Source organism: Balearica regulorum, chromosome 1 (genome assembly GCF_011004875.1).
Source record: "Balearica regulorum gibbericeps isolate bBalReg1 chromosome 1, bBalReg1.pri, whole genome shotgun sequence".
Classification (NCBI taxonomy): Eukaryota; Metazoa; Chordata; class Aves; order Gruiformes; family Gruidae; genus Balearica; species Balearica regulorum.
In genome coordinates this window covers 76,270,586-76,391,250 of record NC_046184.1, presented here as the reverse complement: position 1 = coordinate 76,391,250, position 120,665 = coordinate 76,270,586, and the positions used below count along the sequence as shown (strand labels likewise).

The 120,665-nt window shown below is 39.5% G+C and overlaps 2 protein-coding genes and 1 long non-coding RNA gene across 8 annotated transcripts; 2 read left to right on the top strand and 1 right to left on the bottom strand.

Moving 5' to 3' along the window:
- Positions 1-15,128: 15,128 nt before the first annotated feature.
- Positions 15,129-17,463, bottom strand: LOC142600079 (uncharacterized). Its single transcript, XR_012833541.1, has 3 exons — positions 16,972-17,463; positions 16,250-16,389; positions 15,129-15,456 (listed from the first exon to the last, which is right to left on the bottom strand). It is a non-coding gene; the product is annotated as an uncharacterized LOC142600079 (long non-coding RNA).
- Positions 17,464-17,612: 149 nt separating this feature from the next.
- Positions 17,613-36,703, top strand: TTLL1 (TTL family tubulin polyglutamylase complex subunit L1). Of its 2 annotated transcripts, XM_075759769.1 has the most exons (10): positions 17,613-17,734; positions 22,315-22,447; positions 24,339-24,547; positions 25,572-25,752; positions 26,899-27,033; positions 27,202-27,310; positions 30,639-30,782; positions 32,542-32,628; positions 33,795-33,958; positions 35,481-36,703. In XM_075759769.1, the coding sequence occupies exons 2-10, from the start codon at positions 22,335-22,337 to the stop codon at positions 35,608-35,610; spliced, it is 1,272 nt and encodes a 423-aa protein (XP_075615884.1). In that variant the 5' UTR covers positions 17,613-17,734; positions 22,315-22,334; the 3' UTR covers positions 35,611-36,703. The 2 variants fall into 2 exon arrangements, with proteins under 2 accessions (XP_075615884.1, XP_075615895.1); XM_075759780.1 differs by lacking the exons at positions 17,613-17,734; positions 22,315-22,447 and adding an exon at positions 23,700-23,835.
- A 9,938-nt stretch (positions 36,704-46,641) lies between these two features.
- On the top strand, positions 46,642-118,455 carry PACSIN2 (protein kinase C and casein kinase substrate in neurons 2). 5 transcript variants are annotated; one of them, XM_075759721.1, is made up of 11 exons: positions 46,642-46,812; positions 81,108-81,219; positions 93,248-93,404; positions 94,150-94,385; positions 95,071-95,226; positions 96,251-96,426; positions 99,234-99,354; positions 101,470-101,594; positions 102,255-102,371; positions 103,328-103,524; positions 116,619-118,455. In XM_075759721.1, the coding sequence occupies exons 2-11, from the start codon at positions 81,160-81,162 to the stop codon at positions 116,729-116,731; spliced, it is 1,458 nt and encodes a 485-aa protein (XP_075615836.1). In that variant the 5' UTR covers positions 46,642-46,812; positions 81,108-81,159; the 3' UTR covers positions 116,732-118,455. The 5 variants fall into 5 exon arrangements, with proteins under 5 accessions (XP_075615836.1, XP_075615865.1, XP_075615873.1 ...); XM_075759750.1 differs by having other exon boundaries at positions 46,683-46,812; positions 102,258-102,371; XM_075759732.1 differs by lacking the exon at positions 46,642-46,812 and adding an exon at positions 47,408-47,538.
- The last annotated feature ends 2,210 nt before the right edge of the window (positions 118,456-120,665 follow it).

The window sequence follows — 120,665 nt, the reverse complement described above, 5'->3', positions numbered from 1 at the left end:
GCGTTTTGAAAAAAGGTGACACTAGAACATGTGCTGCTGCTGCTGCTTGAGCTTTGGGGGTATGCTGGAGCCATCACCCTCTACATACGTTCGCATACTTTCTTTCTGTTCTGCATTTCAAGTTAATAAAAGGTATTTCAAAGTCATTTAATATGAAAAGGTTGAATGAAATACTGTAGTTGAGCCTTTTCTTTTTTCTTTTTTTTCCCCCAAAAAGAATTTTTTGAGATAGGCAGTTAGGATCATAATGGGATTTGGGAAGCATTCATGAAAGAGGAAGCACTTTCCTCGAGCCACTTAAGCTTGACTGGGTTTGGTATTTGTCTCCACTCAAGAAAAGAGTGGTTGAAATTCCTTGTCTGATTTAAAGCAAGGACTCAAACTTGAAACTCCAGCCTCTCAGATGAGTGCTTAAATCACTAGGCCATTAAATATTGTATTTTCCTGTTTCAAAAGTGCGCTAACTGTAGTAGTCGCTTGACTAGGCAAGGAAGCAGGTATCCCCTCTGCTGAGGGGAATACCCAAACCACAGAGATGCACTTTCGTTTTCTCTCACTGAGAGAGAGTCTGTAACTGCATACAGTGAAAACCAGCAAAGAGTAGGGAAGGTGCACCCAGTTATAGAGAATAACTTGGTACGGTTGGGGTGTGTTGTCGAAAGAGAAGAAACCCAACTGCATCCTAAGAGCTGCCTGTGGGGTGTGCAGGGGTGACACCCACACAATCTCCATCCCGTAAGCTGTGCTCAAGTTTCCCTTAATCATCTATTCCCCCCTCAGCACGTGCCTTTGAAACAGGCATGTGTCACAAAAAACCCCCCAGCTTTTCCAAATTGAATCAAATCCTTGTTCTTTTCTAGGCAACTCAAAGTTTTACTTCAAAAAGAGGCAGAAGAATATAAAATCTATTAGTAAATTTTTGAAAAATTCTGGAAAAGTAATAGCTTGGCTTGAGTGGCCCTCACGTACCAACCCAACCATTTGCTTGCTAGCTCCTCTGAACCACTCTTTTTCCAATAAGCTATCATTTCGTAGGCTAATTTTACTACATAAAATTCAAATAAAGCCTGTCCTGTAGTCTTAGATAACAATATCTCGTCTTGTACATTTTGTTATTAATGTGATAGCACAATCTTGGACAATAAAGTAGATAACACTGCAAAACATTTGAAGCAACAATTTAATTTTTAAAAAAAGTATCATGGTTTTAATCTTCACTATTGCTTTTACAGTGTTAAAATTTAAAGGATGTCCAGCATGCCTTCAGTCTTCCCCACATCCAGAATCTCTTTAAGAAACTCGTTTATATGAAATAGACAGTTTATATTGTATTAAAACAAACACAAAAAAGACAGACTTTCTAATCTCCTGGAGTCACATTTCAAAACTAGCAAGTCAGGCAGTTATCCAGCAACAACCTCCTTATTTTAAACATTTTTCTTTTTTAAAAAAGGTATGAAACAGCAGTGACCCAGCACTAGCCTAGGTTTTAAATATAAAAGAGATTTTTATCAGTGTAAATTTGAAAAACAAACCAACTGTCACCACCTGGGTGTTAATGATATTGGTCAGAGTCCAGCAATGACCTCCTCCTGTAATTCTCTGTTAATTCTGCAGTCCGTAATTCGCGGCCCACCAAAAGGCCACAACCAGCAAGGCTGCAGGCACCAGCTTCTGGCAGACGCACCTGAAAGGAAGCTTGTAAATCTGCAGGAAGAAAAGGGAAGGTAAGTAGAAATAAGAAGCAGGAACAAGATGGTGCAGAAAAGCTAACGAGAACGCCCGCGTGCAAGGTCAGCGTGAAATGGAGAATACGGTCCAGTTCTGTGGAAATGCGCGTCGGGGTCTAGTTTTGCTGGTGGCTACCGTGACTGCTGCCATGGCAGGGTCCTGTCCAGCCTCTAAATAATCCTCCTCTCTTCTCTGGGGTGAACACAGGGTAAAACACCACCAGTAGCAGTGCTGCTTATCTCCCCCAGAGTAGACCCTTACACCTTCCCTCTGCATGCAGCCCCCAGGAGTTGTGGGGGACTCGGGCATCTGTTTGCACGTTTGGCATATTCTGTCTGTAAATGACAAATTTCAGCCTAAAAAGAAAAAACGGGGCAATGGGGGGACACCCACAAACTAAGGAATTAACCCAAGCCGAGAGCTGCATTATGCGCTTTACTCATTGACACTTACGTGGGAGTTAGGTGTTGCTGTTACCTACTTGTCAACGTAAAGGTGGGAGAAAAGGGAGAGAGCATACCCAGCTTCCATAACCAATGATCCTCTTCGTCCAGTTATTGTTCAAAATATTTCCAAAGCTTCTTATAACACTTTTAATAATATTCCATGTCTGGAAAACACTGATAGCAACCCTGATGATTAAATGAAAAAAAAACCAAAACAAAGTGGAAAATAAAAACATGGGGATAATAAATTTATTCTAAAAAATGGCAAATCAAATACCAAGGTTTAGAAAACTACAAAAAGAAACCCAAAACTCCAGTGTATTCCTTCCTGAAAGTCTATGCGTATGTGTATATTTTTCTAAATATTTAGGAAGAAGACCCGGTGACTTAGTAGGGCTTTGAAAGCTACAGGTAATTTGGTTCCAGAGTTAATTGACCGCTAACATCACACAAGGAGACGTGCAGCAGAGGTCCTGAACAGCACTGCTGTGCCTTTGCTCTTGTTTCATACTTAGACCAGCGCAAGGCAACAAGAGCTGCTGACCTCTAACGCCTCAGGGTTCGGGGCAGTGATACAGGACGGACACAGCAATCCCACAGGGTCTAAAGCTGGTGAATCCAGCTTTACTGGACATGATAGGACTATGTGTTATGTCCAGGAACACAGATGTAATTGAACTGCGCTCTCTAAGTCTGCAGTAAGCGACCGTCCTCTCCCTGAAGCAGGGAGAGAAGAGGTAGAACCGCACGTGAGTACTTGGGGCTTCAGACACAGATGATGTACCTCGGGTTAGGACATCGCTGCGTGTCAGTTCATCTGCAGTTAGTAACTATCCGTGAGGACCCTGTCAGTTCACAGCAGATAAAAGGCAATTCAAACCAGTCCAGCCATGTTTTATTGTATGTGCACGGGTGGGTTATTTGACGTGCAATAACATGTTAATCCCTGAAGCGTCATACTTACTAGGCTGCAGACCTTTCATCACTCGGTTGTGCTTTAAGGTACTGTCTAACCTAGAAAACTACGGTGAAATTTCAAATACCAAGAAACTATTTAATCTTGTGTCTGTAAATGGCTATAGTCTGTGGAAACAATTTACACTATAAAACTCTTCCTTGTAAAACAAGCTGCAGTTTGTTTTTTAGGTTCTGTATGAAGCAGCAGTAGTAGCAATTAATTTTTTTTACTTTGTGTACAGAAACATTATTGTTTATCGAACAAAACATCACAGTTTATCTATCTAATAACATTTTTAAAAGGATTTGAAGACTGACGGTGCCAGTAAGGTAACTTACCCATGTGCCAGGTGAAGCAGTGTATCTTCAAACTTCCTGTGGTACGTCCTGTTAAATTCATCCCCGATCAGGGCCAGCTGATGGCCGACCTGGGTGGCCGAGCTGTAAAGGCATTCGGGGTGTGCACGTTAGAGGAAAACACTGCAACAGCAATCCTCTAAAAAGCGCTCGGCAAACGCCAGGCACAGTTATTCCCCGAACAGTTGGACTAAGCTGGGCATGTAAAAGCAAAATGTTAAGGTGGGGTTTTTCCCGTTATTTACGGTTTCATTGATTAGACATCTTAAGCCTGTGTTTATAGGCACACAAAAGTGCTTTGATGTTTTCATAAAAAGCTGCATATTTGGCACTTTTGAAGAAACATGTTGGGGTTTTAGGTGCCCGATTTCTTTATACAAGGCAATGGAATTCTGGTTTGGAGGGAGTTCTCAAAGTCAAAAATAGTGAAACAACCTTCATTTCAGACATCTCAGAATATTTTGTATTGCGTAAGTGCTGACTTTGGCGTCCAACAGGTTTACTCCAATGGTTTCCATGATGCAGCGCGGGGGTCCAGCTAACGGGTGGTGCCAGGGTATGACCTGACCAAAACCTAAAGGCAATTCAGGGAGGTCCTGGGGCATGCAGATCCTGTGGCACGTGTTAATGCCGAAAACTGGTGATGCTTTACTGATGAAAATTTCCAGTGAAATTTAGCTTCTCTTAGGCACATATCCTGTTGGTTGGGTTTTTTTTTTTTTGGTAGGAAAAAACAATATGACTACACAATTTTATTTTAACTTGTATTTCTGCTGAGATCTGTTTATGAGATATGCTGAACAGTAAGTGGGCTTAAGAGCTTAATTCTAGAGATCTGCTTAAAAAAACTTGGGCTTGGCTTGGTCAGTCCAACAAAAAAACCCACACAGAAAGGAATTTTCACGGATGGGGGGAAAGGCAGTCCCTGACTCTTGAACTGGAAAAAATGTATGTACAGGATTAAGAAAAACCCAAAGCAGCACTATCAGTTTGTTGTGAGAGGCGCCTAGAGAATTATGTAAAAATGGCTTCCTCAGCTGCTCGCTATAACAGGTGGGTTTCTAATGAAGAGCCACATCTGCGTCCCTGTGCAGGATAAAAACTTACAGACATTTAATGCGGCGTAATCTTCCATGGTCACTGTTAAGCACTACAGGTTATCTACACTTGCATCTATTCCATTCCCAACAGTATCCACTATGATTATTTGGCTTAGCAAAGAGTCTTCTTGAAAGTCTGAGGGTTTGTATTTTGAGGGGGGAGGACGGGGAGGACAGAAGGAGTATTAATGCGGCGTGATACCTGATATTAAACTCCATTTGCTCTGTGGTGTCTGGGATTGTTCGGAGGTTACTGTAGGTTTCCTCTTCTGGTGCTCCATTGCGGTAGCTGGAGAGGACAAAGTGCCTGGGGATTCTCCTCGTTTGAGACATCATATTCTGCAACGAACCATGAGAGAGAACCCCGTGGCTTCTTCTAATGCGCATCTTTCCAGTTTAGATGGAAATTGTTTACAGCGCTCTTAAAGTTACCCTTTTTACTTCCCCAGTCAGAACGCGAGCGTTGCTGAGATAACTATTTTGAGAGTAGTCAAAGGAAAGTTTCAGTGACCCGACAGATGTACAGCAATTCAAACGTGCAGCATTTACGTGGCTGCTGCTTCTTCATATTGGCTCAAAACAGCCTAGAAATTGGAAAATCTAGATAAATATAGCTGAAGTAGATAAGTATAGTTTCTCAGTAGTTTCACTTAGTACAAGATGCTTTCCTTCGCTGTTTGCAATGACCTGCCTGGCATTAAATCACTCCAACAGATGGAGATCCCCGGGCAGCAAAGCACCTAAAACAGACCACTTGAACAGGTTTTCTAGGTCTTTAATTTAGGTCTGAGTTTATGCATCATCTTCAGCTGGAGGCCGCCACCATAAGCAGCTCACCATAGAAATAGAATACAACAAAGATTAAAACAGACTAATAGCTTTCCAAATGGAAGAGTGGACAGTGGGAACCGCTGAAATCAGAGGACCTGCCTGCTCCGCTGGGGAAAGTTACTCACAACCAGTAGCCAGGCTCTAGCACGTAAGCTACCTCACAGGAGGTGGTCCTCTTCTCGGCAAAATAAATGGCAAAACTAATGGGTTTTGGCACAAGCGGTGTGTCTCTAATGGTGCCAGTGTTTGGATAACACTTTCCTGAAAGCACTAAAGGGCTTCAGTTCACCAGCAGCAGAGCGTGGAGCGGAGCTGATGTTTTTGTAGTCGTTATGATTATTTTATTTGGCTTATCAAGAGAAATGACATCAGAGCTATGCAAGGGGATTATTTCAAGCTACACGCACGCCCTTGGGCAGGTAACACTCCTTCTGACCCTTGGATGTTTGCGGCAGCAGGAGGCTCTGCCCGTTGTCTTAAGGGTGCCAGATGATGATAACGACCGTCTTCTGAAGATACTCCATTTTTATCTGGCATGTTTGTGGGTGTCTTTTTTATGATCTCTGCTTCCCAGCTCCATCGTTACAGAACTGACCCCCTTTGTCAATGGATCTTGGACAGCAATGAAGGGGATTTCTCCCCCCCGGCTGGATTCCTTTCTCCTTTTAAGCACGCTGTCTGCGGGTCAAAGGAATAAAACTCAAGTAAAACATTCTCAGAGATGGAGCTGAACCAAGGAAAAGGTACCTGTCATAATGCTGCTTGGCGGGGATTTGGTTTGCCACATTTCTGCAGTCCTGTAAACTCTTCAAGTTTTATACTCAGGATGAGGTTGGGGCCTTTGTGCCTTGAGGGAACCTTGATCTTCTTTCAATAGTTAGATGAAATTTACATTTTCCACAAAGCAAAATTATTCATAATTAATGTATATACATTATTGCATAAGCAAACACACAGAAACGTGATACTAAATAAAGGAAAATGTACTTGGTGCTACAGAAGTGAAGGCTCCTCTTACCGATGTTTAATGTGGCTGGGGAAAAGCATGCAAAGGACTAGTTTCTGTTGGGTAGATTATAGCATGTGTCATACAGTTTATAGTTTAATATTCTGGGGGTTTTCTCCTTTTATTTGTAGCATATCTGCTTTACTCATATAGACGTTTATAATCTAGGATTTTAAATACACCCAGATTTCTGAAGAGCTGTGTAGTTTAGAAGCGACAAAGAGGAGCTGGGGTCAGGCCTTCTGAATTTCATTGTGACGGCTATGAGGGAGTTGTGAGACCTGACTCTGTCAGGGGAGATACCACAGCTCGCTCCTCTGAGGGGGCAGCTGTGGGTTTGTATGGAAGAGCAGCAGAATCTGAACATATTTTACAGGTGAGTTAAAATTAAATACGATCATATTTTAAAAAAGAGAGAGTTTCAGGTGCTAGATGTGCTTCCAGAGATGCTGTGTCCCGTTTTAAACACTTCCTATGCATTGATGTATAGTGATCTCCCCAGTCCAAGCAAAAATCAGGTAAAAAAGGCTAATGTCCATAGAGGGACTTTGGGCATTCCGGCACCATACCTGATTCCCAGATACCCAGTCACCCCAAGGACTTTGTAGCTCTGCATCAGGTGCCCAGGCTCCCTATGTACCCCATAGTGAAGCCATTCCACTTCAAATAAATCCATATTCACTGGAGCAGGCACTTGCACCAACTCTTCCATTTCCCAGGGGAACATCTAGACCAGTGAGCTACCGGGTGTAGTGGTGGTCAACAGCTGATGCACTGATTCCCACAAGCGCATCCCTGTCCACTTTTTGTGCAAGGTCTGATGCAACACATTACACTGTTGCAGTATGGACTGGACGACCTAAGGCAGCTCCCGATTTGAGAACTCCACCAGAGCTCAGGCAGGAGCTCCAAGGGGTCCTAAAGGTCCATGAATGGGAAATTGGGAATGGCTGAGCAAGGTCTGGAGGATCCCAGGGATGCTGAAATGCGAGTTCTCTGGATGCAGTTCAGTCTCAGCGGACTACACAGAGAAACAAGTCAAAGCACGCAGCGTTGGACTTTTTGAGGTTAACCAACCCAACTGTATGCTCACACGTACAAAGTAAACATCTAGGTATGTAGTGATGTATTCCTGTAGCCTGTGGGTCCCACAGGGAGATTCAAACAAATGGAAATGTGTTCATTGTGTTTCTTCACAGCTTATAAAGTCGTTAAAGGTTTCTAGTAAAACAAGTACTATAGCAGATAAAATTTATTAAAACCCAGCATAAAAAGTCAGCTGTCTACTGCACATGTATACTAACTATTCTTAGCCTTTACAACCATGCATTGTGAAAAAAAAAAAAATTCTAAAAAAAGGTGTTTCCTTATTCTCTCATTTTTTTTTTCTCATTTCTAGACTAGATGCTAGTTTCGCATTCACGGGGCCACACAATGGAAACGTCTATATCTGTGAGAGATGAAAACTGGGTTCTGAAAAAGACCTATAATAAGTCAATGCACTACAGAACTCAGAGATGTAAACAAACCATACAATACCAGGACAAAAGCCCAAAGCGCAACATATGCTACCTCACACCTGTTATGATAATACCTTCCTCCCACAGGCTAAAAAAGAAACTGTCGTAGCTGTTGGGTCATGCTCTCCACAACTCAGCTGCAGCCTGGTGTGCTGGCTTTGCCCACCAATTTGTCTCAATGTTCAAGTGAGGGCAATCCAACAAAGAGGGGATTTATAACGTATTTTACAGGACGGATAGTCTTGGGGCAAAGGCGGTCTGGTAGGGCTACTGTCTTGAAGATGTACAAGATGGGTCTAATTTAGTTTCAAAGCAAAGCTCAGCGATTGCCTTCTTGGCAAGGAAGGAACAAATTGAAGCTATTTACTGATTTCTGTCATCTTTTTTAAAATCTGGGTATGGAGGGGTATATAGACACGCACATGAAAGCTGCATTAATAAGGACCTGTTTAATTTCTCAAGTTTGAATCCGTACAGAGCTGGACAAGAGGATGTATATCACACTCCTCCTGGTTCTCCAAAGCAGGATATGTCGATCTTCTACCACCCATCTCACGCTTTCCTTCTCTCACTTATACAGAAAGAAAAGGCAAACTGATTTTAGTTTACAGAAACCAAGAGGTCGTATGTGTGCGTAAGTAACGGTTTGTCATTTAGAGAGCAGTGACCGCAACCTCGCGACTCCTCTGAGGAGGCGGCAGAAGGATCCCATGCCAGCGACAGGGATCGTTTCCAAACTACAGACCAGATAAAAAAGCTCATGCTCTACTCTAAGGCTTTGACTAAGCAAGCTAAAAACCTTAGTTTCAATGGTGAAATGCCTTCAGCAGAATAAATAATGTATTTCAAGTTAAATACATACTTAATGTTTTGCTGAATAGAGGCCTAGATCCAAATTTAAAAACCGGCCCTCTAAACGCCTAATTATATGATGGAAATTATGCCTTTTTTTATGAACACAATTACAATTGAATAACGAAGCATCTTTGGCAGAAGGAGTATGTTGATGCTATCTTTACTTTGCATAGTCAGTTTTTTTCTATTTGTGTCTTTTTTTTTTACCTAGGAAAAGAGAACAGAAAATCTTCTTGAAAAAGGAACGTGTTGCCAAACCAAGTATGTGGCAGGTGAGCTGGGGAAAACAAAAGGTCCTGAAATTGAGTTGCAGTCAGTTCAATTAGATTTGCTATGGTAATATTTTTCAAGGCAACACGCACAATGATACTTCAGTATAATGCACTGAAAGCATTAATTATAGTTTATGTACTATCTTTATGTACTTTATGACTTATCTCTAGTATAGTTTATGTGCACTTTACGTCTTACGCATACAATCTTATGTATTTTATGCAGCTATGACATGGTAAAGCTATTAATAATTACAATATGTGATTTAGTACATTTTAAAGCTGGTTAAGTAGAAAACTACTGCCGACAATCTAATTCCAATGTTCAGGCTCAAAATTCCCAGCACCTACCTACATAACTATGGAATGCCAGATAGGACCCTCGTCCTTTACGCCCAAGGTATCAAAGCATATCTCAAACTGTTTCAGATTCTAACAGCTGCCCATGCAAACTAAATTTAAATGAAAAACAAATAGAGGCTTGGTTGTTTGCATATATACCTCCAATCCATAGCCAACTCTTTGAAAACATGACATCATCCTCGCTGTTGCAAATACAAATCTCTATGCCGTTTTACAAGGACAAGTCTTTGATAAGATGACCGAAGATTAAGAGCTAGTTAAGGTTTCAGAGCAATGGGAATATTGGGCACCCAGGGTGCCGTAGCGAGAAGGAATACGCTCTTTTAAATCCCAGCTGGTTTTTTTGTTTTGTTTTCTTCAAGTTCCGAGCTCTCCTGTAACCCCTGTCAGATTAGCGGCGGTTGCCCTCGGCTGTTGACCCTCCTCCCTTGCAAGTCAGAAGCCGTAAGCCACGGGCAGCGCACAGGCGGTGGGAACCGCAGCCGGGTGGGAACCGCAGCCGTGGCTACGGGATCTCTCTGCCCCTTCCCTCGTAGGGACCCCCGGGCTGCGGCAGGCCTGCCTCCTGAACCACCGCAGCCTCTGGCAACATGGCGCAAGGCGGCCATCGGCAACCTCGGTTTCTCTTAGAAGGATGAGAGGTTATGTCATCCTCATTCGTTTTTTGAATAGTGTGAGGTTAGTTAAGCCAGGTTGCTGGGTTAACTCTTAAATCAGTATCGGGTCAAGGAGCAAAGATAAATTAATTCTTTGTCTCATACTGTGTTCCCAGTTAGCTTAACATCAATGACCTTGGAGACTGTTTACGGATAAACACTTCTTAATATTGCCTCAAACACCTATTAAAGGCACACTTCTGTAAATCTAAAAAATACACTCTCTACTTCTTACATTGTATTTCATTTACGTATTTTATGCTCAGTAAGTCAGTATGAGAGCATGCCTTCACTGGGAATTTAACACAGGCTCTTTTACCTCAAAACAGGATAGCAATGAAGTGTTTGATTATATTTAGAAATAAAAAAATGTATTCCTTAAGCAAGTCCTGTAACCTCGGTAGTGAAAGAAATGCATAGAGCAGACTTTAAATGGAGGAAACCTTTTGAAGTAAAGAGCTCGCACAGGTATTCTATTTCAGTCTCTGCTGAAAATGTTTAAGGGGCCCTGATTGAAATTCTGAGTCACTGAAATTGAAATTCTTTGAGAATCTCTCAAGATTTTTATGCATCATCAGCATTTGCATGTTGTCTGTTAGAGCACTCAGAAAGCACCGGTCCTTACTGCGACATTTAATGTATAAGTGTAGAGAAACAACAAGAAGTTTCCACCTTAAAAAGTAGATAGTATGGTTATATCTGCATTAAAAAGCCATGATTTGATAAGCCTACAAAGTATCATTTTCCTTGAAGAGTCTACTGATTCCTTCAGTGCTCACAAGCCTATTTCAACAGCTTCTAACTAAATACTCAGAGAAAGGAGGAGGTTGTGTTTTTAATAAAAGGAAAACATTCAATTCCCAAGCAGTTTTATGGGAAGAACTAACAACATTGAAGAGAAAAATATATTGATACCAACTGAAACTAGCCATTTCTATTCGAAAAAAATCCCCAATATTTTTTCTGCCACACTCAGATTTTTGTTTTGTGACAGCGCTACGTATCTCAGGGATGTCGCCTTTGTTCTACTTGTTCACAAAGAGTTAAGGTTTAGATTAAGTCAGAAAGCTTCTGCTCTAACATTTACATTTCCTTTTCAAAACATCTTCTGCCCTTTGCACTTCTCAGTCTCACCAAAAGGTCAAGATTCTTTTATAATAAAAAGAATTTGTTTAAAATTGTTACTTGAATTGCACGGCCAAGTTGTATGACAATGTATATAGTTCAATAATCCATGAATGAAAGCTATGGAAAAATGTTTCTTTGTTCACATTTATTCTAAGATTTTGTACCTTAGATTTTTTTTTTATTTTTGAAAGCTCCTAAAATAAGTGATGCAGATAGAAAAGTTGTTATTGGTAGTCAGAAAAGTTCACGCAATGCTCATAATTATTAATACAGTTACCTAATAAAATTAGAATACTTCAATCTAATATTAACACTCGTTCAATCAAATTGGGGAAAAAAAAATCTGATATACTTAAGAGACCTTGTTCTACCATCCCATCCGCTTGAAGGCTGAAGTACCTGCAGTGAGCCTGCAGGCACCCTCAGCAAGCAGATTACGGAATTCATGCTTTGATATTAAATTCAGGATTAAAGGATGCTGATCACCAAGGTCATAATCTAGAATACTTTGGCAGATGCTTAGCTCCAACAGACCTAATAATGCTGTTAATTTAAACACGATCATTCACATTCTTAAAAAGCTGGCACATTTGGGAAGCTACGGGCTGCCCCCTTAGCACTGCGCAGCACAGCACGCACGCTGTCGTGTATTGCCACCTCGCACCTGCATCCTTCCCCATTTAACAGGGACACTTTATTGGACTTGTGGTCAGAAAACTCAGCATCTTCTATGAACTTTGGTGGTCTTCTCCTACAGGTGCCTCTGAGATCCCACTTACCAGATTGAGAAGATGAGAGAAACTGTTGATTTGCAGGTACAGTGTAACTCTTAAGTCTGAGATCTCAAATTTACCTCACTATTTATGCTGCCTTTCTTTTTCTGCGTGTCAGTATAAAGAATTAAAATGCCACGCTATTCTCAGTTTTACTTAGGCTTCCTGTATGGGTAAAATGCTAATAGGAACAATGTTACAAGCACTGCAATAAAATGACTACTACTTAAAAATCTAGTTCAACTACAATATTTTAGTGGTATTTTTACATAATAAAATCACCGAGTTACCATTGGTAAGGTATATTCCACACATCTTGCAGACAGTGTAACCAACAATAAAAATAAGTTGTCTTATTAAATAGATCAAATGTATAAAACCAACTGTGAAGAGCAAATGAAGAAGGTTTTATGCACAGGATTCATCTTGCCCCGATACAGCACTTTATTTCTTCAAATGCGATGTGTTCTTCACTGATTTCCTTTTTGTAGATTTGTAGCCCTTACTCATATAAATTTTGATTTCAGTATTTGGCTTCTTAGTTTCATTTCAGATCCATACTGCATTAGGGGGGATTTTACTACTCCCTTCAGTAAGCTCAGGATCAAGCTCACAGTTGGTATCCTACCACCAGCTCTTCCTTTGGCCAGCAGGCTGTTACCCTGCACCAGCTGAATGCGTTCAATTTTTCTTAGCCCTCTCTAAATGGTCTTAAGGTCAATGGTCTGTTGATACAAAAGTCCTTAAAAAGAGCTACCACAGACACCTACTGACCAGGTGAAGCAGGCAATTTTCTTAAATTTCACCTTTCAGAGAGACAGGATCTCTACAGCAGTGACATTTTGACATCTGAAGAGATCAAATACCTTAAACAAACATTGATTTTCTTCTTCATTGTACTCAATCCGAACTCCCATTCAAGTGACATGCATTGAATGGCAAAAAAAAAAAAAATAATAATCACATACCCACAATACGTTAACTCAAAATAACTTTGTCCATGTACCTGTGACGGAAAATTCTAATGGTGACCATTCTATCTTCTTGTTATATGTCTGTCTTTCTAGATACAGCCTAGAGAAGCAGAGTCAGGCTAATACTTTAAATTTTAACACAGCAATTTAAAATTTAAACACCTAGAAGTCTGCTTAATCACAGCACTCCTCACGCTCGTGCAATCACTCCTGTGAAATGACTTAAACATTACTATTTACTGCCGTATGGATTTCTTTATCCATCTCTGCTGTCGCACATCATTGCTGCTATCAGTAGCATTGTTGTAAACGCATACAGATACAGAAAACGAGTTATTCAGGAACATTTAATAATGTTTATCGGTGGTACATTTTGCTATACATCTTAGACTTATTTTGAGAGCTTATTTCCTGCTTTGCTAAGAGTGAAAGTACACGTACTCCGCTCCTCATTTGCTTAGAAGATAGCAGTTGAGTACAAAGCACACAGGTCCCCACAGCATCTTTTGGGAGGGCACCCACGTCCCTCCCGAAGGCTGAGCAGCCGGGACAGGTCCTTCCTTGCCGACGCGCGGCTCAGCGCCGCGGCGCCTCCCGCCCCGGGCCCCGGCCGTGCCCACCGCCCGCGGGCACGGCGCTGCCTGCGACCGGCGGCTCCGGCCGCTCGCTCGGTTCCCGGTGTTCACCCCCGTCCGGAATGTTTTTTAAACACCGATTTCCCCCTTCCCGAGCGCAAAGATGCTGCGGCGCCAGACCCGCCGGAGGTGCGTGGGGGCGGGCTGCCTGTGGAAACCTGCCGGGACCCAACCACGGGGCCGGGATATCCCCGCCTCGGGACCGGCCGCGCAGGTGAGGCGGCGGGTCCCAGGATCGCCGGCCTCCTGCCGCCCTCCGCACCGCCCCGGGGCCGCGGTCCGGCTCTGGCCGGGAGAGCCCGGTCGGTTTCCCCCCGCTCCTCCCCGCCCGCCTCAAGGAAAGGCGCCGCCGCGCCTCCCCTCTCCCGCCGGGACTCCGCGGCTCACCTCGGCTCGGCGCCCCGCGCTGCAAGCCACCGCCGCCCTGCGGGCACAGAGGCAGGCGTCGGCAGGAGAAGGGGGTCCCCCCGCCCCGCCCCGGCCCCATCGCGCCACCGCGCCGGCCACTCACCACGGCGTCACTCGCAGACTGCCCCTATTGTCCGCCCGCCGCCCCGCCCCGCTCCGCGCCCCGCACCGCCCCGCCGGGGACACCCGCCGCCCCCGCTGGGTCGGGCTCGGTGGCCCGGGCGGCCGCTGCCGGTGGGAGGAGAAGCACCTCGGGGGGGGGGGAGCGGGGCCGTGCCGCCCCCCCGGGGCCGGGCTGGCGCCGGCGGGCGCGGCTGTGGCGGCGGGGTTGGGGGCGCCGTCCGCGCCGAGGTGGAGCCGGCGAGGCCGGGATCGTCCCGTGGATGGGCGACCCTACGGTGGGACACTAGCCACCGCGGTGGGATGGCCCCTGCCGCGGTCGCGGGACGTGACGGGACTCTGGCCACCACGGCAGAAGCTCCGTGCGCTGGTGGAGATGCCGAGTGGCACGGCCAGGCCCTGCGGTCCCCTTGTGCCAAAGCACCCCTTTTCCAAACGGCTGGGCTTGTCTGCAGGTGGGCCCACGCAGGGTTTTTTCAGCACCCTGAGTGTGCTGGAGCCCACACTGGTTGTGAGCGTCAGCGTGGGTTTGGTTTTGGTGGCAGAGATCAGCACTGCTCAAGAATCCCTTTGGGCTTCAGTATGCATTTTGTAATTTAAAGATAGTTTTTTAAAATGTTGGAAATGAGGTGGTGTTCGCTTTTGAGCAGGGAGGAGCAGGTTTTCCTCTTAGTTTGTTCAGCTTTGCAGAAACAACGGAGAGGGGCACGCATCCCCAACTGTCCTGAGGGTACCTGAGGAAGAGGGGTGCAGGGCAGAAAGCAGGAGAAGCACTGGCAACGCCGCCTGCGCAGAGTTCCTGACGGGTTAAAGAGAGAGCGAGACATCTACTCAAACACTACTGACCTCTAGCCCAAAAGGTTTAGTGAGGTCATGGGACTTCGAGTGTTTTTCTTTTGTGCTGTTGATAACAGTGTGGTGACTGATTCAGTCAGTATCGCCCATCACTAGAGAGCACAGTTTACGGCAGAAGAGCTTTAAAGAACCAAAACCCCCTGTTGCTCCACACTTTATTGTCATGTCAAACAGGAGACTTTATCGGGTAATGCTTGGAAGTGGACTTTGCCCTCTATTTATAGTATGATTTCATCTCCCAGTGAGTGAAGGTAAACACCAGGAGAAGCAGAACCGTGGAACAGATACAGCACTCCACCTGAAGCTGGGATGTCCGTAGACTTTCGCATCTAAGTTTTTAAATGTAGAAAAGCGCTTGTGTGTGTGTGTATACACGTAGCACTTCTTTTTGCGCTATGTGTAATAATCCTCCTTGTAACACGGACGTTTTCCTCTCAGCTTCCGAGCTCCGCACATGAGGTTTACTCATCTGTAAAAGGAACATGACAATGCTTATTGTCCAACTCATGCCAAGGGCTGTGGTGCGAGGATGGTGTTTACACTTACATGTGCAATAGGCTAATGAAAATTGCCTCGAAAGTGCAATACAGTAAAAGGGAAATTAACCTGAGTAATATCACTTCTTGCAGGACTTTGTCCTATTTACCAGTTCTGATATTTCAATTTTTGTATTTACTTCGCTTCAAATCAATAATAGTACCCTTCACAAAACCAGGCTTAATTTTGCACATACAGGTAATCTTGCTTAATTCAGTGAGTTGACTCAAGCTTAAAATAAAATACGCAAATGTCATCATAGGAGCAATTTCTGTCACAAAGATAGCACGCCGATGCTGCTACAGCATTTCCTGATACAATAATAGTAAGCATAACTGAGCTGTTCTCAAATTCTCCCCAACTTCTCTTGTTGCAACAATAATGTTACAAAGTGGAGATACATTAATATTAAAAACTACAGCATCTATTATTAGCCGTGAGGTAATACTGTCAATGTAATTTTCAGAGAGACAGCAAAACAACAGCTTTTTATACCATGGAACTACAACTTTGATTAAGGACTGCTGAATTAAGCTGAAAGACTCCAACATTAAAAACCCAAACAACTGTTTCTGTCCTTAATGAATTATTGAATACATTTAAAAAGCAGTACTTTTTCAGCTTTCCCCTGAGGTATGATGGATGCAGGGACAAAAAAGGATTAATAGCAAGGAGAAGATTCAGGTTTACTTTTCTTGTTGCCAGCTGTCGCACAGCAGACTTACCTTCTTGCTTGAAAGATGGCTGTGAAGGCTGCTCCATGCTGTCTTCTGTTGCCAGAGGTAATGTGGTGCCAGGAAATTTCCACTGCACGTGACTGAAGGAAGATACTACACTGCATTTTGTGGCTCCTTTTGTAGTTAAACTAGGGAATATTTAATAGCTTCAGTTATATTAATTATTAAATTTAACTGTTTCTCTGTAGTTGCATCCTTGAAACTGAGCCTATTACCATAGGACAACATGGTAAATCAGAAAGCATATTTATTATATTCAGCTCTTTTGGGGAATTAAGGCTCTTAGGGAATATAGATTCATAGCAGTTATTTGCTGTATGCCAACACACTGCAAACTGCATATTCCAGCTACTGTCTTAACAGATCTATTTTTTAATAAGTAATTTGTCTTACAGAATTAATAATTTATTTTACTGCTATTTTTTCCTTACTCTTCAAATCTCTGAAGTTCATTATGTAATACCTTATTGTTTTATATTAGGCCTATCACAAAATGTCAGTAACCTCAATATATGTCAGGTGTCTTAAAATAAGGTTTTGGAAGGAATTTTGTATGCGTAAATCAGGCTTCTCTACACAGCCACTAATGCCGTAACTTCTAAGAATTGTAGTTGTTGATCATTTTGGGGAAAATTCACATACTTCCTCAGAACAGTATCAATACAAAAAAAGATATTCCTACAGCCATTTAGCAATGAAACTCATAGCACCTGATGCGCCTGAACATGAACTTCAGCTTCGCCATCTGAGTGATCTGAGTTGTTTTAGGTATTCTGGGAGCATCTAGGCCTGTTTTGTCATGCTACGACCTTCCACAAACCTCCCTTTACTCATGATCAGATGTTCATCAGGGAGATTTTTTTCTGACAATGGGGCAGGCCCAGGCCACAGCAGTTTAAGATCAAAACCGCCCCAGGCACAGTGGATGATGGCGAGAAGGTCGGGCAGGTTTCAGGGCCCTCCTGTCAGCCTCGCAGGATGCAGAGGGTGATGGAAAAGGGCAGGTGAGGCCGGGGCCTGGCACAGGCCTAAAGGGAACACCCCTTTCCCTTCAGGGCCTGCGCTGGGCCTCGGCCTCTCCAGGCACCCTCCGCACCTCTCCTCCCTCGCAGCGCGGCTACCGAGAGTTTGGGCTCACGTGGTTGTCATCCCTGAGCAGCGAAAACCCACCACAGCCCTCCCCGTTACGAACACAAGATGGCCGCCGGCGGCGTCCGGCTGCGCATCCCCTGGCGCTCGCGGGGCGGGGCCGCTGTGCCTCTCCTTGGCAACCGAGCTCCCTCCCCCCCGCCACGGCCTCCTCTCCGGAAGTCCCGCCCCCGGCGCGTCGCGGTTGCTAGGGAGCGGCACCGGAAGGGATGAGGGAGGGGTTGGCTGCGGCCGCGCCGCGGAGCCGCCGGCGGGGGCGATGGGAGCGGCCGGTGGGGACGGCCGGGTGTGAGGGGGAGCCGCGGCCGTCCTTCCCGCCGGCAGGTGAGCGTGGGGGTGTGGGTTGTGCCGTCCCATACGCACATGCGGTGCGGGCTGCAACCGTCCTCTGCCGTCGGAGGAGGCGCTCGGCCTCCCTCCACCCCGGGGCTATCGCGACAGCTGAAGATCCCTGTGGGATCGCGACCCTTCCTGGGAGACGGAGGGGGGAGGTAATCGTCTCGCCCAGGTTCCCCTGCGGGCCCAGTGTCGGAGGGTGCCTGGGAAGGGCTGTGGCAAAGCCAGCCGGGGTCGTGCGGCTGTCGCGACATGGCGGGTCGCGCCGCTGGTGAGGCGTTGGTGGAGGCCCGAGCTCGGCAGCCTCCACTGAGTGGCGTGCCCGCCTCTGCTTCTGGGGCGGCTGGTGATCTCCTGCTCCCCCGGGCTCCTGGTTTCCGACAGCTCAGCGATGAGGCTGTTTCGGTCCTCGGCTCCTTGCTATCCCTAATGTTTTGGGCATCCCTCTGGCAGGCCCTCCCGGTCCCCTCTGATGGCAGGACCACATCAGTCGAACTGGATTTTCCAGTAATAAACTTAATAATGAGCCACAATTAATGTTTTCCACTGTTAGAAGCAAATAGAGCTTGCTAGACCAGGTGCCGTAGACACCAGCATCACTTACTTTCACTTATTTTGCAGCGTGAAAAGATGGTCTGCGATCAGCGTCAGTAGCTTCCGTAGCGGTGGTAATGATGACCGGGATGCTTTTGGTTCTCACCATGATGCAAAAGCCTCATGAATTTGTGCCAGGGCAAGAAGCCCTCGCCTTGGATTAGGCTGCTGCTGGGCTTTTATGTTTTACTTTACGTGCTGCCCCTGGGACCGGTCTGTGCAGCAAAGGCAGTGCTTTGGAGAAGTGTCAGGCCTGCTGTGCCCATACTACGTACTTCTTGTCTCCTGAGTAGGTCGTCTGCTGCTCTGAGAAGGACTTACTGTACACTGGCTAGGGCTGCACTATGTAGCTCTTTGATGTTTACTGAAGCTAACGATCTCAGCTGACCAGAAGTTTGTATGCGTGGTTATCTTGTGCAATCTCATCAAATTGTCTAGAATATGTAATTTCAGATTAGAGGAGTCCTATGGAAAACTAAATAGCATTAACATTATATTATTGAAAATAAGAAAGTTTTTGGTACAGCTTAATATAAGTTATATTTCTGTGACTTCTTGTTTGTGGGTTTCAGTAATTAAATTACACAAAACCAGAAGATTATGTTTACAGGCTGGTTAAACATCTTCTGAGATGATCAGTCTGGCCACATAAACCAAGGACTACTTTTCAGCCTGCTGTTGTATTGCTTTCCTTTCAATCCTCCTGCAGCAGGATGGATCTGTAAGGCCTGAAGTTCCCAAAACAGGAAAAGAATAACACTCTTGTAATGTTCTTTTTATTTGCAGTAGAAGTTATTTTCAATTTTTAGCTTTAGTTTAGTTTTAACTCAATTTTTAGCTTTGGTTTAGTTTTAACTCACCTTCCTGTGGGTGAGACTTCTGTTGGATTGTCTGTGGCTTCTGGAATCAGGCAGTGCAATTCTCTGAGAGTCAGACAGCACAACTAGTCATGGAGCAGTCCCACTTGCTACCACAAAATCTACTTGCTGGATCAGTACATGCAATCTTTCAGGGTTCCTTGCCTTAGCATGTGCAGCATGCATTGAAATCTCTTCATAAAGAATCCTATAGAAAGGATGCTGTGGCGGCCGTTGCATCCCAGGGTAGAAATGAGGTTGCAGCATTAGAAGTGTTGGCAAAGTAGCCCTGCTTGTGACAGCGCACCCGGTCTCTTAATCTTTGCCAGGCAGCAGCTATGTGCCTCTATAAAGACAGAGGCACAGCCAGTATAACATCGGCGTTGGAAGTTGGTAAACCTAACGGGGTAGCTTGGAGATGTGGAGGACAGATTTTAAGGCCTCTTGAAGATTTTTATGGTGTGTTTTATTAGTGCTATTGTAGCATTTAACGCACTTCCTTTTGAAGGGACAATTCTATTCCAAGCTGACTAATCCCTGAACTTTTAAAACCACAGCAAGGTGGTGTGTGATACTAGTGAGTCACTGACTGTGAATCATACGTACTTCAATACAAATAAATGAATCCCTTTGATTCATTTATTTTTGTTGTCGTAGTATCTGGAAGGCTTAGAGAAAGATCATGACCTTGTAGAACTAGGTGTTGTATAATCAGACACAAAAAGACTGTGAGCCTGCATGTACTCTTTTTTATCTGTCTATTTAAGCTTGATTTCAACTTGTTTTACCAATGTGAATAAAAATAAGCGTGTCTCAAACATTTTAAAATTAAAGTCTAATAGTAAATATTTCTGCCTACTGGAGTCTGGCAGTTTAAATAGTCTAGGAAGGAAAAAGGGGAGCACTATATAATGGGCTATGCCTCCCAGGAAGAGAGAAACCGAAGGGGTGTTAGCTTGCTGACAGATGTACATCTCCACATCTAGTCCTGGAAACTGAAGACCCCTTGAATTCCAGTCCAATATCTTAGTTGCAGAAATTGCATTAACTGCATTCAATGCTTACTTGTATTAATTACATTACTGCATTAGTAAAGTTGATTTGAAGTTTTGACTTCTCAATGGAAAAGTATATGTAGAGGGAACAGTAGATGGTGTTACACACCTGTGTGTGACTCCACTCTCTCCCACTGCCTTGCATGGCAGTTTTTATTCCTGGGAGAGGCGTGTGCCAAAGAATCTGCTTTTGGCCCACAGAGATTTTCTTCTGAATTAGCACTTCTCTGCAGTTGATATCTGTGAAATGTAACTATGAAAATTCACTAGGCTGCAATTGTAAAACTAATTTGTGGAATGAACTGCAGAAAGACTAAATAGCAACATTGAAACTGCTTATGAGAGCTGTCTACCCTTGACTTTATCAGTTATTATCATTTGCTCATGAATATACATTAGCTTGCTTAATAGTTGTAGATCAATCAGGCCTAGATCCTGGAAGGCTGGGCTTCACCGTTTACTTAGAGATGGGGTAAATATGTTGTTCATTGTATACAGTGTAGTGTTCTGTCCACATCAGCTGGATTGTGGGCTTTTGGCTCTAGACTATCTATACACAAAGGACGACGTGCTTCAGTTCATGTTTCTTTGCCCCCATCTTCCTTGGTATTACATTAATGCACAATATGAGACACCGTGTGAAGGGGATCTTGCCAAACAGCCCTTGTAAAGGGGAGTGCAAGCAGGTGAGTGCCTGCTGCTGTCAGAAGCTTCAGCCTGCCCTTCAGAGAGATAGCAATTGCGGGTGCGGGGCTTGTCCTTCTTCGGTGCATTTGTCATGCATTCCCACCTTGCTAGACTTGGTTGTCTTTCTCAAACAAAAAGGGCATGGACGTAACACAATGTATCAGAGGACATGAGCCCCCTGTCAATAAATTTGAGCAAGTAGAGTGGAGGGTTACCAAGATGGTGAAGGGGCTGAAGCACTTGTCTGGTGAGGAGAAGCTTGAGCAACTGTGGTACTTCAGCCTGGAGAAGAAGTGGCTCTGGGGTCACCAAACAGCAGCCTGCCTGTACATATGAGGAGGTTATAAAGAAGACAGACCTAGGCTCTTTAGCCTGGTGAGGTGTGGGCAGATGAGAGACAACAGGCATCAACTGAAAGAAGAGAGGTTCAGAATATATGGGGGAAAACCCCTTTTCCTTATGAGGCCAGTCAAACAGTGAGGCAGGATGCCCAGAGAAGCTGTGCATCTTTGGAGGTTTTCAAAATGTAGCTGGATAAAGCTCTGCGCAACCTGGTCTGACTGACCTCATAGCTAACCGTGTGTTTAGCAGGAGGCTGGACAAGAGACCTGGTGAGGTCCCTTCCAACCAGAATGATTGTGTGATCCGAACAGAAAGGGCTGATGTGGACAAGAGAGACATCTAATGTAGAAAGTGACACCTAGGTGTCATGAATTGAAATGCAGCTTATAGGGAATGCTTTAACAACCTTAGGTTTGGAGAAATCCTGCTGTCAAGGGTTTAGTGATGTCAGTTTATCCCCTGCCCTAGCTAGAGCAGAAGGCAAAACCAGGGTTGCATGAAATACAGAGAAGACAACACAACGGTGGTAGCATTATTTTGGTTTCTTTCCTTGCAGAATAGCAAATCATGATTCTTGTTAGGGCATGTAAGGGTTTCTCTTGGAATCATTTTATTTTTGTTCGAACTCTCCTACTTCAAAGCAAGGCGAAAAAACTTGTATGCATATAAGTCTTGGTTAGAAATAACAAAATGTCTGTGCTCTACCCTTGGTTCTGTGTAAGTGCACGATGGTGATTTCCATCATTAGCATATTTAAGGGGAAACATGAATTATGTGCCTATTCATAAAAGCTGGATTGGCTGGGGAGTGCGAAAGATCCTTGTAACTAGTGTCCTTGTTTGTAGTTGTCCACTTGACAAATGCAGGGTTTCAGTCTGAACCTATGATGTTATTTTTCTTGATTTTTTTAAATTAATTTACTTCTGTCTGTCTTAGTATTTTCTAGATGCTACTTTTCTTCCCTTCTGTCTTTCCTGGTTTGTATTCTCCCCTGTTTTCAACTTCACATCTTTAAACTTTTCTTTACTAACAGGTTGATTCTGCATTAGGACAATGGCAGGAAAAGTAAAGTGGGTAACTGATATAGAAAAATCTGTTCTAATAAACAACTTTGAAAAAAGAGGCTGGATTCAGGTGGCAGAAAATGAAGACTGGAATTTTTATTGGTAAGTACATTAAAAATACCAATTTCTAAATTTGTGAATTATGTTAATACCATTAGTAATTTGACCAAACACATATTAAAACCAAAAGATGCACAAGTTAGCATTAATTTACTGCAGTGCTCCTAAGAGTCTAACATTGTTTCGTTGCTCCTGTAATGTCTTATGCTGTTGCTAGTCTTCTGTTCAGATTTGTATTGCTAGATTCCTGTATCTGTGCAGGTCTGCTAAAGTCATTGGTGTTCCTCAGGGCAGAAAGTCCCATCTGCATGGATCCATTCCCATGCTAATGATCTCGTGTATCTTTGCAGTTTGCCAAAGGTTTTTTTCAGGGAGTGGAAAGTCACTGACCTAGCAAGATATCGATCACTTCTGGGAATACCAATTGTAAAAAGGCCAGGGGAAAGGCTGGTGATTTGGGGGGGGTTTGTTTGTTTGTTTGTTTGTCTGTTTGTTTGCGGGGGGTGTGTGTGTGATGTTTGTTTTGGGGGGTGGTGGTGTTTGTTTGTTTTGGGGGGGTGTTGTTTGTTTGTTTTGAAATGCGATATCTGATCTTATTCAAAATTTTTTGTAGGCAGTAAGGAGAATTTTTCCTCTACTGTTGAAAGAGATTTGAGGCCTGAGGGGAATCTTTGAATGTGTCTTTTCCCAAAATTTTCTGACAGCATAAGTAAAATAATCCAAGAGTATACAGCTCCAGTATATGGAAAAAGTACTCTTTTATCAATGTGACGGAGGCTTGTCCTGTTACCAGAGTGCACGCTCCTGTAATAAAGGCCTTGAGAACTGTACTTTCCTTCTCCTTTGTGATAATGATTTATATGCAGACTAATTATTCAACATTTCAATACTGAGAATGAATGTGAAATTAAATCAAGATAATGGTGGAGGATGAGAGTAAATAATCTAGCTTCTTATTTGGCATTTGTCTAATATAAGACCATGAAATGCTGTCCTAGAATGCACTAATCTATTAATTGGCAGAAACAATGCTCTTCAAGTAAACCAAACAATTTGTATTGTCCCTTTCAAATAAGACAGAATGGCAATTTATGCTGCCAAATGTACCCTTTGTGAACCACTTATCTAAATGGGTAGGAAGCTAGTAATCTGCTCATGCTTTTAGAATGTAGTTAGGGGGAGTGGGGGACAAGGGCAGTCATGGAAACTGTTGTGTGACTGGTTGTTTTCTTTTGTTTGTTTTTTTCTTCCTGAAATCACAATGTAGCAGATTGATGGCATTCAGAAAATATTCTTAAATTTCCAATGTGAGACATCTACTACAGAAAAGTCTTCATATTCGTGGCCCTGCTACTGTCTTCTGTGAAAAATGAAGTAGATAAGTGATTTGATGACTTTGTCACTGCAGCCCTCTGATCTGGTGTTTACGGGTGTTTTTAGCAGAATCTCTGAATCACTGTTTTCAATTCATATGCTCAAAGTCCTTTGCAATCCAAATAATAGCAAAGTAGTCAGTAGGAAGTTGTTTTTGTAGCTTTTAAGAGGAAAGCTGAGTTTCCAGAGAGCAAAGTAATGGATTTAGAAAGATGCTTCTGTAGCATTTGAGTGCATATCAGTCATTTTTAGGCCCTGCTGGGGGTTGACCTGACTATCAACAGAGTCCAGTAGGGCCAAGTTGTCACTTTTCTTTCCTCACTGTCTGCCCCAATTTCAGTAATAGTAGAGGGATCGATAAAACCTCTGGCGGGATTTCATTGGTTTTGCTAACAGAGGTTCAGGATATGTTGGATTGTCACTGCAGCGAAATATTATACTTTAAAGAGAAATGAGAGAGAAAAGGTGAAGTGAATGTAACAAACAAAAAAAATTCAACTTTGTCCTCCTGAGTTGTGTTTCTTGGGAGAAATCATTTGGTATCTGTCTTTGCTTTCAGGATGAGCGTCCAAACAATCAGAAATGTTTTCAGTGTGGAAACTGGTTACCGTCTCTCTGATGACCAAATTGTCAATCATTTCCCAAACCATTATGAACTAACCAGAAAAGATTTGATGGTAAAGAATATCAAGCGATATAGGAAAGAACTTGAGAAAGAAGGAAGTCCTCTTGCTGAAAAGGATGAAAATGGGAAATATATTTATTTGGGTATGTGGTTTTCATTATCAGCATTAATCTTTTTTTCTCTGTGGTCAGTAACCTGGAATTGAACTAGCATTTTGTGCATAAAGCAGTGAACCTCTGAAGTGTTAAAGTGACTATCTTGAAATGCTCTGTCCCTGTCAATTAAATGAAGTACACTTTATCCTAAAATTGTTTGCTGCTTTCTGCAAACCTAACAGCTGGAAGGTTCTAATCAGAACTGAATGAACAAACTCTTCAGAGGAGAAATTCGGGGGAAGTTGGAGGACAAGTATTGACTGCTAGGAAATAAAATTAAAAAACCAAAACCAAAATGAAACTAGCAACAATAGATCAGGAATGAGGAGAGTAAAGTTGTTTTGGAGGCCAGAAAGTATTGGAGTGAAACAGAGATGGGGATATGTCGAGTTGATTTACATCTTGGGAAAGTGAAATGAAAGCACTGTTCATCTGTGTAAGAAAGAAGCACTTTGGTATGGATGGAAGGAAGATAATCTGATAGCAAAAAGCAAGAAATGCTTTTCTTTAGATTTCAGTAAGCATGGTAAAACCAATTGTGGGAGCAAATAAGAATGACTAATGCAAGTTACATGGAAATAAAAATTACCACATCCAAATAGAAAGCAACATCAACATTCACATTTTTGCACACAGAGGATGATAGGGTGGTAAGCAGAATGGTAAAAGCTGACATAGGAAATTGAGAAAGCTTGATAAAGTTAAGTTGGAATGGTATATTATACTCTAATTTCACAGCATATAAACAGAAGAAGAAAATTTATTCATGTGAATTAAGATCTATTGATCTGAAGTTAGCAGCATGCAATATTTTGCAAGTGTTTGTTTAAGTAAAAACTTAAAGCTAGAATTCAAGTGAGATAAAAAGCAACACGAGTTTTAATGAAGGTGGATAATACCAGACTGGAAAACTGAAAAGACATAAACTTTTTGTTAGTCTATATGTGTCAACAGCCTTATCAGATATAGTGTCCTTAATTGTGCACCTTTTTTTTTTTTCCCCTTAACTCAGATTTTGTTCCTGTTACTTTTATGCTTCCTGCCGATTATAATCTCTTTGTTGAAGAATTCAGAAAAAATCCCTCCAGCACTTGGATTATGAAACCTTGTGGCAAAGCTCAAGGAAAAGGAATCTTTCTAATCAATAAACTCTCCCAAATTAAAAAATGGTCTCGAGATAGCAAAACATCTTCGTAAGTTCTTAAAAGCCAAATTCTTTATTGTACTTTCTGTAATCAGGTGAACCACATCAACATGATAATTGTCTGATGCATGGGAAAAGTATTCCATTATTAGTGCTTTGTCATTATATAGTTAGTTTTGCATTTAATCTCAGCTGTTATCTGACTTCCTCCTTCAAGCAGGTTTTAATACGATTTGTTTTGGTATGAGGAGGTAGAAAGAACTGTTCAATTAACTATTCTTTATAAAAATGCTTTCAGTGTTGTTGGGGAAAAAGTTGCACAAAAAAAATTGTTCTGCTTCATAGTATTGAATAACAGGAAGAAAGAGAAAAACCTTTCCCTAAGCAATTTCAATAATTATTTAATATATATTAAATCACTTTTTTAAATTAGTACAAAGAAAGAATGTATTCATATGAAAGAAATACATTATCCATTTGGAGCACAAAATAATACACCTCATGCTGGTGATCTGCTTCCAAATGGATGAAACAGGTTAGCAATCTATGTTTTTCTCTGACTAGTAAAAGTTTTGATCACATAACTAATGTTACCTTTTCTCCTGTTATGAAGGGACTGGCTGAATATCACTTGAGTCTTTTTTTCTCGAGTCTTTTTTTCTCGAGTCTTTTTTTCTCGAGTCTTTTTTTCTCGAGTCTTTTTTTCTCGAGTCTTTTTTCCTGTTTGACTTGGAATCTGAAGAATGTCCCAATCTAAAAGTTATCTTAGCTTTTCACAGTGGCTTGCAATTGCACACCAAGTGTAAATACAAATATTCTAGGAGTATAAGACCTTGACTAATGAAGGTAATGTAATTCGTACTCTTTGCTTGTCTGAACTATGCCAAGCTCTAAGTGGCTTGTAGAGCTACATTCTGAATGGCTCAATCAGCTACCCTGTTAACTTCAAAACTGATTTTAAATGGCTAATTGATGTTGGTTATTGCTTTAGTATTTTAACTTTTTTTTTTTTTGGTATATAGTGTCTGATGTCAAATGTGTATTATTAACCACTACAAATTTATACATTGTCTTGGCAAAAGGTGCAAGATTTCAGTCACTCCAAAGTTTACAGACTGCTTCTAAAGAAGACAACGACTCATCAGATGATATCGTTGCAATTGTCACATTCTGAAACATGATTTGTGTTTTTCAGGTTTGTATCTCAGTCTTCCAAAGAAGCCTATGTGATTTCACTCTATATCAACAATCCATTACTTATTGGTGGAAAGAAATTTGATCTTCGTCTATATGTTTTAGTATCTACTTATCGTCCACTGAGATGCTACATGTAAGATTGTATGTATTTGTATTTTGGTTTGAAAGAGTGTTTAATGTAGTCAAAATAATGTTGCGCTTGTTGCACAAAGAAATTTAACATGTACATGGTATCCTAGGATGCTCTTTTCCTTATTTCTTATTGGGGTTTAACACATTTTAATGACTTTTTGCATTTAAGGTATAAACTTGGATTCTGCCGGTTTTGCACAGTAAAATATACACCAAGTACAAGTGAATTGGATAACATGTTTGTACATCTTACAAATGTTGCCATTCAGAAACATGGGGTAAGTGTACTGAGTTCTTAGGTGCTCTTTTGCAGCAAGACTCATTTTCTGAAATTGTCCCCAAAACTTAGAATAAAAAGGTTTTATTTGTCATATTCTTCATCATCTCACAATTAAAATACTTGAACTTAGAAATAAATAAATTTCAGAAGACTGCAGATCAAAAGTATGCAAGATAATGAGTTGCAGCTCTGTAATAGACTGTGATATCTTCAGTATTGACTTGCAGTCATTGAAAGCAGGGCTTTTCTTCAGGCCTCCTGTCATTTAAATGCTAATATGCTCACTTAGCAATTGATTCTGCGAGCAGTGGAATTAATGAAGCCTGGTTCCTGTGGATTTGTATTTTATAATAGCACTTTAATATCGCCTTCCTAATTTCCCCTTCCCCCTCTCTCTCCCATGCCCTTAATTCAGCTTTCCTATTTCCAGCACTTATTCATCACAGTACTTTCCAGCTTCTTCCTACGTTTCCCCCCCACACCCCGCCTCTTCCTTCTCTGGGTAGGGAAGGGAATGTGCAGTTGTGAGCTTGGAGATAAATGTTTGATGTCTGGCCAGACGGTGGCTTCATCTTGAATGGGCAAAGATGTAGTTCTGCCTGCAGACCCGTTCTGTCCTGTAATTTGCCATTGACATTCATAAAACCTGTGGAAACGTGATAGCTTTGACAGCACTTCCCTATGTCAAAATAGGCTGAAGTTCACCAGTGGGAAGAAAGGCCAGTGGGTCAGGGGTGACATGAACAGATGGGCGTACACCATCACTCTCCAAGCCTTGTTTCTTCAGGGAATCCACTTGACGATGATGACTGTCCCTTTTGCTTTTTTAGCGGATGTCTGTGATTTATAAGCTGTGCCTCTGTTACAGTAATTAAAATTCTATTGTTGCACTTCCTAATTTCATAGGTTTTATTTTAAGAGTACAGAAAAGTACTCTTTAAGAGTACACTCACACATACACTCGTGCATATATATTCATATGTGTATGCACATACATTCACACACAAGATACATATAATGTATCTTAAATTGCAACCTTGCTAAATGTGCCCTGTCTATTATTGTTCTGTAAGATGGGCAGCATAGCAGAACTGGTTTTATCTGGATATTGCTGTAACAACAATGTGAATTATAAATGTCACTTATGGCAGTAGTTATAAACCAGAGTAAGTGTTTAAATGTTGCATTTTTCAGTACTACAAACATTTTCTTGCTCAGGTGCTGATTTGTGAAGTGCTTCAAACACGTTAGGGTTTGACAGGGCACACTGAGAATTATTTGTGGTAAAAGCAGATTCCATACAACTTAGAGGATAAATAACGGTGCTGTTGCCAGGAGCAGTGAGGAGGTGAGGCGTGTGATATGTTGTCTATTGCATTATTATGCACCCTTTCATCTTCTCTACCAATTAAAGAATGGCCTTCAAGATTTCTCCCAAATAAAAGTAGAAGTGAAAGTGATGGTGAGCTTACTTTGAGAGAAGAAAGGACAGCAGAAATGGGTATAGAAGTAGCAGCTTAAAAATGTGGAGTCATTACTCCAGGATTTGGAAAACATTTTATAAATTCTGACTCACTAATATCTGTTGAGTTTTGCAGAAGGAAATGAGAGAAGTTTAATGTAAAGCCACTCTGTCCATCCCATCTGTCCTTCTGTTAATGTAAAGCCACCCTGTCCATCCTATCTGTCCTTCTGTTTTAAAGGTATTTTGTAACTTTGGAGGCACTTAGGCTGTACAGTTTTAGAAGAAGAACCTAATTTGAACTGTTAAGCAATTTATCAAAATTATGATGAGGTCTGGAAAAATTCTTTAAATTCTAGCTGTTAATCTCTACTTTAAGCCCTACATGAACTGTAGAGTTCTGGTGTGTTTGTACCCTACCAGCTCATGGGAAAGCATCCCTAATTTGAAAAGTGTACAAGTTAGTATCGAGGAGAGGGAAAGAGGAAAATGAAGGAAGGAGGGTAAGTCAGTATACCCATCCTAATGTTTGTGCTGGCAAATGCAGTTCTAAGTTATTATTCACTGCATGTGTAATACAAACAAAGCAACGCTAATTCTTCTACTTAATTATTTTCAGTTAGTGATCTTCTATGTAGCCTGCAATATTTTATTTTAATATTTTTAATTAAACAGTTGTGATTGCGTAAAGCACTACCCGGTTGCAATCTATTTTGATTGGAATACTTGCTCTGAAATGCAAAGAGGGTTGAAACTTTGATCTCTGTTCCCTTGCTGGAATCTGGTCTCAAGACATTTTTTCCATGCAGCAAGTCCTGAGAACCATGTTTCAGATCTTTATTTGTACAGTCCAGTTTTCCAAATTTACTTAGGGGGAGCTGTAGAAAAAGCTTAAAAATAGATAGAGGCTTCTCTGACCTTGGCTTAGAGGGCGACAGATTTCATTCCTCTGAGAACTTTTTCTCCTCTATGTATTCTGTGTTTTATAATTTAGCAGGCATACATTCATTAATTCTTAAAAATGCTGTGAGTACCTTTATAAAGGGATGAAGAATTTTCCTGAGTTATTTGAGAGCTGAATGTGTGTCTTTCCATCAGTAAGAATACTCTTAGTTTGCTCTTCCTGTTTAAAGAGAATATAGTGCAGAGCATTGATAGCCTCTGAAAAAGACAAATAGAAAGTAACCTCCTTTCCCCCCCCCGCCCCGTTCTGTTTCAGTAGCACTTAGTGGGTTTTGTATATCAAAATACTGAATTACTTGAAAATTTAAGCTTTAAAAATAATTCAGGTGTCATTTCACTGTCTTTTTGGATGTAACTGTTTTCAGCAGCACCATTAAGAAGATGCTGTGTTTGCCTTTTGGTGAACAGATAAGTTCCATTTTAAATGAATAAACACAGACAAGCGCTTTCAAAAGTGCTGCATTTTAAAACAGCTAACTTCAGTGAAATTTAGCTGTTGCTCACTTAATTAATTCTCCCTTATCCCCAAAGGATGAAAAAGTTCAATTCTTTCTTTTCACATTTTAAAACTTGTATTTCCAAATCATAAATTAAGTTTTACTATAAAACTGTCAAAGTACTTGCTGTTTTTTTTCTTCTAAGAAAGATTTATTACTTGATTTGTGATCACATGTGTGATATAAACATGTACAGCTATAATAAAAACAGTTGTTTATATAGAGGGCAGTTCAAAGTAAAGCTGAAGTCTTCTTAAAGCTGTGAAATAGAGTAAAACCAATTTGCTTAGTTGGTTTTTAGAGCAATACTTGTATAGAAGTATAAGTGGGCTTTTTGTGTGAATGAAACAAAACTGTTGAACAATTTCAAAATCTTAGACTGAATTAACTGCTTAACTCTTCAGGATGATTACAATCATATCCATGGAGGCAAGTGGACAGTGAGTAACTTACGCCTGTATCTGGAGAGCACCCGTGGAAAGGAAGTCACAAACAAATTATTTGATGAAATTCACTGGATCATTGTGCAGTCGCTGAAGGCTGTTGCGGTGAGTACTGTTCCTGGAATGCTGCCAGCGATAGCATTACAGCTGCAGGCTTCTCATAAACCATGAAAGTGAGTTTGCCATCAAAACCCCTAAAATCTATTTCGTGCTATTTGATTGACGGTCTTGATGCTGATTTCTGCAATTCTGTTCTTTCTTGATTTCTCTTAGCTGAGCAAACTTGAATCTTGGGTAGGTGGGTGGGCTATCTGTGTGTATTGAAGAAGTGAACGAATCTCTTTGCTTGAGGGCTCTGTGAACTATTTAATATGGCTTGATACTGCCCTTGTGAATAGCGTTAAGCTCTGCCAAGGCACGTGACGTCATTGCAGCAATAACAAATGTGTCAAAGAAAAAATAGCTCTGGAGGACAATTTATCAAAGAAAACGTAAGGCTATTAGTTCAGCAGTTACATAACTTACTTTCACCTCTTTTATACATGAGTCGTGCAGTTATCATGAACTCTTATTAAAAAAAGAGGGGGGAAAAAAAAAGTAGCAACCAGTCCCCTGCTTGAGTCACTTTCTAGTGTTTGGATAATATCCCATGATTACATTAGAGAGCAGGTATCGCTCTGTGGGTCAGCTGGGGTAACCGAATAGCTCACTGGTGCCACGGACTGTCCTGTTACCAAGTGCATGGACCCGTCATCTCTTTTTGGGTTGGTCCTGGCACCACCATGAGCTGAATCAGCTCATTCACCCAACTGACAATTACTGTCTCGCTTTATTGATGGGTTAGTATTCTGCCAGTGTAAAAAGCTGAATCACCTCACTGAAGGACCAGATGAACGCCAGAATCAGCATGAGGAAGAGGGACAAGGTCATGAAGCTAGGATCAGTGGGAGGGGGGGAAGCATGGCTCAACTCAGCCTCTGCTGTGCAATCATATTTGAAACCAGATGTGACAAGAAAAGGGATTTAATCCAAATGTTAGCAGAACCTTAAAAGAGAAGAGAAAAAGTGTTGAGAATTATTGAGCGTGAAATGTTTTGGTCCTCTGTCTTTGATAATGGCAAATGTAATGAGAGATGCTTGTTCTTCTTTCCCCCTTTCACTCCCTGAAGAACTGAAAAGCTTTCATTATTAGTCTAGGGGAAAACATCTCACTAACTTGTTACAAAGGTTTCTTAAAAGATCTGATGAGATTTGCATAGAAGAAAACTCTTACTGTGCATACTGCAAATGTTTAGCAGATGCTGGGAAACTACAGATTCTCTAGAGGATGTGCATCTAAGGACAACTTGGTCCTTGGTCTCTATTGGCTTTTGGGTTCATAGTTGACTTGAGTTAATTATAATCTTAAAATGTATCTGGTAATTGCTTGACCTCAAATTTCTGCATAGTTCCAGCAGCATAATAAAATAAATTTTGAATAAGTCTTCTTTTTCTGAAGTTTAAAGAATTCACGATTATGTGAAGCTGTGTTATGTAAATTGTAAAACTTCCTGATTTCTCCTGATGCATGCAGGCTTTAAATATTGTTATTACTTTTGCAAAATATGACAACATAATAGAAAATTAATGTAACTTAGTACTTGGCATTAATGCAATCATTAATATTGAAATATAGCTTGGAAAAAAGAGGCAATCTTGAACTTACTATTTAGCAAGCTTATATTAGAGTTACAACACTGAAAACTGTTGTAGAAGATTTGTAATGTAATGACGTGATTTCTGGCAAACAAAGTGTGTAATCAGGTTACTTACTGAATTGTTGATTTTAATACAGACATTGTCCTTTTTTTTTTTTTTTTTTTAGCCTGTAATGAATAATGATAAACACTGCTTTGAGTGTTATGGATATGACATTATCATTGATGACAAGCTTAAACCATGGCTAATTGAGGTAAAGTTATATAAAATACAGGAAAAACACTTTCTTCTCATTTCACAGAATAAAACTAAGTAGATTTCAATGTAGTATTTCCTCTTTTGAAACAATATCTTTTGTTACTCAGGTAAGTAGATTAAGAAAAATGTTGGAAGTAAAATAGGCCATGTGATCACCAAGCTAGCATGTGCTTTTGTTTCCTCTTTGTTTGGTGTTTCTATTTGTTTGTGGCTTTCTGTTTTATCTGTTAAATCCAGTGTATTCTTACAATTGCACTGCAGAGGCAGTCTGAATGTAGCAGCCCTATTAGATACTCTTACCAGTAGCTGGAAAATTGGCATTGGCTTGGTGGAGCATAACATCGAACTTAAGTTTTAAAAGCTGTCATGGCCTTACTGTTGCAGGTTGAGATGAAAGAAAAGGGGCACACAAAAGATAATTGGGATATTTGGAAGGCTTTCCCCCTCTTTCCCCCCCATAAATTTCTCTTTAGTGTATTAATTTTGAATCTGTACGTTCAACATAAATTTTATCCATCCCTCTTCCTTCTCAATCTAATTGGAAGTGAAAGATCAAAGGTAAATGGACTTTATAAAAAGAAAATACTAAAAAATCTGTTGTTCTGATTGTTCTGGTACTTCTCCATAATAAATGTGGAACACAAGAGATATGTTAATTGAACCCCAGTTCTAATTAAAACAAGATGCAATTTAGTGCTTTGAATAGAGAGCACATACGTGTTTCTGCAGCTCACAGTTTTACAGAGGAGAACTCGGATTAAGAACATAAATAAAAGCTGTTTACCTAGAAGAACCCCACAGATTCCTGTATATAACAGCTGTTGGAGTGAACCAGGCAAATTGTAAGCACTGAAATGTGTGGGGGTTTATATCCATATAAGCTTAGAAAATTAAACAAAAACCTATGTCTTGTCTGATTAACCCTGGGGAATCTAGTTTCAACAAAAATTTTTAGGCTGATGCTGCACTTAGTGGTGTGGTACTTTTGTCTTTAAGTAAAAAGAAAAATACCCAGTGGGGGATTCCTTCCAGTCTGAGGAACTGAAAGATGTGCTTTCAGACACTTAGTCTTAATTTCTCTATATAGTCATCACACATGCTGTTTGGAGAACTATATACCACTCAAAAAAATTGATGCTTTTTTTTTTTTTCCTTTTGTAGGTTAATGCTTCCCCTTCTCTTACTTCCAGTACTGCTAATGATCGCATCTTGAAGTATAATCTTATAAATGACACGCTTAACATTGCTGTGCCTAATGGGGAAATTCCAGACTGTAAATGGAATAAATCTCCACCAAAAGAGGTTCTTGGCAATTATGAAGTCTTGTAAGTTTTATCAATGTTCTATATAAATGCACATGTTTTTCAGTCACCTCACTTTTTGGATGCCTAATGTAGACCACAGAGATAAGGTGAACTTCATTCTGATGTGAAAAATGGGCACAAAGTACCACGTCATTTTTTTGGAGCTGCAATAGCAGCATTGGAGGTGAGAGTGCATTAAAGCAGAGTTGCCTCACCTTGTCTCCAGGCAATGTTACTTGTCTGATAAGCCCCTGCCTGCACCTTCTGAGCTTCCAGCTAGATTTAAGGGATAGAGGCAAAGAGTGTGTTTGTCTTCTACATGTGTAGAACTTTAATTGTATTGAGTGTAATATAGAGATGGTAGTTAAATAGATATAATAGCTTTATGATACAAATTTTCTCTCAGTTCATACAAATGATGCCACTTGACTCCTGTAAGTCATGTGTGTAGTAATAATGAGTTGTCAGATTCTTTTTTTTTTAAATTCCCCAACTGTATTACAGAGGGAGAAATGAAGGAGACAGAGATCTTTATATTGGAGCTAGGATTGATTGGTCTTATGCTGAGGAACACTGATTTAATGATGATACGGTTTCTCGTATTTTTTGAGAAAATGTTCAGATAGGTTCTCTAGGACTAGTGGTACAATTGTTCAGTATGTCAGGAATGCGGTTACGTACATAGTTGATTCACTCCTTCATACTGATCTTAAATACTCTTTCTATATACTAGGAAAGACAGTTAAATATGTACGTGTTGGATGAATTATGATTTAAGTTTTAGTGAGTGTTATATACATGGTAGCTGCAAATACCTATACAATAGTGTAACTAAATATATATTATGACTGTTGTACAAAATATTGTAGTATTATCTTTTGATAATTACATTATGCATCTATAGCCAATTTCTGCTTGGAATTTGCATAGCAGCTGAAAGGTAAGTTTATACTGAGGTTATCTGAGGCCATAATATGCTTAGATATTTAAAGAACTACTTGTCACTGTGGTTAAGTGTTACAAAATATGTGTCATTGAATGCATTTAATTTAAGCACGTTGTTGTTTGTCCACCTCATTCTTTCCCTACTCTGTTCTCTGATGCAACAGTGGAGTTTTTTAACACTGCAGCTAACAATCCTCTGTTTGAAGCAATAGCATAAGACTTTATTAAAACTGCCAGCAGTCTGGCGTTCCTGCTTAGCCACAGACCTACATAGTGAGGAGAAATACAGAAGTACATGTGAAATTTCACAAGCATAAAATTTCACAAACTCAGGAGTTTAACCAAAGCTGCCAGATGATTTGTTTCTTTCAAAAAGCAGCTGAAGATATTTCAGTTGATCTGTATTGTAACATCATGTGGTAGTATATTTTGTTGAATAATAGCTGCATATCAAACAATGCATGTGTAAACCTGTGTGTAGAACAGCTTGTATTAAATTTCAGTGCTGGATATTAAGCAAAATAGAATAGAGAGGACCCACTCTTGTTTGTGTAGTGAATAGCAGGACAAGGCATTGAACAGGTTATCTTATTTTCAGATATGATGAAGAGATGGCACAAAGTGATGGGCCTGATCGTGACTTGCGAAGTCGTTCTGGGCAATCTACTGGAGTAAAAGGAAATCGGGCAAGAGATTCGGGAAAGCCTGTACTCACCACCTGGAAGTGATAACTGAAGAAACAGCTGCACTCTTGGTAGGAAGACATCATGAATAAAAATGCAGGTTTTGAACAGATTCCTCTATTTTTCTGCATTGCATGTGGGAGATATTAAAAGAGGACAATACAGACTTTGAAAAGAAATGAAACAAACACTCTAAACCCAGGAACTGTACTAGACACACACTGACTTGATGATTATTACAATAATATATAGGTAGTATGTATGTGTATATAATTATTTTTTATGTATATATACACTTTGTATGAACTAATATTCTCTCTGTAATGATTAAGAACTTTCTTTATAAAGACGACAACTCAAAATATGCGTTCTGAAAGAAATCCCTTGCCATTCTGGATAGAATTTATTTCCTGTAGTAGCCTGTCCCTAACTCCCTATAATAAATGAGGGGTGGATTCGGTACAAGGATGGTAGTGGTGTTAATGTTGTCGCAATGATGGTTCAGATTTTTGCTGGTAAAAGAAGAGTAACTAGAAAAAGTAGCAATACATGGAGGCTATTGTTAGTTAATGCAGCTAATGACTTATAACCAGTATTAAGAAACTGGAAAGCAACTCTTTCTATGCTGAGGGGATTTTAATTTATTTTATTTTCTTTAAGTGTTTTGAGCTGCTAACTCTTTAAAGATAGAGAGTTTCATGGACTGAGAGAGTGTTTCAAATGGTATATTGATGCATTATTTCCCTAGCCATTAATTTTTATTTCAAGATAATGCATGTCTGTGGAAAAACAGACAGAACAACTATATACTGTAATAAATCTCATTGCTTGAAGCTGATGATAAATCCTTATTTGCATCAGAATCTCTTTGTGTATTTATGCATGTATATAATATCTGTATATTTTGTGTGCACTATAACAAAAATACTGTTGCACGTGGTAAGCTATTTCTGGTAGCTCTGATAACAAAAGTTGTGATGATTAGCTACCAAAATGTATAGAGCAAAAGTTAAAAATAGGTATTTCGGTCTTCTAACAGCATAGCACATAGATAAACTAGTTGGGTCTGTGATGAGCTATTGCTCCCACTTGCATTTCCACTAGTTATGGAGCAGTTATTTATAAACATCCATGTGCAGTTCTGGTTGTCTTTATTCTCATTCCCCCTCCTCCCTTTTTTTTTTGTTGTTGTTGTTGTTTTTTGATGATGGAGTATTGTGGAGAGAAAGATGAAGGAGGCTGAGAGTTGCAAATGCCCATGTAACTATAATACACTCTAATCTGGATGCCGCAAGCGCAGCAATACTCAATCTCTGCCTGCCACAGCAGGCTACGTGCTTTGCCCTCCTATGTGGCAGGCCACTAAAGCACATGCAAAGTAAACTTAACCTCTCCCAAATGTTTTGAGTTTCTCAAATGCGTAAGGCAGGCCACCTGGACCACAGAAAATGTCAGTCCTTTTCCTGCTGTTGTATGTCCTCCTAGAAGAGGGCAGCTGCTCACAAATTGCGTTTTTTGGGACAGTTGGTGCTGATGACTCTCAGTCTGAATACAATCCGGCAAGAGCGGTTTGGGCTGGGGAGGGAGGGCAGATGTGGGCTGGGCTGACCAATATCCTTACACGTGATCTGGGATTCATCCTTGTAGTAAAGAGTGAAATATGTAGACTGAATGAGTCACTCAAAGTGTAATCCTCATCTTGATCAATCTTGTATATTCCATTAAAATAAAGACCAAAATTAAACTGATTCTCTGATCATCAGACTTGAATCTTCTCACTGGCCTCTACAAAAGCATATTCAAGCTGGATCTTGAAATAAGGCTAAGGAAAGATGACTACTGCATGATAGTAAAGCTCATCTCAATTCCTGTTCTCGTAGTTTTTGGGGTTGGGGTTTTGTGTTTGGTTTGTTGTTAGGTTGGTTTTTTTTTTAGTTCCTAAGTGTGAGTCTTGCTTGTATATTTGAACCCTGATGGGTAAGCTACTCTTAAGTAGATGTGTGGTCAGATAGTAAGTGTTGTTTTAATGATGTGATATTTAGTGGGCAGATGTTTCCGGACCCAGTTGCCTGTTAGTAGGAAGTATGCGACGGCCTTAGGAACTATGAGGCTGTAGTAAATAATATTTTGTAGTATGGTTATATTTCTTACACAAAGGCAACACAACAAGGATACTCTGATAGAAGGAACATGGAGCTTTCTCTCACTTTTGTTTCCACTGCTTGTGATTAATTTCTTCAGTAGTTTGGATGAAGGATGCTGTTGTAGTCTTGTTCTATCGTAACAGTAGCACTAGCAAGGATGGCTACAACAGAATGATTACTGCTTCCCTTTGTCTTTCCTGTTCATACAGCCTACACTGGTGGGACTTTATTGGGAGGAGGTGTATTGAGAAATGCAGATCCTGTTAAAGTCAACTTCACACTGTTCTTTCTGAGTATGTAGAAGTCATAACATGCTAAATGAGCTGCAATGACTTTTAGTCTCCCTTTCGGTAAGGCTTAATGTGAAAGCAAAAACATGCCTGGGTTATTAGGATTTATTGCTGTAGAAGGCTTTGGAAACTTAACCCAGGCAATACTTTTCACTGTAATTTCACAATGAAACAAAACTGATGGTAGCATCTACATAATTTTGTTCTTGTTTGTAGGCAGTACTCTGTGTTGGCCATGGTGTCCTTACAGCTAGGCAGCGAATTGAGCCAGGGCCTGCAGAACACAGACATTGACAAGACAGAAAAGGAATGGCGCTACCTGTAATATTACTAATTGAATATTCTTATTTATTTGTTTGGGGGGGTTTCTAATGGTTTGGAAAGGGTCAACTTGTTTGAGTTTGTGCTCTTACTACTCAGTATAACAATGCATCTCTTCCAGTCCTAACTTCCGAAAAATTGTCGTTGTGTTAAATCAGTGGAAGTCTTCCTATTGCCTTCAAAGAATAAGGACTTCTGTCCCAATGTGTAGCAGATATATTTTGTTCACATATAGTATTTGCAGAGCAGTATTTCATACAGAAAATATTTTAGTAGCAGAGCTATCAATTTGGAACAAGTGAATTCTACTCTCTGGCCACTGTAGAAATATTTCAAATACCTGAGGATGAAATATCTCTGTAAAATATCTAGTAAATTGTCATTACTACTACAAAATCAAAACATTAACATATTACTAAATGGGAAAAAAAAAGAAAAAAAAGCTCTGATAGGAATCCTTGGCTATGTAGTACTTAATCTCAGAACTAGAATTTAGTTTTCAAATGTTGATGTTGCATTTTACATAGTTAAATCCCCAACCAATGTATTGCTAGCAATTTATCCTGCTGACCCAAACATGAATTCAGTCATGCAATGTTCTTCTTTAAAGAGCAAAAAGTCAAAGAGACTGCAGATACAGTGACCCTCTCTTCCTGCTCCCATTCCACTTTCTTTTTAAAAACAATAGACTAGTGATTAGATACATCAGGCTGCTTTCTCCTCATTTCCTTTTCCAACAGGCTTTTTTGCAGAGGTTGAAGTTTGAAGGCCTAACTATATTTTCACTTCAAATACATGAAAAACCTACATATGCAAAGGGAGTTTTAAGGAACAAAACTGAAATAAGTGAAATTCTAGATGACTTAGATTGGCTTTCTGATTATCAGTAACAAACCAACCCCCCAAAAACTGTAAGTAAGCAGGAAGTCTTACTTTTTGATGAAGAACTTGAGGCCTCATGTACATAAGAAATGTTCTTGAGAAACTCAAAATTAGGAACATCCATTGCTATGTAATATTTATTTTTTCTGTGTAAGACCTGTTGAAAAATATAATGCTGCTTTGAAGGAATTTGAATAAGGAACGGGTCATGTTCTGTGTTAGCTGGAATGAGAGTTTGCTCTGTGCATGAAGCAGCTTGTCTGCAGACTCAGGAGGATGACAAGGAAACAAAAGCAGTCATAACTAATAGTTCTAATAGGGATGGGGGAGGAGGGTAGTATGTGGCTGTCACACTCTGAGATGCTTGTTTCTACACGGCCTTGAAAGGTAAAGGTGAAAATCTGGTAAGGAGGAAGAGAAACTGGAAATGAAAACTTTAATTGCCTACTCAGGGATAAAATCTTAAACCTTTCACTCCTGCGTCCTTAACTAAATCTATTGCTGTAGTAGGACAGAACTAATGGTACAAAGTGGCATACAAACTGGTAACAGCCTGGGGCACGCTCTGCTATCAGTAAGAACTGAGGTGATTACAGAGATGTGTACACCGCTTGGGCTATGCATCTACAATAGGAATTAAGGGGAACTGACTAAAGATGTGATGATAACATGTATAATAAAAGATGTTAAACCTTGTGTGGACACTCTCATTCAAAGGTAAGGTAGCTCGTTTTGCCAGAGCCTAATTCTCCAAAAGATTAAAGACTGTTTTACCTTTGACTTGAGAGGGCTTAAGTGGGCTTAAATCTGAGTGACTGCCCGCAGACAAGCTCTTAGTTCTGAGTAACTAACCGTGGCCCTAGGCCAATCATCCTCCAAATGTATCTTAACAGGAGGATAAAGAAACTGTTTTGGCTTTCAGTGGAGCAAAATAAATCAAAAATAACAGTTCTCAAAAGTTCTGACTTTGGCTATTGTAATAACTTGCCAGGCAGAGCTAAAATAAATGTGCGTCTCAGTCCTAAAATACTGTTCTTCATATGCTCAAGTGATCACTGGCATAATGACAGTATTGTATGAAGAATTAAATAGACAAGCTCTAAACAGCTATGGGAATTGTTATAATGACATCAGTGTAGAAGGAGTTTATTGCTAGAGTTGAATAGTGGCGCTTGCTTCCTGGACACTAACCTTTCTCCCTATTAATTCTTGACATGGAAGGAATTAATACGATTCCCACAGAATAGCTTCTTTATATGGCTTTAGGAATTTAATTAGAATAAAAGAAACAGTATTATCCCTAAAGCTACTTTGTTGCTGTTGGCTTTACAATAGAACTTCTGCCTAAACTGTCCCTGTCTCCTGATTCACTTCCTGCTATAAACTTAGCAAAACAATAGACATTTCACAGAGGATATGTAGTCCTGCATTTCAGCAGCAGAACATGTCAGGCAGAGCTCATTTATCTGTAGTAAAGGAAGGGCTTTACTCTTGTCATTACAAACTAGTGCTGTTTCTGAAGCAGTTACTGTTCAGTTTACTTGGGTCGAAAAAACAGGAGGCAACTTATGTTTTGTGCCTGCTTTATTAAAATAGCTTACTCAAGCCTTCAGGTCAGTGGGAAGGACTCTGCCATCTGGTGCATAGGTATCAAAATATAACACTGGTGTCCATAGCTAGTTATGCTAACCTGTAGGGTTCCTTAACAGAAACAAACAAAAAATTTATTCCTGTGTTCTCTGCAGAAAATAAATTAAATGTGTATAGATGGGAAAAGCTGGCTTTAGCCACAATTTTGTTAAAAATTCAATTATTAGGAGGAAATAGGAACATAAATTAGTATCTTGGAAAAACTGATTGTTTTTCTCTGAATAGTAGGAAGTTTTTTGTGCTAGACTGTATTTTTTTCCCACTTTAAGCTGCCATCAAAGCTTAGGCAAGCTTAAAGAAACCCTCTGTACTTGAAGGGGGAACCATAGCCAGAACTTTTCCAATCGTTATGATGACATAGGGATATCTTTATCATTGACAGAGAGTCTTCTATGCCTCTCAAATTTTGTACCTATTAAAAGCATATCATTCACATCTGAGATAATCATAGACAATTGTGAAATAGGAAAGGTTGGACAGTATGAAACACTAATAAAAAATATTAATGTGAAACCCAAAGAGGTAATAAATGATATTTCAGTCAAGAACATGTCATATATATAAAGTTCTTTCGTAGTGAAAGTTGGGCAATGAAATAGTAGAATCGATTGATTGATTTGCATGGAATTAAATTTAATATTCTGAATTTCTGTGTCATTGGCATATATAATCACTAATGGCATTACGTTTGCAGGCAAAATATGGTTCAGGATTTAAATTTAGATTTAAAATGTAAATAATTTATATAACACTTGGGCTTTCTTAGAGAGAAATGTTCTGAAGAGAATGCTGAAATATTATTGCAAGAGTCAAGAAACACCAATAAAATTTTCACTGAGTGAAGCCAAGAGACAGAGAAAGTATTAGTGCTTAAAAGGACACATGGAATTTCTGAGGACAGCAGAAGACACAAGAAGCATATTTAAAAATAGATTGCGTTAAAAATAAAAATAACCGTGGGATACTTATCTAAAATGAGAGAGGAATTTTTTTTTTCTCCCCCCCCCCGAAACTTCCTGTCCTGTTCGTAACAGTCTAAATCAAATGCTAACCAGCAGGGCTGCATAGACTGTTAGCCTTTCTTCAAAGAAAAAAGATTGACATCATCTTTCCTAGGATGTCACATTCTGAATATAACTGAAAATGTTCAGAGAACAACTGAATTTTAATATTTAGGGAAAAATATCAAAATACTAAAATCAAAATGATGAATATGTTAAAATATAACTCACTATATCAGTAAATTATTTATGGCATCGTAATAGGGTCATCGTGCTGGGAGGTTGCATGACTGATGATAGATATAATGAGACCACTAATCTCTCTTAATTCACTACAAGAAAAACTTAGTGTTTGAATATGCATAAAGATAATTTACCTTTTATAAATTGAAAAAAATAGTGCTTTGTTAACCACAGAGGTATATTTCTACAAGCATTTTTTCAAGTGCATATATGTATTTATTCAGTGCATGTGGCCTCAAGCCTCTATATATTTATACATACATTAAGCTGTGTTACTACAAGTAATGAAGTCAAATTAAGCACCAGCATGTCTATTAACCCCAATGCAGACAAATTCTTTCGCCTACAGAGGTAATTCACAGGAAGATCAATAGTGTTGATCCAAAAAGTAGACTAAGATGACCCTAATAATGTTGCTTCTGAATTGTTTCAAATGGTCCACTTGGAAAAGGGACAAAAACTTTACAATTAAATATGTATTTTTAAAATTCTGATAGCTGTTATTGACTTATTGGCTTCCAAAGGAGTCTGAGCATTTTTCATCTAAATGTAAAAAGCACAGGAAACAACCAGAAGATAATATTCAGCAGCTTGCAAATACTGTTCCCTAAAGTGGTGCCTTGAGGAAGCTCCAAATACTAAAGTGTTCATATATATTGTCTTTTGGTAAACTTTCTTTTTTTCCAATTAATAGTCCTGTCTTTTTTATCTTTAAAATTATAATTTCATGGCATTTATAAAGATGTTAATAGATTTATAAAGATGTTTACGTGAAAAGTTGGAAAACACAAGTGTTACTTCTCAAGTTGTGTTAAAATCTGAATCCAGTTGTTAGGACAAAAATGTTGTATAAAGTACTCATTTCAGATCACCCTCTGATCACCCTCCATTCCCTTGGAAGACAGAACCAGCTAAAGTTCCATATGAAGAGGACTCCCAAAACAATGCCGCTGCCTTTGCACTGTGGCATGAGGGCTAAATTTACTATACCTATATATATATTTAAAAATGTGTAGTGTAGTAAATATATATATGTAAATATAGTAAGAAAATACATACAATGTATACACACAGATTATCATAGAATCATAGACTGGTTTGGGTTGGAAGGGACCTTAAAGATCATCTAGTTCCAACCCCCTGCTGCGGGCAGGAACACCCTCCACTAGACCACGTTGCCCAAAGCCCCATCCAGCCTGGTCTTAAACACTTCCAGGGAGGGGGCCTCCACCACCTCTCTGGGCAACCTGTTCCAGTACCTCACTACTCTCACAGTAAAGAATTTCTTTCTAACATCTAATCTAAATCGAACCTGATTCAGCTTAAACCCATTACCCCTTGTCCTGTCACTACACTCCCTGATAAACAGTCCCTCACCAGCTTTCCTGTAGGCCCCTTCAGGTACTGGTAAGCTGCAATTAGATCTCCCTGGAGCCGCCTTTTCTCCAGGCTGAACAACCCCAACTCTCTCAGCCTGTCCTCATAGGAGAGGTGCTCCAGCCCTCTGATCAGCTTTGTGGCCCTCCTCTGGACTCACTCCAACAGCTCCACGTCTCTCCTGTACTGGGGCCCCCAGAGCTGGACGCAGTCCTCCAGGTGGGGTCTCACAAGAGCAGAGTAGAGGGGCAGGATCACCTCCCTTGACCTGCTGGTCACACCTCTTTTCATGCAGCCCAGGACACGGTTGGCTTTCTGGGCTGCAAGCGCACACTGCCGGCTCATGTTGAGCTTCCCATCAATCAATACCCCCAAGTCCTTCTCCTCAGGGCTGCTTTCAATCCATTCCTCGCCCAGCCTATAGTTGTGCTTGGGATTGCGCTGACCCACGTGCAGGACCTTGCACTTGGCCTTGTTGTACTTCATGCGGTTTGCACGGGCCCACCTCTCCAGCCTGTCAAGGTCCCTCTGGATGGCATCCCTTCCCTCCAGCATGTCAACCACACCACACAGCTTGGTGTTGTCGGTAAACTTGCTGAGGGTGCACTCGATCCCACTGTCCATGTTGCCAACAAAGATGTTGAACACTGCCGGTTCCAGTACTGACTCCTGAGGAACGCCACTTGTCACTGGTCTCCACTTAGACATTGAGCCGTTGACCACAACTCCTTGAGTGCGACCATCCAGCCAATTCCTTCTCCACCGAGTGGTCCATCCATCGAATCCATGTCTCTTCAATTTAGAGACAAGGATGTCATGTGGGACATTATAATGTAATATAAGTAATAGATATATAATACATATAAAATGTATAAGCAGTACAGAGGCCTTGCAAAGTCCATGCATGGGAATAGCTGATTTGAAGAATAAGGCACCACTTTCCTTGATGTTAAAAGACTGGTAGTTTTTGGAACCAGGCTCAGGGCCTGAATGTGTACCTCTTGCTCCATTTTCAGTCATTACCCCATACTGGCCTAACGTAAGAATGCGAGTCCCAAGTTTCACAGACGGTAGCATATATGTGACTGGCACTGTTTTTGTGAATGGTGAAGTGATTTTTGGGGCACAAGGTGGTATTAACTCTGCATGGAATAGTTGGGGGGGGGGGGTGTTGTGTCAGTCCACCACTGGCCGCAGGTTGAACTTCTGTCCTCTGCCAAAATGGAATTCCCATTCATCACAGTATGAACTTAGTTCTACCAGGGAGCACTATGATTTACACTGAATTCCTGTTCTGTTTCTTCAATCTTTGAACAAGTTTGAGCATTATTTGACTATACAAAGAGATGAATGACTGTTTTGATGTTGAGGTTGAAGAAAGTCTAAGTGTTCTGGCAGGGAGGATTTCCAGCTTTGACAATGCTCTAGGCAAAACGGAAGCTTGATTCGTGTCCATACAGAAAGAGCTGTATTTACCATTATATGTATCACTTGTAATCTGTAAAGAGAGCTGGTTTATGAGAAGCTTGAGCTCATAGTTAATGAGACGGACTGTGTAGAAAACTAAAGTGCATCTGTGGTCAGAAGTGAGAGAAGAAAAAATAAATATCAAGATTCCTCTTCTCAGATGTCAACTTTTAACTTTCAACACAGGAGAGAGAACAGGAGGAGATTAGGGAAGGGAGAAATAATGTTAAATCCTAGAAAGCTTACTAACCTGACCAAATTTTGCAGTAATGTTAATTGCAATTAATTCAATCAAAGTTTTAAGGACATTTCTTCAGAAGGTAAAATTTACGCCAGTGCTATGGTCTCACAGTCCTACTGAGCTAATCTAAATTCCCGTGAACTTAAAACTCCTTAAGTTAATGAGTCACACACTTAGTGAAAGAGTACAGGGAGACTCGGTGTCTATGCTTATTATATGCAGACTTGCATAAGAAACACGGCCAAGAGGAAAGTACTCTTAGTGTAGCCCTACCCAATGATCCAGAGCTCATGCTGTCCTTAAACCAGGCTGTCCTCTGGGACAACGCAGGAGGCAGATCAGTGATGAGAAGGGCAGATGGGAGGGAAATGCTGAAACTGGTGGAGAAAGCAAAGGCTGAAGGGACAAAATAAGGTTACCATGATGGCTGCTGCTGGGAACTTGAAATAATCCTTGGTCTAAAGCAAATAAGTCTAAAAGATAGGCAAGGGCTGGAATAACAGTTCTGCCTGTGATACTATTCAAGTATTGCGTACATCCGCGTACAGAGGTTTAATCAAATCAACAATGTTATTTTAAAGGTGGCTCCGTCCTTGAGCCACCTCCGTCTGAAACGCAGCTGACAGACAAGCCCGCCAAGTCCTGCGCTCTCTCCTCCAGCAAGACGCGGCTTCAGCTGACAGACAGCAGCCGGAGGAGAAGTCTAATAAATGCAGCACCAGCATTGCCGCATTGTGGTGTTAGAGGGCACTGCGTTACACGGCGGGACTGCCGCGGAATCCGAAGGGAAATTAAAGCTTTCACCACTTTCGGGCGTTAAAACGTCCCCGTCGCTTTGCAGGATCCATCGGCTCGGTCAAATTCAGCTTCGGGAAACTAGGTCTTCTGCTCGTTCACGGTCCCCCGCAATGGAAACGAGACATAAGCGCGATGTCTTTATTCACGTCGCGCCCTGCCGTCTTTCACAGCGTTATCGTGAGCCGTTTCCGACCACGTATATACCTATCTATACGTACACAGCGGCTGCCCTCTCGGCGAGCCGGTCGGGGCGGGCAGGTTGCCCGGCAGGCGCGGGGTGGCAGCCGCTGGCACCACCGGGAGCAGACAGGTACCTCGCTGCGCCGCAGCGGCTAGAGCCCCGTCATGAAGTGCCCGCAGCCTCTCGCACGGCTATCGCCCCCCAAGCCGGGGGCTCGGCCCGCAGGACCGGCGAGGGGACGGGCCGCGGGCCACCCCGAGGCGCCCTCGACGGTAACGGCCTCCGACACCCGCGAGGGAGCTCGCGCCGACCGCGGGCGCACGCCGCACCACCCCTCACCCGCCCCCGCCGCCCCTGCCACCCCTTACAGTCATCGACTAGGAAGTGGCGTAATTGGCAGTCGCGAAGAGCCAATAGACAGCGGCGACTCAGGAGCCTGCCCTTCGCCCTCGCCCAATCGGAAGGCGGCTGGGCGTCCGCCAATCGGAGGGGCGGGGGAGGCGGGCAGGCGCAGCCGGGCGCGGGGGGCGGCAGTTAGTGCGGCGGGGAGTGGAGCGCTGGGTGTTCTCTCGCGTTCTTCCGCGCTCTCTCGCTGTCTCGTCAGCCTCCTTCGCCGGTGGGCACAGGAGACGGGCAGTTCTCGGCGCTTCAGGTGAGGGCGGCGCCTTGGGCCCCAGCTTCAGGGAGAGGCTTGAGTCGGAGGCCGGGGTTTAGACCTCCGTCGGAGCCTTTGCGGGGGGACGCGGGCTGGCAGACGGCGGTGTCCCACCGGCCGGCGCAGGGAGGGTGGTTGGTTGAGCCGTCGCGCCTGTGCTGGCGGCGGCCGGCGCTGCCGGTGCCCCGTGGCGTGGTCGGGCTGTGCGAGGCGGGGCGGGTGGTGTGCTGTGAAGGCCCCGTTGGGTGCCGAGGGGTCTCGGCGCCCCTGCGGTGAGGGGAGGGCGGACGGGAATTACAGTACCGAGGCGCTGCGGGGACGCGGAGGAGCAGCGGGCGCGAGAGGAGCGCTCGCCTTGGTGAGGGAACGGGGGGGGTTGGGGGGGTGCTGGGGGGGGTGGTGCTGCCCCGCGGGCCCCGCGGTGGTGTCGGGGCTTCCTCTCCGGCGGGCGCGGGGAAGGTGAAGCTCTCCTTGCACAGCGCCGGGCGGGGAAGGGCAGGGCTGGGGCTTGCGAGGGATGACGACACTGGCTGTGGGGAGGCTCGGTTCCTGTAGGAGGGAAGAGCTCGGTTCTCGGGGAAGTTTAGTGACCCACTGGGTGGTGGTGACGGCTTTGATTTTGGGACGCGAGAAAAGGAAAAGAGGGCGAGGAGGGGGACCTAAAATTGAGCGATTGGGTTTTTCCTCCCGGTTTTGAAATCCCGGCGTCCTGGATGATGGCAGGTAACGATGCTGATTTGGTGGGAGGAGGTGTTTCTAGGGGGGGGAGTGAGGTTTTAAACGGCTCACAGCCTCATGAGTACCGGTAGTGACCCAGCCAAGCCGGGCTTCTTGGTCTTGCCATTGCTGCCTTCTCTCTTGACTTTCCCTTTTTTGGCTTGCGGAAAGAATCTCCTCATGTTCCAAAGTGAAACGAGTGTGTGAGAGACAGAAGTCTCTTTATGTGCATCGAGGCTACCTGGTTAGAGAAAAACTGGGTATCTACAGTGTCTGCCTGGCTTGCTGTATCCATCTTTCTGCTTGGCTGTCTCTGGTTGTAGTGACTCAGAATCTGATAGACTCAAGTCTTCTGAGGCTTCATCCTTTTGCCCTAGCAGTAAGGGAAGCCAGAATGGTGCGAGTGACATATGCTGTCCTTTGTAAGGCAAATGCTTGAAAACGAAATGTAATCCTGCAGTTTTAAATGCTCAGTTTTCTCAGTAGGCATTCTTGATTAAAACTGTAGATTAGTTAGGATAATTTAAAACATCTACACCACTGCTCACATTTCCTGTACCTCTTTTGGTAAGTTTGATCGTTTGTACATGACCCAGACTGGGGTAAAAAATGAGCTTTACAATTTTGTAAATTTTTGTTTTCTTCTGTTGCATGCCACGACCTCAAAACAGAGTGCTTGAAAGGTTGCTGTAAGACTGTTTTCTCTTGCTACAGGGGGAATTTTTTTTTCTCTTCTAATTTGGATTTAATTCCAGAGTTTGTTCAGGCTTTCTCTAAAGACAGAACCTTTTCACTACTTTGAAAAGGTAAAAACATTAACAGTGTATTACTATAATAGTCATAGTGAAGCCTGCATTATGTAAGCAACTGAGTTTTCATTGTGGTTTTAGCGCAACAAAAAGCTTCTCGTGTGTCTGTGATGAGACTAATATAAAAACAAGTGAGATGAGACTAATATAAAAAAGTGTGTTTAGCTGTTGAGATTATTAGCACCAAGGGCTAATGTGCTTGCTGTTTCATACCTGTACCTGCCTGAAATTATATTTTGTCAAACTTGGAATTTGCCTTCAAAGATAGTAGATTATATTCTGCCAGTTATGACTGAATCAGCTTAAAGAGTAGCATGTGTTAGCACACGGGCCAGGCCTAATTAGTGCAATGCAGCATCATTTTAGAGATCTCTGATCATACTATACAACAGCTTAGGTATGGTAATCAGGAGAGGAGTGCAGATGCTACCTTGTCCTCTGTATTGTTAATCTTGGCATGGCTGTTCAGTGTTCAAGTGCTCCAAACTCCCCTCTTTGCATAGTTTACAGTTCTAGAGTAATTTTTTTTGGCTCAGGGTCTGTGTGTTGTGCAGTGCCATACTAGAATAAACATTAAAAACTGCCCTGGGGGTTAAACTGCATACCACACATCAAGCAACAATATCAGTGTTAAAGAAAGATACGTAGCACAATTGTAGTTAGTGATGAAATAGTTTATTAATGGCTGTTAGGCAAAACTGTTTTGGAATTTTTTTTTTTTACTGAATGATTTTTCTCTCATTTTGAAGAGAGTGTGCTGCAAGTGGATGCAGTAGTTAATATCGAGCTGACAAATTAGACGGCATTTTATGATCGCTGGGCTTGATGTTAGCTGTATGTGTCCATGTTGTTGATCTGTTAGCTGTATGTGTCTTTGTAGCTGGTCTTAAGTGTTCTTTAACTTTTTTTTAAACTGTCATAGGTTTATGAGAGAGTTTCTATATTCCACAAGTCATCTCTGTAACCAAAACTTCATTTTACTTTGTAGTGTATATTAATTGTATTTTTTCTATTTTTTTCTTTCTTATTCTTTTAGTATTACAGTAACATGGCCTTCTTACTGTGCCGTAATATTCTGGGCAACATTTTGATCTATGAATGTTTGTAACTAATATTTTCAGAAAATACGTAGATTATATATTTTTCTAACAGGTAGATGTCTGCTTTTTTTATTTTTTTTGTATTGGGGCATTTGAATGTCGGTCTGAAAATCAGTATTGTGAACCTGTTATCTTTACCAGGTGACATGTTTCAATGATTTAGTGTTAGGCATGAGAAATATTGTTCTCGTGGTCTGTTTATACAGCATATGGGTACCTTTTCCTTCTCTAGAGCCGAGTGAGCTACTTGCTCAAAGATGTCCTTATGTGAATTCTGTGCTTCCCTGCTTGTGGTCAAAATGAGCCTAAAGGTTACTGTGGCTTGAATCGGTAGCCTGTAAACGCAGGATAAGAGACTTCTGTGCTTGTCACAGCAATGACAAAGGATAAAATGCTTAGCAGTGCTGCTAGTCAAGAATTGCCTGTGCTTGTATGAATCTGTAGGAGTAATACAGATTAGCTAAATGGTAGCTTTCTGCTTCTGAGACAGTCCATGGTTTTCTCAATGTGGGAGTAGCAGGTCCTGGAAAAAGTTGCATCTTCTCATACAACAAGCCAGGAGAACGGTAGATGCAGATTGAAGGCTTTTTTTAACAGATTTATTTAGACATGCATGTAAACTAATACATTGGACTGTTGGTTTGTTCGTTCTTGGGATCTCTGCTTTTTGAAGGAAATTATAAGATGTAATGACTTGTTGCCTGAGACCTGGAACAAAGTCTCTAATGCTTGAATTGAAGATTAGTCTGTGAAACGAACAGTTTTTTTGTAACATAGGATTTAATTCAAATTCTGTCTTAATCCATAAAACTTAAAGAAGTGGCATTGTTCCTTTCAACTAAACCTAGCTACCGATTTTTTGCTTGGCTTAATGTAACAATGAATTGTTCTCAGGACATGAAAAGGAAGAAAGCAGGAAATAACAGTGATGTAACTGTACTGAGATAAACCGAGCTAAGTACTCTGAGTGCGTGGTTGAATAGAATGGTGTGCTTAATATGAATGTTACCTGGCTAGTTGGCTCACTGGGCTTGGGAGAATAACCTGAAGTCAATAGTAAAAAAGGCTGTTGTATCCCAGGGTTGGTTCCCAGTCTACAGTCCTAGTCGAATTTGTCACAAGACTTGAATGTCATTCCTTTATGTGCTATCCTGCAAGGTACCTTGCCTGGGGCAAGGGAACAGTCAAAATTTCTCTAATGGTGTTGATCTAGAATCTACCTTAATGTGTGCTTCTTGGAGCATGAGTGATTCTGCTTGAGGCACTGAATTGGTGTGCATTGAGTCCTGTGAATCTTGGTGGACAGGATGTGTCAATATTTGAGAAGGTACCCAGCCCTAATTAGTAAATAGGGATAGAGCTAGCATGGATATTGTAACACTGCACAGTAATGAGCTCTGAAGCAAAAAGAAAATGTCTCTAAGGCTTTAAGTGATGTCATTTGGTTCAACTTTTTAGAATATGCAAATATTTAAAAACTGTTCTGGCTTACACAACATGTTGTAAATATTTTGACAGTGTTGAAAACCTGTATCTTGCAGTTTGGTTTTGGGCCAATGCATGTTATTTACCCTTTTTGCTTATGCAGGACTCTGCTTAAAGTTAAGAATTAATTCCAAGGCATTTACAGACCAAAAATTTTAAACAAGTTGCTTTGCCTTTTATTGTATACTCTAGACCAGTGAATAACAAACCAGACTCCAATGTAACAGCAAAAATGATCAGGATAAGAACAGTCTGTCAAATCATATTATTAAATATTTAATTTCAAACAATTTTACTGAAACAAAAAAGGTTGGGGTTTATGTAATCTTTTGACATAAACTTATAGATGCAACACAGTGGACACACTGAGAGTGAGTGCCACACAGGTTTTAAGTGACAGTGTGAACTCAGAAGAGTTCACAGGTATGTACTTTAAATATTTTCTCATGCCTGTTGCGATTTATGTATTGCTGAATCACGATGTACTTGCAAATTCTTAGCTTTTGACTATAAAGTAGTGCGTTGTTTACTAATATTAAAACTGGATGACTGTAATCTTCATTGTGAAGTGTCTTTTTGCAGAAGTGTGATATTCTTTCTGTCTTGTTGTTATTGTGTCTTTGTACATGAGTAGCACAAACAGGACTCATAAATCTCATTTTTGTGTATGATAATAAGTTAGTCTTCCCCACATGTCAGCTGGTGATTGTAACAGCAAAAGGTGTATACTGACTGAGCTCTGAAAGGACTAGCAGAATTCTTGTACCTGGCATCTCAAACTCTGCTTTGTGAGCATAGCCAAGGGTTCTGGGTTCCAAAACCAACTTGCGTAGAACTTCTTACTTAGCATAGTAATGGTAGGAGAATATTGAAATAAGAATTTTATTTGTTCTCAGTAGCAGATGCACAGCCATACTTCACTGTTCTTTTAAGTTGATGTGTTTGGTTTTTTTAATTTTTCAGTTAATATGTCAAATAAAGAGTGTGGGGTGAATATGCTTAATGTGCCCTTATTAAAAAAGGATAATGTGAGGTACAGATTTCAATAGAGGATCTGCCACGAGTCATAGGACAAATGGGACATCTTTTTGGTTTGACTTATGCCTCTGATCCTTGGCAAATTGACAGATACCTGGATCACTGTGGAACAATGCTGCTTTCTTGTCAGAAGAAATGATAAATCTGTAACAAACATGTTTAGGTATGTTAAAGTAACTCCTTGTATTTAGACACCACCATATTGTGCAGGAGTGTTGGTCTGCCTGAGGGTAGGAAGGCTCTACAGAGGGATGTGGACAGGCTGGATCGATGGGCCGAGGACAGTTGTATGAGGTTCAACAAGGCTCAGTGCCAGGTCCTGCACTTGGGTCACAACAACCCCATGCAACACTACAGGCTTGGGGAAGAGCAGCTGGAAAGCTGCCTGGAGGAAAAGGACCTGGGGGTGTTGGTCAACAGCCGGCTGAACATGAGCTAGCAGTGTGCCCAGGTGGCCAAGGCGGCCAACAACATCCTGGCTTGTGTCAGAAATGGTGTGGCCAGCAGGAGTAGGGAAGTGATCGTCCCCCTGTACTTGGCAATGGTGAGGCTGCACCTCAAGTACTGGGTTCAGTTTGGGGCCCCTCACTACAAGACAGACATTGAGGTGCTGGAGCATGTCCAAAGAAGGGCAACAAAGCTGGTGAAGGGTCTGGAGCACAAGTCTTACGAGGAGCAGCTGAGGGAACTGGGATTGTTTAGCCTGGAGAAAAGGAGGCTGAGGGGAGACCTTCTCACTCTCTACAACTCCCTGAAAGGAGGTTGCAGCCAGGTGGGGGTTGGTCTCCCAAGTAGCAAGTGATAGGACAAGAGGAAATGGCCTCAAGTTGTGCCAGGGGAGGTTTATATTGGATATTGGGAAAAATTTCTTCACTGAAAGGGTTGCCAAGCATTGGAACAGGCTGCCCAGGGAGGTGGTGGAGTCACCATCCCTGGAGGTATTTAAAATAGGTGTAGATGTGGTGCTTAGGGACATGGTTTAGTGGTGGACTTGGCAGTGCTAGATTAACGGTTGGACTCAATAATCTTAAAGGTCTTTTCCAACCTAAACGATTTTGTGATTCTATGAATGGAACCGCATGTACACAACATCAACTTGTAGGCATGCTTACTTCCACAGTCCTCAAATAACATTTTAAAAAACATTTTTCCAAACTCTTCAATCGCTGTCCCTTAATAGTTACAGATAAAAGTTTCAAAACTCTTTTTTTGTTTTGTTATTTACCTGAAATAATCTAACCAGTCTAAGTAATCTAATATCTGGTCAATGTACAATTGTGCCTAACTTGTAGGAGCCATTGAACAGCTTGGTTAAGCTCTAGGGTGAACATAACTGAAGGGAATTATTCCCAAGTTCTTTCCAGGTTGTGGTGATGGTTCCATTCCAAAGTGTGAGTACTCTGTTTCACGTCTGAGAACTGAAACTAGGTAACCATTTCCTTTAAGCAACTTTAATTTTTGTGTGTTAGGAGAGAGCTCCATATAAAGAACTCTGCCCGTCTTGTGTTGTTCAAATACAGTGAGAAATTGATTGATTAGCTGTTCCTCTTTTGGGCAAGGTAATTAAATTTCTTAGAATCTCTTTTGCCCCGTGGTAAGAGTATTGCTGTCTCATTGATTATTTGTATTGGTCCAGTATTATGGTAGGCCACTAGTGTTTCCATTGCTTTACACCGCGTTAAGTATATTTTACTGACGTTCTGTTTTCTACTAGCAGGTTTTTTGGCTCAGAGAACTTTTAGGGCTGCAGGCACTACCGCTGTTGCAGATGGGCTCAGCCTTGGCCAGCGGCAGGTTTGTCTTGGAGAAGTTATGCCTTTTGGTTTAATACATGCCATGATTTGATGCTTTTTTTTTTCTAGAATGGATGTACAGTCCACAATAAACCTATTTGTTGCCCAGTTGACTAATTTGTCCTGCTTTCTGAAACAGTGTACTCTCTCTCTGATGTATAGTCAGATAATATATCTTTCTAGCTGCCTACCTCACAGCACTATGTTTACATCCTACAATTAATTGAGCACGTTCAACTGAGTATTCCTTTCCATTTCCAAATTCTTCCAACTTGATGCTTAAAATATCAGGCCATCTTTGAGATACGAAAATTAAACTTTGTCTTGGTACAGCCCAATGTGAATTCCAAATTAGCATCTTTAGCTTTTGCTCATTTCAGCAAACAATTCAAATAAGTTTATCAGCACTGGATTCTCTGTTACTTATTGTTTCCTCAGGCTTTTTCTTAAATAGGCTGTGTAGTAGATTAGTCATGATTCCTGATCTTTTTTTGAGGTCACCGATAATAATGGTAAATAGCTCAGCAGTAACTCGGTGGACACATCCTGCTTTGTAATATTTCTTGACTCTGTATTTTGAGAGCTTAAAATAAATGTAGTATCAGACTGAGCTCCTATAATTCTGTATCTCACTCCAAATACATTGGGATAGCAAGTTGAATGCTGTGTTGAAACTATGTCCTCAGCATAGTCATTATCACTCAGGATGGTGATAAAAAGAGGATGCTATGAAGAAGTTAGTTATATTGATTTTTCTTCTTACCTATGTAGTACTAGTAATCAACTTGTTATGCTCAAGCGGAATCTATTTTGTTCCATTTTAATTGACTTGTCTTTAGTAAACTAACCATGTCACTTCTGAAATGCTTGTGTGACATCAGTTTTTCTCCAATCTGATGGAATTTCCCCATTATTCAGAACTTCTTAGAAGTTCATGACTTAAAGCCTCCTGAATGCTATTTTAAAATTCTGGAACAAAAGCTAATTTGGCCATGCTTGTTTGGACTGCTAAGTCCTTTTGATTTCTAAATTGAGAGCTAATAGTCATATCACTCAGATATGGTTATTTGTCAGCATTCATAGATCTTCTGCCTCTGTTACTACATTAAAATGTTGATACCTTATGAATAACATTGTTACTAAGATTGTTATAATAAGGACAATAAAGGGGTTTTAAATATATTTGAGGTCTACCACTACAACAATTTCTGTGTTCTTTCTGCCATCTTTCATCATTCCTAGCTTTTGTTACATTTGTTACCATGAACTTCCCCCTTTTCCACTTCAGGTATAGCTATTTCTGTAGCTACTTTTGTTTGCTTCTAATGTGGCTTTGGGGACCACTATTAAATAAATCTTGTGTGATAAAGTAATATTTTATCAGATTGTCAAATCTGAGTCTTCTCAGTTGAAGCTGGAAATGGGCTGAGTCAACTCAGGTCTGGTATGCATGTAGTAACTTCTTTTAGTTCTGTCATCCATTCTCTTTTGAGGTACAGTATACATGGGAGTTCCTTTGTATTGGATGCAACATGCTCCAAGTTAGGCGTTGTCACCTATCATGTATGTTAAATTCCATGCCAATTTTAGAATTGGGAAAGTAAAACAAGAAACATGTCAGTGGGACCAAAGGGGCCCACAGTAATGCAGCGTTCTCCTTCACACAGCAGCTGACTGCTCTGTGTTGTTAGGTGTGCCTTAGTGGTCTTGGGTAGACACTAGTTAGAGCCCATGTGGTGCATGAGCTGTTGGAAGACATTGCAGAATATCTGTGGAGTGTTAGCGTTCTTTAAAGTTGTTAATAATTCAAATGAGTAATGAATATTACTGCAGAAGTGGCACCGCTCCTTTCTTGACTGCTTAATCCTCTCTACCTATGTTATAACCACATACAAACTGTTCAGTCATGTGACTTGTACAGTGAGGTTTCAGTGATGTTAAATGGGCTTGATTTATGTTCCCAAATGCAAAAATCTAGTTTTTCTTGTGTGCCTACCGCTTGCACATAAACAATGAAAACACTTTTTGCCTGTCTCTCAGGGTCTCAGACTTTCTGAATAGTATCTTTTGTGTTGTATGTGTACTTGCTTGTTCCTTTTGTTAGCATAACATCTTGTAACTCATTAAACTAGCTCAGAAGCTTGTTGCTACTTCTGCTAACAGTGATAAGGCAAGTAACTCCAAAACCAGTGACAGTCTGTGTTGCTACTAATATGGGAAATCAGATTCTTTCCCTGGTGCACAGCTATTTGTTCTTGCTACGTGCTCTGTGTTGGCACTATTTATGTGGCTGTGCTGTGACTGGAGTTGGTTTCCTGGTCCAGCAAGCAACTTTTTATTTTTGGCAGAGTATTTTTCAGCTGGATAAAGCTTAGCACCTGGCTTCCTGAATAGAATTGATGGCATAGGGATAGGTCAGGAGGGATGTGGGAGAAGACCAGATCAATCTTTGTCAGAGGAACAAATTTATATCATAATAAAGTGATCAAGCTAGGTATTGAGATGAGCTGTACAGTGAATAATTTCTAAAAAGTTAGCCTGTAAAGTGAATGTTGGTTGTAGTCTTTGTATAAGTGCTTTTATAATCCCATGTATGCCAAAGATGATCAGGATGTAATAAAGTAAGCAAAATGGAGTGTATATAAATGCAGCAGTGTTACTCATCCTAGCAGCTGAAGCTGTGCTACATGAGCTGCTGAAAACACAACTGAGTGAGATTTAACACTTACTGCCTGGAGACTGTACCCTTAAACTATTTATAGTGAAGGGAATTGAACATGCACTTAAACTTATGTTTCTTGGGGTTTTGGGGTTTTTTTCTTATCAATTTTAAATGCATGGATAAATAGGTAATGTTTCAAATTATCTTGAATTCATACATTTGCTGATTTTTTTTCCTTAAATTTTTGCTTAAAATATTTTAGTGTGGAATGACTAGAAGACAGAATTGAAATACTTTTCAAAATTGAACAAGTTCTAAGCTAAAAGCCTTTGCCTTTTGACTTCTAAAATATTCAGTTGTAAGTAACTTAAATGTTTCTAATGTGTAACACTGATACATATTCTTATGTAATGAAATGCTGTATTTGTAAAAAAAAAAAGTGAATGCTAAATATTTTTTTAAACTCCTAGCAGAAGCTTTAGGTTAACCTGTTTAACACTTTAGTTCTTCAAAACCTGGTTTAACAATAGCTTTGAATTCTGACTCAATATTTAATTTCCAAAATTGAGTCAATGTTGTGGAAAGAATCAAGTGGGTTTTTTAGATTTTTTTTTTTTCTTTAACAGGGGAAAATCTAGGTATGGACAAAAACCATGCCAGCTCTCTTATTTCCTAGACTGGAAAAACTACTTCCCTACCTTATTGTAACCTGTTCTGTTTGTGGTTTTTTTTTTTTTTCCATGCCTCAAAAATAATCAAATAGAATTAGTTGGATCCTCCTGTTACTTTTGTTCTATGATACTGCCTGGTCTGCTTTCTTAGCTATTCTCAGCAAAGTGCTGTTCCACCTGGTGTTTTTTTGAAGCAGGTGCACAGATTGGCTAGTAGAGAACATCTTTCCGAGAAAGTAGACTGAGCAGTATGCAGAACACTTTGTGCTTTTCTTTGTTTAATTTTTCACTGCACTGGGAAAGGTGAAAGTTCATTCACTGGATATCATGAACGTCTTGTCTGTTCATTGAGGTAGGTATGTTCTTAAACACAAATTTGAGGAGCTTTAAAACTATATGGATTGTCCTCTAAGGATCTGTAGGTGAACCTTAAAACTGGTTTGAATTTGGCTAAGAAATCCTTTGTCCAAAGTAGCGTATAAGCAGCTGCTTCTGCTTTGGCTTGTAGCATCCCTGCATCAGAGAACAATATGTGGGTCTAGTCTGTATCTAATTACTATATTTTTAGCACTTGGTTTAGATCAGGCTATTACATAGTTTCTGGTAGAATGTAAATCCCATGAGCTGTATGGATATCATGAGTCAAATCTGTCCTGTGTAATTTCAATCACTGTCGGTAGTGGTTCAGTAATTGATACATGCAAACAGATAAAACAAATATACATTAATTCTGGATTTATTTTAGAGTTGTGCAAGACAACCTATAGCTTCTTTGCTTTAGACTTTGATCAGTCTAATAAAATATGAAGTAGTCTAACTTTCTCTAAGGATGCAATTAAGTGGGGTTTTTTTACTAGCCCTGTAGAGAAACTGAAACTGCAGTTGGAGATCTTTTGATATTTCTGCCCCTTTTGCTCTCCTTCCCTTTCTTGCAAAACAGGCTAGATAGGAAGCATCTTTGCTTCTACATGTTAAGTATTGCAGAAACACTTACCTTTGTGCAATTAAGGACAAACCGTGCTAAATTTAGCATGTAATGCCTACCGATTTATTGCTGAACAAAATTACTAGTTCTACAGTAATTTTCTCTATTTCCTTGCTATGCAGTAAGATTTATTGGAAATGGCGTAAAAACTGCTAAGAACTTGAACACATTTTGATGTTTTCACGTACATCTGAAGGTATTTTCATTGGTCACATTTTATGTATTTTTTGCATTTGTAGTGTTTTCACATTTCATACATATGGATAAAATACTACATGTTTTGAATGGATAATGCTGTACTAGTATATCTTTTGAGATTGAGTTGTGAATTATGTTAGTAGTTAAACTGTGAAGGTTATAAAGTTTCTATGATATTATTAATATTCAGGGATGTGTAAGGTATCTAATTTGGCTAGAATACTCACTGAAATGCAATTTATTAGGTAGGAAAAAAATACCACGGAAAGCTGTTGTACAAATTAGCTCTTTAAACCTGAAGATTTTATAAATATGGTTCTCTAAAAATGTGTTTTGAATTTGTCAAGGAAAAATGTATCACATGAATCTTTGAATTAAATTTGAGCTACTTTCTCTAGTTACGCAGCTATGCTGGCCCATGAGAATTATTGGAAAGTGCAAGGAATAGCATATTGCACCTAGGCGTTTGCATCAGAGTCAGTGTGCCTGTTTAAATTTGGAGTACTGTGAAAAATCTCAATCTGGCTATAGTATCTGCCCTAAAAGAAGCAGGAATGCAAGTCATGTCTTTTGTGTATTTCACCATCACCCAATTTTAGGTGCTTAACTGCTTTATGTAGCTATGAATACCAAAAGGGATGCTGGAAAGTTAACCACGTAAGACTAAAAAGGCATTTTTAAATCTTGCTTCCCAGTTGGCTAACATTCTTTACGAATTTTTTTTCTGTTTTAAGGAAAAAAAAAATTCTTCATCTTGACATAAGACAAGTGCAAGTAGGGATTTGGCATGCATATGTCAAATGCATGAAGTGAAAATGGAACAACTTTAAAGTTTTGTCTAGAGCTAGCCTACTGAAACTTAAATATTGAAGCAAGCAAGAACTTACCTTCTTGAAAATCCACTTAACAATTTGTTATTGGATTTCTTCTGATTGTGTCTAGAATTTAAAACTTGACATAGAATTACTGGTTATCTGTGTTAAGGTGAATGAATTCAGATGGTAACTTGCATCTAGATCCTGAAACTGTTGAATAAATTCTTGGAATATTACTGTTGAAATACTGTAACTAGAGGACTGTAAAAGATGAGTTGAGATTTTCAGAATTTGGATAAGCTTTCAATGCTGGATTTGTACTTGCGTATTTTGAACCTCGAGCCAGAATTTTTTTGCATAGCTAAAAGAACCCTTTCTATAGCATTGTATTCTGATTATTTTGTCAGTGATATTAGTATGACTTTTTTCCTCTTTTCTACCTATCCTACTTATATTACTTGGTGCTAGCTTCTGTTGACTTTTACCTTTCCCAGACACTACAAAATGGAGGGTGGTGTTGCATTTTGATTTATGACTGTCAGTTGGACCCATATGGAGTTAGTAAAACTAATTTCAATGATAATTTTGCTAGGACTCGGTCAAAGCTGTGAGTTGGCAGTAAACCTGTTCAAATGGCCTTCTTTGCACTATATTTACATTGAAAAGGCTATCTTTAGAAACTTCATTTGATAATACTGTAGGGATATAATTCATCATATATTCTATACAAGCAGCCAGGGAGACCATGGAAAAACCCTTAGAACTCTTCTGGTATCACGTAACACTTATTCTGTTGCAAATCTAAATTACTCCATTTAGTACCAGGCATTGTTATTTGGAGCCTCAGAATGAAGACCAACAGAAGGCTTTTGCGTTAACTACTGTAGCTTCTTTTACAAAAAGCTCTCAAAGCTGAAGTACGGGTGAATACTATATTCTAACAAAATGTTGGCTAGACTTAGACTGGTTTGGTGTCATTAGAATTCTTCAATTTGTGTAGAAATAAGAATGCACATACATTTCTGAAAGAATAGTTGCCTGCCTTTGAAAGGGTTTTTAGGTGCCAGTGGTAAATATGCCAGATTGAAATATTTTGGATTTAGAGCTTTATCTTTTTTGAGGAATGTGGTTGGGCATTTATCATTACTGACTCTTTTCACATTCTTGTGTTTTGCGTTGCAAATTCTAATGTTGGATTGCCTATGCTCTCAGAGCAGCATTAAGGACAAGATCAGATAATTGAATACTTAATAATTGTCTGAAGGTAAGAGATAACAATGCAGATACTGAGGGGGGTTAGTAAAGACGACAAACCTCATGCCAATGGATGTTACAATAGAAGTATATTCATATGATAAGAAACAGATAGTTATACCAGGATGTAATAAGCCCAGGACAAAGATTATTTTGTTGAGTATGTGTGTACCAAATGAGTGTTCTTTCAAGCTATTAGTTACTTGTGTATTTTCAATTTACATTATGCAAAATGGACTATAATAGAAAACCTATATCACTTATTAGGTATAGCTTAAATTTTCTGTGTCGTACCAGAAAAATGTTATGTTACTATGAAATTTTTCCTTCAGGTATTAGAATTCATAAAGGATTAGTTAATGGCTTTGGCTGCAAGATTCAAGTGTGTATCCTTCTATTTTAGCATAAGAAAAATGGACTACAATTATGTGTATGTAAGAGGTAAGCAAGAGAAATGTAACTGACTGTGTGAGAATGGTGCTCTTGTGATTGTGATCTAGTTCTTTTCTTTTGAAAGTTGAATGATTGAAGATAGATGTCTTGTGAATTGATGGATACCAGTTACAGAGTCCCCATCACTGGAGGTTTTCAAGATGCAACTGGACAGGGTGCTAGATAGGCTCACTTTTCCACAAAGGGTTGGACTAGATGATCTTTCAAGGTTCCTTCCAACCTGAGCTGTTCTGGGATTCTGTGGTCATTGTGACAAATACTCCATTGAAGTATTTCTTATGGGATCTGATTACTGTAGCAAAGTGTGGCTATTGAACACTCTTTGAAGACCTACTTGACGCATTGTGTAGTCCAGCCTCATCAACTCCAAGGACTTTGATCTTGTTTTCAGGATCACTGTGACCCTTCACTGTAATCCTCATCTTTTGCCAATCTAATAAATTACTGCATTGACTTCCCAAAAAATCTAGCATTAGGTATGTGAATAGATCTTACCTTTGATTTTCTGGGAAGCTGAAAGGAAAGGGGTTTCTTTCCTGTTGAAAACAAAATCTGGTAGACTGTCCTCTGTCACAGTTAACTGGCTCATTGCTCCATTTGACTTGGACAAGCAAAGTTTTTCCAGTGCTAAAGTGTTATCAGTCCTTGAGGGGATCAAGAAACATTAGCTGCCTTTGTTTTCAAATTGGCATTTGGGGTTGGAATTACTGCTACAGGCTTTTTAAGATATTGTGGCAAATGTAAACTAGGTAATAAAACTGTTTCTCTTCCTATGAAACATACTGAATATTCAAATTTCTTGTAGCAGCTATGAAGGGAAGAGGTAGGCAATTTGTTTGAAGGTGTTAGTCAAATGTAATTTCATTTTCAGTTTCACAAATTGCAAGGTACAGAATGCATATTGTCTAAGGAATCAACTTAAGGTTATTAAGTTCTTGAATACTTTATATAGCACTTTCTTTACTAATGCTGATTTTTTAGATGTGGTAAAATACAACTATGTTTTAAGTGTAATATCTGGGTTTTTGAGTAGCTCTGATGCATCAAATATACCGACATTTTGCCTCAGTGAAGCAGCTATTATTTTATCTTTCAGGTATGGACAGTTGTACGAGGTCTTTTGGTATAAACTGAATGTCAAGTTAAACAGAAATATTAGTATTCCTACTTTTACTGTGAGGATAGCCTCCTTCTCACAAAAAGAAACTTTGCTACAGGAATGTGTGTGTGTGTGTAGCCTTCAGATAGTTGTACCAGAGGTTACTAATACTCAATGGCAAGAAAAATCTTACACCTAGACTCATGTCTCTGTCATGCTTTTTTGGGTTTTTGTTTTTCAATTATGCATATGTGTGAAACATCTTTGCATGTTGTGAAATAATCTTAGTAAATAAAAATACACATTCCCCAAAGTATATTTTTAAAGAGATTTGAAATTATTTTTTGAGTGCTTTGTACCCTTAAGCTTTAGGAGTAAGGACAGTTGAGTGCTCTTTAAAACAATAGTGGTCTGAGCCCTGACTTGATTGTGTGAAGGTTACTTGTGATGACTCTTCAGCTATTGAGCTGCCTCTATTAAAAACAAACAAATGTTACTGAGAACATAGCTGTAGTTACTGGAGGGATTCTCTTAGTGGGTTAGAAAAACTTATGGCCTTCCCAAGAAAGCTTACAGTGAATGACTGAGGAGTTACAATGTGTGCTGTTTATTACTTGAGCTGATGTTAGTTTTGTGGGTCTAGTTGGGCTATTGTCAATCTAAAGCCTCCTGGCTTTGGTATGCTTTGCTTTTTGGGTAGATCACCGTTTGTCTCTGATTTATGGTAGGGAGAATGCCTGCCCCTACAGTAAAGCCATTGTATCTTGAAATCATAAAAATTGAAAAATGGTGTGCAGAAACAATAAAGGAAGAGGGTTCAGGAGACTTTCTAGATGCAGGCTTACTTTTTCTAATGCTGTTTATGTCAGATAATTACATTAAGGCTTTAAGCCTTCAGAACCAGAAGTGGAAAATGCCAGTAGTTCAGTTTCACAGATGTTGTCAGCCAAAATGTTCTTGACTTGACCTATGACATTAAAGAATATGATTATGAAAAAGATCATTATATGTTACTTGTAAAAATTGTAAAGTTTTGTATATGAATTTTTATTATACTTTCTTTGTTGTCTTTGTCTAAGCTTTTTTGTGCAGTACTTCAAAATCTTGTGTACCTCTTATTCTTTGCACTACCATATGCTAAAGATAGTTAAATTTGAAGTTTATTATTTGTTGAGTAAGTATATGGCTTGGTTTTCTTATTCTTGGGAATATTTACTCAAATACAAATCTTATTTTTAGTGACACCTTTAAGGCATTTCTGCATAATTGAAGCTTTCAACTTACAGCTGTTTCAGCTGTTGAACCATTCAATCTTTTTTGATTCCTTTGCTGCTCAACCTCTTAACTGACGAGCCACATGGAGATATGGCTTTGTAACTGTAGTTGTATGTAGACAGGTGACTCATTTCAGTAACCACAAACTATTCTAGAACATCGGCTGAGATATTAGTGTGACCAGTGACACAGAGCCCTGCCTTTATAGTGTCATGGTGCAGTTCTGTCTGTATGTCATTCTCTGCCCCACCCTCCTGCTTGGAAGTAAGCATGGTGATACCGTCCTAGCTGTCAGCTCGAATACAGTGCATTCAAATCTTGGAGGACAAATTCAGGACTTTGCAAGGAAATATGGTGTGTTATCTGTTCAGACATTCAAGCTAAATTCATAAGCACAAGATCACTAACTAGTTAGTAAAATCTTGAGTTGGACATGGGCCCTGGTAGCACCTTTTATAAGATTGCTGAAAATTCCCAATGTGTTAAACATAGCTTTAGGCTAATGGCAGAAAAACTCTGTAGTATTGAGGAGAATTATTTTCCATTCCTGACTGGTTTTATATGTATATATGTCGTGTATATATATAAGCTTTATGCACAAAGTACATTATAGAAATTTGGCTTAAGCCATTACTTTTGAGTGTGTGCAAGTTTGATATTTTAGTTCCAGAATTATTTTATTCCATGAAACTAACCCTTTCTATTCTGATTACTTCATGTTACTATGCATCATGCAAAAATACCAATTGAATTCTATTTTAATTTAACATAGAATGTTGCATTTGAATGTAATGACTCCAGACTTTCTGGAGTCTAACGTTATGCAGTTTTTCATTTTGATTACAATGTGTAGAATGATTTGCAGTAAGCTAAATAGCTTATGAAATTTGATCACTTTATTCTGAAGCTATTTGTGCCTGCTTTTCTCAGCTGTTATGACTGTCATACTGCTAGTTTATGAGTGTAGAGGTTACTGACACATGAATTTAGATGAAGTTAGTTCACAAAGCAAGAGAGGTCTATAATTCTGCCTTTAGTAGCAATTGATTCTGTTTCTGAGAATCATTGTGGAACCATTTAAAATGCTCAAGTTTCTCAGCAGTATGCATGATGAACAAAGCAAGTTGTGTATTATGTGCTTATTTACTAATACTTTGCTTAAACGCTTTGATCCACTTTGGACGTGGACCATATATATTTGCAAGACTACTTTTCATGCTTGAATTTTCAACATGAAGGTTTCTCAGACTCTAATCTTCAGAGAGCACTAGATTGAACTTTGTATTATTTATCTCTCATTTAATTGTCGCTGAGATGCGGGTTAAAGGCTGCTGTTTAAATGCTCCATAGTCGGTGATGGCACAGCCTCATTAATTGAAAAAACACAATGGTAATTGCATGTGCAAGAACTGGTAGGTAATGGGGCCTCTTGTCCCACTTTCCTTGAACTTCAGTCCAATTTATATTGTAGGGTAGATGGCTGACCTACTTCTACTTCAGTCAAACATTAATTGAAAATGGCGTAAAAAGCTTTCCTTTTCCTGAAAAGTGGGAGCAGGGTAGAAAAGACTAGTCTTTCTGAGATTAGTTGACCAAATCAAACATTCATTTCACATTACTACATTTGGGGATTCTACATTTGAGTGATTTTTGTGTTTGAAAGCTATTTAAGGACAAGTAACGTGTACCCAGATCTCTGAAAATCATAAAGATGACCGGCTACTTTGTTTTTGTTTTTTTTTTTTTCTCTAAATCCTAATAAGATTAGTGAAACCTTGAGAACCAAAGAAAAACTTTCATCACCTTGTTTGCCTAACCTTGATCTCATATGTCTGTTTTAAAGCAGCACCTTGTTTTGTACACTGAAAACTTTAGATTTTCAATTGCCTTAGAGTTAAAATAGATTTAAATGTACTGTATGTGATTTTTTTTAAAAAGAAAAAGAAAACAAACCTACCACACAAAAAAACCTGAACTTACTTCTTTCTTAGCTTGTCAAATTACGTGTACGAGGAAAGCCATAAAATGAGATCCGTGACCTCAATACTTGAGTGATACTTCCAGGTAGCATAAACCAAAGAGTTTAGCTCATGGTAAGGAGGCAGTTTATTAAATTTACTAAAAAAAAAAAAAAATTTGTAGAGGATATTTAATTCTACTAGGTCAGCAGCCCGTGTTGTGCAGATTACGAAGTGGTAATTAAAGGTTTTCTGTCCTTGTTGCAGTAATTACTATTTCAGGACCAGAAAATTGTGTAGAAACACGAGGAGTCCTTGCTAATGTTTACCTGAGATTTACTGAGCTGAAAATCTGTTTAAACAGAATTCAAGAGTTTCTTTTTTCAGTGGCCATGTTAATGAAACTAAGTATTAAGCAACTTTCTCCCCTGCCTTAACACAAGCAAACAATTTAAATGCTTCTAGCTGTTCCTTAGAAGCTGGATTCAGTTTACTTTAAAATCTGAATTAATCTTATTTAATCTGAAATATGAAACATTGTCACATGTTCATTTGTACTGTTACAGTATAGCATTGGTTTTGAAACACTTGAACAGATCTTTTATTGTTCCTCAAAGAATAATTGGTTATTTAACTTACTGGAAGGAAGAATAGTCAAAGCTATGTATGCCTGTTGTTGTTTTCTTTCTACATTTATGAATTGTACCCTGCAGAGTTTGATACGTTCTGTATTAGTTCCAGAAATGACACTGCTAAAGTGATGTATTAAGTTTATCTGACAGTGATCAGAGCTGAAAATGTTGCTTTTAAGTTGTAAGGCTATCTTCATTAGCAAGTTTTACATTGATTGTGTTGTCCCGACATACTAAATTACCCTTGAATGTGTTTTGAGAATTGAGCAAGGTTGCATGATGATTTGACCTGCTTTTTGTCAGTAGGGCTCTGACAGGGGATAATGGCTGCAGAAAGAGTTGGTAATAACTGAAACTACTGTTTAGAGTAGAACATAATTGTTGAACTAAGGCAACAATTATCCGGTGGTTATTTAATATCTGCTTTACCAAGGGTCCTAGGATACAGTTCTGTACTAGCTTATGCTGGTCCCTTAAAAGCTATACTAGCAAAACATTTTTGATGTTATAGGATGTTTCTGTTACTGTATGTGTGTTGAGTAGCTGTCCTAGAAAGCTGGTGGTTTTGTCTAGTAGAGAATAATCCGTTCAGCCCTGAGGAGTTCTGCGTGGAAAGATGGTGCCTCTGCACTGCTTTAAGTATAATATGAGTGCATTGTGATCTGAGAAACTGAGTTATTTTACTAGGTCTTGGAGTCTTTTCCTCCGTCATCTTCAGTAATGTCCTTCTGAGATGCTATATAGGAAGACTTGTTTTTGTTTGTGCTTTCTCTTACTTTCCCCATGGTAAGAAAACATCACTTTCCATTTTCCTTTTTTCTTGATTTTATTTATGTTTCAAAAAAGTAAGAGGAATTAACTAATATTTGAAGAGAGCACAGGTTCGTCTGGGTCCACCTGTGCAACCAGCTTCCCCTGCCCCAATCAGTCTTACTAGTTTCTGCCAAGCATTAATCATCTGTATCTCTCTAAGAATAATAGAAGGTAAAGTATGCTGACATGTTGTTAATGCAAGTACTTACAGTTTCTAACAGTGCTTTAGTCTTTGGAAACAAGTATCTGTTGGAGACAGTCTCAGGGCTATAGTTGGTTCAAATGAGGTCTCTGAATTGGTTCTCTCCTGAAGTAAACAACAGTAGCTCCTTAATGTAACCCTCAGATTCAGGAAGACTAGCTTGTTTCACCTTAATTTAAGGGTTTAGACATGCTTCTATTCAATGCATGTCAGTATTTCATTAATTAATATTACAGACCCGTATTTCCTGAGATGGGAAAATACTGCTTTTGACTGTGAAACACCGAAATAACACAGCTGCTTCCTAAGTGACACATCTGCAAAATGTGCCTACATGTTTCACTGAGGTATTTAAAAACACTGTTCACCAAAGCCAGTAGTATGATTAGAAATATGTTCCTTTAGTATGAGCTACTTGTGGTCTTTCCTAAAGATTGTAGTAAACCTGAATATTCAACTTTACGGCTGTACAGAGCCATTAGAAATGTACACTGCAGCACTCAAACCAACCCAAGGTTTTCAGTCACACACATTTCAAGTTACTTTAATTAGAAATGTATGTGACTGAAAATCTTGGGTTGGTTTGAGTGCTACAGTGTGGGGGAAATAAAAAAACAAACCCAAAAACCTTAGCTTAAGCTACAAGGTTTTCATCAGTCCACAGGAAATGATGAAGTATACTCTGAGAAAATTGTGTTTGTGGAAATGGAGGTCAGGCAAAGCTGTGCAGGTACTGCAGCTATTTCTGCAGTTCTATCACTGAACTCCATATTTGGAAAAAATGCAAGTGTGTTAAGGCATGTCTTTTAAGGAAAATATTTTGCAAACAGTATATTGAATGACTTGCCAAACAACTCTAATAGTTGCTTTTTTCCTACCAAAAATTTACTGTACTGTGTCATAGCTGATATGAAGGTATTTTTTGCCAAGTGAATGTGATATTTTGCAGTGTTTGAATGTAAGAGGGTGTTGTTTGAATGTAAGAGGGTGTGTTTAATCATGTTTGAAGTAATGGTTCTGGACTCAGTCTGCTGTCTAAAACACACATCTCCTTCTAGAATAGTTATTTTATATTACTGTTTGTTTATGTACTTCTGTGGAGTTTTCTATTTTCAGGTACAGCAGTGCTCATGCGTTGTGGTATTTATGTGGTCAGATAAGTGCCATGGCACCTTTTATCTTCAGAAAGTTTTGATGTCTGAGGCAGTGCTTCTTGTAATGTTTTATTTTGCTTCTTAATTATATGCTGGTTTAGAACAGTTGTATACATGTCACTTTTCTCAGCAGCTACTTTGTCAGTGCAGCTGTAAGTGCTGTTTCATGTCTTCTCTGCTGGAGAATACATCAGTACTATTCTGCACCATTCTTTGTTTTGCACCGTTGTGAAATTCTACTTAAACTAAATATTAAGTGTGTATGCTTTAAGTATTTACCTTAAGATTTTGTTAAAATAAGTTTTCATTATGATTGTATATAACTAGCCATCTGATTCCACTAACTAAAGGGTTATTTTATTTTATTTTAGTATCTGAGCACTTTAAAGATTCCTTGCTAACTATATGCTTACCATGTGTAATTTGCAAGTTGAAGGCTTGTGGGTTTGTGCCCCTTTCTTGCTCCTTTGAAACAAATCTAAAGGCATATTTATCTCAATTTTCTTTATTTGGGGAAGATGCCAAAATATTAAAGTTTATTTCACTTTAGAAGACTTTGACAGGACATGTGAATTAGTGGGTGACATTACAGGAATTATGAAAGTGAACATCAGAAAAGAGTGAACACTTCTAATTGAAGTTTTTCCTGTACTTTAACATTTTAATCACTCAAACCTAAATAATGGAAACCTCTGATTTAAAAAAATACTCTGTGATCTTTCAAGTTATTTTAATTGCCAAATGGTCCTGAGTTCTTCAGTTGATTTTTCTGGCAAAATTTACTCAAAGCCAATCTTGATGTGCTTTTTTTTCTGCAGTGAAGAAAATGTTAATGTGGATTTTTCCTTGATCAGAAAGACCTGAGGCTCTTAAGGAAATAAGTCTTAAAGATTCTTTTAGAGGACAAGTACTTAATATTATACTAGATAGCATAATACCTAGGTCTTATGGCTCTAGGTACCTTACAGTCCTTTCCTGGATCTAAAATTCAAGAAGTATGTTTTTTAGAATGGAAAATTTCTTCTATAATAAAAAAATGTTGCAAGGGTTGAAATCTAAAACACAAGTGTGTTGTGACCAAAAAGTCTACTGTGAAATTGTTCTCCTAATGTGCATCTCAACAGAAACGGGAAGATATTTTACTTGTTTTAATGTTTTGTAGTTAGATTCTGTACCTAATGTCAGTGAAGGATACTATTCAAGCGGGTTTTTTTCCCTCTATTTTCCCTTGTTACCTGAAGAATCTGCAGGTCATACTCAGTACTCAACAGGACAGCACACCTCCAAAGTTTGTTTCAAAAATTAAATATTGATTAAAGCCAGGATCAGTTAGTCCGTGTGCAAAACAATGTAATACAGTCTTCATCTTATTCATTATGAAACAATCTTGTGAGGTGCTTTTGTAAAAAATGAGGTTTAGCCCAATTACAGTACTTTAAAATTCCATTATTTTACAATGTCTCCATTTATGTTTTTAAGAACAGTCAATATAGGAATCAGTCTGAAAATTTTGGAGAGAGAATTTGGGGAACAGTTCCCTCCAATGGTTATGGATAAATATACAATGAGTTTGTGATAAGACGTATTCTACAATTTACAGAAGACAAGACATAATGCTTATGGCTTGGGGCTTTTCATGTGACTTAGCAATTACTTTGTTTTTTCTTGTATCAAGGTCACCTTGATTTCAGCTTCAGATGTCTTACTAATTTTGCCTTTTTCTTCTATAGATGGCTCCTAAAGGAAATGTTGCTAATAATGATTTCAATAGGGAGAACTAATTTGCCAAGAAGTGCTGTTGATCCAGGAAACAAGATACAACTCTCTGTAGTGTATCAAAACTACTCTAAATTGAAGATACTAATTTTTAGAGCACAGTGTACAAACAGATGAGGTGTTTTTAACCTCCAGTGGGATGAAATGAAATAGCTGAGCCTTTGGCTCCAGATAATTCCTGTAATGAGTTCAGATTTCTCCTCATCTTAAGAATTCTTAAAAAATGTAATGGTAATGCAAGAGTTTAGAAGCCTATGTTGAATACTTTAGCCTAAAACCCGAGTGCTAAATAAGGGTTAAATCAGATCCTTTATCAAACAAATTATCTGTTTAATACATATTAATTGCACAGTTCCTTTTATGCTGTAAATGCATCAGATACACTATTGAGGGCAATCATAGAAGAAAATTAAGCTTTTTGGTTGCTAGATGGTCTAGATAAATTTGCTCTGAACCCCTAATGGCTATCTTGCAGGTTAATTTAAATGCACGTCGTAGCTTGGCGTTAGTGATTGTTTTTTTAAACACAAAATTAAAGCTGACCTCTACAACAGAAAAGTACTTTTTAAATGGTGTATTTATCCTTTGAAAACTTCAGGGTGTGTATTTAAAAAAGATACATTTCAATAACTTTTTAGCAGACATGTTTTTGAATTCTTAACTATGGTGGTCTTTTGGTCTCTTTTTCTGGATGTAAATACTAATACCATCAAGTTTTAAAAAAATTGTTGAAACGAGTTGCTTTCTGTGAGAAGAAACACTTAAGCATTATCATTTCAAAATTCAAATATTAGGCAAGATCATAAAAGTTTATCTTAAATGACTATCTGTTGGTTTTGGAAGTACTAGGAATAGAATACATTTCATAGAAGCTTAATTTTGTATTACATATTCTTCTCATACTTTTGACAGAATTTGTGGCAACTGTATACACGCAATCATAATTATTTTGTTGTATTTGTCACACTTTTCTAACACTGCAGACATTTGAGTTTACACCTTGATTTTTAAGTCCGTAAAAGCTAGAGTACTCTCTGACACTGCTTGTTTTAAAGGAGCTCTAAAAATGTAGGTGAGAACTGTATTTTACAGTAGATTCTGAAAGACAGGAAATGATCTGGAAGGCGTTTGAGAGAGACTTCCAGATCTTTTAGACAGCCTGTTTAACTTCTTTTCTAATTATATTTCTTGCTCTGATAGCCCCCATTCCTGAGATGTGTGTATTCATAAGCATATTTGAGGAAATTGGATATCCTCAAATGGTAATACTCAGATTATCATGTCCTTTTTCTTCATGAAGTAGGTTAGCTTTTTATTTACATTTCCTTTCTTAATACAGGATGGTGTTCAAAAATGTTACAGGCTCTGTTTTTGAAGAGTATAAAATAGCATGGATGAAACCTATACTTAACCTTTCCATCCTTTAAAACTTGTAATGAAATATAGTAATGCTCCTGTATTGGAGAACCTCTTTTCTGTCTTCATCTGTCTTCAAGGCCCTGTTTTGGGCTTCGGCATAGGCCTAACAAAGTGATATAGGAGGAAGTACCTTACAGTGTATTAAGTAATTTGAGAGATGTATTCCGTACTTAAGGACACAATAAGTATAATTTTGTAGTCAGGCAGTATCTTGTGCTCTGTCTTCCAAAAAGTAAAAGAAAATGCCCAATTTTTACTTAAGAGTACGTACGGAAGTCTGTCCTTGTTGAAACACTTTCAATAGTAATGTATTTTCCTTTTAATGACATGTAAATTCATGGAGCTGTTCTTTAGCAACAAGGATAACTTCAATACCAGGTTGGAAAGGCAAAAGATGACTCCTTGCCTCTGCTCAGCACTCCATGTAATCTATATGGGCATTCTTCTGTAACTTGAATGATGCTTAATGCTCCGTATCCTGAAGTTCATCAGTCATTACAGAGAAAAGAGAGTGCGGGGCGGGGGGCGGGGGGGGAGCCAAAACAGTACTTCAGAAATTCTGGCATGGTAAAATTTTGGCTTAGGGAAATACAAGTCTTTATTTTTAAACACTCATACTGTTGAGTCTGCAGTTTGAAATCTCTCCTGCAGTATCTAGCCACTTGTGGAACTAAATGAGCAAAGCTGGAGGTTTTGCTCAGTGGTAGGCTGCTGGAGTTGAAAACTGTTTATAATGAAAAATAGAAAATATTGTGCACTTTGTCACTGGAATAATAATTTTAAGAGCTCTGAACTTAATCTTCACAAGTCTGCCTGAATAAAGCTGAAGATAGACATTTCTATTTTTCTTGGTATGAATCATAATTGCTCAAACTTCTTTGTAATTGATTTTTCCATTCCTGACTTTCAAGGCACAGAAAAATTATCAGAACACTTGCATGGGAATCACCTTAAAATTTAACCACTTAACATTGTGTAGTGGTGACCACTTAATAAAAATCAAACTTTTGATTAAATACAGCAGAAGCATGTTAAACAATGAAATCTTTTAACAGCTTTGGGTATTGTAAAACTAAAACCTAGTGATGAGGTAATTTCCATGCAGATTGGTATTAGGGATTTAAAGTAAAAACTTACAATGTTGGCATGCCCGAGGTCATATATTTGATTGGTGTACAGCAGGAGCATTTTAACAGTGCTATCCAGCTTTGAGCAGTGTGTTGTAAATGCAGGTGCAGTTTGTATCTGCAGAACTGGATATTTTTTTTCCTTGTATGGTTTATTCTGGTTACTGCATCATCCTCATCTTCTAAAAAGTATAATCTGAGTATGTTAAGGTTTGCTTTAAGTATATCCAAATATTTTAAAGCTCCCTGTGCAGCTGCGTTTCAACTTTGTGTCCTTAGCTGATATAGCTATGCCATTTAAATCTTGTAGTTTGCAGCGTTAATAATTTCCTGTGGTCGGTGTCCATTTAACTTAAAATCAGAAATCTCTGCAAAGCTTCTGAAGGTGATTAATAACTAATGGTTAAGACAAAAAAAAAAAAAGCACAATTAAAATAATACCTGTACACAGAGTGACCTGTGAGAGAATAAAAATTTTTTTTCCCCAAAGTCAGTATTTCACTATTTAAGGCATCTCCTGGTTAGTAGGAAAAATGCAGAGAGAGGCTATGCTGGCGGCATGTAGGAACCTGTAAGGACAGCTAGGTCTTGAATCCGCAAAAAATCCAGCGTGTCTAATAGCAAATGAAGAAGGATAGGAGATGAGAGCTAGTTCTCTGACAGCTACATCACTCTGCCATTGCAACTCATGTCTGCAGTAAAGGCATGCGATTCCAAGAGAGAATTCCCCAAGAGGCTTGAAGGGTTCAGTTATATTGTTTTTGAATATAAAACCAGACAGAAACGGTGGCTCATAACTTGGGCCTATCTTCTCTAGAGTGTGAGAGTGAGATAACACTTGCGCATATATTAAACATGATATAGAGCCTAAGAGTCTGACAATGCATCATTGACTCGCACTTCAGAGATGCATTTCTGTGGTACATGTGTTAATCAAAGATGATTAATGTTAACCAGTAATTTTGTTTCATTTATTTAATAAAAAAAACTGTACTTAAAAAAAAAATAATTACTAAAATAGCTGTTCTTATTCATTGTATAAAATGTTCAAACTCTACTTAAAAAAACATAATTACTAAAATAGCTGTTCTTATTCATTGTAGTATGCATTGTGAAATTTTTATATGTTGTAAAATTTCAGTCACACAGTGTTGATGTGCCTGGAGAGTTTATTTTGAGATAGTCTTCTCACTACAGTTGTGTGGGTTTTTTACATGTGGTTAATATCAAGCAAATTTTAACTGCTTTAGGGATCTTCTGATGTGTGCTAGAACTATGGCTTGAATATGTGTTAATTGCTTGCATATTTAGCCAGTGAATTAATGCTATTTTCAATGTTTTTCTACTGCATGTTACACATACAGGATTTAAACATGAGTATGGGTGAATATAATCCAGTAGTGAGGAAGTTGTTGGGAACTAAGCAGCCTTGACTCAGGGGGTTTACTTAACTGGCATTTAACACTACCTTCTGATTGACCAGGGAGGGGACATGACGCAGAAGCAATTGCATACCTGCAGAAGCCCTTTTGCTCTGCCATCCTCCAGCTTTGCTGAAGTCAGGCAGCTCCTCTCCCCAGCTCCCACCACCATCTCTCTTGCCCTGGCAGCTTGCACACCCTCCCTCATTGTTCTTACCAGCTTCTGGCAACTTCTTACTCCTTTTCCTGCTGCCTGAGTGCCACAGAAGTGCAAGGAATCTCTTATTAGTCTTACCGTTATGAATGACTAGTACAAGCTAGTAGCTTCTTACTATTTAATGTCACTTTGTTATTTGATAACTGAAAAATGTCTAGGTGACAAAATACTCAAGTATTCAAACTAGACAATGTAAGAATAAATACTGCTCCCAGTCTGAGGAGTGTGCATAGTAGGAAATATGCTTACACAGTTTGTAATGGTGTGCGTTTCCTAGATTCCTTCCTTCGGTGCTCAGGATATAGGGTTCACCAAACGGGTTGCTGTCAACTTCTGTCAAAAATATCATTTGGTGTGTGGCTCTGCTAACTTTAACACACAGGCTGAATTCCCCGGGAAGTAGTGATTCAATTTCCTTTTATGGACTTTTCTCTGGTATTTGTTGCTGTAATTGTTTTCTTGGCAGACTCTTAAGAGATTTTCTTAAATCTCTGTGAAAGAGAGTGCTATTCTCCCTAGTTGATAATTGGCCTAATTCTTATTCTTCAAAGTTACTGATTTGAGACTCTACCTTCAAAAGTCTAAGGTCTGACTTCCCTTAACAACATGCACTCATATCTACTGATTGCAATTAGAAGATTTCCCAGCACTGAGTAGTAGTGAATAATTGTGATCTGATGCATTTGTTCCCTGAATCCAGGAGGCTAGTATTCCCTGGTATCATTTGAATGTGTAAACAAAAGCAACCTTTTTTCCTATAGTTACTTCTTGTATTAATTTATTGACTTTTCACTGTCAATAGCTGTGATTCTTAACAGGTTTGGGTATACGATTTCACAATATTGCTAAAGAAGTTATGTCACTCTCTTCCTGTCTTTTGTAAACAAATTGTAACCCTGAAGAAACTGGGAACTCTTATGGAGTAAGTTGTTTGCACAGAATAGAAAAGCAATGTCTAAATTGCTTCATTTAACCTGGGAATACAAGATACAGCATATTCATGGTAGCTACACTTGGTAGCAAACCACAGTGGTTTGCACTTAAAGCATAGGACATGTTTGTTTCTGTACAATGAAGTCCCATTTTCTTGCTATTTTGTGTGGAACAAAACCTCAGACTTCAGTGAGTAATAAGTAAAAATACTATAACTGAAAGTTTTTATGAGCAGCTAGTCCAAGTTGAGTGGTATCCTCATACATAAGTATTTCGCTCCCTAGTCATGAAATTTGGAATCCTGCTTAGCCAGGTCCATAGTGACAAATTTTGTTGTTCAAAAAATTTTAAAAGGTAATGTGACCAGGTGCTTTTTTCTACTAGAGGCTTGTAGACTGTCTTTGAGCTTGCTTTTGTAGAGTCCTTAGAGAAAACACAAGGATAATATTAATGACTGAAAAGATCATTTGGTTTTCTAAATATGGAATAACTTGTTTTCCTTTGTCTCTCATCTTGAGGACAGTTAAACACAGAGAGGTTGTGCAGTCTCCATCCCTGGAGGTTTTCAAGACCTGATTGTATAAAGCCCTGAGCAAGAAAGGGCTGACCCTGCTGAATGATTCTGTCATTCTGTGATGCTGAGATTTTCTGTTGTGGACCAGTTTGTCACTTAGAGCCCATAGTACTAGTGGTTGCCTTGCTTTAAAGCAGCCTATCGTACATGAGAGAATAATTGGAAGAGATAAGTATTATGTCATGTTGGCAGTAAGAACTTCTGTCAGTTCTTTCTGTTCTAGAAACTGAAGTTCTTGAAGTAAGGCACGAGGAGTCCTATCTCCTGTTTGTCAGCTGGATTGTACGTATTGGGAAATGATGGTCAGGTCTGCAGGACAAGGCTGTGTGGTATTGCCTTCATGTTTCAAGTATTTGAAAAAGCGTTTTGTCTGCAGACATTCTTTGTGCTGGAATATCAGACTTGGAATCTATTCTTCCTCATCATAGGATTCAGTAAGCAGCACTGAGACCTGAATAAGATTTTTTTTCTTTTTAATGGTATCTTTTTGAATTATAATGAAGTATCTAATAAAAATAAACATCATCTTCCATACAGGTTCAGAACAAATAGCCCTACGTTTTTCACTGTAAGAGTTCATCAAACAAATTAATCAGTTATTGGAGGAATAAACTGAAGGGTTTCTTTAAATGTGGTTTTCGGGTGTTTTTTTTCCTTCTTCCTGTTGGAAAACACCATAAGAGAAGCTTTAGGATTCACTGGTTTATTTTAGCATCTTAAAAGTCTGCATTTGTTGCATAGATTTTTGCAAGTCGTGTGTGGTGCTAATCTCTAACACCTGACACATGAAGAAAAAGGGAGTAAAAAAAAATCAGCTATTTCAACATGAGTGAAGCAAGGTTTTTATAAATTGCTTTCAAGGTAACAACATCAAAACCAACTTGAGAGCAGAGGCAACATACTCTGTTCAGATGTTTTTGTGTGCAGTATCTGAAGGTCTGCTTGCTCAGTACTAGTTAGTATTTTCTAAAATTCTCATGTGTCAAGCCTTCAGGATATTTATAGCAATTCTTTTCACGTTGTAGGGCACTAGCAGTAGAGAAGAAATTCAAGGTCTTTAGCATACAGCATTGCTAGCATGTTCCTTAAGAGGAAGCTTTAAAAAAAGTCTAATTTATTTATGGGTTGGTTTCATTGTGTCTAAGACCAACATATCCTAACTTACAAGAATTGCTTAAAAATAACCAAGTCAAGAAACTTGAGCCTTGCTTGTTTGCACCATTTCTGTAGCTATTACAGGATGTACTACTTAGTATATAGGTTTTTTTTTTCAGTTAGACTTTGGTTTATTTTTAGCCTATATAAATTTTCTTAGCTAATGTGTGCTGGGACTTTTTATGAAAAAAGGCAACAAGGGTTCCGAACTGGTAAGGCTTTCTCTGTGCTGCTTCGTCTTTGGTAGTTTACGTGCCCGTGATGACACAGGTAAAAATTTGTTTTAAGACCTTTGGACTTGATGATTAATAAAATATTGAGATTTTGTTTTTTAATGGAAATTCCAAAGTTCTTTGACACAGAGGAAGAAAATATCCTGAGAAGTATGAAAGTTATGAGATTTCGTTTGTGTTGGCCAAGAACATATTGAGGAAAAGGCGCAGAGCATGATCCAGATGTGGTTTCTGTTCAGTGAAGATCTTTAATCTGCCTTCTGAGGAAAACAAGGCCATCTCCTTTGCCATCTCTAACTTCCTGCTTCCATAATTTTTGAATCAATTGGCCAGTTTCAGACAAATGTTTAAAGAGCAGAGATAAAGATACACATTTCTTAACAGGCTTGTGAAAATTGGCAGCTGGATGGGAGAATCCTAAACTGATGCGCCTGCTCAAGAAAATCTTCATGTGAACTCAGTCATAATCTGTCCTGTTTGGTGAGTTGGTTTACCAGTCACTGTGAAGGTGGGTGGAAACTGCTAGAGCACTGTGCTGCTACTTGCTCAGCAAGAAAAAGGCAGTGTAGGTACTCCTCATGAGTTGGGCCTGGAGTTGTGGAATGAGAAGATAAAGACCAGAGTGGATGAAGCCAAACTGTTGTGGGAATGTAGGAACTGGGTGTGTGCACCGTGCTTTCCTATGAAGTTATTGGTTCTGCTGCTTACAATTTAGCTGACCAAAGAACCCCCAACTTTGTGAGATGCAGGTGACCACTTGCAGAGAATCTGTGCAGAACTCATCTCTTTTGTTGTTTTGATCTAAATTTCCCAGAGTTCATATTGACAGCCTTAGTTGTTCATAGATGTAATTTTTAGAGTGAAATGGGAGACCCTGCAAATCAAAGTGCAACGAACTTTCATTATGAAACCTCTGTAAAATCACTTGAAGGATGGGAGAACCAAACCCTAACAAAAAATGTGCTAAAGGACTGGCTGCTGTAATAATTTTATTTCATGAGGGTAGCATGACTCATACTGCTTAATGTTCCTATCTCAGTATTCAGTTTATTTTTAAGTAGTGCTGTACAAATAGTGTTTTTCTGTGCCAGTTGTTGCTATGACTTCATAATATTTCCCTAAATACGCTTGCTCATACTTTCTCACAGCATAGTATTTGGCATATAAAAACCTTAAATTCATCAGAATTTCCTGAGTGCTGATCATTTTCATGCTTTTATGGAAAAAAAGGATAGCTCTGTGTACTGTGTAGTTTTAGTGGAGGAGGAGTAAAAGTTTAAAAAAAAGTCCCCACGACCTGTTCTCTCATTTAAGAAAATGTTCCTCTGTTTCAGCTTTTCCAATTTTTCCATGTAGCTTTTCAGATTAGATTTCCAGCATGGTTATAATTTAGGCTATTTCATTAAAGTTAAGCAGACACTGTATTACTTTAGAATACTTTCACTGTCTTTTTTTGTAATTGGAAGGGGACTTCTTGTGTGGTTTGGGGTGGTGGGATGGGTGACTTCTTAAAACTTGAAGTGTATACTTTTGCCTAAGGGTTTCTTTTTTCAAGATGCTGAACTCTGCAGTGGTTTGCCTGGTCTCTTCCAAATGGCAGTAAACACTTCGGTTGAAAGATCTTGGTGTGCTATAGAAAACCAACTATAATCCTTTCCGAGAACTTTTGGAATCTTGCTCCTTCCCTTGTTCTGCATGGCATGCCTGGGTCACATGCTTGCTTCAATCACTTGGTTTCGGAGTAGTGTGAGTGTTAGTGCTGCCTAAATGGGAAAAAGGCAAGAGGACACAAACAGTTAACAGAATCTAGCTAGTGTTTATTGATCTAACAAGTTGTCTTTAAACTCTAGGTCTCCCTTTGATCAGATAAAATAATACCAGAAATTATGGTTGAAGATACCACTGTGTAACCTTATATTTTTGTGAAAACTTTAAAATAAACAAACTCTTAGAAAAAGCTGTTTAATGTCAAACTATTCTTTTGAGTTTATCCGACTAGTTGCAAGTTTATTGTACTTTTGCTTCCTTATTGTGCTGCTTATGGCTATCTGAGAAAGACTATCAGAAAATATAAACGCTTCCAAATGCGATCTCTGCTTACCTTGATGTATTGTAAGAATTGCAAGGGCCAAAATTTATCTGGAAAGACCTCATTCCATGTAAAAGTGTGCTGCTAAGAAACTGACAGTTGAGTAGTGTTTTAATGCACTTCCCCTCTTGGTTCAATAAAAGCACAGGTGGAAAAGCAGTTTTTTTGGTAATTACTAATAACATAAGTTGAAGATTGTTAGGCTGACATGTAAAAATACTTTGTCTCAATATATCATCTTCCTTTCTAGTTGTTGCCATTTTGCAGAACCTTCCTGTATTTTTGGCTGTCTCTTCAAAATAAAAATCTAACAATTGATGTTCCTGTTGTAGTTTTCAGTTGTGTATTCAGTGCTAAGGTTATTTAAGCCTTATGTGAATTGGATGAAAAACTGTTCAGGAGAAATGGCTTGTCTTACCAGCCACAGTGGTTCTTTGTTCTGTTTGTGCTGTCACTGTCCAAACAACTGTTTTGTTTCAGTACCTAGTTTTTGTTACAAACAAGTGGTGTATGCCTGTCCTTATGGCACAGTTGTTTTCGAAGTATCAAAGAAATGCGAAGCTAGCGTTGAATTCTGCTTGGCCTTGAAGGCTTTCGATTCCATTTCTCTCAGCAGCATGTCATAACCACTAGGTTGCAAGATAGGCCAGGTTTGTAGGCATTTGCTGCTCTCCCTTTTGAAGTGGCCCTATTGCATGAAGGCAAGCAGGATTCATAGGTCAAAAGAGAGAGGGAGCTTCACCTGATAGTCTGCTGATAAAGGTATTCATCCCAGAAGGGGTGGTAAAATCTATTTACCCATATGTTGCCTTGGCAGTAGTTGTAGGCAAACTTGATAGGAGAAGCTAAAGAGGAGAACTTGATGAAGTATCTGTAGAGATTAGGCAGGGATTTGCATGTGTGTGTTGTGGGAGGGAGCCATTTTCTTCATCTCCTACCTCTTGGTCTCCACCCCGCAAACCACATTTGTGGATGTAAGTGCCTGAATTTTTGCCTCAGTACTGTTTTTGATTACTTACCTTAAATGTTAGCTTAGGGTAACCCTAAATATTTTTTTATACAGAGTGCTTTATAAACAGTCATCTCCTTTGAGTATAGATCATATTTTTCTTCCATGCAGCTGTGTCTGTATAAGTGAGAATGCCTGAATTGTTAAAGTAATGACAGACTTTTAATAAAGATCAGAATTTGGAGTTGATTTTTTTCCCCCCGTTTGTTTTGCTAAAAGAAAACAATGAAATTATATGGTAACATGTCACAAATAAAATGCAGTAAAACTGGCTGTGGGAGTTTCAACTTCTAGGGAAAGTAACTGTTAGCGTCAAGGATACCTTCTGTCATCGAGCCTATAACCTTTTACTTGGTATGTGTGCAACAGTAGATATCTGCATCATACCATCATTTAGAATCTATCATCTGCTTTAAAATGCACATGAGTAGTACCAAGAAAATAACAAGTAGCTCAGGTAGTTACTAGCCCAGTAAGAGATCACAGCTGGCTGGGGAAGATAACTGGGGCTGTCTGAGTATCAGAAACTGTGCTGAGACTTTCAGGAAGGTGGCTGGTCTTGTCTCCTATGTTTGACTTCTGTAGCTGCAATGCTCTTCACCTTGTTTTTGCTTTACATTCTTGCTGAGAAAGCTCTGTTTTGCATTTGTGGATGCCTTTAGCTTTCAAGTAGACTATTTGAATCTAAAATTCTTACAGAAATAAAACTTTTTCCTTCTGAAAAGATTTATTTATTTTTCTTTAAATCAGCAAGTGTTTTTGGCTTTAAATATTTCCAGTGGATTTCATTATATAGCAGTTTTCCAGTGAAAAAGGAATAGGAAGCAGTGCAGGTTATTGTATCAGTAGCAAAGGTCAGTTCATTGTCTCTTACGGAATGCTTTGAAGTGGAATACTTAGTAAGCATCATGCTACTCAATCTTTTATTTTGGTTGCAATAGGAAATTGTCTGATAAATTCAATAGTTTGGTGAAATTTGATAGAGGCAGATGGATTGAACACTTTCTGGACAACAAATGTCGTGATAAAAGTCAAGAACTTAGTGTGGCAGAACAGTGTTCTGTTGCGAAACACGCTTATTTGCATGCCGTATGTGGTTACCTCTTGGTTTTATTTGACATCCCTAAATATAAAAAAATTGAAGGATGTTACCTAACTTCATTTCTCTTTTGATAACTGTTTTTCATTAATAATGTTCATAAATAATTTCTTGTATCTTTTTACAGATTCTGAAGGTGTTTAAGCTCTGACTACTTTAACAGCTCTTCATACATAGAAATGTCTGGCTCATACGATGATTCCGTTGGAGTAGAAGTTTCTAGTGATAGCTTCTGGGAGGTAACCCAAATGTTTTATCACAATATTTTGATTTTATTTTTTTACTCTTATTATAGAAAATCTGATTTTTGTACATTGTAAACTGTGGAGAGAGCTGCAATACAAGACACCTTTGGTTATTGTGATCTGCAGAAATAGCCTTCAGGGTAGAAATGACCTTTTAGATTTTGACCTAGTTCTGTCAAGGGTTTTTAACTGCAACAAGCTTGAGGATCATACATTTGGGTAGGATATGCAATTCAGAATTGAACCTTTGTCAATTTTTATTGATGAAGAGGGGTGTGGGTGGGTAGTTTTTAAAATTACCAAGGAGGTTGAATGATCAATGTTAAATCTAAAGTAACTGTTAAAGGCTACTGTAAGTGTACATAAATCACAAATGTAAGAACAGTGTGTGAATGTACTGCACGTCTCCTGTTTGTGTCTAGATATAAGTATAAACTTTTTTGAGAGAAGTTACCTTATGCTTATCTCTGTGTAAGAGCATACATGCAGAAAGATAATACAAAGCACATTGTATTATCAGTAACGTGTGCTGCCCCAATCTGAAGATGACTTTCAGATGTTATGATAATTTGATTAAGCTTTAAAGAGAGCAAACTTGATAAATCAGAAAGCATTTTACAAAAAAAAAAGTTTCTGGCAAGAAAAAGAAAGGTTTTACAGTGTCAATACTGACATAGTTGGAGGTAAGTACACTGTCCAGATGAACTGGGTTCAATAGGGCAGACTTCTACCATGTGACTGGGAGCTCTTCGGAGTTTCAACTGTAGCAAACATGAAAATGGCTAGGGGGAAAATGTCTGAATATTTCTGTTACCAGAGACATATGTGAGACAGCTTGGGTTTGGTGACCTAACATTGTGCTTCCTTTTAAATGAAAGCATTACTAGACCACTAACCTGTGTTGGTGGTGAGGGCATATTGCATCTCCCATTATTTTTTGATACACCGTATAAAAGACCTAATACCAGTGACATTCTTGTTTAGCAGACAGCTATCACTTTTTGACAAGCTATATTTACTATTATGTTAAATATGTCTATCCTATTTATAAAGAAATGGTTTTAAAATTACTGAATTCTAAGTCTTAACCCCTTTTGTTGTAGGGGTACTCTGTGGTGTGACTGCAGAGAGGATGTGGGACCTCTGCTCTGAGGTGTCAGCTGGGACACGGTCCTGAGCTATCTGATCTATCAGACCAGCTTGGAGCAGGGTGTTAGACTAGATGATTTCCAGAGGTTCCCTCCAACCTCAATTATTCTGAGTTTTTTATTGTATGCTGAGACAACTTTCTGGACAAGCTTCCTTGGTAGAAGTCTCAAAATAAAATAAGGAGGCAGTCAGGAAAAAAAGAATCCTGGACCAAAGGGGACTTTTTTTTTTTTTAATGTGTTGGGCATCCTATACTTGGCAGGAGAACATGACTTCTGGCTGGCTATTCTGTACCAAGCTGTTGTCTTCCATCAAGTAATCATGTCTGAAAGCATAAAAGATGAATGAATAAGAATGGGAATTCTGTAAACTAGTATGATTATGTTTGGACAAATGTGAACTCCAGTAATTAATATCAAAGGATGATAGATAATCGGAAATAGCAATTAGCCTAAGCTAAGACCTTTACAAAGCATAGCTTAAATGAATTTGACACTTATTATAGGTGGGTTAGAGGTGTTCTTTGTGTTTATGCTATTGATGACTTATTTTATATCATTTTGTAAACACTACTTCTTAATCTGTTTCTTTGGACTTTTCTATGTATTCCTTCCAAAAGGTCAGAACTGTGGTCTGTTTCATAAGCAATGTCAGTAGGCTAATGTGTAATGCATGAGTATATCTTTACTTATCCCTGGATTAAAAAAAAGTTAGACTTCAGTATTGCAATCAGTTTCTTTCCTTATAGGCTTAATTCTTTGCTCTGCTCTTTTTCTTTTTTGATGTGTAACCACAAAGGTTGTTATGTTAAAATGGTCAAGAGGAAAAATTTCAGGTTGAATAATGAATTTATTTTTCTTCTGAAACTTTGAGTACCTCAGGCTGAAAAAGTAATATGTTTTGATAGTTGACAAATGCTGAGTAGAACAGGTGTGCAAGTTGTTCAAAGGGGAAAATTAGCATTTAAAATCAGTTACAAGTAATCTCAAAATTGAAGATGCAATTATATTCTCAGGGAATGAGTTGATTAAAAATTCTAGAGACCATCTTCATACTCTCTCTTCAGGGAGTGAAACAAAGGTTTGACTGCAGTAAAAAAATGAATCCCAATGATAAGTCAATGGCTTTGTTAATGAAGTGACTTTAAGGATGTTCAAAGTATTAACAATTTTTCTGGAAGCAAGATGGGACTTTCCATGCAATTGATGACTATGTTTAAAAAAAATAAAAATTTTAAAAATCCTATATTTTCTTGTACTAAGCTTTTGACAGTTTAGCAATATAAAAGGAAATATTTCACTAAATTATGGAGTTTTGAGTATTGAATTCTGTGGGAAACACTACTTGTTTTGCTGTTCCTCTGCTTTGTGCTGTTTGATTCTTAGGAGAAGCAGACAAGTGGGGTTTTGTGGCTACAAATGCTGATTCTTTAAAAAACATTAATAGAGATGGTTGTGTTCTTGCTACAGATGTAAAGGCTGTGTCATTATTTTAGCAAAGTGACTAATGGTCTGACATTTCAATATGTTGAAACTAAGTTGTATTTGAGTGAAATGAGAGGCTGTAAAAGTTTTGCAGTTGGTTAGTGCTTAAAATATCACCACTGACATTGGTGGTGTGGTTTAAAAAAAAAAGGCAAAAACCAGCAAAGAATTGGTTCGAGTTAAAAGATACAGCGGGTTAACATAAAGTGTTGTATGTATAGCTGAAAGGCTGTAGTAGGTATGCTTAAATGTTTATGTAACTGCATGGAGAGTTGAAAAATGTGTGGTATGACATCCCTGGCATTCTGCAGAGATTGAGCTTTTATGGATATGTTAAGATACTTTGAACTAAGCATGAAAAAGAGTACTCGGAGATAGATGATAAATTATTTTATAGTAAGGCTGAACTATTAACAGGAGGGATTGACATTGTAGTGAATTTTAACCTTCATGCATGCTATGCTTGGTAAACTTAGAGTTGGTGTGGTTTGAGGCAAACATGCTTACAAAGCTGTCTTAAAAACATCTATATAAACTTTTCTCCCAATGGAAATAGCTGAGAGAATATATTAGGCAAAATCCTACTGTTTCTTTGCACTCTGATACTTATCATAGGATGACTCCTTATTACTGGGTATTAAACTTTTCAGAAGACCGACAGTCTTTGCAATATCCTATTATAGTGAGAAATATGAATAACGTGGAACTTATCTTTTGGTTGACGGCCTTTATAGTTGCATGTAGCATCATGTGGTAGGAAAGGTGTTTGGGTTTTTTTTATCCACAGACTGAACAAAATTCTTGAACTAAAGCACAGCATAAGGAAAAGTGGTAAAGTACCTAAAGCTGTGCTGTCTGCTGCAGTGTAGTCTTGATACAGGGTATTTTGAGTGATTGCTTTCATCCAGGAATAGTTTTCTTGTGACCTCTGCACTCTACACTTCTGCATTTCTGTGAGAGTAATTGCATTTTGACATGCATGCCTGATACTAGCCTGGAATGTAATTTGGTTTGTATATACTTCTCTGTTTGAGCGAATAATTAAGGTATCCAGCAGTTTGCTTAAGCCAAGGAATGCCTTGACAGAATGTACCATTTGACTTTAAACTTTGCCTTTCTACAGAGAAGCCTGACAAAACAATAAGACAGGAATTATCCTTGTGATCAAGAGTTAAGAGGTGGGAGGAGGTTTGCCAGGCTTCTGCTGTTGGTAAAACGTGAACCTAAAGTAAAGGAAGTCCTGTGCAAGTCTTAATATATTAACTTAAGAATAACTCTTCTGTGTTAAGTGACATGCAGAAACTAAAAGCAAGTCTGTCAAACTTAATTACCAAACTCTTGTTTAAGTACTTCTGATTTGCAGCTATCTTTCCAAACTAAATTTGACTGAATTTTAGTCTAAAATTTGTCCTTTTTCCATATGTTCTGAATTGGTTCTTTTGTTTCTGAAGATTGCAACTTTGAATTCTAGTCTTAATCTTTCTCAAAATGGGTAACTACTTTGATCAATGTTTTGTCTGACTTGATTAGAAAAGATGCAGTGTCTCTAGAATGCCAGCCTCGCTACTTATTGGCTCAGGTAACAGGAAATTACTCTTAGTCAATTTGGAAGATGTATCGTTGCTGCAGAATTGTCACTTGCACCCTTTCGTTAGAGGTTTTTAAGGTATTTTACACAATTGGTTTTTCTTTGTTTTTGGAGACTGTCTGCAGTTTGTTAAAAGCCACTTTGCTATGTTTTACTGCCACAGCTGAAAGCAGTAAATGTGTTTAAACTTGGCCATGGCACAGAAGAGACAGTCTGGCAGGGTGAGCTTTTGAGTTTGTTCCCTCATGCTCCAAAATAGCTCAAATTTATTTACCTTTGGAGTGTGCTGCAAAGCCCATTTTTTTCTTGAAAGACATTTAGGAAAGAGTGAGGTGGCTGGGTGTGGGACCTATCTGAAGAACTTACTGTGAAAACTGTTTCTTGCTCACTGCATATCTTTGAAACTAAACCACTTATATTTCTGAAATGTTGATGTTCTGTTGAGCTGATGAAAAGAACTGTACTTAATAAAATGTTGATAAACCAACTTCAAAGTTTTTGCTATTGCTGTTGACAGAAATTTCATGCAGTGTTGTCTTTAGGAAATAAAACACTTTGTTCTTAATCACTTTTCTGGCTCTCAAAGTGTTTGCTTTCTTTTGGAGCTGTCACTGCTTTTGCTAGGGTTCCTTATTACAAAGATGATTACTAGCAGTTTGATCTTATTTAAATATGTGAATCTACATTATATGATGGAAACTGAACTTACTGCTCTAACCTTGTCTGGTTGCACATGCTCAGACTGTCCATGGAGCAATTCAATGCAGGTTACTTCATCTATGAAGCTTTTTTTATTAGGTTATTTCAATACTGTTCATGGAAACTTTCAATTCTGGCATTGAAAATCAAGCTTGGTGCTTGAAATCCAATATGAATAGTAATCTTTTTCCTTTAAAGACTAGTATTTTTTATTACTACACAGATATTGTTATCAGGTACAGATTTGTGGTTGGGAAATAGTTGTCTTGTTGAAAGGGAACTGGAGAAATTGCTGTTTGGACTTGTGTTCTTCGTGTTGACTTACTGTAGATATTGGTCAAAAAATATGTGTGGGACAAGGCTTAGGCATAGGTAGTGTCTTTTATCAGAACAGCTGATAGAACTGAAAAAAAATAGGCTTTCAGAAATGTATGTCTGTCTTTAGTGTGAAATAGAAATAGCAGCAACTTACGCAACTAAATTAAGGAATTTTTTCAGTATTTAGTTAACCCAAGCTACTACTAAAAGTTTTTTGTCTTCTAACAGGATGATAAATCCTTTTCAGGAGAATGGATCTTTTATTTTCCTCTAATTTGTCCAGGTGTTTATAACACAGAAGTACTTTAGGAGATGGAGAATGTTGTATGTGTTTTCATGTAAGCTTGCTTAGAGAGCAAGGAATTGCAAAATAATAATAAAAGACATTCTGAAAGATAATTGCCACAATAACAGTGGAGGATTTCATCAACATTTCAGTTGTAGTAATGCCTTAATTTACGGAAGAAATTGAAGCTTCTTTTTCATTCTTCATCTTTCTAACAAGCTTCACTATACCTTGATGTATCTGGTTAAGCTCATGGTGGTCTCTGGGTGCGGAATTTTTTTAAGACTGAGGAATCTTGTTGATATGCTCCAAGAAGGCATTCCTTCCTCTGTGTTACTTAGGTGACAAGGGTAGCATGCTTTGGGTAAGCAAAGGTTATTGCTGATAGCCTGGAACAGGATAGCAGTACTTTTTCCAAGGGAAAGTGGAAAATTTGGAGCCTGATGTGCAATTTGAAGCCCTTTGTATTTCTTTCTCTTCTGTCATATGAATTCTCAGCATTTGCATGACTGCTGTAAATACATCTCAGTTTGTCATAATCATTCATGCCACTTTCTTGTATCCAAAAATAGACTGTGGCAAAACTGGTTGGTTCCAACATTGTACTGCCTTCATAAAACACAAGAAATGGACAACCCTTATTGGCCTTGAAGTAGTGTGGAAATGCATGTGAAAGAATTTGGTATATTAATAATAAATGGAAGGCCTATTTTTGTGATGCATTTTGTTAATTAAGCTCCAGCCTTATGCTTGCTAATCACTGTCATGGTCATATTAAAAGAAAAATGCCTTGAGCAAGATGAGACCAATGCTATTGTTCACTTAAATACCTGTGAAGGCAAGAAAGACGATGAGTAAGCGTTCCTAGAGATCAAAGTAGAAGTGTGTGCATATCTTGCAAAAGGTAAGACATCAAAAGGAAGAACTACTCTGCCTGTGGAAGCATTTATTTTTAATGAGCCATGTGTCCCTCTCAGGCTGTGTGCCACTTATACCCTACATGTGAGTCCTTACTCTCCCTTATTTTCTGCTAACATCAGCAATATGGAACCCTCTCCACTTATTGCAGGGGTGTTTAACTGCCCTGTGAAAACACCTACTTATCCAAACAAAAATAGTCATTCTGAACAGCTGCTAAACCAGCAACTGGCATTAGCTGTATGAACTTAGGCCTGGGACTGGATTCCCTCGCAGGACAGGACCGGGTGTGCATTTTGAGGTGCTCAGCACATTTCATTGCATTCGAAAGTATTTGCTGAGATATCCACTAGCAAGATAAGATTTTCAGCTTATTCAGAATGGGGAGGTCGGTCCCCTATGTAGTATGGATGAATCAAATTTGGCCACCATATGCATTCCTATTCCTTCCTGCCCCCACCCCTCCCACCCCACCCCCCAAACAAACAAAACCCAAAAGAACCTCAAACCAAAAAACCCCACAACAAAGCCCCAAAGCAAGGCCCAAACCCCACACTGCATAAGAGGCAGCTGATCTGGGACACACCTCCCACAAACTGCACTGTAAGCTGTCTGCTCAAGATGGTCTTGGTCCTGCCCATTTAGTACTCCTGACACCTGTGCTTCATGCCTACTACTGTCAGCTAACATGAGTGTCTGTTGAGGTGGTGTGAGTTGGATGCAGGGAAAAGTTCCCAAACCCCACTCTTGACTATTGAAAAGTTCTTCCCATGCTGAGGGATTTCAGTTACTTGACAATGAATGCTTTTTGATGGTGAAGCAGGCTGTTTTGTTTAGCTTATTCATTTAAAAAATATTTTGACTCTGCAATAGTAGATTCCTGTCATATCTCCTATATGCATTTTTTTTCCTCCTTCTAACATTGAGCAACATAATGTTCTTCATTTATATTGCCAGGTGTTTGCTTTACTGGTATGTTTGGCTTTTGATTTTGTGGGTTTAAGAGTTTCCTCAGGATTTTTCTTGCAACCAGTGGTGAATTTATATGAGTAAACTTACAAAATTTAAATACACAGAGCTAGTGCTCATAGGTATTTGGACTGTGTATGTGCTAATTATGCACCGAGATAATTATTTTTATTTGCAAAATACCCCACAGTATTACAGATGTAACAGTGGTTGAAATGTTTGGAAACTTCCTGTTTGACGTAGTTGGAAAGAAATTGTACTCATGGTTGAATGGAATGCTGGAAATAGTAAGTGTTGTCCCCATATTGGCCATCGTTATGCATGGGTTTGACTATAAGCCTTCAAAGCTCATTATTGTGTTTTCCTGCCCATTAAAAACAGCTTGTTGTATGCTATGGTAACTTTCCTTCAGCCTTTATGAACTGGAACCATTTGACTAGTTATGAATAAGCTAGGCAGGCTTGGAAAAAGAGTTGACAATCTTACTTCAGGCATTTGAAACTCCTGAAATATTTGTGGTTACAATAATGATATACTAGAATTAACTGACTGGAGTTTAGCAATAGCTGAACATTTGCCACCACCTGGGCTGCTAATAAATTAAAATACCTGTATTTTTCATTCAGTGTACCAGAAAAACCTGCTAACTGTATTCAACTCTTTATAGGCTTTTATCTTGCTCTATGAATATGCTAAAAAAAAAAAAGTCTCTTACTTGAGGTAAAGGAGCCTAGATAATTTAAGACTCTCCCTTTGTGTTTAGTGCTGTGAAATTGTAAAATAATGAGGCTGTAAGCTCTTAAATATTCCTGCTAAAGATCGTATCAGTGACAGTGCTTGGCTATGTTAGTACACTGGTGGTCACAAAGGAGAGATGACAGGACTGCTAACTATACAATGCTAAATGCCTCGTCACAGTGTGCTTGTGTGTTTTTTCTCTCGTTATTACAGATTCTCTAAATCTTAGATTGACAGAGGATTTGAGGTGACATTACTGTGTTCATGCATAAGAGGAAATATCAAAATGAGAAGAAATGTTTTCTTGACTAAGCAAAATGGAGATCTGAAGGCACTTATAATGCCTGCAAGATAAATGAGGCAAAATAGGATCAACTGAGACTTATTAGTAGCAAAGCTCAGTGTTTTTTGCAGTGGAAAAGGGGAAACTGTTTAACTCAACTTACAAAAGGGATGTGTGTGTGACACAAAACTGTGAATCACAGATTCCACAGAATTCACTGATTGCATTCAGAAAGTGACCACTGTAGTGGCATTTTGAAGAAACTCTTGGGGTTATTTCCTTTTGAAGTGTTTCTGGCAACTAAGGGTATATAGCAACTGAATTTGGTATCGTGTAATAAAATGCCTCTTTCAGATGGGTGAAGTGTTGATGCTAAAATCACAAAAGCAGGATATAGTTTTTAAATATCTCTCATTCTTCTTGAAACTGTAAGGAAGTTTACAATTTTACAATTTACCTTCCTGAAACATGTTTCATTTGTAGGACAAGGAAACTAATAACTTCATGTTGTACTTGTCTGCTCTCTAACAGGGAATACCCCAATGCTCAGAATGATCAGAAAGTTATTCTAACTAGCAAAATCATATGTTCATGTACTGAACAGTGCTAATCAAGAAATCTGAGAATTGCAAGGCATTATGTAAATGTGGCTCTGACTGAAACAAAGAAACACAGGAATTTTTTTTTCCTGGTTAGTTGCTACATATAAAAGAATTTTGTCATTTTTGTTTTAGCTCAAATACTACTTGGTAAGGGGGAAGTCTTGCTGCACATTTGCAGTCTACCTCAGGGCTTGGAGAAAATAGTCTTGAATAAAACAATGTATTAAGTCATGTTTTTCTTCTCCAGAATTCAGGATGTCTTTAGTGTGTTTATAGGTTTTTAATTGTTTTAACTTATCTACAGTTAACTTAGTAGTTCCTTGGCTGCATAAAGACTAGAGCTCTTTTCCCTTTGCTTGGCTCTGTGCTTTAAAAACCTTGTGCTCTCGTACCTCTGAGTCTGCCTCTTCCTATGGCAGGCTGCACATTCCACTTCTCAAAAAAATTTGTAATTGCAGTGTCTATGACTTAAAATGCATTTTTTTAATAAACCACTAAGTTTTTAGAATGTTAAATGCCAAGTATATAAATTATGTTCTGTGTGTCATGAAACACAGAAAAATGCTGTATTTCCAAAATTCTAGCGTTCCTCATAGGGCATGAAATTTGAATGTGATGTCTAACATACTTAAAACTACTGTTTCATAAATCAAGTGAGCTTTTTTCCCCCTTGAAAATACTAGTATAAAAGGCTTTCTTTGGAATACAATACTAGAAAGCAACAACCTTGTAGGCCTGGTGGTTGTTTATACTGGTTCTAAACTATGATGCTAGTTCATTCAGTCCTTCTGCAGAGAAGGAGGTAGCATGGGTGAATTATCTGTGGTCTGCATGCAGCTCTTTAAAGATAGCCTTATGCAATAATAGTGAATGGGCCACAACAGGTAAGGTAAACTCAGTTCTCTGAATACCTGCCTGAGATTTGGCAACTACAAAATGCTACCGTGGGTTTAGAATTTGCTCAGAAACACAAAATTAAAGCGTTCAAAATACCATGAGGCAGCCTGCTCCCATTCAATATTAGCATTTAAAATGCTAATTTAATAGTGAAAATTTATGAAAGGAAGTGTTCGTGCTAGAGACATAAATCCCTGGGCACATAACCGGAGACACAAATTGATGCTAATATAAGGCTTCAGTAGCTGTGCCAAGCTACCATAACCTGTTTTAACAGTCTGCTTGGTTGTGAACCTACAGTTGGAATAATTTTGAGCAGATGGATGATTTTTCATTCCATTACAAAGGCTTTAGAAAGTGTTCTTTGAGGTACTTAATTTTCTTAATACTTACATACGTATATTATGTATCTTAGTGTACAGTGTTAGTTTGAAACTGCCTGCTTCTCAATTTCTATTTCTCCTGAAAATGAGAGGTTATTTTTCATACTGTCTTGTTAATAAATGAAATCTGTTTTGACATGGATGCATTGACTATCTTGATTTTTTGTGTCAGCTTCATCATGATGCTGGTAGATTCTTATCTTCAGTTATATTGTGACTTAATGTTTAAAGCTGCAGGGGGGGGGGTGCATGTCCTTTTTTTTACATGATTTAGACAAATCGGTGACTGCTAACTAACACTTTTCTTAGATGCTACCTAAATCTCTTTGATCTGTTGAAATGGATCTAGTCCAAAACCAAAAACATGCCCAAATGAGTGCTTTCAGGATACTGTCTAAAGGAATCAGTTTTGTCCAGTCATTGATGGTTTTGGTTTTTTCCCCCAGCTTTGATGAGGAGTCCTAACATGTGTCTGTATTTATCAGCAGTCACTTATTTTTCCAGCACTTAATACAGGCTTTTTTCCCTTTTTAAGAGTATTTCCTTATATATTTTGAGTTTTTCCTGAAGCAGATGGCTTGCCTGTACATCTGCTGACAAAATTCTGAATAAATGCAAGCCTAAAAGCTGGATGGCTTCCTGTGTTTAAGATGTGAATCAGATATGATTCAAATGTAAAAATTACAAACATGCTTTAAGTATTTGAATGTTTAATCTACTGCCTTACTGCTAATCTTTATTTTTCAGTCAGGTGGTTAGGGCAGATAAGAAACCGACTGTGATATTTAATAGACTGTGTAAATCCTGTTAAGAGCTCTTATGTCTTGTTTAATGTTTACAAAAGCCAACCCGAATGACCTTGAAATCAGTGGAAATATTACTCTGGGAGCAGTCATCTAGATTGATGATTCCATGTTGGTGTGTTTACACAAAAATGAAAGGGGAGATGTTAATTATATAATGAATTTTCATTATGTATAGTGTGCATTTTTCTCCATATCCTTTTGTAGCTTGTATGTCAAGTAACTGGTTTTTTCTTTAGTATTTGCAAGTTAATTCTAGGTATGGGAACTCCATGTCATTGTTGTCAGTATCTTCCCACATTAAGTGCTACAGTATACTCTTGAAATAGTTGCTATCTAGTTTGTCAGCAGTGAAGCACAGCTGTAACAAAAGGCACATCCAGTCTCTGCTGTATCTATAGTGGTTGTACTTTTTCCATACTGCATTCTTTAAAAAAACCCTATAATTATGCTTGACAGAGATGTTGCAATACTCCTTTGCATGTCTTTGCAGTTTTATTAATCCTGAAAGATTAAACACAGCATAAAACTAGGGCATTAGGTACTTATTATTAAGCACGGAAGAGGGAATACTGTATTTGTGTTAAATACGTTGATTATCTAAAACATTACCAAGCAATAATAATGTAGAACAATTGTGATGACTGCCCATAATTACATTGCAGGACTAATAAAATATAATGAAGCTTTCACTTTTAATAAGTTTCTTACAGCAGACCTTGTGGCCTTTGTGGTGGTGTTGCAGTTAAGTTTTAAGATTAATTGAAAAATGCCTTATGCTATAATTGATTAATTCCTGCTAGTAGATTATCTTGCTCCTAGGTAACAGTATTTGTGTTAATTAGACATGTATCTTGTTTTCAGAGCTTTCAAGCAGGAATAGTTAAGTATTTTTCTCTTTATAGGTTGGAAATTACAAGCGGACAGTAAAACGAATTGATGATGGTCACAGACTTTGCAATGATCTTATGAATTGTATTCACGAACGGGCACGAATAGAGAAGGTCTATGCTCAGCAGCTTACAGAATGGGCAAAAAGGTGGAAACAGCTTGTAGAAAAAGGTAATACATTCTGATTTTGAACTCTGAAAACTTTCTCAAATGGAAAAAAGTATTTCTGTATATCTTTGTTTTGGTAAGTACAAAGTAGATTTTTTTTTTTGTACTTTTTAGCCTATAACGGAGCCTTTGCAAAAGGCTCAGTAATGTAACAAATGATCAAGCTTTTTGTGATTAAAAACAAAGCCTTGCTCCTTTGCTAGTTTCTTACTGAAGCAGATGAATCTTGCCTACAGTGTTGAGGTATTCAAATAGAGTCAGTTCTAGAGAACTGGCTGTTTCTAGGTAACTAATGGTATAGAACATCATTTGGAAAGTATATCTGAATAATAAGGGGACAGTGGTGTGGGGGACAGACTAGTAATAAAAGAGCTAGGCATTGCTCTAATGGAAGGCTAATCTGATACCATTTTAATATATTCTGAAATTAGTTTGTCCTTTCCTGGTTATCCATGCTTCAAAAAGTATGTTGAGAAACTGAAGGCAGCTCAAAGAGGAGCTAATATGTGGAATACTGAGAATCACAGTACAGGGAGAAAGAGGCCAGACTAACTGAATATTATTTCTTCTGGTGTCAAAATTTGTAATAATCTAAATTTATCTGAAAAGAAACTGTTCCCTTTTCAAGGTTTGCATCAATTTTGCTGTTTACAAGTGAATATAAGTCAATAGCTTCAGGTAGTTTCTTGGGAATATAAGTTCCATGTGGGTGATGGTTACTGAGAATGACACTTTCTGTTGTGTTTAGGCCCACAGTATGGAACAGTAGAAAGGGCTTGGTGTGCTTTTATGTCAGAAGCTGAAAAAGTGAGTGAACTACATCTAGAAGTAAAAGGTTCACTGATGAATGAAGACTTTGAAAAAATCAAGAACTGGCAGAAGGAAGCCTTTCATAAGCAAATGATGGGAGGATTTAAGGAAACCAAAGAAGCAGAAGATGGATTTAGGAAAGCTCAGAAACCCTGGGCAAAAAAGCTGAAAGAGGTACAGCAGTAGATTATGTATTAGATATCCTGTGTTACAATATATTAATGTCTCAAATCTCTATAAGGGAGTAAACTCCCTATTCTCTCTGCTGGACCCTCCTTTCTCAAAAAGACCTCTTGCTTTCTGTCCTCTTCTGAAAATAAGTATTTTTCTCTTGGTCTCTCCTAATCTTGGTGACTTCAGTGAAAATCTGGCAAAAGTGGAATTCAAGCTGTCATTTTAAAAGTATCTGATTTCATGTGTTTGAAAGTTACGAATTGCTCAAAGGAATGAGCAGGGGAAAAGTGTTTGTGGATTTTTTTTCCCTGTCATGTAACATTATTCTTAAATAACAGGTTTGTAGAAGGGGAGCAGGCGAACATGGGCATGAGGAAAAAACGTTCAATTGGGGACTTTCTGTAAACCTTTTCTTGAGTCTGTTCCACACTTCTCTAAGCTGTATGGCTGACATTTATTGTATGGTGAGAAAATGCTGATTCTTAAGTACTGCAATAATTTCTTTATATTGATTCTTGTGTATTGTTCATTCCTTGGCCTAAATGGAAAAAAAAAAATTAAAAAAATATTCTGAAACAAAAACCTGACACTCTTTTCATTACAACATAATTATAAGGCTAAAAAATTCAGTTATTGGTTATTGTATAAACTGTCCCAGATGCAAATATTCAAATCTACTTTGTAGGTGGAAGCTGCAAAGAAAGCATACCATGCAGCCTGCAAAGAGGAGAAACTGGCTATATCCAGAGAAACAAACAGCAAAGCTGATCCAGCACTAAATCCTGAACAACTTAAGAAATTACAAGACAAAGTGGAGAGAAGCAAGCAAGATGTACTAAAGGTATACTGTATGCTAACACATGCATATTTAAGCTTTTTTTTCCTTCCTGAATGTGCCATGGACTACAGTGCAGCTCACTTTCAGTTATGGTCCTGTACAAAAGTCTAGAGTTTTCTCCAAAGCATATCTTATCGCTGAGTTCTTCTGTGAAGAATGAATAACGTAATGCCTCTATTCCACATAAGTACTTTTAGCAGGGAACAAAGCAGAATAAGACAGTGAACTTCTAGGACAAAGTTTTACTCATTTAGTAGTGAGTGTTATTTCACTTGAGAGGCTGCAAGATGGGTGGTTAAAACTTGCTGACATCTAAACTGGTAGTCATAATCCATTAAATAAAAGTAAATACACTTTTGGAAATGCCATTCTATTGCCCAGTTTGGTTTATCTCTTTAGTAAACTGCTAGCAAGAGGCTTTTCTTGTGTGACTTTCTTCAAGATCATCTTTTCCCTTTGAGAATGCTCTTCTGTGATCTGGAAGGCTGGTGTTATATCGGGTGGGATCTTTTAGTTCCTGTCTGTGGACTACTTCTCTAATTTACTGTATAGTCTGAGATTTTTATCTGTTAACTGAGCTCACAGCATGTGCAATTCATGTTCACAGGGATGTATACAATGTTTGGGTTTTTGGTTATAACTCTCAGTGGACTATGTAAATTACTGAAGGAGAAAAGACAGCACTTTGAAATTATTTGGAGATCTTTAAGTAAGAGACCTGTAACTTGAAAGACTGTCTGCTCTGATTTACTCTGTGGCTCCTTTGGTTTTTATCTTTAGTATATTACTTTGGCAATTGTCATGGTTTCTGTTAAAAAGCCAGAGGAGAGGCTTAGAGCTTTATTGTAACTGTTCTGCAGTTTTGTTAGATAACTGTCATGCTGACCTAACATAGGTACAGTGGTCATGAAAAAAGAATGTGGTTTGGGAACTTCTGGTCTAACTATTGGCCATTACTACATTGATAAGCCTGTTATGTAGGTTAGTAATAAAATATATTGCTAACGGTTTGTTTTTCCACCCCCAGACAAAAGAAAAGTATGAAAAATCACTGAAAGAACTGGATAATGCTACTCCTCAATATATGGAAAACATGGAGCAGGTATTTGAACAGTGTCAGCAGTTTGAGGAAAAACGCTTACGTTTCTTTCGAGAAGTGTTACTGGAAGTTCAAAAACACCTTGACTTGTCTAATCTTGCAAGGTAAAACTGTGTAAGACTTCAAAATTAATGCTTAATACTTTTCAGTGAAAAGTAATCCATACTTCAAGTAGATGAGAGTTTGGAATCGGATTTGTTTCTAATGTGTTACTTCAATTTGTTTAAAGTGTAAGTGAAAGAACTTAATTGTTTGCTTTGTCTAAGATCAAATTAGCATCTATCCCTAACATTTGCTAGTTTTATTTAACACAGTGTTAAATGAACCAAGAAACCCTCATTCTTTTTGTATTTGTATAATCAAATCTGTGTTAATTAGAAAGGATTCAGAGCTTAGAATCAAAAAATGCTAAATCAAAGATTGGGAAAGGAGAGTTTTGGTGTATTATGTGTCTTGCACGTTTATTGGAGAACAAACTAGAATTTCTTAGCATAAGACTAAGTGTGAACGTTGTAGCATAAACACATTTATTGTTAAAATATTAGAGCTCAGTCTCAAGGAATTACCTTGACTAGGGGATAAATGTTAAAGATCCATTGGTTGACCGTTGCTGAACTCTTGTCCATGTTAATTTCAAAGTCTGCTCTTTATACTGTATGTAGCATGTGTAAAGCATGCCTTGTACTTTGTTCTTTGTGCCTGGACCCTCCTCACTATATTCCAAGAAATCTAAACTTCTGCTAGAGAACTCAAACCAGAGCTCATGCAGCTTATTTTGTTAGACCATGTGGCATGTTGTCAACTACTACAGGCCATTTTGATACACAGCTACTTTGGTATGTCAGCAAGACAGTGGTTATAATGTTTTTGTTTTCTTTTGCATTTGAGAAGACAGATGCTGGAATACTTGCAGCAAATGCTGTAACACTAGTAGATTTTTACATCCCACTTGTAATAGCAGAGTTTCATGTGCACTCTGCTTGGTACTTCAATTAAAAGGAGAAAAATGTGCTCCTGGCTAGCTGCTCATCTCTGTTCCCTCTTCTGCTAGTATAAAAAATGTTATGGTAGTCCAACCAGTGGAATTAAGGAGCTGATCAAGGTACATAGGGCAGGAAGAATCTAGTTTGATTTTAACCCTGATCAGTGTTCCAGATTGACTTCCTGTGCAGTCATACGAACGTTAGTGCTGGCAGGTAACATAGGGGCAAGAACAAATAAAGAGCAAGAAATAGGTAAGGGCAAGATCACTTATTTTAGCTTCATTATCATTTTGGATTGCTTCAAAGTTCTTATGGACTGCTGTGGAAGACAGGTACTTTTTATTCTGAGTAGATAGTTAGGATTGCCCATTTGAATTCAGGTTTAAAGAAACTACAGAACTGAAATAAATGCTAAATAGTTGACTCAAAGGGCAAGGTTGGGGGAAGACTACAGAAGATGACCAAGTGCAGAGTCAATGATTTCCTTTTAAGATACTTAGGACGTTCAGGAGTGGTGTCTTATGTTAACAAGATGCAAACAAAGAAAATAACTATTAGGCTAAAGCAACTGTAACTGTTTATCTATTTCCTTATCCCTGTCTCTCTGAATACACAGAGATAAAACATGTAGAATAAACCCCTAAAAGGAAGTCTGATTTTTAACTTTCTTAAGACTATTAATGCTGAGGAGCACAGTCCAGAAAATAACGCTGCCCTGTCTTCCACAGATGTAGATAATAAACCTCCAGTTTATTGTTGATTTAACTGATGGCTAGTGAGTCATTCAAAATTACTTACTCCCTTTCTCAAAATACATGCCTTTCTATTGTTTACATACATTCAAAGAACCCCTGATGTGGGAAAAAAACGCACTGCATACATGTTAAAGCAGTCAAGTAATATATAGAATTGAGAAATTTGGAAGTATATTTTGAGAAAGTTTTTGACTCCTTGACAATGTAGCATTAATGAATTCTAATTCTAAATTTTGTGTGACTTGGTCTGGAAGGATTTTCCCAAATTCTCTCTAGCTTGAATATAGACTAGCAGTTCTGTGTCTTCTACTTTAAGCCTTGTGGCTGTTGTGTTAAGACTTCTTTATACTCTGGGTTCCATATTGCACCATATTGGGTTTTTTTGTATAAAGCAATTGTATTTGTAGTCACAGTCTGTAAAGTGAATATCTCATGTACATGGTCTAGGATCAGGGGATCCAAGTTGTATCTCTGTCCTGTAAAATACTTCATACTTGTGAGAACTCCACTTCAACAAAAATTAAGTAGAAAAAACAAAAGATAAGTAAAAGTATTAAGGTTCTTTTTTTATAGTATTTGATATTTTGTAGAAATAGCACAGTTAGTAAAATGAGAGAGTACCTAAACCAATAAAAGCAGTTAGCAGATGTTATACCTGCACAGGAAAATATTTAACTCATTTAACTCTGCTTCAAGTTTGAGATTTTTATTTTTATAATGGCTTATAATTCTCATTGGATTAACACACAAGTTTTCACAGAATTCTGTGGACTTAGCACAAAAACAGTTTCTACTGTCTTCTCAACAAGCTTTTAAATTCAAGAATCTTCCAAGACTGACATTCAGTAATTTAAATACATTCCTATGTAAATCCTCCATTTAATGACAGCTATTTATGAAGCTTGTGTAAGGTAACTTAATTCTAAAATCTGGCAGATAAGGCTTTTATGTCTTTGTGAACTTTCAGCAAGCTTACTTGTTTGCGTACTCTTCCTTTTTTACCGGCAGTTAACAGGCCTCTCGTAGTGTTAAAAAGTCTGTGTTGCTGTAAGTTTTTTCAATACTACTGTGAACTTTGAAATACTCTTTTTTTTTTTTTTTTTTAAATCTGACTAGGGGATTTGCCATGTTTCTAAATGTTATACTAAATTTGAAGACAAATTTGTTTTGCAGTTACAAAAATATCTACCGTGAACTGGAACAGAATATCAAAACAGCAGATGCTGTTGAAGACTTACGGTGGTTTAGAGCTAATCAAGGTCCAGGGATGTCAATGAACTGGCCTCAGTTTGAGGTAAGGTCAGAGTACTTAAAACCCAGACTTGTTTTGTCTAATTTTTTTCCTCTTTGCTTTTTATCATATTCCTTTCTGGTGTAACTTAAATTCAGACTTCCAGCACTGAATTTTTTTGTTTTTACAAGTCATGGTAGTTTTCTTTTCTTGATTTCCATTAGGCTCTCCTCATCCCCAGCTTTTGGAGGTGATTATGTTGGGCACCTATTTAAAGAGAAAAGGAGTAAACCAGAAAACTTTATAGTGATTTTTTTTTTAAGCTAAAGTCATTACTGAAGTCATTAGTAAGCCTTGGTTTAGTTGATACAGCTCTGACACCTGTATATGTTATCCTCTATGTTTTACTTCTGCCCTTTGGTGTCAGACTTCAATTTGAATCCCCTTGCTGTTAGCAGGTAATTATAGCATAGGCAGCAAAGACTTTGAAAAAGTTTGAACTAAATATTTCAATCAGTCCTGAAAACTAGTATTTATAAGTGTCAACTAGTTTTTTCAATACTCTTATATTAAAAAAGTTCCAGCTTTAACCAGTTGGTAATTTTATTGCTGAATGCCAACTTCAAAAGAAGGGAGGTTTTTTAAGTAGTGTTCTGCTAATATAGCCAATGAGAAACAAGTACCAAAATGTAGCAATGCAGATCATGCTACCAGAGTATTGAATAGCTGGAATTGGGATGAGTTTGACCAGAATAATGCATTTAGTTGAAATAATTTCTAGGCATTAAATTAATGGAGTGGAAGCATCAACTCTGGAATGTTCACTGTTCCCTTATTAACCATAATAGAAAATATCACTTGTTTTTAAAATATTGAGTAACTTTAGATTAGAAGGCTTGAGGAAGAAAACTCATAATAGTACTACTGAATTTCTTTGCCTGAAACGCTGAACTAAAGTTATTTCTGTGTGTGGAAATAACCATCCTTTTTCATAAGTATTATGATTAACAGATTAAATACTGTTGTTACTATTTTTCTAATCAAGTTTTTTCTCATTTACATGCTACAAGGATGACGTAAGTAATAAAAAAAACATGATCAAATGAATATGAAATTGCATTATAAACTGCAAATATGCTTAGGTCAGTGGTCTTTAAACTATGGTAACTCAGAAATCCAATATGTATTTGTACAAAGTTAAAATAATGAGATCTCTGAAAAGTTGGCCAGAAGTTACTTAAGACTGACTGTGCTACGTGTATAAGCCATAGTAGTTGCAACTCTCAAAATCTTCGTTTCCTTATCTAAAATGCTATCTTGTGTATAGCAAACTACTCCTGACTATTTTTTTACCTTTAAGGTTTCTGAGATGAAACACATCTCAGCATAGGCTATTTGCTTGCATCCAGTTTTGATCTCTGTTGGTTCCTGTTTTATATTAATACGCAGCTTAGTTTGACTTGATAGGTAGAAGTTGTGTCTAGGTCTCATCATGCCTGTCCCTCTGCCTTCTGAAGCATCTGAATGGTTCAAATCAAGGAGGGGATACTTCACAAATGACATCATGAGTCTTGTCAACCTTAGCTCTTATGGGTGGCTTTTAAGGACAATAAATTTCACTAAATCTAAAGTGAAGTACACTAAGGTCTCAAATCTTTAGGGACAGGAGAAGTGATATACAGTGAATTTAAAAATGAGCTGCTTTGTAGGTCATTCTTGGAGCACTTCTTGAGAAATAAGCTCTGTCTTAAATTTGATTATAATACCTTTTTTTACATTGAATGTAAGGTTTACCTTTTAAAGCCAGATGTCTTGGCATTATTTGAAACAGTGAGCCCTCTCAGTACAACTTTTAAAGAGCTGCACTGGCCAAGTCCTTTGATTTCTCCAGTTGTCTGCCGGATGACTGGTATTTTAAGTCTTCAAGGTGTTTAGAATGCTAAGCAGGGAAGTACCAGTAACCTTGGGATTTTGTGAGTAGCACAGATATCTGTCTGCACTGCTAGGGTAGGAACTAGATGAGAACCATAACTGAAACACTGAGAGTAACTTATCTTTTTAATAATTATTTGTACTGTTGTATGTATAGATGTATGTTCCATAACTCAGTCTGAAAATTAAATGTGATAATTACTTGTTCAATTAAATTTCTCAGTCACATTTTGCATTCATTGATAGGAGTGGTCTGCAGATCTGAATCGCACGCTCAGTAGAAGAGAAAAGAAGAAGGCTTCTGATGGAGTGACTCTGACTGGTATTAATCAGACAGGAGATCAAGTCTCACAGCCTAACAAACATAGCAGGTATTTTTTTATGCCTAAAAAGACTAACTGGAAAGGGCTATCTCCAAGTACACTAAGCTCTATGGGATCAAAAAGTCACTGTCCAATGAAATGTTAATTTGTCTGTGGGCATTTCTAGTGATGTGTTTCTGCATCTCACAAAATATTTTGGGAATTCTCCATTGTACAGTTCTCTGTCTGTTGGAAAGTAAAAGAAACCAAACTTGATGAGAAAGTGAATGTTCTGCAGCTAATCTGGTGGTTAGTCTGTTGCTATCATCCCATCTCTAGAAATTACAATTATGCTTTGAAATCTTAGCTTGCAAAATGTTTAGTCACTTCAGAATTCTGGATGTGATTAATACAAAACTGTTAACATTGGCTGCTTTCAAAAGGACTGAAACTGGCCAGAAGAATCACACTGCCTTTTATTGCAGGCAGTAAGGAAAAAAAAAATACATTTCACAAAGGATATTCTGGTTCTGAAGGGATTGTATCATATGTGACACTTCCCGAACTTTCTTGGGTCTTATGCTACATTTGATAGAAATTTGGGGTTTTGTTTGGTTTTTTTGGCTGGAGAAGGGGTCTCCTAAGAAACTGCTTGGTGGGACACCAGTGACTGTGTTCTACTCTTAAAACAGATAGGGTCACCATAATGCTCTTTCTTTTCCAAATTAGCAGTCTTAGTGTCCAGAGTAACACAGTGCAGTCAGTACAATCAAGTTACAATCCCTTTGAAGATGAAGAAGATACTGGGAGTACTGTCAGTGAAAAGGAGGACAATAAGATCAAAAAGTTGGTGAAATGTTGTTTTTTAATTGTTTTCACACTTGCACTTTCTCTATCCAGGGTTTTCGATTTTTGGTTTCTATAACACTATGCTGGTCAGTGCATGTTTTAAGCGGTTGTGTAAGCAACACTGTAACCTAACTTGTTTTTCCTAACAGATGCCATATCTGTTGCCTTGATCTCTGGTTTGAAACTACTGGGGTTATCGGCAGTTGCTAACAGAACTGCTGTTGCTTTTTCCCTTCCTTTATCAGTCCTATAAAATGTTAAACCTGATGCGTTTTTCTAGTGAAACTGCTTCTGGAGCTTTACTGCTCTGTGTGTTCTTGCTGAATAAATCTGCTTTTACGACTGCTTTCTTTTTATTCAGGACCTTCTCAAACAGCTGCCTGTTACCTCTGTACACACACTAGGGATGTCATAGCACTCTTTTAAATGGCATGTGCATGCTTAACAGTGAACTTTTCTTTAAATGATCAAGTTGTTGCAGTGTAATGAAGTTTCTTTATTGGTGGATTGCAACATACAAAAAGTGTTGAAAGCTATTGTAAAGGTGCATAGAGATTAGGGAGGAAGTTTATGCAAAGCAATTTAAACAATTTAAATGTCTTATCCTAAATGAGATAATTCCTCATATCTACTACCTGCATACCTTTTACCTTTCTAGAGTAAACAATCCCATGGATGATAGAGATTTCTTCACAGAGAAGTTTTTGGAGTTTGTAGGGAGGTTGTCTTTGGTTTTTTCTTTTGCCTTTTTCTAACTTTGTAAATGTATTTTGTTTCTTTATTTTGAATGAGGCATTGTCAGCTAAAGATAGGTGAGAAGATACCAGAAATAAAGTTTGAAAACTGGGCTTTAGAGCGGAGTTTAAGCTTTATTAGGGGAACTGATATCTTAGTGGTATTTCTAGTCTCCTATTTTAAGAGCAGAGAAGAATAATTTTAAAATTTGTTTTCAGTGTTAGCAGCTATGAAAAAAACCAAAGCTACCCTACAGACTGGTCTGATGAAGAGTCCAACAATCCCTTCTCTTCCACTGATGCAAATGGAGACACCAATCCATTTGATGAAGATACATCTTCTGCTATGGAGGTGAGAGTACGTGCCCTCTATGACTATGAGGGCCAAGAGCAAGATGAACTCAGCTTTAAAGCTGGTAAGTTTAAAGCATTCACTTAAAATATTTATCAAAAGGAGAAAAAGAGGGGAGGAGGAGGCTTTTTCTTCAGCTTTTATTTTCTGAAGTCACCTGTTTCTCTGAATGTACAGCTCCACTTACAGGATCCTATCTAACCCTCACCCCCCTGATAGCACTTCTTAGTATCCTCTGTTTGGAAGCACTGAATTCTCATCTGTTTGGAATGTGTTGGGATGCATCTGTTTGGGATATTCCTTTCTTACCATCTTCTGTTAAACAAAACGAGCTATAGAACTGATAATCCTGTCTCCTTTTCTTAGTTGGTGACAGTAACAGCTGCTGCTTTTAGCTGTCTAGAAATGCCAACCCCACAAAGTTGTCATCTTTTAAAGGAGAAGACTACAGCAGCTAATCTTAAAACAATATCTAATCAACTGATATTTTTTTCTGTTTAAACTAGAAGCATCCTTTTTCTGGCATTCAACTTCCTACAGTGCTAACTTTTTAAGGTTGAAGACTTAGCCATGGACAGATAACTTTTTTCCTCTCTCTTTCCATCCCCTTTATGTTAAGCACAGTAACTCTATCTGTTTTTTCCATCTTGCATTATATTAAGGTAAATTTACTATACACCTCCCTTTTTAGGATGTTGTATTTCCCTTGAGCCATAAACCCTGTTTCTTTTTTGTCACTGCTATAGGAGTTCAGAGGGCAGAATAGAGGCAACTGATAGGAGACCCCCATGCCACAGTATGTTTCCACACATACGAAGTTGGCACAGGGGTATGATAGCTGCATGCCATGGATGCTGCTGCCTCCAGTTTGTCTGGGCCAGTTCTACCAGCCGTTGTGCGCTGAGTGCCTGGGCAGTTTACTCCACCCCCAGAGTAGGAGACTTTAGTTTTTCATAATCTGGCCAGCCCGGAGGCAGCACCCTCTACTGATGAAAGGTGAAATCTACACCCTGTCCATGCCTTTCCAGCTTTGATTTCAGCCAATTGTTCTACTGTCTTGCCCAGAATTGCCCATGAAGTTTACCAACTAGCAATTCCAGAACAAGATTGCATGAGTAGTTTAGCAAAAGCATACAGAACTTCAGTTTGAAAATGAGATGGGCCATCTCATTGATCTTGTCTCTTTTCCCATTTGATTGTCATTTACTCCCTTCTCCTATAATGACTGACCTAGTTGTAGAGGAAGAACAGGATTCAAGTGTTGAAAGAAAGTTTGAAGAAAAATTTTCGTTATACTTCCCTTTCAGCTGAGGTTCGTAAGAAGTATGCTACTTCCGCACCATCTACAGTGGGTCTTAGATGGGTGTTACAGTTTAAAGTTAATATAGTAAACAAGTCAATGATGTAGCTAATCACTGAGCTGCTAGACTTCCATTCTGCTTATGGAGAATGGTGGTGCTCAGAACAGTGTATTTCCAGGTCACATTCTAAATGCCGTTTGTGTTTTTTAAACCAAAAAGCCCCGCAACTCAGGTGGTGGTGCTCCTACCTTTCACTCGTCTCCCTCCTTTTTTTCATAGAATCATAGAATGGTTTGGTTTGGAAGGGACCTTCAAGATCATCTGGTTCGAACCCCCGTGCCATGAGCAGGGACACCCTCCACTAGACCAGGTTGCCCAAAGCCCCATCCAGCCTGGCCTTGAACACTTCCAGGGAGGGGGCAGCCACAGCTTCTCTGGGCAACCTGGTCCAGTGCCTCACCACCCTCATAGTGAATATTTTTTCCTAATATCTAATTTAAATCTACCCTCCTTCAGCTTAAGGCATTACCCTTTGTCCTATCACTACATGCCTTTGTAAACAGTCCCTCTCCAGCTTTCTTGTAGGCCCCCTTTAGGTACTAGAAGGCAACAGTAAGGCCTCCCTGGAGCCTTCTCTTCTCCAGGCTGAACAATCCCAACTCTCTCAGCCTGTCCTCATAGGAGAGGTGCTCCAGCCCTCTGATCAGCTTCGTGGCCCTCCTCTGGACTCTCTCCAACAGCTCCATGTCTCTCCTGTGCTGGGGCCCCCAGAGCTGGATGCAGTACTCCAGGTGGGGTCTCACAAGAGCAGAGTAGAGGGGCAGGATCACCTCCCTCGACTTGCTGGTCATGATTCTTTTGATGCAGCCCAGGATACGGTTGGCTTTCTGGGCTGCAAGCGTACATTGCTGGCTCATGTTGAGCTTCTTGTCCACCAACACCCCCAAGTCCTTCTCCTCAGGGCTGCTCTCAATTCATGCTTTTCCCAGCCTGTATTTGTACTTGGCATAGCCCCAACCCACGTGCAGGACCTTGCACTTGGCCTTGTTGAACTTCAAGGTTCACACGGGCCCACCTCTCCAGCCTGTCAAGATCCCTCTGGATGGCATCCCTTCCCTCCAGCATGTCAACCACACCACACAGCTTGGTGGTGTTGGCAAAGTTGCTGAGGATGCATTTGATCGCACTGTCCGTGTCGCCAACAAAGATGTTAAACAGCACTGGTCCCAGTACCGACCCCTGAGGAACACCACTTGTCTCTGATTTCCTCTTGGACATGGAGCCGTTGACCGCAACTCTTTGAGTGCAACCATCCAGCCAATTCTTTCTCCACCGAGTGGTCCATCCATCGAATCCATGTCTTTCCAATTTAGAGACAAGGATGTTGTGCGAAGACAGTGTCAAATACTTTGCACAAGTCCAGGTAGATGACACCAGTTGCTACGCCCTTATGCACCAACACTGTAAACCCACCGTAGGCTAGAAAATTTGTCATGCACAATTCGCCCTTAGTGAAGCCATGTTGGCTTCGTGTCACCAATCAGATCCTTATTTTCTGTATGCTTTAGCATAGTTTTCAGGAGGATCTGCTCCATGATCTTGCCAGGCACAGAGGTGAGACTGATCAGCCTGTAGTTCCCTGAGTCTTCCTTTTTTCCTTTCTTAAAAATGGGGGTTATGTCTCCCGTTTTTTCCAGTCAGTGGGAACTTCACTGGAGTGCCACGACTTCTCAAATATGATGGAGAATGTCTTAGCAACTTCATCAGCTAGTTCCCTCAGGACCTGTGAATGCACCTCATCAGGTCCCATGGACTTGTGCACTTTCAGGTTCCTTAAATGGTCTCAAAACTGATATTCTCCTGCAGTGGGTGGTTCTTCATTCTCCCAGTCCCTGCCTTTGCCTTCTGTGACTTAGGCAGTGTGGCTAGAGCACTTGCCGGTGAAGACTGAGGCAAAAAAGTTGCTGAGTACCTCAGCCTTCTCCATGTCCTGGATAACCAGGTCACCCATTTCCTTCCAGAGAGGGCCCACATTTTCCCTCGTCTTCCTTTGATCATTGATGTACCTATAGAAGCTTTTCTTGTTGCCCTTGACGTCCCTGGCCAGATTAAATTCTATCAGGGCTTTAGCTTTCCTAACTTGATCCCTGGCTGCTTGGACAATTTCTCTGTATTCCTCCCAGGCTACCTGCCCTTGCTTCCAGCCTCTGTAGACTTCCTTTTTGTGTTTGAGTTTGCCCAGGAGCTCCTTGTTCATCCATGCAGGCCTCCTGGCATTTTTGCCTGACTTCCTCTTGGTTGGGATGCATCGCTCCTGAGCTTGGAGGAGGTGACCCTTGAATATTAGCCAGCTGTCTTGGGGCCCCTCTTCCCTCCAGGGCTTTGTCCCATGGCACTGTACCAAGCAGATCCCTGAAGAGGCCAAAGTCTGCTCTCCTGAAGCCCAGGGTAGGGAGCTTGCTGTGCACCCTCCTCGCTGCCCTAAGGTTCTTGAACTCCACCATTTTGTGGTCTCTGTGGCGAAGGCTGCCCTTGAGCTTCACATCCCCTACCAGCCCCTCCTTGTTGGTGAGAACAAGGTCCAGCATGGCACCTCTCCTCATTGGCTCCCTTATCACTTGGAGAAGGAAGTTGTCATTGATGCATTCCAGGAACCTCCTGGATTGCTTATGCCCTGCTGTCTTGTCCCTCCAGCAGATATTGGGGTGAAGTCCCCCATGAGGACCAGGGCTTGTGAACATGAGTCTGCTCTTATCGGTCTACAGAGGGCCTCATCCCCTTGGTCTTCCTGGTTGGGTGGCCTGTAGCAGACACCCACTATGGTGTCAGCTGTTCCTGCCCTCCCTTTAATCCTGACCCACAAGCTCTCAATCAACTCCTCATCCATCCCCAGGCAGAGCTCCATGCACTCCAGCTGGTTATTGACATCTCCTCCTCATCTCCCCTGCCCGTACTTCCTAAAGAGCTTGTATCCTTCCATTCCAACACTTCAGTCGTAGCAGCCATCCCACCACATCTCCATGATGCCAGTGAGAAACATGCAGGCGTATGCATGTTTCTAACTCTTGTTTATTCCCCATGCTACATGCATTTGCATAGAGGCATTTAAGTTGGTGTAGTAGTGGTGAAACTCTATGCATCTGACTCTTTATCTTTGTAGACAAGTATTGTAGGGTTCCAGAAAGGAGAAATGGGTTGGTTTGTCCATTAACTTTGCTGAATTGTACCCTGACAGAAGGATAATAGTAACAAAACATCTGGAGCTTTCTCTGGAATGCACAGCAGCTAAAATTATTCTTCATTCTCTAGACTTTAACGGCTCCATTTTTTTTTCCTGCGGGGAATGGAAGTGTGCTAATCCTCTTGAAATATATGTATTGTGGCTGTCAAGCAACAGGATAGCATTCCAAGGGTTTACAGTCATGAGCTTTTCCGTGGCAAAACTATGCAATGTTTATACACACAGATGTAATGGTTAAATACAAAGTTTGGCATTCTGTGCTTTAGTACCAGCTGTGTGACTTGCATTAAACTATTTGAACCAAGTGGTTCTCAGTGTGAGGTCTGTAGAAATAAAGTACAGGAAGTATGAACTGTAAGAGATGTATGTAGGCTTAACTTAAAAATAGCTTAATACCTTTGAAGGAAGAGCGTTAAAGTACTTTTTAACACCAAATTACATGATTGTATCAATCATAGGAAAGGGATCACATGCTAGGCTATCAATCCCCTTACAGAAGCTGAATTATAGAATGGCTGCAGTCAAACTTATTTAGGTTTTAGGCAGAAGTATTGATGTGACTGGGTTTACACTGAACATACAAAAGACTAAGGAAAAAACCTTACCAGGTCATGCAGGAGCCAATTTAAAATGTACTCACTCCTATGTAGACTATGCCTAGACTCCTAAGCAGCTGTCAGCAGAGGATTAATGTGTTTTAGGGATGTGTTTTAAATGTACGTGGATATTTTCAGATGAGATTTCCTTGGGTATTCAAAGAATTTGCCTACAAAGCTTTTGTGATCACTTCTAGGTACATGCTATAGTATATATGCTCTGTGTAGGGTCTGTTAAATGTACTTTAATATATGCAACTCCTTTTTCTTAGTGGAACACTTTATACATCTGTCTTTTTTTCTTGGCAAACAATTGTGGGAGGCTTCCAAAGAGGAAGAATAACTTTGTGTATTCATACCTTATGAAAGTTTTATGATTGTGTAACAGGATGGGATGCAACCATCTACCATATGTCTAGCTCACCGTACTGTGTCTCTGCCATGGCTCAGAATAAATATCTACAGTAACTGTAGACCATGCAGTGTTGTCAAAATGTTATTGTATATGCTATCCTTATCACAGTTGTTAAAGACTGTCTCCATTGTAATAGTTTGTGGTAATACTTTCATAGACCTCCACGATCACTGAGTTCCCAAGTCCTAGCTTCTAAGCTCCAATGCAGTTACACTTGTATTACTGTTAACACAGTGTGGCTTTTGATAGTCGTTGTTTTCACTCTTTACTAAAATATGCTTCATAGAAGTGGCAGGAAATCTTGAAATTGTACATTCTCATTCTGCAGTGCTAGAAATGGTGGAAAAAAATGTAAAATATCTCTATAAGCTAAGTACAGTCCATGGTGCCAAACATTTGTTCGTAACCTTCTTTTACTAGTTATCTGGTAAACTTACAAACTAGAGGATATGAGGCTTTAATGTTTTTTAGCTAACAAAGGAGCTATAGAAGATATATCTAAGAAGATTTAATATGAAGCTTGTCCATTTCTACCGAAGAATTGATAGTCTCTAGGCTAGTTTTTGTTCTCCTAAATGATACCAAGACTGTATATTTATAGCCATTTGGGATGATATTAAGTGGTTAGTATCTTCTGCATGTATTTTCTAGTGCTAAGAGGAAACAGAAATGAATTTTATCTGGGGAAATAATTTGACACAAATAAGTTGTACATAAGAAAATGTTACTTAGTCTGGCCTTTTTTGCCTGGCTGAGGTGGACATTCATTTGCTCATACGCAGCATCTTGGAGTCTGCAGACTCTCTAATGCCAAAGTATTTCCTGAGGATGTAGAAGATCAGATGTAAACGATAGTCAAAATGAGGTTATGTTATAGTTCATAAGTAAAGGTTATGTTATGGTTCATAAATGTCTGAATGGATAATCAGTGTCAGTTGTGTAAGTTATCAAGCAAATTCTTAGTTATTTTTTTTCTGGAGCTACAACATCAGCTTCCAACAGTATAAAGCTAGAGCAATGAAAGGGAAAGTTAAATCCCGATTCTTCTATGTCTTAAAGACGAGGAAATAAGAGAGTGTGTCCTGGTTCTGGCAAGGATAGAGTTAATTTCACAAGGAGCCAGGACAGGTGAGCCAAGCTGGCTGGGGGCTATTCCATACCATGTGATGTCATGCTCACCATAAAAGGGGGGCTAGTCGGGCGGGGCACGGCGCAGTTTCGGGACAGGCTGAGGGTCCGGTTGGTCGGTCGTTGGATCGGTAAGTTGTTCTCTGTTATCACCCATTGTGAATATCTGTTTTTGGTACTGTTGTTGATTGTTTTCCCTCTCCCTTGCTGTCCCAGTAAACTGCCCTTATCCCAACCCTCGAAAGCCATTGTTTTTCTGTTCTCCTTCCCATCCCGCTGGGGGAGGGGTGAGCGAGCGGTACGTGGCATTCAGCTGCCGGCTGGGCCTAAACCACCTCAGTCCTTTTGACGCCCAACGTGGGGCTCGAGGAGTTGTGATAACAAGTCTGACCCAAGTGTGTTAAAATTGTTATAAGCATTTATAATGTTATTGAAACAGTCGCTGGTCATAATGATGTTCTGGTCACATGGCTCTGGTTTGTAAACCCATGTTTACTCTGAGTAATCCCTGCAGCGCTGTTTGTCACCTCTGGGAGAGGGGTTCCTGTTCTCATATTGTTGTATTGTGTGATAATGACTTATGATATCATCGATAGTCATGAGTCTGAGCTGGTACATGTGTGTAGCATTTCTGTCATGCCCGTACCTCGGTCAATATCTTTCAGAATTGATTAATAATTGCACCCAATCTATAGGGAAGACGGGGGGATACCTTCTCCCACTCTTTCACCTCCCCTTTTCCCTTTTGGTTGGTTACAACAATTTTTGAGAATTTTGAATACCCTTGGAATGTTCATGCCAGTATATTCCTATTGCTAGGTCTCCTGAATGCTTTCCCACTCCTGTTCAGGGTTAGCAAAAATCTTTTCAAGAGTACCACCCAGGGATCTTCCCCAAGGCTGAATGGTCAGGGCTGGCATGGCATGTGGGAGAGTATAGGCAGGTATCTAGAGACCTTTTCACCCCCAGTGGTTTGGAGCTTCACTCCCGAACAATTGCAAGCCCCTGATAAAATGGTAGAATATTTGAAAGAAAAATGCTGTGGGGATTCTAAGGAGACACAACTTACTGCGCTGTGCTGGGCCCAGGCCACAATCTATCAAACACTGCTTGATAGTAGACAACACCATCCAGAGGGGGAGAGTAGACCCACAGGCACTGCAGCTGCCCAAGCCCCTGCAACAGGCACTGCAGCTGCCCAAGCCCCTGCAACAGGCACTGTAGCCGAGCTAAAAGATCAACCCATACCAGTATCAGTTGTTCCTATACACAAAAAGAAATACACAAAGAAATTGGTTCGCTTAGTGAAAGATGATGATGAACTGGGACCATCACGAGAACAAGAAGAAGAGCCAGAACCAGAAGTGATCACCCGATGCGTGTCCCTGAGTGAGCCGCGAGATATGCGGAAAGATTTCAGCCGCCTTCCAGGGGAGCACATTATTACCTGGCTGCTCCGCTGCTGGGATAACAGGGCCAGTAGCCTGGAACTGGAGGGCAGGGAGGCCAAGCAGCTAGGATCCTTGTCTAGGGAAGGGGGCATTGACAGGGCAATTGGGAAGAAGGCACAGGCCCTTAGCCTCTGGAGGCGACTCCTGTCAAGTGTGAGGGAAAGGTATCCTTTCAGCAAAGATGTCGTATGTCGGGCGGGCAAGTGGACCACCATGGAGAGAGGTATTCAATATCTGAGGGAATTAGCTGTGTGGGAAATGGTTTATTATGATCCGGACAACACACAGTTTCCCACAGACTCCGATGAAGTCCAACATACCTGACCCATGTGGCGAAAATTTGTGCAAAGTGCACCATCTTCGTACGCCAACTCACTGGCAGTAATCGACTGGAAAAGTGAAGAAGCACCCACAGTGGATGAAGTGGCTGCTGACTCCGGCAATATGAAGAGAGCCTTTCTTCCTCCCTCGTCTCAGCTGTGGAGAAACTGTCCCAGGACGTCCAGCAACTCAAAGAAGATATATTGTACTCCCCACCTGCACAGACCCATATTTCAGCTGTTAGGAGTAAGCGTTTTTCTGCTCCAGAGACGGGATATGGAGCATACATACCATGAGGTATCCTGTGGTTTTATCTGCATGACCACAGAGAAGACATGAGGAAATGGGATGGGAAGCCTACTTCAACCCTGCGGGCACGCGTACATGAGCTACAAGGCAAGACAGCTGTAAAAAGGGACTCTTCCAGAAAGAATGCTGCTCTAGTTTCCACCGGGCAGCCCCCCAGATCAAGTGGAAGGCCTGATCGCGCTTATGATCCTCTTGAAGGGACTTCTAAGTCCTTTCTGCAGGAGATGAGTAGTGAATATGATGAGCAGGATTAGAGGGGCCCTGCCTCCAGCCAGGTGGAGGAAAGGGACAACAGAGTGTATTGGACTATGTGGATCTGATGGCCTGGCACATCGGACCCACAGGAGTACAAGACCCTAGTGGACACCAGTGCACAGTGCACCCTAATGCCATCGAACTATGAAGGGGTGGAACCGATATCTATTTCTGGTGCGACGGGGGGATCCCAACAGTTGACCCTGTTGGAGGCTGAAGTAAGTCTAACTGGGAATGAGTGGCAAAAGCACCCCATTGTGACTGGGCCAGAGGCTCCATGCATCCTGGGCGTAGACTACCTCCGGAAGGGGTATTTCAAAGACCTAAAAGGCTACCGATGGGCTTTTGGAATAGCTGCCTTGGAAGCGGAGGAAACTGAACCATTGTCTAGTTTGCCTGGTCTCTCAGAGGACCCTTCTGTTGTAGGGTTGCTGAGGGTTGAAGAGCAACAGGTGCCAATTGCTACCACAGCTGTGCACCAGCGGCAATACCGCACCAACAGAGACTCTCTGGTTCCCATCCACAAGCTAATTCGTCAATTGGAGGGTCAGGGAGTGATCAGCAGAACCCGCTCACCCTTTAACAGTCCCATATGGCCAGTGCGAAAGTCCAATGGAGAGTGGAGGCTGACAGTAGACTATCGTGGCCTGAATGAAGTCACACCGCCCATGAGTGCTGCCGTGCCGGATATGCTGGAACTTCAATATGAACTGGAGTCAAAGGCGGCCAAATGGTATGCCACAGTTGATATAGCTAATGCATTTTTCTCGATCCCTTTGGCAGCAGAGTGCAGGCCACAGTTTGCCTTCACTTGGAGGGGCATCCAGTACACCTGGAATCGACTGCCCCAGGGGTGGAAACACAGCCCTACCATCTGCCATGGACTGATCCAGACTGCACTGGAAAAGGGTGAAGCCCCAGAGCACCTGCAATACATTGATGACATCATTGTATGGGGCAACTCAGCAGAGGAAGTTTCTGAGAAAGGGAAGAAAATAATCCAAATCCTGCTGCAGGCTGGCTTTGCCATAAAACGAAGTAAGGTGAAGGGGCCTGCGCGGGAAATCCAGTTTTTAGGAATAAGGTGGCATGATGGGCGGCATCAGATCCCTATGGATATTATCAACAAAATAGCAGCCAGGTCCCCACCAACCAACAAAAAGGGGACACAGGCCTTCTTAGGCGTTGTGGGTTTCTGGAGAATGCACATTCCGAATTACAGTGTGACAGTAAGCCCTCTCTACCACGTAACCTGGAAGAAGAATGATTTCAAATGGGGCCCTGAGCAACGACAAGCTTTTGAACAAATTAAACAAGAAATAGTTCATGCCGTAGCTCTTGGGCCAGTTCGGGCAGGACCAGATGTAAAAAATGTGCTCCCAGCCGGGGAGAATAGCCCTACCTGGAGTCTCTGGCAGAAAGCACCAGGGGACACTTGAGGTCGACCTCTGGGGTTTTGGGGATACAGAGGATCCGAGGCCTGCTACACTCCAACGGAAAAAGAGATATTGGCAGCCTATGAAGGGGTTCGAGCTGCTTCAGAGGTGATTGGCACTGAAGCACGGCTCCTCTTGGCACCCCGGCTCCCAGTGCTGGGTTGGATGTTCAAAGAGAGGGGCTCCTTCTACACACCATGCAACTGATGCTACGTGGACTGTGGGTTGCACTGATTACACAGCAGGCTCGAATAGGAAGCCCCAATCGTCCAGGAATTCTGGAAGTGATCACAGACTGGCCAGAAGGGAAAGATTTTGGAATGTCGCCAGAGGAGGAGGTGACACGTGCTGAAGAAGCCCCACTGTATAATAAACTAACAGAAGATGAGAAACCATATGCCCTCTTCACTGATGGGTCCTATTGCATTGTGGGAAAGCATCGAAGGTGGAAGGCCGCTCTATGGAGTCCTACACGGCAAGTTGCAGAAGCTGCTGAAGGAGAAGGTGAATCGAGCCAGTTTGCAGAGGTGAAAGCCATCCAGCTGGCTTTAGATATTGCTGAAAGAGAAAAATGGCGAACACTACCTCTATATTGACTCATGGATGGTGGCCAATGCCTGTGGGGGTGGTTACAGCAGTGGAAGCGGAGCAAGTGGCAATGCAGAGGCAAACCCATCTGGGCTGCCCCATTGGGCAAGATATTTCTGCCTGGCTAGAGAAGCTAGTTGTAAAGGTACATCATATAGATGCCCATGTACCCAAGAGTCGGGCCACTGAGGAACATCAGAACAACCATCAGGTGGATCAGGCTGCCAAGATTGAAGTGGCTCAGGTGGATTTGGACTGGCAGCGTAAGGGTGAATTATTTATAGCTCGGTGGGCCCATGACATCTCAGGCCGTCAAGGAAGAGATGCGACATATAGATGGGCCTGTGATCGAGGGGTAGACTTGAGCATGGACGCCATCTCACAGGTCATCCATCAATGTGAAACATGCGCCGCAATCAAGCAAGCCAAGCGGGTAAAGCCTCTGTGGTGTGGAGGACGATGGTTGAAATATAAATATGGGGAAGCGTGGCAAATCGACTACATCACGCTCCCACAAAGCTGCCAAGGTAAGCGTTATGTTCTTACAATGGTGGAAGTAACCACTGGATGGCTGGAAACATATCCTGTGCCCCATGCCACTGCCCGGAACACTATTCTGGGTCTTGAAAAGCAAGTCCTGTGGCAACATGGCACCCCAGAGAGAATTGAGTCAGACAACGGGACTCATTTTCGGAACAACCTCATAAACACCTGGGCCAAAGAGCATGGTATTGAGTGGGTCTATCACATCCCCTATCATGCACCAGCCTTTGGGAAAATTGAAAGGTACAATGGACTGCTAAAAACTACCCTGAGAGCAATGGGTGGTGGGACCCTCAAACACTGGGGTACACATTTAGCAAAGGTCAGCTGGTTAGTTAACACTCAGGGATCTCCCAATCGAGCTGGCCCTGCCCAATCAAAATTTCCACGCCCAGTAGAAGGGGATAAAATTCCTGTAGTGCGCATGAAAAATATATTGAGTAAAACAGTTTGGGTTATCCCTGCTTCAGGCAAAGGCAAGCCCATCTGCGGGATTGCTTTTGCTCAGGGACCAGGGTGGACTTGGGTGATGAGAAAGGATGGGGAAGTCCAGTGTGTACCCCAAGGGGATTTGATTTTGGGTGAAAATAGCCAATAAATTAAATTGTATTATGTTAATTGCCATATACTGTATTAATGGTACGGCCATAAGAATCACTCAAAACTAATGAAGGATGGACTTTGAAACTGAACAAAGTGCCACGATGATGGAACTAGAACTGACTTCAACTGGTGCCCAGGAACTTCATCACATCTTTGACGTCCAGACTGCGAGCATGGACCATACCAGATAGGCCAGCTGTGAAAACCCCAGATGCAGCGTGCAACAATCCAGTAGCACGCACCATTGCTCCTGCCCTGAGAGACTGTAATGGCAGATGGAACCTGAAGCCATGGACTAAGTGAACTCGATGGACACTTTAGAGCGATGGCCAGGACAGGCTGAGTGTCCAGATCGGTAAATTGTTCTCTGTTACCACCCATTGTGAATATCTATCAGTACTGTTGTTGATTGTTCTCCCTCTCCCTTGCTGTCCCAGTAAACTGCCCTTATCCCAACCCTCGAGGCTTTGCCCTTGTTTTTCCGTTCTCCTCCCCATCTCGCCGGGGGAGGGGTGAGCGAGTGGCGCATGGTGCTCAGCTGCCAGCTGGGCCTAAACCATGTCAGAGAGGTATGTAACAAAGTGTAAGGTACAAGATTTAAAAGAATCTTTCAGCATCACAACTTAGTAGTGGTATACTGAAAAGCTGCAAGTATAATTCAAGAGAATTTTACTGCTGTGTCTTAATGTTTGTAGCATTTTCCTCCTTATGTTCCACAAACTCTTTTAGAAGAGTATATATTGACAGTAAGCCTAATGAAACATTTATTTCACTTGCACTGACATTTTGTTGGCCAAAAATGTAGGATGATTCTGCTTGTTTAGAGGTAGTTGTACTATCCACAGCTATCTTTTGTTCACAAGGGAGTCTTTGATCTTACAGTGAAACAACACTGTATATAACTTCAAAAGTTTGCATTCTTTATTGTGCCTAAGGTGACAACTTGTTAACAATGTTCCTTCTTTTTGCAGGTGATGAGTTAACTAAAATGGAGAATGAAGATGAGCAGGGTTGGTGCAAAGGACGTCTGGACAATGGACAAGTTGGTTTATACCCAGCAAACTATGTAGAACCAATCCAGTGACAAAGGACAAAGTTAATACAGAAATGTTACAAAAGCTCTGTAAGCCTGTACAGTATATATTTAAAGCGAGAGGAAGGTGAATGATGTATAGAGTGTATATATTTTAATGAAAAGGTGAGAGCTTGATACTGAAATTATGGTGATTTAAAGACAAAAGTTTGAACTAATAATTTGATGTTGTTTTCACAACTTGTGCACAATGCAAAAGAAAGGGGTTAGGTTGAAAAATAGTATGATAGGAAAAATACTTTTTAAGCTTTTTCTTCCCACATGGTCAGCTATTGTGACTCCTAAACACTTTTGCATTTTCTATGCTTGTGCCTCATCCTACCCTAGGTATGTGGCTTATGCTCACTTTTGTTTAATCAGTTATTTTAAGTGACCTTCAGTAACTTGCAACTTGAATTTTAAAGATTATTATAGTTAATTTTCTATTTGTTCTTAGCGATGTATGAAAGATGCAGTATTTTTTTATTTAAATGCTATGTAGCTAAGCACCTTTTTGTATGCTTGGATTTATCAATTAATACTTAAATTATGACATAGATTTAGTCACCAGTTGACTGAATGAAAACTTTTTCCATGTTGTAGTAATCTTTCTATGTTGTCAGCATGGCTTGAAGATGTAAAACAAATACTGTGTTTAATAAATATCTGTTACAGAAGGTTATTTGTAGCAGGGATATCCACAGGTGTCATGGGTTGGGATTCTATTATGAATGTTGTTTATGTGGTTTGACACTTAAACGAAAGAGTTTTCCAGCTAGATCTTAAATGGCACTCAAAAGAAAGATAAATTACACATAACCCCCAGAATGGTAGCTATTTCCAGCACACATTTGCAGGGGAAAAAAAATAAACTCCTTTAAACTGCTTATGATTTTTAGGTGATTTGAAATGTTAAATCTGTGAAGACTAATTTTTTGAACAGAGACTGTAAAATAGACTAAATGCTTTTTATTAAGAGCTATCTATGTTGTGTATATGTACATATAATTTGATATTCCAAAATATAAAGAGCATGGCTATTACTTATCAAGCCTTTTGATGTCAATAAGATTTAGACTGTTTTAAGAGTTTAAATTATAGGTATATTTAAATCTGCTTTCCTGCCATATTCATTATTATACCATAGACAAAGTATTCTGTGACTAGATTTTCAGAAATACAGTAAATACGCTAACATACTCAAAATCAGTATTTGTGGATAAATTTGTGGGTCAAAAATAAACTAGCTTTAGTCCTCACATGGATTATTGTAGCATAACACTGTAAAATCTACATTTGTTTGCAGTTACTACTTGGTCATCTGTAATCGTATCGAATAGTATGCATTTGTGACATTTAAAACTGGGTTGTAAAATTACAGCAGACTTTTGTTTTTTTAAAAAAACCCTTAAGTATCAGGTAAGTAGATATGCTATGTTAGGAAGCTACACTGTAATGAAGCTAACAAATCTATTTTGAGGTAACTATAAAACACTGTTGGTAGTCTTAGACTTTATTGTTTGCTTTTCTGAGCTTAGATATATTTAATCATCATTTTCAATGAATCAAAATGTGCAAGCTTAGGAAGTAGATGTATGTATGTGTCTGTCAAGGCAAATTTATCAACATAATTGTTCATCCACAAGATGGTTACTAAAATTGTCAGGAATTACTGGCTTGGGTCTCTGTATTGTAAAACTATTTTAGAAAACAATAAAATCTGTTAATCTCTTAAATACACAGAATGCACCTCTTACTATTTCAATGTATGTGAAAATAGTCTTATGAAGCAAATCATCTGTACATGTCATTGCAATTCACGGTGACAAAATCTACATTGTCTAAAAGAGCCATAAAGAGGAGTATGATATTAATGACATTGTATTGTTAACAAAAAAGGAGAGGTGCAGTGCATTGGGGCTCTTGGCAAGATATTCCAGCAAAATGTGGAAGAAGAGGAGACCATGTCTTTTATGGGTATGCAAACTCTACTGTGATGCTACTTTCTGTTGTATAGTCAAACCTGATATAGCTTGGATAATTTTTTTATAATATCTGAATCTTTTCTGCCTTTTTGAGACTTTTCTTGTTGACTGGCACTGATTAATGCAGTAGTGTTTGTGATGGCTAGCTGAAAGTTTTCTCTTGTCTCCCCCACCAATACTGCATCTTTTAATCTAAATAAAGTACCTTTTTTTTTTTCTTTCTTAATGCTGAATGTCCAGTTTGGTGAAGGCACCATAGAATCCAAGTGGAAGGGATCAAGGGAAGTCTCTATCTAGTCCAGTGTCCTCTTCAAAGCACAGTCAACTCTGCATTCACATCAGGTTGCTCAGGCCTTTGAGCTAGTCTGGAAAGCTGCCAAAGACTGATTTCATAACATCTCTGTTTGAACTGTTGCAATGCTTAATTATAATTTTTTCCTCCATTTTATTTGCAGTTAAAACCTGCCTTATTGCAATTTATGACCATTGTGTGTTGTTCTGCTGTGCTTGGGTGGATCCTGGCTCTGTTCCTCAGCCTCTTCTCACAGAGCCAGGTGCTCCATCCCCCTGACATCCCTCCACTGCACTTGCTCAGCTTTATTGGGATCTAGTACTAGTGCAGATGGGAAGGGTGTCCAAAACTGCACAGTCTTCCATCATAGTAGCAGAAGCTAATAGCAAACTTATCAAACATTTTAAAAAATAATACAATGTTTTAAAGAAGTTTTTTGCTAACAAGTATAAACAATAGGCCATTTTAAGTGCTTGAAACTCTTACTATATGCTTAATTTCAATGAGAACTTTGGGAAACTGACTTGGATTTGGTCAAATGAAAATGCCTAGTTTCATCTTCATTTTGAATAGACAGATTTTTGTTTACTTTGTACAGATTAATTCAGTTGAGAATTTTGCTTTAGGAACATGGATCTTATTATCTAGTATATAGAATTTGAATATACTCATCGTAGTCATGTTTACAATGAGAACGCAAGGGACTTCTGGAGCACACCTAGCCCAGCCAGAGGACCTCAAAGCAAGACCAGTTAGAGCAGGTTGTTCAGGGTGTGTCCAGCTGAGTCTTGAATGTCTTCAAGGATGAAGAGTCTACCACCTCTGTGAGCAATCTGTTTTAATGGTTCATCACTTTCCCTGTGAGAAATTTTTTTCCTTATATGTATCAGAATTTCTCATGTTTCTTCTTGCACTTCACTTGTGCACCTTTAACAGTCTGGCACCATCTTCTCTATGCTTTTCCATTACGTAGCTTTAGCCTGCTGGCTGCACTCTTGCTAACAGAGCCTGGTGTGCTGTGGGCTGCCTTTGCTGCAAGGACGTGCTGCTGATTCATGGCGTTCACTCAGATCCCCAGGTCTTTTTCTGCAGAGCTGCTTTTTATCCTGTCAGCATCCAGCCCGTCCTGTTGAGATGGAGTAACTGAGTGCAGGTACAAGATGCTGCTTTTGCCTTTGGTGTTCGTGAGGTTCCTGTCAGCCTCTTTCTCAAGAGTTGAGCTCCCTCTGAGCAACAGCCCTCTATGATCTCTTTTTAATTTGGTATCATCTGCAGGCTTGTCGAGAGCGCGTGCTGTCCCATCATCCAGGTTATAAAAACATTAAGTAATATCAGCCCTGGTATCTGTCCCTCAGGATGTCAGTTGGGTTTTGTATGCCCAAACACAACCTTTTTAGCCTGACAGAAAATTGTCTGGCCTATCATTTAGTCACCAGTTTGGCTGTAAGGATGCCATGGGAGGCTGCGTCAAAAGCCTTGCTACAGTTAATGAAGCCTGTTGAGCAACAGTAGAGAAATTTTCCTTCTAAGTTTATCCTGGGTTTAGGTAGCTATACTTCACTTTCACAGGATTAAATTTACAAGGTATAAAAGGAGAATATGATGCTCAGAATGTAATTTCTCCCTATCCTGTCCCTTCTGTTTCCTTTAAAATTCTGAAGGGAAATAG

What these genes read in the sequence shown, in the direction of transcription:
- PACSIN2 (XM_075759721.1), top strand. Translation starts at nt 81,160, where the DNA reads ATGTCTGGCTCATACGATGATTCCGTTGGAGTAGAAGTTTCTAGTGAT. An exon ending in GACTTGTCTAATCTTGCAAG is followed by an intron (nt 96,427 to 99,233) that starts GTAAAACTGTGT and finishes TTTGTTTTGCAG; the next exon opens with TTACAAAAATATCTACCGTG. An exon ending in GAGGACAATAAGATCAAAAA is followed by an intron (nt 102,372 to 103,327) that starts GTTGGTGAAATG and finishes ATTTGTTTTCAG; the next exon opens with TGTTAGCAGCTATGAAAAAA.
- TTLL1 (XM_075759769.1), top strand. Translation starts at nt 22,335, where the DNA reads ATGGCAGGAAAAGTAAAGTGGGTAACTGATATAGAAAAATCTGTTCTA. An exon ending in GAAGACTGGAATTTTTATTG is followed by an intron (nt 22,448 to 24,338) that starts GTAAGTACATTA and finishes CTTTGCTTTCAG; the next exon opens with GATGAGCGTCCAAACAATCA. An exon ending in TTGCCATTCAGAAACATGGG is followed by an intron (nt 27,311 to 30,638) that starts GTAAGTGTACTG and finishes TTAACTCTTCAG; the next exon opens with GATGATTACAATCATATCCA.